This window comes from Fistularia commersonii, chromosome 2, assembly GCF_037954325.1.
Source record: "Fistularia commersonii isolate RoL2024-O1a breed Wild chromosome 2, RoL_Fcom_v1.0, whole genome shotgun sequence".
NCBI classification, from domain to species: domain Eukaryota; kingdom Metazoa; phylum Chordata; class Actinopteri; order Syngnathiformes; family Fistulariidae; genus Fistularia; species Fistularia commersonii.
Window position 1 is genome coordinate 7577309 of NC_141285.1, and position 127655 is coordinate 7704963.

Below are 127655 nucleotides of genomic sequence, written 5' to 3' on the forward strand. Positions count from 1 at the left end.
TGAAACGTGGGGTGGATCTTTAGAGTGACAGAATCCCCTGGCCAACATGGACTCGGGGAACCACACTCACCCAGGCCGGCTCCGTGGGGCGCCAGGAGGCGCCCATTGAGGGGGGGGTACTGTCAGGGTTTACACCTGATCCCCATTGTAATCAGCGCCAGCTGTAGCAGATGCTGCTAATTTAGATCCCTATAAAGGGCAGCGGCACGCTCCCCCTGGCGCCAGGGGATTGTGGCCCTCACAGACCACTGTGAAGCCCTGGCACGGCTGGACCCCATTCCTTGCCACCACCGGACCCCAGGTGTGATCTCTGTTCCCTTCCCTCGTCACGACCGGACCCAGTTGGCCGGTGTGACCTCTGTTCCCCTCCCTCGTCACGACCGGACCCAGTCGGCCGGTGTGACCTCTGTCCCCTCCCGCAACCCGTCCAGTCTGCCACCCTGCCTGGGGCACGCCCTGTCTGCAACCCCAGTCTGCAATCCGTCCTGTCTGCAACCCCTCCTGGTGAGACCCTGCAACCCGTCCTGTCTGCAACCTGTCCCGGTGAGACCCAGTCTCTGCAGTCCCGTCTGCAACCTGTCCTGCCTGCAACCCGTCCCGTCTGCAACCCGCCCTGCCATGTCAATCCAAATAAAAGCGCTGTCAACCACCCATCTCTGTTCTGAAGTGTGGTTCCCTGCTCGAGTCCGCCCCAGCTCTTCGTGACAGGATCCCTTTAAGTTACAGGCGCCTCATTTAGGAGAGAAAGAATGGGAGGTTGGAAGTCACTGCACAGGAGCTCGAGGAGCATATGTAAAGCCAGCAAGGTGAATATGAGAGGATCATTCCTCTTGGTTCCCCAGGGCATGGGCCCTGCTCCACTGAGCCTGAATGTCATTTTGAAACAACACCACCAAGGTGGGCTGAGATCAGGCAGGTGGTAGACAAGGCAAGATCTGGCTTAGCATCAGGCCTGAAGGGCATGCCCTACAGTGTAAGAGGTGCCCAATGGTACTGAGGCTCTTTTGGCAGTGATGAAAGTTGCCTGGAAGTCCTAGCCATCCCATCAGAATGGACCAAAGCAGTCCCTACCTCAAACCCAAAAGAACAGGATTCCCACAATATCAGCTGGTTCAGTGGAATTGCTGTGCTGAATGTTGAAGGGAAGATCTTCTTCTCAGTGGTGGCAAAGAGAATGACCAGTTATCCTCTTGAGTACAACTATATTGATGCTAGCTGTCAGAAGGCAGGCATCCCAGGACTCCTGGGCTGCGGGGAACATTCAACCATGATTTGGAACCAGATTCAGGCAGCCAAGCATGAGAAGTCTGACCTGCATGTTGTCTGGCTGGATCTGGAAAATGCCTATGGTTCTGTCCCCTACCAGCTTATCATCTTTGCCTCAGAGTTTTTCCACATTCCAGCTTGTATCCAGAGACTGGTATCCAACCACTTCAGCATTTTCCAAGTTTGCTACACCTCACAGGAAACAACAATGAGCTGGCATCAGGTTGACACAGGCATCACAACAGGAAGCTTAATCTCTCCCATCATTTTTACAGCAGCCTTCGGGGGGATTCTGATTAGTGATAGGCATATGGGTCCAGGAATAAGGTCACAGGCCAATGATTACAAGCCTTGCGGATGATGTAACAAGCCTTCTGCAAACAGCACTGTGTACTGGCAGAGGTTTGAAGAACCCCTTGGAAGGGCCAGAATGAGAATCAAATCAACAAAGTCTTGCAGTCCCTCAATCTGGAAGGGAGGCAAGAATGATCTCATCTCCTTCACAGTAGCTGGAGAAAGGATTCCATCGTTAGATGAGCAACCTGTCCAAAGCTTGGGAAGGCTGTATACAGCTGATCTGTCTGACACCCATATGCCTACCACCATCACGCAGCAGCTTACTGACAGTCTGGAGATTATTGACAAAGCCACCTGCCAGGGAAGCTTAAGGTCTGGTCCTATCAATTCACCCTCTATCAGTGCTTGATGTGGCCCCTGAAGCTGTGTGAGATCACCTCCTCCACTGTAATAAAGATGGATGCCAAAGCCAACAGTTTCTTCCACAAATGACTGGGTTTACCTTGAAGCCTTTCCAACATAGGCTTATTTGAAAAAAAAATACTCCAGCTGCCACTGAAGTCCATCAACCTGGGCCACAGACAGGAAAAGGCAAGGCTCGTGTTAGGGCTGAGAGACTCAACTGACTCGTTTGTAAAAATCACCAAGGCTCTGGTTCAAACAGGATGCAAATAGAAGGCTGAAGAGGCTGTGACCATTCCATCAGCAGGCTGATGCACAAAGAAGTTGTGGGCAGGACACAGTCAGGGAGAGCTGGCTTGGGGGGGGGAACAGCCCCCAAGCTTTGGTCAAAAGCCACAAGAGAGGAGAGGAAAGAGCTTGTGATTGAAGTGGTTGGCAGGAGTGAGGAAGAGCAATACAAGATCAAAGTGCTCAGCCAACAGCAACAAGGACGTTGGACAACTTGAGGGAGGAGTAGACGACAGGACCATCAAGTGGTCCGACATGTGGAAGATGCCTCAAGCAAGGCTAAGTTAAGGCTAACTCTAACTCTAATCCTTACTCGGGCCACCTATGGCACCCTCCCCAGCCCAAGCAATCTCCCCAGTCCTAGCAATCTGAGTCAGTGGTACAGCTCAGAGGAAAATTGTCATCTTTTTAATGCCCCAAACCCAAGTTTACAGCACATCCTGTGCAGTTGCAAGATAGCTCTGTTTCAGGGTTGGTACAGGTGGCCGCACAACCAGGTCCAGTGGAAGCTGGCACAAGTCCTTGAGGCTCAAGGGATGGAAGAAGCCAAGGACCATCCTCCAAGAACACAGAAACTGATCCACTTTGTTGGACAAGGGGCAGGGGCTCAGAACATCAGCCAGAGGGAGAGATTATAACGGTTAACACCTGGTTGCAACTGGAACTTAAGAGTGGACGTTGATTGGCCACTCAAGTTCCCACCAGAGATAACCACAACCTCCCTGAGACTACATGTCATCCTGTGGTCCCCCACAGCCAAAACAGTGATCCTGGTGGAGCTCACTGTCCCTTGGAGTGGAGGAATGGAGGCAGCCTATGAAAGGAAGAGGGACAAATACTCAGAGTTGGCAGCTGACTGTCGAAAGTCTGGGTGGTCGACCGTTATCTGTCCTGTGGAAGTTGGCTGCAGGGGGATTATCAGAACGTCCATCCAGCTGCTCCTCAGACACATAGGAGTGACTGGGTGAAAGCTGTAGAAGGTATCCAAGGACTTGGCAAAGGAGCCATTTTCTGGCTGTGGCTGAGAAGGAAGGACATGTCGTGGGGGAAAGAAGGGTCCAAGGAGTAGCTGCAGGGGGTGGCAGAGACACGTCCCTGCCATTGCTCAACTACCGTGAGATGTTCCAAGAATAATGGAGCAAAACATCAACGAAGAGTGGCTGTTGACCCTGCAGCTACTCCACTGGCACCATCTGGGTTATGTCCGGTGGTAACGTCATACAGGTAGCCCTTACCTGTGCTTTCACTTGGAGATGTTACCTCACATGCTGAGCAACTGTGGTCTCTCAAGCACCAAGTCCAGGATCCAGAGACATGTGGCAGTACATGAGGAGTTTCCAAATTTGTCTTTGGGGGACGATGGTGTTAAACGCTGAGCTGAAATCATTGTACAGGATTCTGCTGTAGGTTTTCTTGTCATCAAGATGCGTGATGACTGAGCACAGGGTGACAAATGTGGTTGGGGATAGCAAGCAAACTGGAGCGAATCAAAGATGGAGGCTGGCTGTGATGGGTTGTTTGACGAGCTGTTCTAAACAGTTCATCAGAATCAGGGTCAGCATGATGGGTCAGTAATGGTTCAGACAGGAATAAAACTGATTTCTTTGCCACCGGTGCCATGGTGGATGCTTTGAAGAATCTGGGAATGATGGCCTGACTAAGGGAGATGTTGAAGTCAGGACATGTTGGGAGCTGTTAATTGGGCCTGCTGCTTTCTGTAGATTGTCTCCAGCAAGAGTCCTCAAGTACAGATTTAACAGAAACTAATTTCCATTAACTCAACCTATTTCTGTATTCAACAGTGTGTTGGCCAAAAGGGGTTGAATCCGGTGTTCCAAGGATTGACCCCCATGCGTCAATAAACGCATGGGGGATGGGAGGGGAGGCCGCCTTCTACGGGGGGGGGGTTGTCTCGGCGCCCTCACCCATTAGACCACAATGAGGCATTTGATATGACATCATAAACTCGTTATAACCGCGCGTTTCAGACTAAAATGCCGCTCTGACAGCTACTCTGAACCGCACAAGAGGTGGCTGTATAAAGATACAAATATTACATATTTTTCCTGCCGATCCAGACTGTGGTCTCAAGCTCGATGTCCTGACCCAACTACGGGACCTGCAGACTGCACCCGAAGACCCCCTAGAGCCCAACTGCAGCTCCAGATCACCAGCCGTCTCTCGTCCCGAATGGTGCACCCAGAAGACACCTCACTCAAATCCCCACTCACTCACACAAATCCAGGGACGGTTCGATGCGATCATCATCGGAACTGTCCCTTCCATCCCGGAAAATCACATTCCTGATCAGCTCATTACAAGAGGCATCTGGGCAAGAATGAGTTACTGATCAGTTTTGTGGTAGGATTGTAACTGCTGTTTTCCACTGTATTCCCATGTCATTGCTATTGTTACCTTGTTCACTTGCTGCTCATCTAACTCTCTCTACTTTTCTTTCTTTTCTTAACACAAACGCACCTCTGAATAATTTTTGCACAGGACAATATCTTATGGAGTTTCATCCATTCCTTTGTCCCCTCCAACCCTGGTCACACTACCATTTTTGTGGTTCTGCATTCAGACCGCATTCTGAGGCTGCTGCCATTTTTGTACTCCTTCAACACACACACACACACACAAACACACACACACACACACACACACACACACACACACACACACACACACACACACACACATGCACACACATACACCGGCATCTGGGATTGTCAAATAAACTTCATCATATCTCAGAAGGGGAGTTTCTTGTGTGCAAATAATATGACAAGACTGTGACATGGTCAGTGCTTGGACTTACGCCTTATTAATCTAAAATATCATTAGTGTTAAATATTGACATTTTAGATAAATACCTGTTTCTTGAAACTGCTCCAGTCATTAGTTGTCATTTTCCAGATTTGCTGGTACTGACCTGAACGAAGGTTGGTATCATTATTGCGTTAATGATCTTCCAAGAAGTTTGATTGATGACTAATAATCATCACTGATAATTTTTAGTTATCATTAATAACTAATTCTAGCTCAGCTCACTGCACCATAAATGGTGCCCAATGTGAGGCTAGACTAGAACACTGCACAACACCCACTCGTGTCTGCTGTTTTGTTTGTGGCTGCTGAGAGGCTCTCCCCCCGTGTCCACTCTACGGCCCTGGCCCCCTAACAACCCAGAAGGGACTCCTGGAAAAAAATTAGTCTCTCACTGGATGCTTGACCATAATGTCTGTTTCATCCTCCAGCCGAAACAGAATTGGAAACAGTTCGATGGGTGATCTAGTGTGCAGTTGCCCACCCCTTGACACCCTTGCAAAAGCCAGGTCAGACACACTGACCACATTATAACTAACAAACTTCACAGATGCCCAAACTCCAACGTGCAAGAGGGAGTGAACTGAGTCGAAGACTCAAAGGCACTGGAACCTCACGGCAAGGACAGTCAGTTGAGACAACACATAAAACAGCAGTACTACATTCATGCACCACTGCATTCTGTAGCTTGAGGCCAGTGCGCATCAACCTAAGGGCAAGGGAAGGTCACTGGGCTGGTCAGCGATAGGGCCAAGAAATCCACCCCGAAGTGCACCCAAGCACATGCAACAGACATTCAGCAACAGGGTTGGATGAAGTCAGCAGTTCATGGTCCACATAAGCAAAGAGTAACTTTCCAGTAGGAATCAGAAATGATGAGTTGCTAGGTGCATGGCCAGCAACTACCTTTAAAAAATGCTGTACTTGTGCTCACTATCTTGCAACTTGTAACTGAAAAATGCAAATGGTTGCGATAGATTCGCCACCTACTTTTCAACCACCCCCTTATGGCTATGTCAGATGGATTGGTCATCATAGCAATTTCAGATGGATTGGTCAGCAAAGCAATAAAAATCAACCGTACCCAAAAACTCCTGCAATGCCTTGACAAAGGCTGGGTGGGGAACTGCTTGCATCTTAGAGGGCAATGGGACTGTGCCTTGTAGCAAAATGTGGTGGCCAAAGAAGTCTATCACTGGCAGTCCAAACTGACACGTCCAGGTTGACCATCAAGCCATGTTTGTCTAGACAATGGAAAACCTGTGCCAGATGCTCCAGGTGCTCTTCAGCCAAAGAGTTTGTCACCAATATGTCATTGAGATAACGAACACAAAGTCAAGGTCACGGAACACTGAGTCCATCAGCCTCTGAAATGTCTGTGGTACCCCTTTCAAGCCACAAGGCATGCACCTTAATCACTGCGGTCTTGGGCACGTCTGTGAAAATGTCACGCAGATGAAAAAGCACTTCAACATGCTGCTACCAGGGAGCCATGTCACTGACAGAAATCTGTAAGCTTTACAGCCAGCCATTCTTGCCGGGGCCATGGGAACTGACATTGGTGCCCACCACAACATCCCTCCTGGCTGTTTCCATCCCACGTTTCCATGAAAGCCAACACACAGCAGTCTCTTCATTCTCTATGTGTTTCTCTCAGCTGTCGTAGCTTGTCCAGCTTGTTGTCAAGGGAGCAAAAATTGGCGAGAAGGAACGATGTTAATGCTGGTCTTGAGGGGTTAGCCTTTAGCCAAACATGGATCTCTCTTCCTTTGTTTCCGTTCGCACCGCTTCCTCTTCCACCTCTCTCAGGCAGCTGCTGGCATAGTCTCTGATGAGATTCCGTACAGGCATAGTATCTTCAAATCACATCTAGGCCCTGCAACACTGGTAACAAACTTTGCCCTGATGATTTGTGATGTGGACTGGACGTCTCGGGTCAACGAAACTTCTAAAACTATCACACAGGCTTGTTTGTTAAGGGGCCACTCCATATACAGTATATCCACATGGAGTTTGGATATAACTACTTGGGGAGAGAAGGGGAAGAGAGTTCCCCAAGAGTGTTTCCCAGTGCGGCATTATGTGTTGGTGAAATAATGTCATACTGGGATCGATACCAAGACGGATAAACACACATGGACCAGGCCCATCTGCACCCTCCAAACAACCCAGAAAGATCCACTAACCCCCCCTTAAGTACCTTCCACATGAGCCTCGGTTCATGTGATCCAAAATGTTTCACTCCTTTGTTTCATATTCTGAGAAGTTTGGCTTTTCCTTTTCACATTCCAATCCAGGAAATCCACAAAGTCGCTCCTTTGTCCAACCTAAGAACACTTCCATGGGCATAACAACCCTCTTTGACCTGGTTTCTGCTGATCATCTCTTTCATTTGCACAACAAGCCATCATACACTAGATACACCCACAACACTGGCACTTATATTCGCAAACTCCTCACACATCATTTGAACTGAAGAGGCCTCTCCCATGAGGGGTAAAGTGTCTTCAAGTGAAGAAACTCAAGTCCAATTGCCATACCAAGAAGATTTTGACAAGAAATGACCATGACCTGAATGACTGAGAACATCCACAGACATGTTTTACAATACATTATCACAGGTTCATTACTGACATCCATTGAAATTAGCTACCTGGACATTTGTAGTTACACTTTCATTTTTAATAGCATGATAAATAACAATGTCATGGATTTTATTCCTGAATGTGTGTGTTTGAATGACAAAAAGAATGGAACCAAAAATAATGTGTTACCGGGTAATGGAGGAAAAAAGAATTGACAATTTTCCTCTGCATTGTCAGGTCCCACCAGTAGGTGGAGGTCCCACCAGTAGGTGGCAGTAAAGCACAGAGCAAACGTGTGATGTACTGACATTAAGTCAGACGAAGAATAAGTAGAAGTTAAACGTATCGGCTGAGTTGGCTGATGTTAAGATCAAATTTGACTATAGGTAAATATTAGCGTATTAAGAAGAGATTGATATGGAGAATGACATTCTTGTATCTCTTGAAGATTTAGGGTGAGTGAATGAATGCTACCCCAGTTTTTGTGTCTTCATTCAGATTGTAGCGCTGCGTAGCTCGCTAAGCGGCTACTGGGTGCTGTTAGATTTTTCCACTGTGTGTATTCATATATATATAGATATATAGGTCGTATCCGCTATAAATGGAATTTTCTGTAACAAGTCTGGAGTCTTGATCTAACTGGGTTTCAAATTGTGTTGCCCAGTTTAATAGTTGATGGTAACATTTGAAAACAACATTTGCCAGACATTTTCAGCATTGCAGGCGATGCTACGGGGGCTGGCAGAGACTAATGTGCGCGCGTGTGTGTGTGTGTGTGTGTGTGTGTGTGTGTGTGTGTGTGTGTGTGTGTGTGTGTGTGTGTGTGTGTGTGTGTGTGTGTGTCTTTCCGTCTCACTGTAGTTACCAAGGCCCACTGCTGGATGATGGGGCTCTGGATTCTGCTGTCAATGGAGGGGCCAACTCACCTGAATTCACTAAACTGTGTGGATGGATTGTCTCAGAGCTTCGACTGTACTGTCAGCTGGAGGAGAACGTCCACGCCACCAACTGTGAGCAGGGGTCTTTCTGAATCTGTGTTTGTGAATAAATTATTTCTGTCCAAACACAACTTAAGACGATGACCAGGCAGGTAACTAGAAATTAATTAACACTGAATTTTTTTCCCTTTATCTTTCAAGATCCAGAATGTTAGCATCATCTTGCAACAGCAGGTCAACAAAAAAAGTATCTTCTTCTTCTTCTTCTTCTTTCGGCTTTTCAGGGGTCGCCACAGCGAGTCAACTTTCTCCATCTAACCCTATTCTCTGTATCTTCCTCTCTCACACCAACTACCTTCATATCCTCTCTCACTATGTCCATAAATCTTCTATTCGGTCTTCCTCGAGACCTCTTGTCTGGCAGCTCCAACTCCAGCATCCGTCTACCAATATATTCACTATCCCTCCTCTGTACATGACCGAACCATCTCAGTCTGGCTTCTGTGAAACTTCTCTCCAAAACATTGGACATGTGCCGTCCCTCTGATAGACTCATTCCTGATCCTATCCATCCTGGTCACTCCCAAAGAGAACCTCAACATCTTCATCTCTGCAACCTCTAGTTCTGCCTGCTGTCTTTTGGTCATTGTAACGGTTTCTAGGCCATACATCATCACTGGTCTCACCGCTGTCTTGTACACCTTTCCTTTTATTCTGGCTGAAATAAAACCCATTTCAACCTGTTTGGGCCCGTCTCTTCACCTCTTTTCCACACTCTCCGTTGCTCTGGAATGTTGACCCTAAGTACCTGAAATCCTCCAGCTTCTTGATCTCCACTCCCTGCAGCCTCACCGTTCCACCTGAGTTCATCTCATTCACACACATATATTCTGTCTTGCTGCGACTAACTTTCATTCCTCTCCTATCCAGAGCATATCTCCACCTCTCTAGATTTTCCTCTACCTGTTGTCTGCTCTCACTACAGATCACGATGTCATCCGCAAACATCATGGTCCATGGGGATTCCTGTCTAACCTCATCGGTCAGCCTATCCCTCACCATTGCGAACAAGAAGGGGCTCAGAGCTGATCCCTGATGGAGTCCCATCTCCACCTTGAAGTTCTCTGTTACCCCTACAGCACACCTTACCAGTGTCTCATAGCTGGCATACATGTCCTGCACCAGTCTAACATACTTCTCTGCCACTCCAGACTTCCTCATACAATACCAGAGCTCCTCTCTTGGCACCCTGTCATACGCCTTTTCTAGGTCTACAAAAACACAATGCAGCTCCCTCTGGCCTTCTCTGTACTTTTCTATTAGCATTCTCAACGCAAATACTGCATCTGTAGTACTCTTCCTAGGCATGAAGCCATACTGCTGTTCACAAATGCTAACTTCTGCTCTCAGTCTAGTTTCCACTACTCTTTCCCATAACTTCATTGTATGGCTCATCAACTTTATCCCTCTATAGTTGCTGCAATTCTGCACATCCCCTTATTCTTAAAGATGGACAGCATCACACTTTGTCTCCATTCTTCAGGCATCTTCTCACTCTCTAAGATTCTGTTGAATAATCTAGTCAGAAAATCTACCGCTGCCTCTCCTAGACACTTCCACATCTTCACAGGTATATCATCAGGACCAACTGCTTTTCCACTCTTCATCCTCTTCAATGCCTTCCTCACTTCACTTTTACTAATTTGTGCTACTTTGTGGTCTACAGTAGTCCCCTCTTCTACCCTTGCCTGTCTTTCATTTTCCACATTCATCAGCTCTTCAAAGTACTCTTTCCATCTTCCCATCACTCTTCTAGCATCTGTCAATACATTTCCCTCTCTGTCCTTAATCACCCGGACCTGTTGTACATCCTTTCCATCTTTATCTCTCTGTTTCGCCAACCTGTATAGATCATTCTCACCCTCCTTACTATCCAACCGAGCATACAAGTCATCATAAGCCCTTTGTTTTGCCTTTGCTACCTCTATCTTTACCTTTCGCCGCATCTCCCTGAACACCTGTCTGTTCTCTTCAGTCCTCTCAGTGTCCCACTTCTTCTTTGCTAACCGCTTTCTCTGTATATACTCCTGCACTTCCTCATTCCACCACCAAGTCTCCTTATCTACTTTCCTTCTAGATGACACACCAAGTACTCTTCTACCTTTCTCCCTGATAACACTAGCTGTTGTTGTCCAATCATCTGGAAGCTCACCCTGACCACCCAGACCCTTTCTCAACTCCTCCCTGAAAACCATACAACACTCCTCCCTTTTCAGCTTCCACCATTTTGTCCTCTGCTCAGCCTTTGTCCGCTTCATCTTCCTGTCACCAGAGTCATCCTACAAACCATCATCCTATGCTGTCTGGCTACACTCTCACCTACAACTACTTTGCAGTCACTGATCTCTTTCAGGTTACCTCGTCGATACAAGATGTAGTCTACCTGCGTGCTCCTACCTCTGCTCTTATAAGTTACCCTATGTTCCTGTTTTTTCTGGAAAAGGGTATTCACTACAGCCATTTCCATGCTTTTTGTAAAATCTACCACCATCTGTCCCTCTGCATTCCTATCCTGGATACCAAATCTGCCCATCACTTCTTCATCCCCTCTATTGCCTTCACCAACATGTCCATTAAGTCTGCACCAATTACCACTCTCTCATTTCTGGGAATATTCTGCATCACTTCATCAAACTCATTCCAGAACTTCTCCTTCTCTTCAGATTCACATCCCACCTGCGGGGCATAGCCACTAACAACATTGAGCATCACACCTTCAATTTCCAATTTCAGACTCATAAGTCTATCTGACATACCTTTCACCTCTAAGACGTTCCTTACGAACTCCTCCTTCAAGATAACTCCTACTCCATTTCTCTTCTTGTCAGTACCATAATAGTACAACTTAAAGCCTGCTCCTAAGCTTCTAGCCTTACTACCTTTCCACTTGGTCTCCTGGACACACAGTATATCCCACTTCCTTATCTGCATCATGTCGACCAACTCTACCTTTTCCTGTCATAGTCCCAATATTCAAAGTCCCTACTCTCAGTCCCAGACGCTTTCCTTTCCTCCTCTCTCTCTGCTTCCGAACACGCACTCCTCCTCTTCTTGTTCTTGTTCTTCAACCCACAGTAGCCCAATGTCCATTAATACCCTGTAGGTCATCAGTACCAATGGTGGTTGTTGTTAACCCGGTCCGCGACCGATCCGGTATGGTATAGTTTTGGTTGACTCGCATGTTTGGTTTTGGCAAAAGTTTTACGCCGGATGCCCTTCCTGACGCAACCCTCTGCATTTATCCGGGCTTGGGACCGGCACAGAGAGACACTGCTCCGTGCCCCCCCGAGGCAGGCTTGGAGAGACACGGGTCAGAGCCGCCCTGTGGCTGCATTACATATTTCTCTTACAACCTTAAAATAACCTTTAAATAACATCATTATCCTCCCTTTAAAGTTTTTAGTGTGTACTTTTCGTAACTTTTCGAAAACCCAGTTATGACCAGATAATACTTCCTTTTATATTATTTAACTCAGGGGTGTCAAACTCATTTCTCATTGCGGGCCACATACGGCCAAGGTAGATGTCAAGTGGGCCAGACCATTAAAATAATAGCATACTCAGCAATAAATAAGCAAAATTTCATGTGTTTCCTCTGTTTTGGTGTAAAGAAGTAAAAGTACATTAGGAAAATCTTGGACTTTAATGAACAATCCTTTTACAAAACATTTCATGAAACACCACACATTTCCTTAGAAAAACATGTAATTTACTTTTATCATTCACATGTATGCATTGCAACTGATCCCAGTGATCGTACAAAGGCACAAAACTTTAACAAATAATTGAAAAATATAGTAATGCACTTTAAGATTAAATGAGACTTATAAAGAAAGGGATTTTTAAACCATTTACACATGTGCGTATAAAATCTAAATTGAATCCCTGCCTACACCCTACAAACTAAAAAGAGTGCTATTAAATGTGTGAGGAAGAAAGTGTTCACCTGTCCTGTAAATGTGCAAACTTCATACATGAAACATGCATACACATACATACATACTGAAAATGTATGGCGTTGCATTAACAGTAGAATTCCACCATACTCGTTTGTAGTGAAGCTGGTGACTTACATTAAATTGCACATTCTCGCTTGCAAATAGGTAGCAGACTTTTACCTCTGCTTCACTGATTCTTGGCTATCGGTGAATGTGGACTGCTGTTTTCTTAGACCCGCCAGGAATTCGTTGATCTTATCTCTTCTCATTTGTCCTTGCAAGCTGTCATATTTTTTGCTGTGATGAGTCTTGTAGTGGCGCCGAATATTATAATCCTTAAATACCGAAACTTGTTGCAAACACACCAAGCACAAATGTTTCCCATGCGTCTCTGTAAATAAATAGGATGTAGTCCATTTTTCTTTAAAAATTCTACACTCTTAATCTACTTTTCTCTGTTTTGATAACAACATTTTGGCTATTGAGAGAGTAGCGGGGAGGTAGAGAGCAGGGTAGAAACAACGATGTAGCAAGCAGCAGATGGCGCATTGATAACATCTGCTGATTGGTCTGTCTCAGTGATGCGGATTGTCTTCTACTCTGACCAAAATAGTGCGCACTCTAGTGGAAAATTCTTGTATTGCATTTAATTAAAAAAATTAAATCCTTGTCTTTTATGCATTTTTTCACTTTTAAATTATACTGCGGGCCTGATTGAACCTCCTTACGGGCCGGCTCCAGCCCGCGGGCCATATGTTTGATACCCCTGATTTAACTTGAGTATAAATAATCACTGCTACACCCAACTATTAGTGTCATTATCACCCAACCTTGATTACTGTTTTCATTTAAATCGCTCGTTCTATAAATAACTGTTCAAACCGTTTATTGTCATATGTACAGACTGGAAAAATGGTTTCCTTTACAATGAAATTCTTATTTTGCCAGACAGGGAGCAATGAATGAATAATAAATGTACTGTTGCAGCCAGATGTAACAGTGCAGCAAAATGTAAACAGTGCACAGAAATGTAAACCGTATTAGCAGGATGTGCAGGTTCAAAGAGAGAGTGCAAATTGAAATGTAAACAGTTGTGTTCACACAATGCAAGTTAATGTATGCAAGTTGAGAAAGTGCAGATTGACATCTTGAAAGTTGAGTGCAGCTTTGAGTGTCCAAACTCACAAGGTATAGTATGTATACAGTTAAGTTATATGAACAGTTACATATAGCACCAGCTGTGCTGAATGTAAAGTGCAGAAAAGTGAACGATCAGGTTCATCTAATTCAGTGCTTCTCAGTTAATCCTGTTACAGCCCACTTAGGAAGAAGACAACCCCCCCCCACACACACACACACACACTTTCTGCCGCAACTATAAATAATGCTATTTGTCTGTAAAATTGTTATTTTGAATGACCAAACCATTTAAAACTGAAAAATAAAATTATATAAAATCAATAAATAATGATAATAAATTTAAATTGATCAGGAACATTAGCTCAGGAGCACAATATATAAAACGTTTTAACCTACAAAATAAAAATTAATAAAACAATTTGCACTGATTTTTTTTTTTTTTTTTTTTTTTTAAATCAAAATGAGGAAGTCTTGAGTAATTGCTACAATGAGCACGTTTTGCAGTGTGCAGCTTTTCAAAGCGGGCTTTGAAGCATGAAACCTCAACTCTCAGCTCACAGTGAACACCGGTCTTTCCTCATCTCCCACTGTAGTCACAGTGAAGCCAAGCACTACATACACCCTGTCATATGTCCTTTGTCTTAGCTTTCGGGTGACTCTCGTTTGTCTCATTATCTCTGTCTCTCACCGCCTTTCTTATCCCTGATATATATTTTTCAAAGGTGTCTCTTGAGGGTTTGTTCACTGCATTTCATTTATCCTGCTCTGTGCTATGTGTGAGCATGCTTGGTGCAAAACAACTACCGTAATTTTGGGACTTTTGAGCGCACCTCAATATAAGCCGCACCAGCTAGCTGATCGCTATCTTGTGCTGCGCATTAAAACAATCAAAGTCGTCTTCTTTGGTGTAGGAGTTGAACGGCCTCAGATTTTCCCAGTCATTTCATCGGTCAGATGTGACGAGGATAAATGTTTTAGTGGCGTGAAACTCGTTAGTCCCCCCCCTCCCTGACTCCTGTCAGGAACTCAGTAGTCTAATGGCATTTTGGTATTGCGAGTTCTTTAACCAGTTGTTGTTTTTCATTTCACACTCCTGCACTTCTGGCCAGAGGGTAGGTGTGTGAACAGTCTGTGTTAGGGGTGTTGTTCTTGTGGGAGGTGACACACTCCTGGGTGAATAAGTTGTAGAGGATGGGACTGAGGACACATCCCTGAGGAGTGCCTGTTTTTGATGATGTTGGTTGAAGCCCTGTAACCTGTCCTGACAGACTGGGGTCTGCCAGTCAGGAAGTCTAGGAGCCAGTCACAGAGAGTTGGGTGCAGGCTAAGGGTGGAAATTTGTCGGTGACTTTGTGGGGAATGGCCGTGTTGAAGTCTATAAATAGAAAATTATGATGAAACAAAAGTGGCAACTTGAAATGTTAAACATATTCAGTCTCCTAATTTTGAGGACAGAAAATACTGACATGACTGATTGAAGGGTGCTGAAAGGGTGCATTCAGTGTGTTGTGTGCATTTGTGTGTTATGTCTTTGACATCACCTGTGTGTAAAAGCTAACCCAGCATTGTTCTATGTGTCCTAGGTCCAAGTGAGGCAGAGAGCTTCCAGTTGGAGGTGAGCGGCCTACTGTCAGAGCTGGCTTGTCCTTACTCCGTCCTCACCAGTGGGGATGTCACCCAGAGGCTTCTCAACAGGAACGACTGTCTTCTCCTTCTTTGTATGATAACTCTTGCTCATGTAAATTGAAATAATTGCCAGCTGAATAATTTAAGTCTGTTGCTGTATCAAGACTAGTGTGGAAGGTTTGAGCTGGATGGAACCTGATATCCATTTCAGTTACTCTTGTCCTTCTGTGGCAAAATGCCACTTTGAGTATCAGTGAGTTGGGTGATGCGAAGCAGCCTCAAGGAAGTTTTCTTCAACTCTTTTTTTAGTCTTTTTATTACTTATTGTTTCTGCAATACCAAAAGTTTAAAAACCCATGATTTACCCTAAGATAATTTTATGCTGTCCCTCAATCCATTTACTACCTCTTATCTGGGATCGGATCACGGAGACTGCAGCCTAAGCATATAGACCCAGGCTTCCCTCTCAGTGGCTACTTTGACAGCTCTTCTGGGGGAGTCCTGGGGTTTTCCCAGGCTAGCTGAGGGAAATAGTCCCTCCAGCATCCCCAGGGCCTACTTCTCCTGAACACTTCTCCACTGAGGTGCCAGGAGGCAATCTGAGCCATGTGATCTGGCCCCTCTTTATAGGGAGAGGAAATGGATCTACTCTGAGCCCCTCCCTGATGCTTCTCAACCATTCCTTAAAAGAAAGCACGGACAGCCATTTTGACTGCACTTTCGACTGGTTCCCATGGTCTCATTCTTTCGGTCCCTACCCACAGCACGTAAACAGAGGTTAGGGTAGGAATGTAGATGAACCAGTAAATTAAGAGTTTTGCCTTTTGGTGCTGTTCCTTCTTTACCACAACAGACCGTTGCTGAGTTTACATTACTGCTGAGGCTGTACCGATCCACCTGCCGATCTCCTGCTCCATTTTCCCTTATCCCGGACCAGAACAAGACACTTTAGCTAATCCACTCTGGGCAGGATCTCTAATTTCATGGGTGTCAGACTAAAACTTTTATATAATCCAGTCTCACCATTTAATGGTTCATTCTTTCAAACTGTGTACAACATGTTCTGTGATAATCCTATTGTGAAAGCACAGCTGCATTACTTTTAAACAAAAATTTTAAAGGTTATCAGTCCCCGGTATCTTCAAAACCCTAAGATCAAAAAATGATACGTGCACTTGAACATCTCTAATAATCTAGTTTAATGACCCTTATGCTTTCTGCATTTTACAATTTTACCCCTCCTCCACTCGGAAAAATCATATGACTAACTCTGAAGACCCCAACAATTTGTTAACCAAGACTGTCTCACAGGGCTCGTGTGCTGAATATTTTCCTTTTTTTGGGATATGGGCATGAAAGCCAGAGTTGTTTTGCATACCTTGCACTATTGTTTTAATAGTGTTCTGTAAGAGCCTGTAAGTATTAGACCTTAAACCTCTTTCTGTTCTCTTTGTTATATTCTTTTGGGGACAGAGTGAGCTGTGTGTTTTTTGGTTCAGGTCAGTTTTAGATTGGGTCATCCTGATAGATGAACATAAGTTTTTGGCTGTCTTCTTGAATGGATAGAGCTCCAGTTTTCGAGGAGGTGTCTTGGAAACCATTTGTTGACAGCAACAATTTTCTAACAAAAAATGCAGTAGTTGTAGTAGTTAATGAAGGACTTTCTCAAACGTCATCATGCTGTAGCTGTAATGCAGTACATTTTATGTTTTCAGCTTTTCTGGTGTCAGAGTTAGAGGCTTCCAAGATGATCCTTATTAGCAAACCCCTGAAGAAAGCCCAAGAATCAGGGAGCCCTGTGTTCCAGGAACTGAAGGGAATTTGCATGGCATTGGGCATGTCCAAGCCACCAGCACACATCACCATGTTCCAGTTTTTCAGTGGCATTGAGAAAAAGGTCAGTTTATTGGTAAACCAAATGGCATTAATTTTGTTTTTAATGTTGTATTAAATGGTAGATAGAAAGTGTTTTCCCAATATCAACTCTCCCACTGCTCTTTGTAGAATGATGTACAAAATTTGCTGTCCTCAAAAATCTTCTCCATATATGCAGCCAAAGATAAAGGTTCACTCAAAGCAGATCCTGTAACCCATCATGTGTGGACTGTGTCAAAACAAAAGGACAATAATTTTCCCTGAATCTAATCCAAACCATCAGATCACAAAACAAAGAACATGCATCCATCCGTTCATCATCTACCGCTTATCTGGGTTTGGGAGCAGCCTAAGCAGAGAGACCCAGACTTTCCTCTCTCTGGCCGCTTCATCCAACTCTACTTGGTGAATCGTGAGGTGTTCCAAGACCAGCCAAGGGTCATAAACCGTTTTCACACAGTAGGAACTTTTTACAGTTTCTAGAAGCTTTTGAGGAATGGGGTGGTTTTCCTGTGCATTTGGACAGGATAGAAACTAGGACCTCAGCTCATAGAACCATTTTAGCTCCTACTTTCAGGCAGGGTCTTTTAACATTTCCATCAGAACTGTTCACCCTGATTTGGGTGCTTAGCGGAACTTAAAAGCCATTGCCATGACCAGATACTTCTTGTGGATTGCCATTTTTAAAAACTATTGTCACTGATAAGTTGTTTCTTGTGACTTTGAAAAAATAGCACACAATCGGTGAGAACTAGACTGACAAAGAGGTTCAAGCTCTTGTGGCCTGCTACGCCACAGAGGGATTTTCACAGCTTCTAGCGGAACATTAACGTTCTCGTAAAAATAATTAGAGTTAGCTAATGGAAGGGGTTTTCACACCATGAAGGAGTGCAGGGAGAAAATAAAATTTCTTTAACCCATTTGGTAGTGAATGGTTATTGTTCCTATGATACGGAAGATGAAGGCTGTGTTGTCTATGTGTCCTTCATGGTGGTATATTTTTTAGTGTTATACGTAAGGTATGCATCGGAGACGCTTGCATTCCTACCAGGGTCCCTTACTGCTTGTGTGAATTTAAAGCTAAAAGGTTCCCCTGTAGGAGGGTTGTTCCTGGAACAAAAGTTGAGGCTAGATAGTTCTTAGTCATTCAAAGCCAGGCTGGGATGGTTTGATTGTTTGAAAAAGAGGACTGGTATTCACTCAGTTGCTAAAATAAGTTGAACCATAACATATAACATGGTCCATCCATCCATCTTCCTCCGCTTATCTGGTGTCAGGTCACAGGGGCAGCAGCCAGAGCAGTGAGGCCCAGACCACCCTCTACCCCTTCACATGGTCCAGCTCCTCTGGGGGGACTCCAAGGTGTTCCCAGGCCAGCCTTCAAACATAGTTTCGACAGTGTGTCCTGGGTCTTCCCCTCAGTCTCTTCCCAGATGGACATCCCTTGAAGACCTTCCCCGGGAGGTGTCCAGGAGGCATCCTGACCATATACCCGACCCCCCTCATCTGATTCCTCTCTGTGGAGGATTTGGTCTCTACTCTGAGCTCTAAGGGGGAGCCCGGCCACCCTGCGGAGGAAACTAATTTCGGCTGCTTGCATCCTCAATATGATTCTTTCAGTCACTACCCCAGCTCCTGATCATTGCAGCTCACGCAGGGGGTGTAGTATAGTGTGCAAGTTAAATTTAACGATACACTGTAGCATTAGTTGTGTAGTTAGTAAGTTAAGCGATAGAGCATGAAATGAAAAAGTCCCCCAACCTCTTCCGCCACCACCGTCCCAAATGGACCTTGATGCATCTGTCCATTGTTGAGGTTGCAGACTGAAGCTGCTGTCGTAAGGTGGCTGGTGCCTGTCTAAGCAGAAACCCCAAAACCTGTTGGTGGATACCAGCAGTGAGGGATGCCATCATGCTGAAATACATTTCCTATTGGGGCTTTTTGATCTGGGGGGCTCTGGAGGCAACTGACTGGTACCAGCAGGCCAAGTGGCATGCGGGTGTGGTGGTGGCAAAGATAAAAACTTGGCCATGGCTTCTTGGAAAGATCTATTTCAGGGGCGCTCAGAAGTAGGGTCAGAAGGAGTATGGTGGACCGGATCCCATTATATAGGGCATTCAGTTCATGTTTGACTTAGGCAAGAGCCTGGTCTGTAAGTTGACAGTGGTGAGTTGCATTTATTTTCGGTGCGGGTTAGACTCCGTATGCTGGCTTTTCTCAATGATTCTGCTCATTAACAGACTTTCTGTTTCGGCAAGGGTGTTGAGGAGATCTGCTTTGGTGACCTCAGGATTTGGTCTCTGCTATTTGCAGATTGCAGATTGCTTCATCTGACCATCACCTCCAGCTCTCAGCAGAGCAGTTTGCAGCCAAATGTGAAGCGGCTGGGATGAAAATCTGCAACTCCAAATCAGAATCCATGGTCTGAAGTTCAACAAAGGTTGAGTGCCCCCCTCCAGATCAGGTATGAGAGCCTACTCCCTACTGTAGGAGTTCAAGTATCTCGGGGAGTCTTCTGAGGGAAGAATGAAGCGGGAGATTTGCAAGCAGATCTCTGCAGCAGATCTCAGTGATAATGCAAACTCTGCATCAGTCTGTCATGGCGAAGAAGATTCGAGCCAAAAGGGCGATTTACCAATGGCTCTATGTACTCTACCTCACCTATGGTCACGTGCTGCCGGTAGTGATCGAAAGAACCAGATCATAAATACAAGCGTCTGCAATGCATTTCCACTGCAGGGTGTCTGGACTTTACCTTCGCGATAGGGTGATCGGTCATCTTGAAAATCCAAGGAGCCAGATTATGTGATGTTGATGAGGTGGCTCAGGTATCTGGTCAGGATCCCGTCTGGACCCTTCTATGGGAAGGTGTTTTGCTCATGTACCACTCGGAGGAGGCCCTGGGGTCGAGGCTGGAGGGTCTGGTTCCTCAGCTGGCCTGGGAATTCCTGGGGATTCATTGGAAGAGCTAGACAAAGTAGCCAAGGAGAGGGAAGTTGGGCCCTCTCCTCTTCAGCTGCTACCCCTGTGATCTGGCCCCCAGATAAGTGGAAAAGAATGGACTGATGGACTGATTGATGGATGTATTCCTAAGTGTATTGTGCACGGACACTACTCATACCCACATGCTCTTATTTATAAGCTGAAGGAAGCAATGAGTCGGGTTCCGGCACACCATGTAGGAGAACCTTTGATGAAGAAAAACTTTGGACCGGTGCACATGGTAAATCCTAAAGTAAAGAATTACAGTTATGATAATTAAAGTTATGAATGCTGCAGATTAATAACTATTTTTTTTTTCTCTTTGGCAGGAAAAAGTAGAGGCGATCAATCAAACCCTTATGAATGAATATGAAGTGAGGAGGAAGATGCTTCTGAAGCGTCTTGATGTGACAGTGCAGTCTTTTGGATGGTCAGCCAGGGCAAAAGTAAGTGGGAAATACACAGACAGGCTTATTGTTTCAGACTCCTTGAAACATTAGGCAATGTGCAAAAAATACATATTAAGTCCAAGGTTGATAGTTTTCACTTCTCCTTTTATAATCATAATAAAGGTTGAGTTTGATAAAATTAGATGACAACAGCTCTGCGGAGTGGGTGTATGATTACACATACAAGTAATGACTGTATTGAGTGTGACTGTGCTATCTACACTGTGGGTGTATTCCAGGGGTCACCAACCTTTCTGAAAACAAGAGACAGTTTTTTAGAACTGATTAATGAAAGGGGCTTCCAGTTTGATAAACACTGCTAAAATCTCTAATTTGCTCAATTTACCTTTAGTTACTGTATATGTTACTATTAATAATCAATGCGGTCATCTATGTCATGATACTGATAATATTAATTTCTCACTATAATTATCAATAATGATTTAGATAGGTAGGAAACCAATAAATGTCAATATCCAACACTACAACATTTTTTTACATTTTCAAATGATCACTTCAACAACATTCTTAGGAAATCACAATATCCCATTTTCAGTACCAACTAACAAATCATTTACTACCTTGCACCATGTTTGTAAAAACTATCAATTATATAACATAAAAACATCATCTTATCACATTTAGTGATGAAAGTATCACCAAATCTACCACCAACAATTTGAATTAGATAGTGTGTTCAGAATCCACCATTTTGGACTGTTTGGTGAGAATCATAACTTTTCAGAGGTAAAGGTAACTGGTTGTTGAATATGCCCTTCTATAGAGGCTTGATATAATACTAGATATGATGTATTTAATATCTAAATAATACAGTGTTGTCCAACACAGACTGGTTTATTTTTCTGTTTTATTTTATTTATCTTATTTTTATATTTATTTTTTCTGTATTTATTTAGTTAACAACATTTTCCTATTGGGAACCATTTGATCGTCTATAAAAATTTATATAGTCTATGACCTTCGTCACATGACAGCTTAGATCAGAGAGAAACGACAGTGAATTATGCTTCAAGCAAGTTGATCAAAGAAAAATAGAGCTTCTGCAAAAACTTTAACTAGATCCGAAAAATTGCGTTTTCCGACTAATTTTTATGTAAGCATGTGGCTATCAGCAATCTGCTCATCAATAACAGAGAATGAGCCAATCTTACACACCCAGACATATGCTGAGCTGGTCAGTGCACAGATAAAGATTAATCCCTCTAGTTTGTAACTTCTTGTCATTTTGCTTTTTTTTAAGAACATACAGCTAAAGAGAGAGATAGACCTGAGCGCTCCTGTGTGAGTCATAGGCGAACTGGCCTGACAGCAGTGCTGTCTTTCTTGTTTTAGCGGAGCATCCGTCAGGTGAAGTCTAGGAGACACAAATAATGTCCCCTATATGAATGATAATTTATAAAACACACCCAAATGCTTGTATTAAAGTGGTGTGCTTTGGTTTAGTGCCAGTTGATAAGTGCATAGGAAAAGAACTGCAACATAGAGATTGTGCTCGCTTTGCTTTGGCAGATTTTCTACACATTCTGATCCTTTCCAATCTAATACTGTGTTTTCTTTGCAATAATTCTTCTTCTTCCTCTTTCGGCTGTTTCCTTCAGGGGTCACCACAGCGAATCAACCATCTCCATCTAACCCTATTCTCTGTATCCTCCTCTCTCACACCAACTAATGTTATGTCCTCTCTCACTACGTCCATATATCTTCTCTTTGGTCTTCCTGAGACCTCCTGCCTGGCAGCTCCAATTCTAGCATCCGTCTGCAATATATTCACTATCCCTCCTCTGTACATGACCGAATCATCTCGGTCTGGCTTCTCTGACCTTCTCTCCAAAACATCTAACACGTGCTGTTCCTCTGATAAACTAATTTATGATCCTATCCATCCTGGTCACTCCCAAAGAGGACCATAGCATCTTCATCTCTGCAACCTCTAGCTCTGCCTCCTGTCTTTTCGTCATTGTAACTGTCTCTAGTCCATACAGCATCGCTGGTCTCACCACTGTCTTGTACACCTTTCCTTTCATTCTGGCTGATAGTCTTCTATTGCATAGTGCCCCTGACACTTTTCTCCACTCATTCCAACCTGCTTGAACCAGTCTCCTTACCTCTTTTCCGCACTCTCCTTTGCTCTGAAGTGTTGACCCTAAGTACCTGAAATCCTCCAGCTTCTTGCTCTCCACTCCCTATAACCTCGCTGTTCCACTGGAGTTCGACTAACTTTCATTCCTCTCCTTTCCAGAGCATACCTCCACCTCTCTAGATTTTCCTCAACCTGTTCTCTGTTCTCAGTACAGATCACAATGTCATCTGCAAACATCATGGTACATAGCAATTCCTATCTAACCTAATTTGTCAGCCAGTCCATCACCACTGTAAACAAGAAGGGGCTCAGAGCTATCCCTGATGGTCCCACCTCCACCTTGGACTTCTCTGTTACCCAACAGCACACAGCACCACTGTCTCACAGCTAGCATAGATGTCCCACACCAGTCTAACATACTTCTCTGCCACTCCAGATTTCCTCATATGATACCAGAGCTCATCTCTTGGCACCCTGTTATATGCTTTTTCTAGGTCTACAAAAACACAATACAGCTCCTGCTTGCCTTCTCTGTACTTCTCTATCAGCATTCTCAAAGCAAATACTGCATCTGTAGTACTCTTTCTATGCATGAGCCCATACTGCTGTTCACAAATGCTGACTTCTCCTCTCAGTCTAGTTTCCACTACTCTGTCCCATAACTTCATTTTATGGCTGATCAACTTTATCACTCTATAGTTGCTGCAATTCTGCATATTCCCCTTATTTTTAAAGATAGGCACCATCATATTTCATCTCCATTCTTCAGGCATCTTCACACTCTCTAATATCCTGTTGAATAAACTAGTCAGAAACTCTATCACTGCCTCTCCTAGACATTTCCACACCCCCACAGGTATATCATCAGGACCAACAGCCTTTCCACTCTTCATGCTCTTTTTGCCTTCCTCAATTCTCTTTTACCAATCTCTGGTACTTTGTTGTCTACAATAGTCACCTCATCACCTCTTGCCTCTATTTCATTTTCCACATTCATCAGCTCTCTAACGTACTCTTTCCATTGTCCCATCACTCTTCTAGCATCTTTCAATACACTTACCTCTCTATCCTTAATCACTTGGACCTGTTGTACATCCTTTCCATCTTTGTCTCTCTGTTTTGCCAACCTGTATAGATCGCTCTCTCTCTTCACTTTCCAGCCGAGCATACAGGTCATTGTACACCTTTTGTTTTGCCTTTGCTACCTCTATCTTTACCTTACATTGTATCTCCCTGTACTCCTGTCTGTTCTCTTCAGTCCTCTCAGTATCCCACTTCTTCTTTGCTAACCCCTATTTCTGCAATATACTCCTGCACTCCCTCATTCCACCACCAAGTCTCCTTATCTACTTTCCTTCCAGATGACACACCAAGTGCTCTCCTACCTGTCTCCCTGATAACCCCCAGCTGTTGTTGTCCAATCACCTTGAAGCTCACCCTGACCACCCAGAGCCAAAGTCAACTCCTCCCTGAAAACCATAAAACACCTCAGCTTCCACCACTTTGTCCTCTGCTCTGCCTTTGTTGTCCTGATCTTCCTTGTCACCAGAGTCATTCTACAAACCAGCATGCTATGCTGTCTGGCTACACTCTCTCCTACAACTACTTTCCAGTCATTGATGTCTTTGAGGTTATCTCGTCTATACAAGATGTAGTTTACCTGCGTGCTCCTACCTCTGCTCTTATAAGTTACCCTATGTTCCTTTCTTTTCTGGAAAAAAAGTGTTCACTACAGCCATTTTCATCCTTTTGCAAAATCTACTACAATCTGTCCCTCCATGTTCCTTTCCTGTATACCAAGTCTGTCCATCACTTCTTCATCCCCTCGATTGTCTTCACCAACATGCCAATTGAAGTGTGCTCCAATTACCACCCTCTCATCTCTGGGGATATTCAACATCACTCCATCTAGCTCACTCCAGAACTTCTCCTTCTCTTCAAACTCACATCCAATCTGCGTGGCATAGCCACTTATAACATTGAGCACCACACCTCAATTTTCCAGTTTCAGGTTCATAAGTCTATCTGACATTCTTTCCACCTCCAGAACATTCCTATCAAACTCCTCCTTCAAGATAACTCCAACTCAATTTCTCTTCTTGTCAGTACCATGATAGTACAACTCGAAGCCTGCTCCTAAGCTTCTAGCCTTACTACCTTTCCACCTGGTCTCCTGGACACACAGTACATCCACCTTCCTTCTCTGCATCATGTCAACCAATTTTCTACCTTTTCTTGTCATAGTCCCAATATTCAAAGTCTCTTCTCTCAGTCCCAGACTCTTGCCTTTCCTCTTTTCTCTCAGCTTCCGTACAAGCCTTCCTCCGCTCCTTCCTTGACCTACAGTAGCCCAGTTTCCATTGGTTCCCTGTAGATCATCGGTACCAATGGTGGTCGTTGTTAACCCGAGCCTTGACCGATCCGGTATGATCTGGTTATTGTGATTGATTCGCATTTTGGTTTTGGCAAACGTTTCATGCCAGATGCCCTTCCTGATGCAACCCTCTGGCCCGTACCCCCCCCCTTTTTTTTCTTCATAGTCATTTTTAAATTCACTCTAATACATTAATGATTTAAAAGAATAGCAGCAACTGGAAAGTGGCTATATGATGTAACCTGTCAGAAGGTTACAGGCCCCTTTGTCAGGCCCCATCACATATTGATGGATTCCCGTTCGGTCTCAATGTTCGGAAATGGAAGCTCCAATCATCTTGACAAGATGCTGCCATCCTGCACAGAAGTGCGGGAGGATAATGTAGGGCTCAGAGGATGGGAAGAACTTTTGGATTCCTTGGATATAGTGTGCATCCCCATTAAATGATCATTGATAATAAGGGAAAGCATGGTCCATATAACAATTGTTTTACTGTTTCTTTTTTTCCCCTGATTTGTGTGTTCCTTTTTTTTTTAAACCAACTCTAGGCACAGGCTGAAAATCTGGTCAAAGTTTATCAACCATTGCGTTCTGTCCTGGGCACTAAAAGCAAAATCTCTGTTGCCCACCTTCTTGCCACTCGACAAGATTTCTCCAAGATCGTTCGCACAAGCAGTGGCAAAATCCGGGAGAAGACTGCTTGTGCCATCAATAAGGTGAGCTCATTACATTTCCCCTGATCTCCAAGTGCCCTGCAAAACCAGAGAATTCTGTTTTTCCCCAGGAAGTTGTGTTTGTTTGATTAATGATGATAATAATGAGTTTCAGAGGAGATCAGATTCAGTTTTTGGTGCAAATGCATGAATATAGTTAGTACATTTGTGGTGTTTTTGGTTTTATTGAGACGTTTTTCTTTTCTCAGGTTTTAATGGGCCGAGTGCCTGACAGGGGGGGGCGGCCCTGTGAGATTGAGCCACCTCCCCCAGAGATGCCCTCTTGGCAGAAACGCCAGGACGCTCCCCAGGGTGGAGGACACTTTGGCGGTGGCAGGGGAGGTTATGAGCACTACTCCCAAGGTGGCCGTGGGACATACGAGAGGGGAGGAGGACAAGGGGATAGGGGTGGGCGGGGAAGCAGGGGGGGGAAGGTGCAAGGTGGCTGGGGGGATGGAGGCGGAGGAGGAAGGGGTGGTTACCCTCAAGGTCATTATCAAGATGTTGTAGGTCACCAAGGAGGAGGAGGAGGGAGAGGGGGTTATCGAGGAGGTGGCAACCAATGCGGCCTTCAGGATGGCAGCTACCCAGGTGGGGGAGGGAGTCACCAGGATGGAGGTTGGCATCAGGAAAGAGGTGGGGGTCGAGGAGGCCGGTGGAGGGGAGGCAGAGGAGGACCTGGAGGAGGCTGGGGGGGGAGGGGAGGCCAGAGCCTTAACCAAGGGGGACAGTTTGAACAGTTCTTCCAACATGGTGGGCAGAACTACAACCAGGCTGGCTTCAACCATGGCCGCCACTACACCAGCTGAGCAGAGGAGGGGAGATGAGTCAAATCCAAGGCCTTGTCAGATGAGCCTTCAAATGGTTATAGCTCATGTCTAAACAGAATTAGAAGTCCCTGCCAATCTCATCTAGTGCCCTTGATACACATGTCCATACTGAGAATTTATCGAAAAAATACTGTCAGGCCGATTGAAGGTAATCAAAGAATTACAAGTGTGTAATAGTTAAACTCTGTCAGATTCAAGTCATTCAAGTGGGATATTCTCAATAATAAATTAAAAATAATGTATTAGGTCAACATGATTGATCCAAGATGTGTTTATTTTGCCAGACTTTTGTCTAGGAAGCACATGGCTACGCTTGTATTTTATGCACTGAGCTTAGCAGTTTCGAAAGTTAACATCAGCATTAGGACTTGGAATTCTCTGTCATACATTCAGTTTTTGAAACTACAATGGCCCTGATAGTTTCATTTTTAAGCCAACCTTACTACAGTAAAAAGCAAAAAAAAAAAGATGAAGATGGCAACAGCTTCACTCCACTCTGCATTCTGTTTTCAGTCAATTTCACTGGGGTCTCCCTTGTTACTTATTTAAAGACATTATGTAAATACAGACATGGCTATTGGTTTGCATAGATGTTTGACTGAGAAATAAAGTAAGGAATATGAATATGTTCTTGTGCTTCATTTTTTTGTTGTCAATTTGCCCATTAGAGGAAATTCACAGAATCTGTGAGGAAGACGACTGGCTCCCAAAGCTTCATCTAGCATTAGCAGTGACACCTGCAAACAACCTGCAGGACAGCCAAGAATGTTTATTTGCCAGTTCAAGTTGGCTATGGAACCCTATGTGGGTCCTATAGGACCTTATGGACAGAATGAGGAGGCAGCATGAACTAGACTGCCGTCAGAATTACCTCCCAAGGTTTCCCTGTTTTTTTGGATGGTCTTAACAAGCAGTGTGTTGAATTAGCCTCCTTGCCATCTCTGTAAGTCTACTCAGGGGTGCTGGAGAAGAGGATCCAAGGCTGTCCTTTGTTACTGATTCTGTTCATCACTTTCAACAACAACATTTCTATGTGCAGCAAGGGTGAGGAAGGTATCTTGTTTGGTGACCTCAGGATTGGGTGTGTGCATTTTGTGGATGATATGGTTCTGTTACCTTCATCTGATCTTTGTCTCCGGTTCACTGTTGAATGTGAAGCGGCCAGTATGAGTATCGGCACCTCCAAATGCAAGACCTCCCGGGTCAGCTAGGAGGTCCTGCCCTAAGTGGATGAGTTCAAGTATCTCGGAGTCTTGTTCATGAGTTAGGGGCGGACGGAACAGGAGATCAACAGGGGGATCAGTGTGGCGTCAGCATTGATTTTGACTGCACCGGCCTATCCTGGTGAAGCTTTCAATTTACCAATCGCTCTAAATTCCTACCCTCACCTATGGTCATGAGCTGTGGGTTGTGACCGAAAAGAACAGGGTTGCAGATCCAAGCGGCTGAAATTAGCTTTCCTTTCAAAAGCTCTCCCTTAGCGATAGGGTGAGGAGCTCAGCCATCTGGGAGGGGTTCAGAGTAGAGTCGCTGCCCCTCCATGTGGAAAGGACTCAAATGAGCTGACTCAGGCATCTGGTTAGGATGCCTCCTGGACACTTCCCTGGTGAGGTGGTCTGTGCATGTACAACCGGGAGGAGACCCAGGGAAGATCCAGGACACACTGAAGGGATAATGTCTTTAGGTTGGCGTGGGAAGGCCTCCGGATCTTCCCAAATAGCACAACACACTGAATAGCTCTGATTACCCCAACATTCTCACAAAAACAATCACTCAGTAGCTCAGAGTTCTCCTCACTCACAAAAAGAACAAATCACTTACAAATGGCTGACCCTGTCACTCGCTCCGAGCCCAGTTGCACACCAGCAGTTTCGATGCTGCTGTGCGCTGCACTCACAATTAACTTCTCCACACATATTGTTGGACATTAAAAAAAACGATTAATGCTATATTCGGGGTGAAAAAAAACATTTACAGATTGAACATAATGACATCATTATTAAACAATGCTATGACTTCCAAGATAAAGGACTGAGTTGTTTGAAAAGGTGAGATATTCTAAAGAAATTCCAGATTCCTAGGAAGAGTGGGGGAATTGCCACAGAGGTCTGTAAAGTTCCGGAACCAGTAAAAAAATTTGTGAAGTTTAGAGTTCAGAAAAGTATTTAAGAACACATGCACATGTATGTATGTTTGTAAATGTTTTTGAACATCCTGTTTTTTGACCAAATGAGTAATTGAAGCAAGTAGAAAAGAGTTTTACCTTGCTAACGTGTATGTGTTTACATATTGGGCTAATTTTCTAAAACAATATGGTATTTTTTATTTGAAATTGACGACTGATTCTTTGTGATAAGTTTTCGATTCACACGGTGGAGGTTCAATAAAGTGAAGTTGAACTGAAGGTCTGTCATTTTCAATCATGTCTTAGGGGCTTGCTGAGGATGTGGATTCCACAGTGATCTATAAATATTTTCAAACTCCTAGCCCTCTGTAAATGCATTACCCAAAATTAAACATGCTTCTGAGAGGAGAACAAAGTTCATGCTGTAATGTGTCGGGCTTTCCAGCAAGGAGAAACTATTTCATTGGTCACAAGGTATTCCATTCAAGATGAATAAACTCATCAGCATGATCACTTCAACGGATGGAAGTTTTTGAAATAGTCTTTGTTGAATCTTTTGCTGTAACAATGAAGTTTTACATGGGGTTAGGAATTTTGCATCCTTATATAATTGAATAAATTCTGACTTTAAAGAAGAAAGATTTTAACACCTGATTGTTAGACCTGCATTAACCTTGATCACAATCCTTTAAGGTTATTTATATAACCCCACCAAATCAAATCTTCCAAACTTATTCGTGATGAAGAGACAGCCTCATCACCTCTGCATGTAATATATACATAGATCAGGGGTCGGCAACCTTTAACACCCAAAGAGCCATTTGGACCTGGTTTCCACGGAGAAGAAAACTCTGGGAGCCACAATTACTTTGTGACATCTAAATAAAAGGTACCACTGTTTAGATTGCATTTTATTACATTTACACTTTGTAAAAACAAGTGTGTAGTGCATTGCTTATGAAATCCACAAAGTGCTACAAAGAAAATAAGATTTTATTTATGTAATGAACATATTTGAACATTTTGAGCGCTGGGCTTTCAGAGCAATTTTAAAAAGAATTTGGAAAAAAAAATCACTGTGTCAGTAAACAATAAAAAATAAACATTTGCAAAACATCTTGGTAAATATTTATTTTTCCTGGTTAATGGTTAATTGAGCGTCAAAAACATAATAGTATATAATTTTATTTTAATATTTCAAGATCACAATAATCTTCCAATTTAGAACTAAAATTAAAAAAGGAACGAACACAAAGAAAATACACTTCATTTAAATACTTACAATTTATTTTCCCGGGCCACTCAGAGCCACGGGTTGCCGACCCTTGATATAGATGATTAAGTTCTGATATGCCATCACAATAAGTCTGAATAATATGGTCGTGGCACAACCTGTCCATGAGAGGTACCGAAGCGAAAAGAATCATAAAACACCTGGACAGAAGAAAACTTTTCGTAGGCCTCAGTTCCACAACCACAGATGGGAGATTTATAGGCTAACTATGTATTAAGTATGATATTTTCAACCCCATCATCATTGACCAAAACAGAACCCAACAAATATGTATTTATAGGGGGGTCATTTTATGAATGCAGCCTCAGGGCGGCACTGGCCCGTGTCTCTGCAAGCCTGCCTTGGGGGGGTACGGAGCAGTGTCTCCGTGTGCCGGTCCCAAGCCCGGATAAATGCAGAGGGTTGCATCAGGAAGGGCGTCCGGCGTAAAACTTTTGCCAAAACCAAACATGCGAGTCAACCATAACTATATTATACCAGATCGGTCGTGGACAGGGTTAACAATGACCGCCATTGGTCCTGATGACCTACAGGGTACTTATGGAAATTGGGCAAGTGTGGGTCAAAGAACAAGAACAAGAGGAGGAGGAGGAGTGTGCGTTCAGAAGCAGAGAGAGAGGAGGAAAGAGCCTGGGACTGAGAGTAGGGACTCTGAATATTGGGACTATGACAGGAAAAGGTAGAGAGTTGGTCGACATGATGCAGAGAAGGAAGTGGGATATCCTGTGTTTCCAGGAGACCAGCTGGAAAGGTAGTAAGGCTAGAAGCTTAGGAGCAGGCTTTAAGTTGTACTATTATGGTACTGACAAGAAGAGAAATGAAGTTATCTGGAAGGAGGAGTTTGATAGGAACGTCCTCGAGGTGAAAAGAATGTCAGATAGACTTATGAGTCTGAAATTGGAAATTGAAGGAGGTGTGATGCTCAATGTTGTTAGTGGCTATGCCCCGCAGGTGTGATGTGAATCTGAAGAGAAGGAGAAGTTCTGGAATGAGTTAGATGAAGTGATGCAGAATATCCCCAGAAATTAGACAGTGGTAATTGGTGCAGACTTCAATGGACATGTTGGTGAAGACAATCAAAGGGATGAAGAAGTGATGGACAGTCTTGGTATACAGGAAAGGAACATGGAGGGACAGATTGTAGTAGATTTTGCAAAAAGGATGGAAATGGCTGTAGTGAACACCTTTTTCCAGAAAAAACAGGAACATAGGGTAACTTATAAGAGCGGAGGTAAGACCACACAGGTAGACTACATCTTGTATAGACGAGGTAACCTGAAAGAGATCAGTGACTGCAAAGTAGTTGTAGGTGAGAGTGTAGCCAGACAGCATAGGATGGTGGTTTGTAGGATGACTCTGGTGACAAGGAAGATCAAGAGGACAAAGGCAGAGCAGAGGACAAAGTGGTGGAAGCTGAAAAGGGAGGAGTGTTGCATGGTTTTCAGGGAGGGGTTGAGAAAGGGTCTAGGTGGTCAGGGTGAGCTTCCAGATGATTGGACAACAACAGCTAGTGTTATCAGGGAGACAGGTAGTAAAGTACTTGGTGTGTCATCTGGAAGGAAAGTAGATAAGGAGACTTAGTGGTAGAATGCGGAAGTGCAGGAATATATTCAGAGAAAGCGGTTAGCAAAGAAGAAGTGGGATACAGTGAGATAAAGATGGAAAGGATGTACAAAAGGTCCGGGTAATTAAGGACAGAGAGGGAAATGTATTGAAAGATGCTAGAAGAGTGATGGGAAGATGGAAAGAGTACTTTGAAGAACTGATGAATGTGGAAAATTAAAGAGAGGCAAGGGTAGAAGAGGGGACTATTGTAGACCACAAAGTAGCACACTGAAGAGGATGAAGAGTGGAAAAGCAGATGATATACCTGTGGAGGTGTGGAAGTGTCTAGGAGAGGCAGCGGTAGATTTTCTGACTAGATTATTCAACAGAATCTTAGAGAGTGAGAAGATGCCTGAAGAATGGAGACAAAGTGTGATGGTGCCTATATTTAAGAATAAAGGGGATGTGCAGAATTGTGGCAACTGTAGAGGGATAAAGTTGATGAGTCATACAATGAAGTTATGGGAAAGAGTAGTGGAAACTAGACTGAGAGCAGAAGTTAGCATTTGTGAACAGCAGTATGGCTTCATGCCTAGGAAGAGTACTACAGATGCAGTATTTGCGTTGAGAATGCTAATAGAAAAGTACAGAGAAGGCCAGAAGGAGCTGCATTGTGTTTTTGTAGACCTAGAAAAAGCATACAACAGATTGCCAAGAGAGGAGCTCTGGTATTGTATGAGGAAGTCTGGAGTAGCAGAGAAGTATGTAAGCCTTGTGCAGGACATGTATGCTAGCTGTGAGATACTGGTACGGTGTGCTGTAGGGGTAACCGAGAAGTTCAAGGTGGAGGTGGGACTCCATCAGGGATCAGCTCTGAGCCCCTTCTTGTTCGCAATGGTGATGGACTGGCTGACCGATGAGGTTAGACAGGAATCCCCATGGACCATGATGTTTGCGGGTGACATTGTGATCTGTAGTGAGAGCAGAGAACAGGTAGAGGAAAATCTAGAGAGGTGGAGGTATGCTCTGGAAAGGAGAGGAATGAAAGTTAGAAAGTTATGTGTGTGAATGAGAGGAACTCGGGTGGAACGGTGAGGCTACAGGGAGTGGAGATCAAGAAGCTGGAGGATTTCAGGTACTTAGGGTCAACATTCCAGAGCAACGGAGAGTGTGGAAAAGAGGTGAAGAGACGGGTCCAAGCAGGTTGGAATGGGTGGAGAAAAGTGTCAGGGGTACTATGTGATAGAAGACTATCAGCCAGAATAAAAGGAAAGGTGTACAAGACAGTGGTGAGACCAGCGATGATGTATGGCCTAGAAACTGTTACAATGACCAAAAGACAGCAGGCAGAACTAGGGGTTGCAGAGATAAAGATGTTGAGGTTCTCTTTGGGAGTGACCAGGATAGATAGGATCAGGAATGAGTCTATCAGAGGAACAGCACATGTTAGATGTTTTGGAGAGAATGTCAGAGAAGCCAGACCGAGATGGTTCGGTCATGTACAGAGGAGGGATAGAGAATATATTGGTAGACGGATGATGGAATTGGAGTCTCCAGGCAAGAGGTCTCGAGGAAGACCAAAGAGAAGATTTATGGATGTAGTGAGAGAGGATATGAAGGCAGTTGGTGTGAGAGAGGAGGATATGGAGAATAGGGTTAGATGGAGAAAGTTGACTCGCTGTGGCGACCCCTGAAGGGAAAAGCTGAAAGAAGAAGAAGAAGAAGGGAGGTCATTTTATGAAGTATTTTTGTAATTATAACAGTAATTGTCTGATTTCTGTTTGGCACTGAGTGTGAGGAAAAAATGTTGTTGTTCAATGAAGCACTGTTGAAGAAAGAGTTTGATGCAGTCAAGTTTCTTCTTATATGTAAAAACGTCTTCCGGACCAAACTGACTATGTTTAGCCCACCTAACATCTCATATTTCTTGGGTTTCCCTACCTGATTTTAAACAGAACAACTCACCTACAATGAAAACATTACTGTCACCCATTTTTGAATTTAAGCCCCTTTTCACACCTCTACTTGCCCCCATAATTGCCTGATGAGGCACACAGGGAACAGAAGTGAATCAAATGATCCAGCCACCAGTGTGGCTTAAGCTTATGTTTTTAAGCCCTCACTGATTTCCAGTGATTCAGGCCAGCTGTGCACCAGGCAATCGGCTATGAGTCTAACCCTGTCGGTTTTAAAATATGAGGGTCTTTAGCATAGTATCGGCCAGTATGTCTGTGGAGTTTCTCAGTAATCCAGGTCATATTAAATCTTGTCAAAATCTTTTTGTAGTGGCAATTGGACTTGATTTTCTTCTATCAAAGACCCAAACTAAAGTTGGTGTCCTATCTAAAGACCAACATTTTGCAGTCACACCAGATCCCATCACTAGACCTCATCACGACAACAGAAACAGATTCACGCAACAACCACATCTTCAATATGGAAGTTATGCGACTCAGACTCAATGCCTCAGCAGCACTCTCCAGTACCAAACCACCCTTGTCCAATTTGACAACAGACAAGGAGATGGTACTTTCCTCACTTCGGGAGGACGAGAACATCACTATCCTCCCAGCCAACAAAGGTAGTTGTACAGAGGTTCTGGATAGGAAAGATTACCAAGCAAGGATGGACTATATCCTCTGGGATACAAAAAAAACAACAGGACCCAACCAAAACATACAAGAGGAAAGTGGACAGCATCTTGTAAAGGATGCCGCCATAGAAAAGTACTTTATTATTGACTGTACCCAGGACAAGCCATGCCCTGAATTTATGGGCTCATGAAAATTCATAAGGAAGGAGCCCCTCTCTGACCCATCGTCAGCAGCATCAACTCTGTCACCTACACCTTTGCCAAACACATGGCGAAGACTTTGGCACCTTTGAAGGCAACAAAGCACACCATATCCAGAATTCACAGAACATTGTCAGGATGATCAAACCGATTCAGCCGGACACAGATTAAAGCATGGTGTTGTTTGATGTAACCTCACAGTTCACATGTATCCCCACATGGGTTGCAGTGTCATCAGTGAAGGAACGCCTCATAGTGAGTAACTCCCAGGTAAATAGAACAAAACTCTGCACGGAGTACATCTGCGCCCTACCGGACCTCTGCCAAATGACCACTTATTTCCGATATAACAGTGGTTTTAACCCCCAAAAACATGGATGCGTCATGGGCTTGTCTGTTTCTCCCATAGTGGTGAACTCATACATGGAAGAGGTTGAGAGCAAGGCCCTTGCCTCCTTCCACACCGCTAAACCATTGGTTCAGGTATGTAGATGACACGTAGGTCGTTATCAAGAAGAATGAGGTGGAAGCATTCACCACACAACATGATCAACACCTATATTAAATTCTCAAAAGAGGATGTCACTGATCACAAACTCCCCTTCCTGGACTGTTGTGTTCACATCTAACAGGACAGAAGCCTGGACATCAAGATTGACAGGAAATCAACACACACCAACCAGTATACACTCTTCAACTCATACCACCTTGAGCACAAAGTAGGGGCCAAGCGCATCCCATTAGCCACCGAAGGTAGCAAGAGCGGTCTCTGGTCTATGGTCTCCAGTCTGTGGTCTCTGGTCCATTTTTGAATGAATGGCAGCCGTTAGGCGAAGCCTAACAGTGACAGTATACCCATCAGTTGGTCCCTTTCCTCCTTCACCATCGCCACTTCTACTCCAAATTGTTTTATCTTCAACAGATTTGATGAAGAAGCCTCTGCCCACCCTCCCCCCAGCTCAACTCAGGACTTTCCTCCCCCTGTGCCCTCACCCCTCGCCTCTAAGACTTTTACCCCTCCCCCATGCACCTCTTCTGCTTCCCTGTACGATGTCTCGTTAACACCTCAGCCCTCCTGCCCCCCGATGGGGCTCTCCTCCCCCCCCCCCCCCCCCCCCCCCCGTCACCTTCACCGCTTCGGAGGTGAGGAGAGAGTTCAGTCGCCTTCATCCCAGGAAAGCTGCTGGCCCTGACGTACTTAGCCCCAGAGTGCTGAAAGGATGTGCCTCTCAGCTGTGTGGGATCTTCACATACCTCTTTAACCTGAGCCTAATCCAGATGGTTGTCTCTGACCAGTGGAAAACCTCATGTCTGGTCCCAGTGCCCAAGAAGAAGAATCCCAGCACACACAGCGACTACAGACCAGTGGCCCTGACATCACACGTCATGAAGTCGCTGGAGAGGCTCATCCTGAGGCAACTTCGTAATGTTGTTGGACCTTCGCTGGACCCCCTGCAGTTCGCTTACCAGCCCCGGATTGGAGTGGAAGATGCCATCATCTTCCTGCTGCACAGAGTATACACCCACCTTGAGGAGGCAGGAAGCATTGTGAGAGTCATGTTCTTTGACTTCTCCAGTGCTCTCAACACCATTCGACCTGCCCTGCTGAACAGGAAGCTCCTGGACATGCAGGTGGATGCTCCACTCGCGACCTGGATCAACAACTACCTCACAGGTCGGCCGCAGTACGTGAGGCTGGGGAACATCACGTCGGACACCATTGTGAGCGGCACGGGGGCGCCACAGGGGACAGTCCTGTCTCCCTTCCTGTTCACGCTCTACACCTCAGACTTCACATATGGACCTCCCCTAATTTGCATATCAGCCCCACCCAGGGATGGATAATGCTGTCATCATATCTCGGCTGAATAGAATCTATGCCTATCCGTGCATTTGGCTTTCCTGATGCACACGGCATCAGGAAAGCCTACCCATACAGTTACAATGACTATTGTCCTGTAGCACTGACCCCCACTACCATGAAGTGCTTTGAATGACTTGTCATAGCACATATCAAATCCATCCTCCCTACTACCTCACACCCCTACCAGTTTGTATACTACTTGCATACCAAACGCTCCACAGAGGACACAATCTGCTCAGCTCCCCACCCAACCCTCATCCACCTGGACACCAATGACTCATGTAAGAATGCTGTTCCTGGACTACAGCTCAGCGTTCAACATCATAATCTCACAACAGCTGATGACCAAACTGCAAAACCTTGGGCTCATCACCTCCCTCTGGAACTAGCTGATGGACCTCCTCTGTGAGAGGCCAAAAGCACTACGAGTTGGCAACAACATCTCGAACAGAATCACACTCAGCACAGGGGCCCCCAAGTGTTGCATGCTCTTCACTCTGCTGACCCACAACCACAAACCTACTGTACTTGCAGCACCAATCACATGTGAAGTTTGCGGACAACACAACTCTGGTGGGTTTCATCACCAAGGATGATGAGACCCATAACAGGAAGTAGGAACAACCTCCTGCTGAACGTTAGCAAGACTAAGGAAATTCCTGTCAACTTCCGGAGAGGCCACACCAAGCAACCCCACTGACCATCAATGGCGCTGCTGTGGAGAGAGTGAACAGCAGCAAATTCTGGGAGGTCCACATCAGTGAGGACTTCTCCTGGACCACCAACACCCGCATCACTTCCTCTACAAACTCACCGTGCTACCGTGCTGCATGATGGACAGAGGATCATATACTCAAGAGAGTTTCTGCTCCAGCTACATCTCCACAGTGCTGTAGTCGCAGACCCACTCCGACTCAAACGGGAGAAAGCTAAACACCATGTACCCCTGTCTATCATATTACCCAATGTGCATTCATGCTGTGGGAAGACAGATTCCAGGGTAATTTCAGCTATATGCATAGATATAGGACTGCTTCAATTCTCGCCTTTACAGAAACATATGACAACAAAATGAAAACAAAAAGGACAACAATGACAATTCACTCTACATAGACATATGGTTTGAGAGTGACAACAGCACCCAGCTAGAGGTATTAGCCTCAACTCTCAAACCAGACACCCCTGCCCTTCAACACTAAGGAGGTGGTGGGAGCCCTTGGAGGAACTAAGGTCAACACAGGCAACATCTGCAGACAGATCCTTAAGCACTGAGCTGAGGAGATGGGAGGAGTATTGCATCCTCTTTTCCATAACTCCATATCCTACACCGCATTGCCTCAGATGTTGAAGCATCCCGGTCCAAAAAAAGGGACACCCCAAAGATCCTTAAATGATCTCTGGCCTGTGGCTTTCCCCTCTCCGGTGATGAAAGCCTTGGAGAGAATCAGAAAGACTTTGAAAACTTTACTGAGGTAATACGAGGACAGGCAGGATTATCAGAGATAGACTTAGTTGGTAACAGGAAGAGGATTACTGGAATGTCTCAAAAAACAAAGAACAATCTGGAAAATAACCTGTCTTGATAAAGAAAATGTTGTCTAGATACCTCCTCCAGTGATTGATAGAGGGTAGATCCATGGATAGAAACTCACTTCTCCATGGTGAATCCTACCATCCAACATACCTAAAAAAGAATCTCTCCATCTCCCAGTTCCATAGAATAAGATGCAGCTCAGACAAGGACTACGCAAAACAAACCGCATAGGGGCTATAAACAAAATTGGATTGACAATGTGGCCTCATGTCTTATTTCCACTAGAGGTTTGGAATCCAAGAGGGGAACAGTTTGTGCCATTCAGTACTCCCCAGTATCAAAAGCTAATGAAAGGATTATTAAAAACACTGGCATGACACCAACTCTGATCCTGCACTGAAGGACTGCTTTTCAGATCCACCCAGGGTAGTCTTAAAAAGACCCCCCAATCTATATATTGGTGAGGGCTGATCTCCCTCCAATATCACCCCCTCATTTCCTCAGTGCTGTCCCTTATGGAAACTATCCCTGCAGACATTGCCAACAATGCCGTTTTCTGATCTTCTATCATCCCCACACAGGGAAGAAACATAAGATTAGAATTGTGATTTCATGTTCCACTATGCATGTCATCTATATACTCAAATGACCTATGGGCTAGCATTTGTAGGTAAAACAAATAGACAACTAAGAACCTGCAATGCCGAACATCGTAGCACCATAAGAAATCAGGTGACCTTCAGCCCTATAGCTGCACATTTTAAGGAACCAAACCATAATGTCTCCACCTTGAAATACCTAGGGCAGGGGTCGGCAACCCGCGGCTCAGGAACCGCATGCGGCTCTTACATCTTTACACTGCGGCTCTGAGTGGCTAGGGAAAATAAATAATAAATATTTAACTGAAGTGTATTTCATATGTGTTAGTTCCTTTTTTCAACTTTTAGTTCTAAGTTGGAAGATTATTGTAATCTTGAAATATTAAATAAAACTATATTTATTATTTTTCGCCGCACAAAATAACGTCACACTCGCGGAAGCCGGTATACCCACCAGCTGGTAAAGTCCCGATTTGCAGATGCTGTGCGCAGAAGTTCAGGAGCATAAGTCCCATAAACTAGGTAACATAAATATTTATAAAGATATTTTGCAAATACTTATTTTTTATTGTTTACTGACACAGTGATTTTTTCCCTATTTATTTTTAAAATTCAGGTCAAGGCTCCACTACACGCTCTGAAAGCCCAAAGCTCAAAATGAGTTCATTACATAAATAAAATTGTATTTTCTCCGCAATACTTTGTGAATTTCAGAAGCAACACACTACACACTACACACTTGTTTATACAAAGAAAAGAGCAATGAAATAAAGCAATATATACAGTGGTACCTTTATTTTAGACGTCGAAAAGTAATTGCGGCTCCAAGAGTTTTCTTTTCCGAGGAAACCGGGTCCAAATGGCTCTTTGGGTGTTACGGGTTGCCGACCCCTGACCTAGGGATAGAGGCCATAAAATGTCCTCACAAAAGGATAGATCTAAACTCCATCCTGTTAAAATGGGAACTGTTCTGGATACACAACCTGGGCACGTTAACCCCCAAGGGTTAAATGAAGAATTTGATATCAAACCATGTCTATAGGCATGTCCGTTTGTTGTCCATCTTGGGTTGTCCATACCATGTTTCCTACCTGTATGGTATTATTTTGTTCTGTTTGTCTAATTCTTCTTCCCCTTTATATGCCATATATTTCATATTGTATGCTGAAACCCCTCAATAAGAATGTTTTAGTTTCCATATCTGTACATATGTGAAAAAGTATCTGTGTCTACGTTCTGGTCTGGTCTTGGAAAATGGTGAGGATAATGTTATTATTTTGAAATGTGAATATGGCATGATATATCTAACAAGACCCCCCCCCAAAAATGAGGGAATCAATCACATGATCATTCCCTTTAAAAATGGTGCCAGAATAACATGTTTGTTAACACATTTCTGATAAGCATCTGAGAGAGAACCTATGTTTGCTTGAAACATCACGCAAGAATAGGTTTTTTGAACTATATGTAGAATAAATTATCTTTTTAATAGTAAATTATCTTTTACAAGCACTTTTTGGTGTGCTTTTTTTTTTTTTCAAACCTCTTTTCGGCTCAGAAAGGTCAACCTGCCTATCTTCTGGTACTGAGGTGAAAGGATGACAGAGATTCAACAGCATGAAAACCTGAAATGTATCAATATATGTAATTTGAGATTGAATATAGTGAGTGGGGGGGCAGAGAGAAGAGAGTGGGAGAGTGGGGGGAGGGAGTTCAGCATCCTGACAGCCTGGTGTATGAAGCTGTTGGTAAGTCTGGTGGAATGGGCATGGAGGCTCCGACTCCTTCTCCCTGAGGCCAGGAAGCTGAATAGACTGTGTGGGGTAGCTGGCACCGCACACAATCGAGAGCACTTTGCGGGTGAGGGGATAGGTATGAATATCTTTCAAGGAGGGGAATTGGGTACTAATGATCCGTCTAGCTGTGTTCACAATGCACTGCAGAGCTTTTATGTCGTAGTCTGTACAGCTTCCACCCACACAGTGTTACAGCTGGTCAGGATGCTCTCCGGTGCCCCAATATCCTAATATTCAATGTATAGCTTAGATGTCTGTCTCTTTTTCATTATTCATTATTTTCATTCATTTAAATTTCATTAATTTTGTGTTTTTGGGCCGTGTTTTTGGACTCTTTATCTGGATATCAGACAAGTTAAGCTTGGCTGTTTCATCATACTCAATGGACACACTTTGCATGTGCCTTGGACCTAACTTCCTATTTTCCTGTTTGTAGGCAAAACATCTAGATCCAAATTTTTGCAGTTTGGGAACATTTGTTTTTATGCCTTTAAATAACACCTGTTATTACCTGACATACCTGTTCCTTACATAAGCACCCGTATAAACAGCATAGTACCTTTGTTTGACACTTTCATTGGCTTCAATGTGCAACTTGATCAATACCGTGTAAAGACTTTTATATTCCTGGCTTGATCTTCCCTGTGTTATGTTCTCTCAAAATTCTCAGGGCTTTTCTGCCATCATCAGCAATGTCATGCCAGATCAACAATTAGTTCTCACCTACCTGTATCTACAGATAACAGCTCTTGACTAGCTCCACTTGGTTCAGACAAGGATGTCTGGTTAACTTGTAAACTGTATAAGTGACCAAGAAATCTTTTTTCCCCAGAGGTCATGTTTATCTTCACATCCATCCAAAAAAAGGGTTGAGATGACATCAATCCTCCTCAGCTTGACATTCTATTCATAGTTGATAGTCTTTTTGTATGCTCATCACCTTGCGCTGAGGTTCCATGTAATATTTCATGAAACATCCATTTATGACTTTGTGTTTACTTAGTTCCAAGATGGTTTATATCCTCAATGACAGTTCCATGTAGTCAGGGGTGAAAGTAGTTTTAAATTCTTGCTTGTAGCATTACCAAAACCTTGATCTCTCTAATTTCATACAGTTTAAAATAGCAAAGTCAAAAACCCAAACAAATAAAAGCATTTCAATATTTTACTGCTGGCAACCTGTAGGCCTATAGAATAGGCAAGAATTAAACCACTTAACAATATCATAGCAATTAGTCAGGAAAACACGCTGTTGTTGGCCACACGAGCCTGCAATACAACTAACTTTTACAGCTCCCCCCAGGTAAAAAAAACACGGAATTCATTGCTCCCCAAACCACACCCATATAATTCCCAGCAACCCCAAATCTCACAGAAAACAAGTGTAACCCTGACTTCTTACGGGGTAGCATGCAAGGACCGTGGGTGTTTTTCGGTTTTCGGGTTTCAAAGATAAAGAACTAAATAAACCTCCAATGAAATGGACACCGTTACAGGACAGGAGAGACTTAATCCCTTTCTCACGTAAAGGTCAGTCAGGTTCAACGGTCGCACGTGACCAACAGGAACTGAGCAAAATCTACATGATTACACAAGCATCAGCTTGTGTAATCATTGTGTAACTCAAACATTCGTGACTGGTTACAATATGATTAAATATTTCAAGAATCACAAGAACGTGTGGAATTTTGTGGAATTTATTTTTCGTCCTGGAGCAGTTCTTGACGTCTATGGACCATTTGTGGAAAACGTCCCAGTGCATAAAATCTAACGCAACAATCCCCATAGCTAACAGCTGTGTTTCGGAGGTAGATGCGCATGCGCACTCACGTACTATGGAGCAAAATCTCCGGTCCTTAACCCATAAACAGTTTCTGTTCCGAGCTGTTTTGTATCGTTAGAATTGAACAAAATAACATGAAACACAGCTGCTAGCTCTCCTACAGATTTTAAGTCGGATATTTTGCAATGAAAGTAAGACATTAAATGTTCGGCATGCGTTTCTAAGGCTGGGTGCAGGGCGGACCACCAGGCACTCTGAGGGGGAGAGAAGCATGTTAGTGGAACCAATGGAGATGCCCGGCGAAGGCAGAAGGCGGAAGTTTCAAACAGACAAAGTACCTTGGTAGCAAAGTGTTGTGATGACGGAGGGAACAGATACACGGTAATCGCTCTGTCCAGCGGAACCCTGAAACTAGCAGCCAAATTAGACCAAACCCATGAAGAAATAACTCTCGCCGAGTTAATTGAAACAGTCTAGACCAGGGGTGCCCACACTTTTTCAACCTGAGAGCTACTTATGACATGACCGAGTCAAAATGATCTACCGCCCACTAAAAAGGCAAAACACATTATTTATAAATATATTGAGAATCATTTTAATATGTACAGTATATGCTGGTGTACCTTGCCTTACTGCATCAACCTATATTGCAAAATTACAAGTCTGTACATTTTTTTTGTCATTACCTTACTCTGATGACTTGCACTGAATGGAATTAGCCAGGAATGCATAGTCCGGACAGTAACTGCCAGCCTCAAGCAGACTTCCAGATGCTCATCAGTCATGGTGGAATGGTACTTTGACTTAATGATCTTCATGTGGGAAAAAGCTGACTCACATAAATAAGTGGAGCCAAATAATGCAGTCAAGAAGGTAGCACATTTTCTGATGTTGGGGTACTTGTCCTCTGTGAGTAAGTTCCAGAATTGTCCATGAGCTCTGGCCTTCAGCTGAATGTTGACTTGAAGTGTCAGAATCTCATCCTCCACTCCAGAAGAGTTCAGGTGAAACAGTGTTGCAACTTTTGATGCCAGTGAAACAACCTCAGCATCTTCCTGGAAAGGGTAGCACATGAATGTAGCGACTGGCTCGAGTACAGCAAAGTCTTGAAAGCATATGTTGAACTCTGACAGACAACTGTTTTATGTAGCGTGCACTCACTGTCCAGCTGCACATATGACTACTCTTGTGTCTCCAGCTCTGCCGCGAGATTCTGGAAGTTTGCCAAATCATGGCGGTGACGCTTTGAGGAGAGATGTTGCATTTTGCGTTTGAAAGCATTAACTGAGCTGATCATATTGATCATAGTTTTGTCCTTTCCTTGCAGCTCTAGATTAAGGTCATTCAGCATGTTGGTCAGATCGGTTAAAAATGCCAAGTCCAGCAGCCACTGATGGTCATTTAGTTGGCTATAATCTGCATGTTTACCTTCACGGAAAAACTCCTTGATCTCCGGCAACAGCTCTCGAAATCTTTGCAGGAATTTCCCCCGACTTAGCCATCTCACGTCGGTGTGCAACAACAACTCTGAGTGGTCGCACTCAGCCTTCTCCTGATGTGCACAGAACAGCCATCTTTGAAGAGATCTGACCCGAATAGAACAGGTGATCTTTGTTGCCACATCCATTATCTCTTTCATGTTGAGCAATTTTGCACATAATGCTTGTTGATGTATAATACGGTGGTAATTGAGGAAGTCCGGAAAATCATCATCCTCCTTGCACTTGGCGATAAATCCATTCGAGCAGCCAACTGTGGCGGGTGCGCCATCCGTGGTGATGGACACCAATTTGCAGACTGGGAGCAATGCCATGCGATCGACCCACAATGCCTTTGCGATCGACCAGTCGATCACGATCGACGTAATGGGCACCCCAGGTCTAGACACTGCGGGACTTCGCCACGTGAGATTCTTTTCCTCAAACGACTTGAAACAAAGAAAATGGACAAAGCTACTAGCAAAGCTAACGCCCACACTAAAGTTAACCCGCTCTCTTGTCATGATTATTGTACTTCAGTAAACGTGAATACTAACGCTGGAGGCATTAAAAAATATGTTGACATGACCGGTAAAACCTTCTCCACCTTCCAAAAAGACAAAATCAGACGAGGGAGATGATGCTATGGATATAGTGGAAGTGTCTAATGCGGCAACCTTTAAAGCAATCACTACTCTGCAGAAGTTAATGATCGAACTCAAAGACGAAGTAACACAAAACCCACTCGCCATTGCTAACCTGGCTAAAGCGGTGGAGATCAACGCTGCAGACATAAAGGAATGCAAAAGTAACTTCTAGAGGATGGAAGTCGATATAAGGCGCATTACAGAAACAAATACAGAGTTGAAGAACAGTACAACAGATTTGGAAAACAAAAGTAGCGGACTCAGAATGCTACATAAGAAGACAGAATTTAAAAATGAATGGTCTTAAGGAGGAAAAGGGCGAAAACATCCGTGAGCTTGTCTCTAACGCCATTCAAGAAATTGTTCCAAAATGGAGAAACAAGATAGACTTTGTCTTGGGCTCTGTACATTGGATCAGACAAAACATTGACAGTCGCCCTCAACAGATTGTCCTGAAGTTCACAAGTAGCGTCTACAGAGATGAACTGTAGCGAGCATCTAAAAATCACGCCGTCTGCAAGAACCTCAACATCCGCTTTGCTGAAGACCTCACTAAGGAAGACAGAGAAGCAAGGAAAGCTGTCTGGCCGAAGGTGGAACAAGCGAGAAAAAAAGGTAATAAAACTATCTTCCGAGGTCCCTACGCTTGATTAATGGGCAGAACGTCACTCCATGAAGCTTCTGATTGTACAAACACTCCTTTAAACTATTTCATGCTCAGGGTTCTGCTAAGACAAGTTCTTGGTACTTTTTTCAATTCACTATATTCTGGTTAGCCCTTATTATTAGGTTTAGTTTTTTTGTTATATGTCTGAGTTTAAAAATTATATATATTTTTTGTCCGTTAATTCAAGGAGACTAGGGGATCGAACAAAAAGAAAATGCCTTATTTTGTTCTGTAAAGGGAAAAAAAAAAACTAATTTTACTCTCATGCAAGAAACCCATTCGAAGAAAGAAGACATTATTTTCTGGACTCAACAATAGGGTGACAGAGCGTACTTTAGTCATGGCACCTCAAGATCAGCAGGGGTTGCAATTTTGCTGAAGTACTTCCAAGGGCAGGTTACCTCACATCCAGCAGATGGACACAGCAATCCCTATCATAAGTATTGACAATTTGAAATTAATTTTAATCAACGTGTATGGCTTCAATAGCTTAAAAGAAAACAATAATCTGCTAGAACAAATAACTGCACATTTGGAAGATCTTCAATGTTCTCACCCATCTGACAATATAATAATAGGTGGGGATTTCAGTCTGGTCCAGGATGAATTCCTGGATAGATATCCTTCTAAATACCCTACAAACTATCCTAATCCGTTATTCTATGACTTCTGTCACTAGAACAAATAACTGCACACTTGGAAGATCGTCAATGTTCTCACCCAACTGACAATATAATAATAGGCGGGGATTTCAGTCTGGTCCAGGATGAATTCCTGGATAGATATCCTTCTAAATACCCTTCAAACTATCCTAATCCATTTTTCTATGACTGCTGTCACAAGCTGAATTTGACTGATGCTTGGAGACATACTAATCTAGCAGCCTTCAATTATAGTCTGAAATCCAGAGTTGATTACTGGTTACTATTAAACCATCTGCTGACCTATAATTGTCAGGATCTCCTCTTAGCAGCCGAGAGGAGACACCTGATCACAATTGATAATCAGCGCCAGCGGCCAGCTGCCGCTCATCAAGATCTCTTTAAAGAGCAGTGGCACGCTCCCTCTGGCGCTGGAGAATTGTTATTTTCCACCTGACCTGGAACCCCGATCCTGCAAAAGCCCCCCACTCTGGACCTTTGGACCCTGACCCTGCAAGACCCCGCCCCCGGACCTTGAACCCCTACCCTACGAGAGCCCCCCCCCCCCCCCCGGACCTTCGGACCCCGACCCTGCAAAGTTCCGACCTATCAATAAAGAGACTATCAAATTCCAGTTCTGGTGGTGTGGTTCCCTGTCTGAGTCCTGCCATGCCCTGACAAATTCTCCGGCCAATATGGACCCGGGGAGCCCACCACCGAGGCCCGATCCCAGCCCCGAGGACAATCTGGTAGCGGCCCTGACCATGCGAGACCAGAGGCTGGGACAACACGAGAGGACATTATATGACTTAGCCTCCTCTCTACAACAAAATCAAAACCAGATCCTGAACATCAACGCTCAGTTGGGCCAGATCTCCTCGATTCTAGCCCAGCTGTCGCAACAACAGAATCCACCCGCTCCACCAGCCCCTGTTTTGGAACCAGCCCCTCGACCTCCTCCCGTGACGGAACCTCGCGAGAGGACCCCCCGCGGTACTCCGGAGACCAAGGTGAGTGTGGTGATTTTTTTTGTTACAGGTCTCACTGGTGTTTGGTCTACAGCCGCTGACCTACCAAACGGACGAACAAAAGATCGTGTACACAGTCAGCCTACTCACCGGAGCTGCACTACGCTGGGGGTCGGCAGTGTGGCAGAAGAACGGACCGCTGTGCCGGTCCTATGCCGCCTTCACCACTGAGATGAGGGAGGTCTTCGACCACCCTCTCAAGGGAGACGACGCGGCGAGACGCTTGGGTGACCTCACCCAAGGGGGACAGAGCGTGGCTGACTACGCTGTTGCGTTCCGGACCCTGGCGGCGGTGTGTGACTGGAACAACTCGGCGCTGCGATACGCCTTCCAGAGGGGACTAAACGAGGAGCTGAAGGACCAGCTAGCAGCGAGGGATGAACCACCGGACCTGCATGCCCTGGTCGACCTGGCCATCCGAATAGACAATCGTCTCCGCAAGCGAAGGCGGGAGAGGAGGACCCAGGGCTCCCCTCCGGACCGTGCCCGTCCTTTGCCCTCGGCCCCGAGTCCTGCCGCATCGGGGGAGGAGCCCATGCAGCTGGGTCGAGCGTGCCTCACCGCTGAGGAGAAGACTGCCCGGTGGCGCCGGAACGCCTGCCTCTACTGCGGTGAGGTGGGCCATTACGCCTCCACCTGCCCGGCAAAGAAGGGAAAAGCCGGGGGCCGCCAGGGACGGGGGGGGGGGGTCCTGGTGAGCTGTACGGTGATGCCCTCCCCGCTGACTCACCTACGGGTGCTGGCCTCTCTGGAGTGGGGCATGTACCAGCGCTCCGTCCTGGCACTGGTAGACTCTGGAGCAGAGGGCAACTTCATAGACGAGGCCCTGGTTAAAGAGCTCCTCATCCCCACTACAGCCAGTCAACCACCCGCCGCGCCGTGTCCCTGAACGACCGCCGGCTGGCTCAGGTTCAGCGCCAGACCGTCCCCGTCCGCATCCGGATTTCGGGTAATCATTCAGAGTCAATCTCCTTCGCCATCCTGTCAGGACTCCACTCCCCCCTGGTGCTCGGGTTCCCCTGGCTGCAGATGCACAATCCCCACCTCGACTGGGCTGCCGGTAAGATCTGAACCTGGAGCGTGTCATGTAACCTTTCTGACCTCCGCCCCAACGCCTGGTAGTTCCACAGCCCCAGGGCAACCATCAACCCCAGACCTATCCTGCGTTCCTCCCGATTATCATGACCTTGCCCCAGTCTTCGACAAAGACCAAGCCCTGACCCTCTCCCCTCACCGTCCTTATGACTGCGCCATAGACCTACATCAGGACGCAGTTCTACCCAGAGGTCGGCTATACAACCTGTCAAAACCAGAGAGGACCGCCATGGAAGAGTATATTAGAGATTCCCTGGTGGCGGGCTTGATGGGTTCTTTGTGGGGAAGAAGGATGGGGGGCCTCAGACCCTGCGTGGACTACCGGGGTCTGAACAGGATCACCATCCGGAACAGGTACCCACTTCCCCTTATCGATTCAGCCTTTACCCCCCTCCATGGGGACCAGATCTTCACCAAATTGGATCTAAGAACGCATATCACTTCGTTAGAATCAGGGAGGGAGATAAATGGAAGACGGCCTTTAATACGCCCCTGGGGCATTTTGAATATCTAGTAATGCCCTTTGGCTTAACCAACGCCCCTGACGTCTTCCAGCATCTTGTCAATGACGTCCTGCGGGACTTCTTGGGCCGATTTGTCTTCGTTTACCTGGACGACATCCTGATCTTCTCCCGTGACGAGGAGGAGCACCGGCAGCACGTGAGACAGGTGTTAGAGCGCCTTCTAGAGAACCGCCTTTTCGTAAAGGCGGAGAAGTGTGCGTTCCACGTCCCGTCTGTGTCCTTCTTGGGTTATATCATCGCTGCGGGGGAGATCGGTATGGACCCCTCCAAGATAGCGGCGGTGGAGGGTTGGCCGGAGCCCGAGGACCGCAAGCAGCTGCAGCGGTTCCTGGGCTTTGCCAATTTCTACCGCCGCTTCATTCAGAACTACAGCCAAATTGCCGCAACCCTCACCACACTCACCTCCAGCAAGATTCGCTTCTCATGGACCCCGGCCACCCGCAACGCATTCCTGACCTTCAAGACCCAGTTTACCACCGCCCCAATCCTCACTCAACCCAACGCCTCACGTCAGTTTATTGTGGAGGTCAGCGCCTCGGATACCGGAGTGGGGGCAGTGTTGTTTCAGCGCTCCGGCGGGGACAACAAGCTCCATCCCTGTGCCTTTTTTTCAAAAAAACTGTCGCCGGCCGAGCGTAACTACGACATGGGAAACAGGGAGCTGCTGGCCGTCAAGCTGGCGCTGGAGGGGGCGGAGATGCCGTTCCTAGTCTGGACCGACCACCGGAACCTGGAGTACATGCAGACTGCCAAAAGATTGAACCCCAGACAGGCCAGGTCGGCACTATTTTTCGATCACTTCAATTTTTCCTTGTCATACCTACCAGGTGATCGAAATATTAAGCCCGATGCCTTGTCCCGTGTCCACTCTGAAGAGGAGGGTTCTGAGTCACCCGAGCCCATCCTGTCTCCGTGCCACCTGGCCGGCCTAGTCTGGGATGTAGAAGCCGCGGTCCGACAGGCCCAAAGGAACCAGGTACTTCCGGGGACAACGTTTATCCCGGAGACAGCCAGGGCCGACGTTCTCCGGTGGGCCCACTCCAGTCAGCTATCGTGCCACCCAGGGAGGTACAGAAGGGTGGCGCAGCGGAGATTCTGGTGGCCCTCCATGTCCCGTGACTGCTGCCAGTACGTTTCAGCCTGCTCCGTCTGTGCCCAGAAAAAGTCCTCCACCCAACCCCCCTCAGGGTGGTTACTGCCCCTCCTGATTCCCCGGCAACCTTGGTCCCACATTGCTTTAGATTTTGTTACTGGTTTACTCCCCCTCTAAGGGACACACTGTTATCTTGTCTATTATTAATCGTTTTTCTAAATTCGCGCACCTCATTCCACTTCCCAAACTTCCCTCCGCACTAGACACGGCTAAGTTATTAGTCTCTCATATTTTCCGCGCTCATGGTATCCCCGTAGACATCGTTTCCGATAGAGGTCCTCAGTTCACGTCCCGTGTTTGGAAGGCTTTTTGTTTAGCAATTGGGGCCAAGGTCAGCCTGTCATCCGGATTCCACCCCCAAAGTAACGGCCAGACGGAGCGGCTGAACCAGGAGGTGGACCTCCACTGCGTTACCTCGAGAAACCCCAGCTCCTGGAGTGATCACCTTCCCTGGGTGGAGTACGCACGCAACACCCTCCCCAGCGCCGCTACCCAGTTCTTGCCGTTTCATTGTGCGTATGGCTACCAGCCTCCCTTGTTTCCTGAGCACAAACGAGAGATCACGGTCCCCTCGATCGGCGTCCATCTCAGCAGGTGCGCTCGGACCTGGCGTCAGGCGCGCGCTGCCCTCCTCTGTGCTTCCCGGCAAACTCAGACCCAGGCTAACCGCCGCCGATCCGAGGCGCTGATCTACGCCCCCGGTCACAAGGTTTGGCTATCTACCCGGGACCTTCCTCTGAAGGCATCCCCCAAGAAACTTTCCCCACGATTCATGGCCCATTTGAAATCGCTGCAATTATCAATCCGTCCGCTATCCGTCTCAGACTCCGGCCTTCACTAAAGATCCACCCCACGTTTCATGTTTCCCAGGTCAAACCGGTCCGAAGATCCGCTGGCCCATACCCATTTTCTGGATGGTGATCCCGTGTACACAGTCTCAAGCCTCCTGGACGTTCGCCGACGAGGTAGGGGGCTGCAATATCTGGTGGGCTGGGAGGGCTATGGCCCGGAGGAGAGGTCCTGGGTTCCGGCTCGGCGGATTCTGGACCCCTCACTAATCTGGCAGTTCCACCCAGGCCGGCTCCACGGGGCTCCACGAGGCGCCTGTTGAGGGAGGGGTACTGTCAGGATCTCCTCTTAGCAGCCGAGAGGAGACACCTGATCACAATAGATAATCCGCGCCAGCTGCCGCTCATCAAGATCTCTTTAAAGAGCAGTGGCATGCTCCGTCTCGCGCCGGAGAATTGTTATTCTCCACCCGACCTTGTCAGACTACCCTGGACCTTGAACCCCGATCCTGCGAGAGCCCCCACTCTGGACCTTTGGACCCCGACCCTGCGAGACCCCCCCCCCCCCCCCCGGACCTTGAACCCCTACCCTACGAAAGCGCCCCCCCCCCCCCCCCCCCCCCTTCGGACCCCGACCCTGCAAAGTTCCGACCTATCAATAAAGAGACTATCAAATTCCAGTTCTGGTGGTGTGGTTCCCTGTCAGAGTCCTTCCGTGCCGTGACAATAATATAAGCTCTAGCATATCAGCAGCTCCACTTACAGACCATTGCGTTATATATCTAGGTAATACATCCAAATCAAGAAGGAATTCATCAAACAAATACTGGAAATTCAATTTGAACTTGCTGAAGAACAATGAATATTGTCAAAAAATTAGATCCTTAATTAAAGCAATTAAGTCTGAGGAACTTGCATCTCAGGTCAAACAATGGGAGTTTCTGTAATTTCTTTCTTCCTATTTTCTTTAGCACAAAACCTAAAAAAGATCTTGACGAAAGAGAATATGACGTTATGATACCTATTGTAACAAACCTAGCTTAGAAATTATTATTCCAAAAAACAAAAAATATACCGTTTGTCAGATTCCTTGTGAACCACCAAGCTAAATACATATTATATTTTTCCTTGTAATTTGTTATTTTATTTTTAAATTTATTTACCTATTTTTGTATTCATATGTTTTCCTTTATCTTTTTCTCGAGCATTAAACATTTCTCACAAACCTTTCATACCGTTAACTTGTACAGTTAAGTGATTACATACAGAACGAATGTCCTTGTGTCCTCTGCTTCCTCATCCCCGGTTGATTCATTGACATTTGACTTTGCCATGTTTGTTTGTACATATGTATATCTGTTTATACTATTTATGTTCAATGAAAAAAAAAAAGCCTTGGCAAAGTAGCTTTTTAAAGTAGACTGTATTTTGCGAGTGAATCTGTTGTCTGACCCAGATTATGGCGGTGACTGGGTTTGAATGGGGGTTGTATGGCAGGAAGCCGCACTCCTATCTTCCTGGTACTGGCTATTACCACGGAGTCTTCATGGTACACAGTACCAGATGGTACTGGCTTCTTTTCACCCCTGCATGTAGTACATCCTGCCAAACTTCTAACAACTGTTAGCGACAAGCTTTATATGTCCAACTCTACCTGGTCCCAAACTGCTTGGCAGTGTACGTAATCTTACTCTCACAAGTCAGAAATAAACATATCAGTCTCATGATTAGGTAATGGAAGATCTAGGTTATCTCATCTTCTGTTTGACGATACGGTCATCATGGCACTGCTCTCAGGACATGTGCATCCTCACTTTACATTTGCAGCACATAAATGGTAAGATTCTAAAACAAAATCAAAATATGGAGTAATAACACAATGAACAAACATGTTCACATATCACAATACTATGCAGCCCCTGTACCCCATTACTTCTTGGAAGTAATGGGGAAGTATTAGAGGCCTGTACAAAAGTCCTCTTGGCGAACAAACACTGGTAGATGCCACAGTGATGATCAATTGTTTGCTTATCTCGCTCTAGACCACCTATTTTTATCAGTATGTTCTCTCCAAAAAATAGTTTTGGTATGCTGGTATGCCTTGTTTCTCTTTGTTCTTAGTGTGGTTGTAATGTTTGGTAGCAAGATCCCGCCTTACCACCACTTCCTTGATCCATAAAATATATGTTTACACAGGTAATAATACATGCATATGCGCTTTACATAACACTAAGTTGACAGTGGTTCATTTTTTGTTTACTCCAGTTTTTCCTTTTATCAACCTTTAAAATATTGTCTCAATCAGTCTCCAAATCATACTTGATAGTAATATATGTGCCAGTCTGGTCAATATACATAGGAATAAAGTAAGCTTCTGATCATTGGAACATTGCAAATCCTCTATTTGGGTTAGGTTACATGCACTTTATTTACATTTGGCCAAACAATTTAGAGCAACCCCTTCGCTAATAAAATGCATCATTGTTGACTCAGTCCTATACTTCCTGACATTGTCCTAGAAAATTCAAGGATATGAAAATTAGTGTGTTTCTGTTTACTGGCAGGGCAAGAAGATGTATATCCACCTATTATCAGCAGAACAATATCAAATTTTTTCCATTTAGTTTATATGCAGTGGCAAGCTTTTAATCAGAACTATCCCCTGAGATAACTATCCCCTGAGTGTCTGGCAACAGAGAACAACCATTTTAAGTGCTTCTGTGTTGCAGTCTTCATGACAAAACTGGTGACCTTCTACTGTATACATGTGACTCAAGATGCAAAGTTATTTTGAAAGCGTCTTTTGACATTTGATTACACATTTAAAAAAACAAACTAGTAGCATTGCATTATATATTATGCATTATATATTACTCTAAAAAGTTGGCAAGCGCTGATAAAAATTATTATGTTTAATCCACAAAAGTTGCTGTGTTTTGTATTTTGTCATCACGTAAAAAAAAAAGTTATAATGATCATTTTAAATAAATTATAACTTGAGTTTACTGATCAGTGTTATAAATGTATTTTACATATGATTCCAATAATTTTTGTATTTTTTCTAAAGTACCAAAGTACCTGGTGTACCAAGCTTGGACTTTCTCGAGTTAACACCCGCAGAAGGGAAAAAGTACTGTTCAGTAATGGTAGACATGGCCAAAATACATGGTAGTATCCCCATGTTAACGAGCAGATGCACATGCAGTAGCTAAAGCACTGATAACTGAAATTATTTCCAGATGGGGAATCCCAGACAGACTATCAGGTGATAATAGATCCAATTTGTCAATAAAGCTACAGGACATCAACGTGGCATGCAGGGGGTGATGGATGTTGTCCATGATGCTGTGGAGCTTCCTCATCATCCTCCTCTCTGAAACCTGCACAACAGACTCCAGCTCTACTCCCAGGACAGACCCAGCTCTCCTGATGAGCTAGCTTACCAATATCTCTTTTACATGCTAATGTGTCGCAAACGCAGAAACAATCAAAGAATAGTACTGATTTCGATTTAACCCATAATAGTCCCACATACATAGATGCCATCAGAGTACCTCGAGGAGTGCCAGACTAGTGTAAATTGGTGGATCAAATAGCAGGAGGGTTTGAGTCAATGGTCCTCTGGGTGACCCGAAACAAAAATATAGATAGGATAAATGACATCCATGACTATGTACAACGATGAGCAAACTTAACATGAGATGCTGTAGCAGGGCTATCAGAGCGGCAAGCAGCCACCTCTTTGATGACAGTGCAGAACAGGATGGCTTTAGACATGCTACTCGCCAAAAAAGGAGGTGTTTGTTCAATGTTCGGAGAACAATGTTGCACAAGACAACATGACTCTAATGGCTTGGAAACAAGAGCCCTTGAGGGGCTAAAAATGCTGTTTGATCAAATGAAGAAACATTCTGGCATAGATTACCCCACTGAGTAGTATGTTAGAACATGTGTTTGGGAAATGTAAGGGACTGGTTCTATCCGCATTAACTTCCCTGGTCATAGGAGTAACAATTATGGTTCTATGTGGATGTTGTGGCATACCATGTGCTCGGTCCCTAATAGAAAGACTGATCACTCGAACCATGGAAGGGAAAATGCCACCACCATATTCTATGACAATGGCCAAGGGATGGTCACTCTTAGAACATTATGGAGAGGAACAGACAAAATCAGTATGTCAATCCGATTGTGATTTAGTTAGGAGACGAATTTACGTCAGTGTATCATATTATACTATTGCAATTTCCAGCTGTACAGTGCTTGGTAAGGAGGGAACCTATGTCCCAGAAAAACAGCATATTTCTAACACCCAGATCCTACGATGATGTGCATGGCTGAAGCCAAGAGGTGGCCATGTGCCGAGGGTTCACGGAACTCTGGGTGATCTCTCCTGTCTATGCTTATGAAGTGATATTATGAAAATTGGTATTCAATGAATGAACAAAAGGGAGGAGTGTTATGGAAAATTACGATGGTGTATACCATGAGTGTGATCAGTCCTGAAAAACAAGGGGTTTCTGAGAGGCCAGCAGGAAAAAAGAAAACAGCGTCCTGAAAATAAAGGGTCATGGGGGGGCTTCAACTAGAAGAGGAATGATGTCTACCCCTTGTCTTCTCTTTTCGTGTTGTACCCAGGTAAGGGTACCCCCTTTATCTGCTGATACAGGACCAACCGTGTCTGGCGATAGAAAATAACACCATTGAGACATCTGACTGGTTGGAAAAGAACTTCCTCATGTATCATCCGACTCAGAGACTATAAAAGAGAGAAGTCCCCCGTCCCTCCGACAGGACAAGGGTACAGACGCCTTGAGACACTGCTTCTCCCCCTCTTGCGCAAAGATTAAATTCGTCTTTTGTGATGCTAGGTGTCTTAACTCTTGTGTTTCTAAGAATTTCTAGACCAGGGGTCGGCAACCCGCAGCTCCGGAGCCGCATGCGGCTCTTTCATCTTTATACTGCGGCTCCGAGTGGCTTGGGAAAATAAATGATAAATATTTAACTGAAGTGTATTTCTGTTACGGGTGATTCAAAGACTCAGGTGCGGAACAACAGGACAGAATTTAGAAATAAATATTTAATGATAGCCGATATACAAACAGAAATGGAGCCAAACAAAAACTGACTAGGGGACAAGGGGCAACTAGCAACACTAGTGAACAGGTCAACTAAAGGTGACTAGAAAATCTAGTGAACAGACCAAAGCGGCAATACAAACTAACGTTATCAATTATCGAACACGCTATGAACAAATAAGCGAACTAATGAACTGGCAATTCAGTAAGGCAAGGATTCCTAAGCTAAACGATCCTACGGTTCACAACTGGTGGGAAGGCAGTGAGTCAAGCAGGGGGTTCCAGGCAGGCAGAGCACAGCGTGTGGCAGTGGAGTTGGATGACGAGGTAGCAGACCGGTGGAAGGATCCAGGGGGTTCTGACGGACAGAAGCTGCGCTGGCAAGGGGGAACTAACAAAACTAGGTAGTCACATGTGTGACCCAGTGGCCATTGTTGTGGAATCTAACGTTCCAGCGATTAGACATCCGGTGTGTGCGGCTTTTAAGCTGCACAGGATGGGTGTGGCCAATCAGCTGCGCCTGGTTTGCTGATTGTCAATTGCTTCCACCTGTCTGCCTCACCGCCACACAACATCACATGCCCACCTAGAATCAGAGAAGGGAGGAACAGGGAGAACACAACAGACATTGCTTCTAACAAACATTCCTAGTGGACGTAACATATTTCATTTGTGTTAGTTCCTTTTTTCAACTTTTAGTTCTAAGTTGGAAGATTATCGTAATCTTGAAATATTAAATAAAACTATATTTATTATTTTTTCGCCGCACAAAATAACGTCACACTCGCGGAAGCCGATATACCCGCCAGCCGGTAAAGTCCCGATTTGCAGATGCTGTGCGCAGAAGTTCAGGAGCAGAAGTCCCATAAACTAGGTAACATAAATATTTATGAAGATATTTTGCAAATACTTATTTTTTATTGTTTACTGACACAGTGATTTTTTTCCCTATTTATTTTCAAAATTCAGGTCAAGGCTCCGCTACACGCTCTGAAAGCCCAAAGCTCAAAATGAGTTCATTACATAAATAAAATTTTATTTTCTCCGCAATACTTTGTGAATTTCAGAAGCAACACACTACACACTTGATTATACAAAGTGTAAAGGTAATAAAAAGCAATATATACAGTGGTACCTTTATTTTAGACGTCAAAAAGTAATTGCGGCTCCCAGAGTTTTCTCTGGGTCCAAATGGATCTTTGGGTGTTACGGGTTGCCGACCTCTGTTTTAGACAATAGGAAATTTCCTCGACAGTGGAGGGAATAGGTGTCGAAAAGTGAGGAGGAGGAGGGAGAGAGGAGCTGTACAGGATGTGGTCGTGTGAGGGTCTGGAAGTGTTGGGGTGATTACAGACGGAGCATTGAATCCATTAAAGAACTGATTGAGCTGATCAGCTGTTACCAGGCCCCCCACTGGCTGGCTGTCTCCCCCCTTAAACCTAGTAATGCACCTCATTCCCGTCCACATATCCTTCACATTGTTCTGTTGGAGCTTGGCCTCCAGCTTCCTCCTAGAAATGTTCCTGCATGTCCTCAGCATGTTTCTGACTTCATGCTGTCCTCTCCTCAGAACCTTTCTGTCCCAAGACCTGAAGGCCCTCTTCTTCTTGTTCAGCAGCTCCTTCAGGTCTTTGGTGATCCACGGTTTGCTGTTGGGGTACAGCGTACAGTTTTGACTTGCAGGAGGGTATGTTCACAGAATCTGTTGTATTCTGAGATGCAGTTCATCATATTGTTTATGTCCTCACCATGTGGGTCACAGAGGACATCCCAGTCCAGTCAGTTGTCCCAAAGCAGTCCTGTAATGCATTTGTAATGCTCTGTCCTTCTCCTCACTGTCCTTGTGTGAACGATTGGGGGGGGATGCAGTGGTGCTGTATGCATTGTTGGTATTGGCAATGCACATACTGATGGAGGATTGGTAGTATAGTGTCCAAGGAAGCATGATTAAAGTCCCTAATAATGATCACAAATACGTCTAGATGCTTCGCCATTGGAATAGCAGTGGTGGAGCTGTTGACATGAAGCAAAATCGTGGCATACGCTGATGGAGGGATGTAAACGGTGACCACAATGGTTGATAATACGGCAGATAATAATGTTGATAATGGCAGATAATACGGCAGCATTCCCACAACCAGACACAATGTCCTGGGCACAGAGACGTCCCTTGACGTGCACATGTCCAGGATTACACCACCTCTCATTCACATACAGTGTAAACCCCCCCCCCCCCCCCCCCTTTCTGCTTGCGAACGCTCTTGAAGTCAGGTACCCCGATTTTTTCTTCTGTAATGTGCGAGTGCAACCAAAATTCTGTGAAACACAGAATATACACTCACATGACGCCCTCTGGGTCCTGACTAGCGCTATGAATTCATCCGTCTTATTTCCCAAGGACCCCACATTCCCAGTGATGATCGCCAGGACCACGTCGATATTGAAGATTGTGCTCCGAAAATAACTCAAAACTGCTTGATACTGTTGTGGAAATATTTTAAGTAACTCTATAATTTAACTGATCTGTGAGAAGCTATGCTTATTTATACTCATGTTTCCATCAGGAGGGGAGGGAGACCCAACAAGTTAAAACAATCCCATGTGCTTGGCCTAAAAAAAAGGGTCAATGCTTGAGTGACTGTTTATCCTCCAGGCTAGGTGTACTTCTCTAGCTCGTATGAAAGACCAAACAGACAGATCTGCTGACTGATGGAATGTGTCCTCCAAGATGGCACCTCCCCTCCTACTTTGAACCAGTAACGTCTCCTGACTGCGTCCTTCAAGATGGTGCCTCCTCTCTATGCATCAAAACCCAGCCCTGTTGTATGTTCTTCTTACTCTCCCACAGAATACTATGTGCTTTGCATGACTTGTACCTTTTGAGACCTCAAAATAAACCTCCAAAGACATTCTGACCATGCTTTGTTATTCACCAATTTTCTTAAAGAAGCCTCCAAAAATTTCAACATCAATATCAGTTCTGAATATTCAAGTGAGCTAGTAGTATAAAAAGCCTGTGCAAAGACTTTCTCTTGAAATGTATCTCTACATGAGTTGCATTAGTCAATTCTGAGATTGTGGGAGAAAGAATCTTCATATGATGATACTTGTCACTCATCTACTTTCAAAGGAACCCTGCCTGGGAGGACAAATAAATTTAATACTTGTCTCATAGTAGAATGTTTTAAAAAAGCATGAATTATGTCTGTAAAAAAACTCAATTTATAACATTTTATCTTACAGACACAGCGATTTTTGTTTTAGTGCAATGCCTGCCGAGTTGATGGCATATACAGGTTGCATTGTGTTAAGTTTGGCTTTCCGGTGGCGTTACCTTTCACTACATATGATACAGTATATATGATAATACCACCACATTGTGCAACGTTTGGGTTTCCTGTACAAAGGACACAAAGGGAGTTACGTCAGACTGCACAGCTTTCCAAGCGGCAGGAAAAAAAGAAAGGGGTCAAATTGCTTGTGGACGTACACAACTTCCAAAGGATCTGCGTTTGTGTTCTTTCCACTTCTCTCCGATGAGTATGATGCATTTGGCCGACCTAAGCACCTGAAAGGGCTAAGCGGTGCTGATATTTTGCTGTAGCCAAATGCTGTGCCTACAATTTTCTTTCATAACTGTACAGGTCCACAGGAAACAAGTGAAGCATACTCAAAGAAACATCAAACAGGAGACAATGGATGTTCTGCAATTGTCAACAACCCACTATCTCCTTCTCAGAGAGAAGGATCAAAGTATTTATAAAAATAAATAACATTACAGTCATTTGGCAGACGCTTTAATCCAAAGCTTCTTACAAAGTGGATATTGAAATAAAATAGTGAGTTAAAAGTATAAAGTTAAGGGTATGTAAAAATATACACACACACACATCTAGTATTTGTCTATAAATCAGCATCATTTGCCAGAAGACAATGGAATTATTACACATGATGACTCTCCTGACAGTTAACTGAGTCCGAATGACTGTCACTCGGAGTGAGGAATTTTATAGTCTGATGGTTGCCAGGAGGAACAATTGCCTATGGCGCTCAGTGGTGCGATCAGTCTAGCGCTGAAAGAACTCCTGCACCTGACCAGCACGTTGTTGAATGGGTTTCTCACATATTCCAAGATGACCTTCACCTTGTGAAGCATTCTCCTATCTGATAACACTGTCAGAGGGTCTAGCTCCACTCCCACAACATCACTGGCCTTGCAGATCAGCCTATTCAGTCCATTGGCATCCTCTATCCTCAGCCTGCTGCCCCAGCACATGACGGAAGATAGTACTGGCTAACAAAGACTCAGAACATTTTAAACATGGTCCTGCAGACATTAAAGGACATCAGTTGCCTCAGCAGATAGAGGCAGCTCTGGCCCTTCTTGTACAGGGCATCAGTGTTCTTTCCCCTGTCCAGTTTCTTATCAATGATTACCCCCAGATATTTCTGTAGTCAACCACAATGTCCACACTACTAACCCCCTTGATGAAAACGGGCCATCGGCACCTTGGTCCACCACAAGTTCCTTCATCTTTACCACACTGAGATGTAGATAAGAATAAGAATAAGAACAACTTTATTAATCCCGAGGGAAATTGCTGAAATTGGTTCAGCTCTCACCATGTGACCTGTGCACTCAAACTTATCACCTTGGCTGAGATATCCGAGCACTGCAGAGTCATCACAAAACTTCTGGAGATGACAGGACTCTGTAGAGTAGCTGAAGTCCGTGGTTTAGAGGGTCAAGTAGGGAGAAAGAACAGTCCCCAGTAGGGCCCCATTGTTGCTGACCAATCTGACTCAGTGCAGCAGGCGTCCATACTGTGGTCTGCCTGTCAGGTAGTCAATAATCCAGGACACGACAGGGGAGTCCACCTTCATCCCTGTCATCTCACCACCCAGTGGAGCTGGACAGATTGTGTTAAAAAGCACTGGAAAAGTCAAAAAACATGATCCTCACAGTGTTCTTGTCCAATTACCTGTGGACACGGTCTGGCGGGAAGGAGATGGCATTCTCAACTCCATGTCAGGGCTGGTAGGTGAACTGTATGGGGTCCAAGGGTTGTTTGACCAAGTGCTGGAGGTGCTCCAAGACAAGTCTGTCTGTAGGAGGAGAGGACTAGGCTGAAGAGTAGCTGAGTCAGCTGATCCAAACACTGGCTAGTGTGCTCCTGTAATAAGCTGAGGGAACAAAGAGCAGCGTCGTGATAGTGGACAAGAGAACTCTGTTCAGCAACAGCTCTCCGGAGAGTGCCCACTGGTTCAGAATGGCCAGATTGTTCTGTCACAGCTGAGGAAGGTGTGCCTCACCCAAATGCAAGGACACTCACGAGGGAGGGCATCTTCAGGGGTTTATTTGGCAAGGAAGGTGAATAGGGAGCTGTGCTGGGACCAGGTCGTCTCCTAGGACCAGGTCACAGGAACAAGGCAAGACATCAGGTTAATGCACTAGCAAGGAAGAACCAACAATCTGGCACTGAAGGGCTGGTGGCAGGCTTCTCTTATCCTCTGCTTGACAAGGCTTGATCATTCATCTGGTCAATCAGGGTCACTGGTGACGGGGGCTGCACCCGGAGCCCTAGCCCCAGATCCCACCACTAATGGGGAAGAGGGGTGGGGCTTTAAATTAATACTTCAGATTAAGAGTTCAATTACACAAATTCTACTCTGATCACAAGATTCTAAATATAACAGAACTCTTTGAATAATCAATTGCACTAATTCTACTCTGATCACAAGATTTTGAATATAACAGAAGTCTTTGGATAATCAACCTATAAAACTAAAACCATTTGAGTTGTACCCGTTTGGAACCACCAAGGATTCAGGAGGTCCACTTATCTCTGCAGCCTATCAAGGTCCCCTGCTGAAAATGTTTAGGCGCATGATCGATCCTGAATTTGATTCTTATCAAAATTCCTTTGCCTTTGTGGCATAGTAAAGGTAAGTTGTTCTGCTTATTAGTGGACAAAGTAATCCACAAAAATTATTTTGTCAGCATCAAGCTGGCTAAAAACCCATGCTTTTGCTAGCTTTTCGAGTATCTTCCCTAATCTTGGAAGAATATATTCATCTCAGCAGATTGTGGAGGGGTGAGGCAGAAGCGGATCAAGTCCACAAATATAGAAAACCACCCACTTTTGGTTAGAAGGTAGAAGCCAACGCGCTACTCAGCTTTAATGTGTGACACTTTGAATCTCTGTGGGTACCTATCTCATTTGACATAAGAATTGTATAGGGTTTGTAGGGGCAAAGCAGTGGCACATTGCTGCAGACCAGGACTGTAACACAGCTTTTGGCTTAACACCCACATGATAAGGGCAATACTATGTCTGTTCTGAAACTGGTTCATCTGTTTATGAAAGCCTCTAACCATAAAGAAATGCCTGTTATTCTATGGTCTGCCTGATAAAAAAGACAAACAACTAACAACACAGAATGAAACTTTCACAAAACTGAGCCTTTTTGTCAGTTGCTGTTGTATAAATGGTGCTTCTGAGGAATTTTTGTCTTGCCTGTAGAACATTGACCTAAGACCAGTTTGATCTGCAGGACAGTTACATCTGGTGAATCTGCAACACATCCCCGGGAAAACAGTCATGAGTGTCTCAAAGGCTGCTGTCTCCTGCAGACACAAATTAATATTTACTGCAGTCAGTTTGAAAGACTCAGTCACTATAAAGATTTAATGGGAACTAAGAGTCAATCAGAGGCTTTTAACGGGAAGTAAAGAGTCACCACATGATGGATGAGCATTTGTGCTGCTGTCAGCTAAAGACACATGCATCAGTAAAATAGTGGTTACTGCGAAACATTGAGCTAACACCTCTTCACGGTATATTATTGTTACTCCATCCATCCATTATCTACTGCTTTTCCTGCACTTATGGTAACAGGAATGCTGGCACCTATTTGGCCCTCTTGAGCAAGAAGTGGGGCACACCCCTGGAGTGGTCACAGGACCAGGACAACCATACACTCTCTCATTCGCACATCAGGGCAATTAATCCAATTTATTCAAATCAACCTCCTGTGGGAGGAAACCAGACACATAGATGCGTGGATAACATGCAAACTCCGTAGGCAATGAACACATCGAACCAGGGTCTTTGTGGTGTGAGGTGGAGGCGCTAACTACTGTGCCACCCATAATCATCTCTGATCTCATCTCACCTAATTTTCAAAAATGTAAAAGATATTTACCTCAATAAGAAATTATTTAACATCCAATGTCTTAACAATTTAAAAACTTAAATTGCTAATTGCCAAGCGTAAATTATTTGGTGAATGCATAACCTGAGTGAAAAGTTTAATGTTCCAAAATAATCTACAAATTTCATAAAGCCAGTTTCAACACTTGTGGTGGGGAGGGGTAAATTATATACATATATTTATGGTAAGGGTTTTATCTTATGTTTTAATTGTGCAAGTAAAGATAAGTTTTGTGGGTGGGGCTGGAATAAATCCCAGCTATCATTGTAGTACATGTTTTTTGGACTTAGGGAGGAAGCTGAAGAACTTAGAGCGAACACATGTATGCATATGCATATGCATAATCATGTGTGCAATATCAAGACCATAGAAATCGAACCAGGAACCATCTTGCTCTAAAATAGCTATCACGTCTATAAGTTTAATTAATTTGTGAATATAGACACATGAAACTTGAATGTCATGAGAAAATGAAAAACTGTATGTCAAGTGGGGAAAAGGAAACATTTGTGATCCTTGAGGTCACTGAGAGCAAACATCTCACTTTTCATGACCAGACAGTCAAAGGCAGAGATTTAAGTGTGTTGCCTTGATATTTACAGTTTACACTCAAAGTGTCCCATCCACATTGTTTGCTGGCTTCTCTTGTTAATCATGTTGATTTGGAGTTTTTGAGTTTGTTCTATATTCCTGTATGACAGTGGAAGGACAGTGGTACTCATCTGTGTATGAGTGCCAGACATGAAGAGAGTATTTCACAGTGTGAAAAATCTGGCGAGATTAAATGTTGTCTCACACACAGAAACACACAGTCAAGGTCAGTGGCTGTTAGTTCTACTTGGATAAAGATGGTGTTTTTCTTTACCCTGTATTTCAATTGCTATAGTTGTGTATATGATGTGCAGCCTGATGGCAAATGGTTTTTTCTCACAGTTTAGGTTCTGGTATTCAGAGGGAAATTGTTTCATATATGGTGACATATTATGAGCAACGAAGCAAGTGAAACGTCCCTCTCAGAAAACAGACAGGAACTCCCTATATTATGTTTCATGTATGTCGCCAATGGATGAGCATTTAAACACAAAAGCAATTATAATTATATTTTAATTATTAGCAATTAGAAATTATGTGAAGAATTACTGTGAATGTGTTGAGAGACTTGATTCACAGTTTTTTGGATGAATAACAATCAAATTCAAAGCCAAATGGAAATGAGATGAGATGAGATGAGAACAACTTTATTTATCCCAAAGGAAATTGTTGTGCCAGAGTTTCAAGTAAAAAACATAACAGTAATAGATAATAGTAGAAAGGAGGAAGAATAAGAATACAATGAAATATGAACATGAATAATTTTCCCTAAATTTAAAGTGAATGGGCATATAGTCCGAGCAGTGTTTATCTGTGTTTATTGTGTGTGTGTGTGTGTGTGTGTGTGTGTGTGTGTGTGAGTGTTTGCCTGTGTGTGTGTGTGTGTGTGTGTGTGTGTGTGTGTGTGTGTGTGTGTGTGTGTGTGTGTGTGCAAGTATGAGTGTGCGGGTTTGTTGCTTGGCTATGGAGCCACAGGGAGTTGTTCCACTTTCTGTTTGGAAGTATATGGCCCTCAGCCATGAAAACAGGACTCCTGGAATGTGAATCTTCACCCCATGACAGGGGAGGGTTTCTTGCCTGTCCCCTGATAAAGCATTTTGTTTATTCTAGCTCAAGGAGAAAGAGTGATTGTGCTGGGACTTACTGAATTTATCTGCAATTATTTTACATCCCCAACTGGAAGTTAATTAAATTCATATCAATATTTCTACAAGGCCAAGACAACTAGTTGTTATTTCCAAGAACCACCATTCACATTCATATTCATGAACACTGTTAATTAATTGCCTTGATTTATACCTGAAAAAGTCAGCTGCATCCTTCAGGCATCACCACAGTGAATCAACCTCCTCCATCTATTCTCTATATCCTCTTCTCTCACACCAACTAGCTTATGTCCTCTGTCAGTCCATCCATAAATCTTCTCTTTGGTCTTTCTCAAGGCCTCCTACCTGGCCTTTCCAACCTCAGCATCCTTCAATCAATATCTTCACTATCCCTCGCATGTGAATATTCAAACCATCTCAGTCTGGCCTCTGACCTTATCTCCCAAACATCAATCATGTGCTGCCCCTCCGACAGACTCATTCATGAATGCATTGTACTTGAAAACAATATAGCAAAATAAATAGAAGGATTAGTTTTCCTCTGTGAAAATTTGTAGTCACACATTACATAGATCTCCAAGTGGTAGATGAGGATTACATTACAATTAATCAACAATTTAGAGATTTTCATTATATGTACATTTGGAGACATGTCTGCTCCAGTGATTTGTAAACAAAATTATTAATTACAATTTGGTAATGAATAAGGGAACGCTTGGATTTATTATAATCCTGACACTGTCTAAGAAAAGGGCTTGATGCAACAACTAATTTCAACATTTTTATTGTGAAAAAATATATAATAAATGTTATTGACAGCTTTGTTTTTTATGATAATATCCTCTTTAGATATTGCAATGCAGTTTTTTTTAACTACACAGAACATTGTGCATGTGTTTGACTCAAACAGGTTTATATTCTTTCTGATGGGAACCTCTGTGCTCTTCACTCAATTTGCAAAACTAATCCTTTTTTATTTCTGGTCTGCCATATGCCATATTATGGGAGATCCTAAAAACAATGTTATTTGCTATTTAAACATGTTAATTGTGCTGATATTAAGCATCTTGGGTGTTTTGTTACTAATAACAAGGTATGAGCCTGAATTGCAGTTTGAAGAAATGTAATTTGGATCAATTTGCAAACACATTGAGGCACAGAGATCCGATTGCAATTTGTCACAACAGTCTAATGCCAGGTGGTAACAGAGTCGTACATAGAGCTGTTTACAGTTTACAGCTAGAGTTAGTTTACTTTAACATTTCACAAACTGCTGGTTGGGCTGCCCCAGTTTCACGGCATTTAAAAAAAAATGAAAACCTAAATGTCACAAAGGAGTTGTCTCTGTTTACAGGCCAGACATCCTTCTGCTTTCGCAACAGATAAGGAACGGATGTTTTTTATCAGTGCTTTTGATGTGGTCAGGGTCAACAAGGTCATCACGGGGGGGTCAGAAGTGGCATTATTCTACTATATCAGTCATCCATCATCTGCCACTTATCCTGGACTCAGGGTTGCTGGGGATGCTAGACCCAGTCCCAGCTGTCATTGGGCGAGAGGCAGGGTACATTCTGGACTGGTTCCCAGTCCATCACACATAGAGTCAGACAACCATTCACTCATTCATTTGGGGAAATTTCCAATTTGTTTCCAATTAACCTGCTGTATGTTTTTGGACTGTGGGAGGAAACTGGAGAAACCCACGCAGACATAGGGAGAACATGCCAACTCAACACAGATTTTTTTGCCGTTATCGAACCAGGTTCCTTTGTGCTGTGAGGCCACTAACCACTAACAACTGCGTCACTGTGCCACCCACATCAATCAGCATTTTGGTTAATATCAATGTAACATATGTGACAAAATGACACATAGGAAACTGAAAATACTATGTTGCTTGCGTTCTGTAAAAAAAGGGCGAGCTGTCTGGCTGTCTAAAGACAAGAAGGATACACAAGGACATACAATGATGATGTCACTTCTAGAGTGGGTTTAATCTATACTGATTTGTCACTACCACAGTGAATAAGGCCTGATCATCTTTAGATTGTAAACAATCCACCCAAGCCTACTATTTTGGTCTGATTGGAATTATTGTGTTGATACCTGTCAAAGTGAAACAGGAGAGAAAACATAAGAGCTAGATGTTGATGGTGTCTCTTCCTCAACAATGGTTAAGTTCCATTCGTCCTAATGAAGACGTGCTTGTGATATGACTCTTTTGTTGGCCTCAGTGATGATGAGCTGTATGATCTTGACACAGTCATCAACTTCATCAAGCTAAAAGACAAACTGCTGTGATGCCTTTGCTCCATAGCCATCCATCGTGCAGCAAATATAATCTGACACTACTTCATTCCTCAACTTTTATCCTTCCCTCCCACACTGACCCTTATGCCAGCGAGTAATGACCACTGTAAATGGACTGGTCTCTTTGTTGGAACGATGGATTTCTGCTGGAGGGAACGAGCAGAAGAAGATAACATCACTTAATTGCTGTTAACCTCCCCCCACCCTCTTTCATGGAGCTGAAGTTAAAAGAAATGAACGATCAGTGTGAGGGTGCTCATTGAAGCCGCTTTAGTTCTATCAACCATGGATATGCACATTCTTCCTGACATCCCACCCCAATGTTTCCAAGTTTGTCATGTCCACCATCTTGTCACTTATTGGTAAGTCCTTCACAAGGGTTTCTATCACCACTGCATTATTTATTCATATATTTTTTTCTCTGTATGTTTGATTGTTATGTCACAGGGTCTCAGTTCAGGACACATGAAGTCAGATTGCTGTTAACAAAACACCAAAAACCTTGCACCTCTGCAACAAATAAGGTTTTTCTGATTCTGATTCCGATTTTTGTTGAAAGCAAGGATTCAGGAATATAATCCAACAAGAATCATCCCTCAAAACAGCTTCAAATGTTACTCATATGTTATCCTTAAAGAGGATAGAGATAAATGGATGTTACACTCGTCTCCATTAAAATTCTGATTTGCCGGAAACAGTTTGGTCAGGCAATTTGAAAATATATCATCCATTCATTCATCCATTATCTACTGGTAGATTTGTCCTGCACTTAGGGTCGCGGGGATCCTATCCTCGCTGTCATTAGGTGGAAGGCAGGGTACACCTTGGTTCACAATCGATCGAAAGGCCATGTATGAGACACACAATCGTTCACTCTCTCATTCACACGTCTGGGAAATTCCATTCATCTATCATCCATTGTCTACTGCTTATCCTCAGGGTCATGGGGGATGCTGGAACCTATCCCAGATGCCTTTCGACGAGGGGTGGGGTCACCCTGGACTGGTCGCGAGTCAATCGCAGGGCCATACACGCATACAAACATTCACTCTGTCATTCGCACACCTGGTCTTTTTTTATTTATTTATTTATTTCATTTTTCCAATTAACCCGCCCCATGTTTGGACTGGGGGGAGGAGACCGGAGAACACGGAGGAAACCCATAAAGATACGGGGAGAACTCCACACAGAAAGGTCCCCGCTACTGTGCCGCCAATGCGCTGCCAATAAATGTGTTAGTTATTTAAAAACAAACAAACAAGCAAACGAACAAATTCACATTAACAGTGTAATTATTAAGAATGACTTCAACTGTGTTGGGCTCACTGGTAGGTCAAAGGTAAGATTTTGTGTATTTAGTGGTGTACAGATGTCATCTTTACTTTCTGAAGGAATAAATAATTCATATTTTGTTATGAATAGGACAGCACAGTGATAATGAAATTAAGATGCCCTGTTTCATGTCTCATAGCCCATCCACTTGCTAAATAAAACCCTAAGCAACTGAGTCCCCTTTCACTTGCTCGGCACTCATTTTCACACTTCACCTGTATATTTTCAGTTATTATCTATATTCAATCCTTTTTGTTGACTCTGGGAGGCACTTCAATTATCTTTACGTAAATTCAGTATTCTATCAGCTGTTTTAACATAGTGTGACTCCAAATCTGATCACTGTGGTGAGTAACCTTTCAGTCATCTGAAGTACTGAGTCAGATTGGTTGGAGGAGGGAAGTGCTCTTCTCTTAATGAACTATTGATCAATGCTGAGATACACCATTTGTACTTGTACCACAAGACAATAATATATGCTACATAGTACATGGGAGTGTGCATTACAGCCGGCATTTCCTGTCTTTCTGCAAAACACATTGTATCTTGTATAACTACAACTTGTATTTCACATCCATTCTGAAACATGGCTTTTGCTAGGATGGCAAACATGGTGGGTCTCGTGTGTAAACATGACTTTTTGCATCTTTGTTGTGAGAGGATTTGATCTGATCTGAGTCAAACACACACAAACCAGTAACATTTATTCAAAAATGGCATACATCACTCTAACTTTCATCACACAAATCCCTTATTTTGAATATTTAAAATTCCATTGTGTTTTTAATTTTATACGACTTTTGTAATAAGTACTTATAGCACTATTGGTACTATTTACGAATGCACATTTTAATTGTCTTCCTGCCATCCTTGTTTTAGCACACTGTGAAGTTTGTGGTTTGTGAGCGCGTTTGCGCACTCGTTTGAGCTTTTGGTAATAAGGGGAAGTGAGACAGAGAGTAACAATTTTTAGAAGCAGCTCAATAGAGAAGCTCTGAATCTGTCAGTGTCTGTTAAAAACTCGATTCGGACAGCGGAGACAGAAACTCGGTCTCAGTCTCCGCAGGTGTCAAGATCCCCGTGGCCGGTACAGGAAGACGGAAGTCACGCACCTGCGAGCTGACGTCACACTGAAAGTACCTGCAGTAACTCGCCCAGCTGAAGTTAGTTACCGAAACTGCACGCGAGTGATCGCACAAAGACCCCGGATTGAAGCAAAACCGAGAAAATATTGCTACATTAAACGCAACTGGCTAATTCCTGGGCTTTAATTGAGGATTAAAGGACGTCTGTACCGATGGGTGCCGCCCGGATCGTGGTTTTGAGGACTTTTATCGTCGTTTTTCAGGTGAGTCAAGCCAATGGCGTTCGAGGAAGTGTTTCTTTTACTTCTTTTGGTGACATTACGAACGCGGTTTCTGTCGTCGTTTCCGACTGTAACACCGCCATTTTTATGGTCCGCAACTCGCTGAGCAAAAGAGGAGTTTAGATTCAATGGTCTTTTAATATTAGAGTGCTTTTTCTCGATATTTAATTCACGAAGCCAAAATAAAGCTGCCATCTTTGAAGATGATACAACCGTTCGGGTATCGGCGTCCTTATAACACCAATAAAGATTTTTGTCTTTGCTTCACCTGGAGTTAACTAGCCACCAGCACGAATTGTTGGGCGACGGCGCCACGCCCTGCTGACGTTGATGACGTTGACATTTTTTCTGTCTAGGTTTCGGTCCACGAAACTGTTCGCTGTTCCTATGAGATATTGAATTGATACAGTTTTGATTAACAATTGATTCTCTTGTAATATCAAACATGAGACGAAAAAGATTTCAAAATCACATTGTAATCTACAATTCTGCTGAACTGGCAGCTGATTTCTATGCGATTATAAGTCAGGCTCCTTTGCTCCCTCTTGTGTACCATTGTCCCATCATGCGAAGGGTAATGATATTTTATTTGTGCTGCCATTTGAAAAATGTCTTCACCCGATAACGTTCTATGAAACCTGTTATTAAAAAAAAAAAGTTCTGCCTTCCACCCAAGCAGGACAACCAGAATGTGCAATCATGCTCTGTTAAAGAGATGTTATTATGAAGAAAGATCTTGTCATGAATCGGGTAATGAGACATGATCAGATTCAGATCAAGACATTGTTTGATTTCCTTCTAAACATTTTGGGATTAGTCAGAAAGGAGTTGTCCATGTGAATCTATCCTTTTCTCTATGTGTTGTAACATTGTGCTACAATCCAGTTCTGCAAATAAAGCCTGAGACATGTTTATTGATCTAAGTGTAAATGCTTTGTCACTTCCTATCTGGCATTCAGTAACTGCTCGTCAATATAAAATGCTTTAGGGATTGGCTTAAGATAAGAAACTTTATTAATCTCCATGGGGAAATTCTTTTGTCACAGCAGCATACCAGTTATTTATAAATATTAGTAGATACAATTAGAAAAACCAAATGACATCCACAAATAGACAGCAGAGACAACATCAAGGTGTTGCCCATATCTCCTGTTTTGCTTGACTAAACCAGCTTCGACACATTTTCTATGTACTGTGCATTGGATTAATGGGTCGATTATCCAGAGAATGATTTCCCACAAGGGACTGTGTGCCCCCACCCCCCCAAAAAGAGGTTTTATCAATATTCCTTTACTGTAGTAACCAGATGACTCATACTATATACTATGAATAAATAAGAACACTTCAGACATGCACACAATTACATTATATGCTTTGTAGTGTCATCTGGAAAATATTTCAGCCACAATTAAATTATGTTTAGATGTGATACTAGTCAGGGTTGACAGTGCTGGTGAGCAATATCATTTGAAGGACGTTTTAAAGACCCTACAAAGAAGTTTTAGTATCTGGAATTATGTCTATTTTGATTCAATGACATGATTTCAGTTCATTCACTTGCGTTAAGAGAATTGAATCATTCAGTTTTGTGTGTTTTTTTTTTTTTTTTCCAAAAATAAAGTTCTTCCTTTTTTTTTTTTTTTTGTCTTTTCAGAATGTGATTTAAGGTCTGATTGCTTGATGTTTCTTCTGCTAGGTGTTAGTTGTGTTTTCGGTGGAGCAAACATGTGTCCCTGGATTCAAGTCCAATCCGTTGGTCTTCCAAGTGGCCAGACGGAGGCTGCCAAGAGGAATGGTGCTTGGCAGCGGTAAGAACATGTAGTTGTCTTCAATCTGTATATAAATTCCTTGTCTAATTTATTACTATCATTGTGGAGGCATCTTCCATGGTTTATCTGCTTGGTAGAATGTCATTGCTGTAAAATGGCTCCTGTCCAGACCGCTGTAGACAGCTGTCCAGAGATTAGATGGGGAGGGAGAGGGGAAGAGAGAGAGCATCTCCAAGTCAAAACAAGCTTAGTTGAGAAAAAGGCCCAACAGTCTGGTTGCCTTCTTAGTCACTGGATTTAAAATCAACTGAAACTCTTACATTTAAAGAGGACAGCTGAAGCAGGGATGCAATCAAACAACACTGAGCTAGAGGCATCTGCACATGAAAGAGCAAAGATTCCAATTGAGAGGTGTAATAAGTCAATTAAAGTGCCGTATTAGGTGTCTAATAAATAAGTCTTAATGCAAATGACCAGTATTCAAGGGGTACCGTATTTTTCGGATTATACATTGCTCTGGATTATAAGTTTCACCAGTCAAAAATTCATAATAAAGAACGAAAAAAAACATATACAAGTCTCACTGGGGTATATAGGTGCATTTTGGGGGGAAATTTATTTGAGAAAATCCAACACCAAGAATAGACGTTTCATCTTGAAAGGCAATTTGAAATAGAATAGAGTACAACAGGCTGTAAAAGTATAACGTAGTACAGTATACCCTTGTTTTTCGCTGGGGTTATGTTCCAAAAAGAACCCATGATAGGCAAAATCCGTGAAGTAGAAACTTTTTTTTTTTTTTTTACAATTATTATACAATTGAATACTCTATTAAACATTAAAAGAAAGAACAAACCATTTTACAAGCTCAATAATTTGTTTCACAAATAAAAGTACTGTACTTTAGAAACGTTTTTTTCGACAAATAACTTCTGTACTGTACTGTCAAATAATTTTAATCATCAATGTGAACAGAAGGCTTCAAATTGCGGAGATTAGCACCGCCCACCGCGACTCGAGTAATTGGATTAAACGGGAGAAAATTAAAAATGATTATGAAAAAACACATACCGTGGTCTTGTTGCGGACAGTTGCAACCCTTTTTGCATCTCTATTAAAACTTATTGCTGCTGTCGTTCTTATGTTTTTTTCTTCCTTCTTTATGGAACGAACGGAAGATTCATTAATTCCGTAATGCCGACCCACAGCCGCATAGTTTTTACCTTCCCTTAGCATCTCCAGAAGTTTAAGAAACCTTGCGATAGATAGCATCTTCCACTGCCTTTTGGGCCCTGCCGCTGGCACTTTTGTCGGTCCAGAGCGTTTTGTCAACATTATGAATTTAAGAGAAACTCGAAATTGCAAGAGAATTTGCACGTACGTAATGTAAATTTGGCAAGCTGTTTTACGTACGTGTACATATTAAACTGCAACGTTATTGACGCACAGGTAGAGAAGAAGCGGAGGGATTTTTTAGCCAATCAGAATGCAGAACACAATGCACGATGCAAATCTGTGAAGTAGCGAAACCGTGAACAGTAAACCGCGTTATAGCGAGGGATCACTGTATGGCCTGTATGTAGCGTAAACAAAGAACTGAGAACGTGCCTTGTCGGCCATGTTAACGTAACATATTACGGTAAGAGTCATTCAAATAACTACGGTATAGCATATAGCACATGCTACAACCAATCAGTGTCAGTCTTAATCACTAAATCCAATGAAATCTTCATCGATTTCACTTCTGAACAACTCCGCCAACTGCGAAGGTAGACAATGCGCCACTTCCTCCTCTACCGGTGCGCCGCTTACGTCAGAGTCATTGTCAGTTGCAGTTCCAATCATCCCAGCCTTTCTGAATCGCGACAGGACGGTGTCCTTGGATTGCGTTGCATGAACACCAGGAAGGGCCTCCCGCAAAGTCATTTATATTCAACTCCTTGGCAACTACCTGGGTGTGAAGACGCAACTGCACTGTTGACAAGCCTTTCCCGGCAGCACGTTGTTCAAGCACCCACGTGTGAACTCGTTCCTCTAGCTGGGCCCACCCTGCTTTTTAGCCCGCGATTAGCTTTTTTAGTTTTCTTCATTTCAGTAAGTGTAACCTCTGCTTTTCGCCAGTCCCTTACAAGTTTCTCACTAACTTCAAACTTTCTTTCTGCTGCTCGGTTGCCGTTTTCGGCTGTATTTTACATGACTTCCAGCTTGGAATATGCAGAATATTATTTTCTTTTCCGTGCCATTTTAGTTCAGTCCTTCTCAGTTGTTTTTATAGTTTACCGCTAATGTTGAAGTGATCAATTTTCATAGGTACAGAGGTAGCAGGTAGTATCTTTTTTTTCCCAATGCACTTCTGGCATGCCCCGCCGGATTTTGATTGGTTGGCGTGCGTGCGTGTGTGTGTGTGTGTGTGTGTGTGACGATCGCTGATATATTAGAGACACACACACATCAGAGCAAGAGAGCTCAATAATTTAATAAATGACAGAAGTTGTTCCACAGTATAAATCTCACCCAATCTGCAAAACTGAAAAAAAAAATCTGCGATTTATAATCCGAAAAATATGGTAATTTCTTCTTCGTGTAAAACCACTGTATTCTAGTTTCAGTAGAATAGAAAGAAATCAAAAGAAAGAATTCCCTTCATGTTAATGTGAATAACTGTGTTTTTGTTTTAAATGGCAGTGGACTTCAGTGAGTGCTCCAACCGAACAAGGTTTCGGTTTGGCAGTGACAACAGTCATTTTACCTTACAGACAGATGGTGTTTTAAGGGTGAGTACAAAATAATTCAGAGCCTCAAGTTTCTTTTCCATAGTCTTTGATGTAACCTGTCCTCTTAGCCCTTGTATTCTTTTTTTGTATCTTTTATCCCATTGGGGTTTATCTTGCTTTTCCTGTTGAGCATCCTGTTCATCACAGTGCAACAATTTTTTTTAACTGAGAAAGTAATAGTGCTGTATTGAAGGTTGCTTGACAGAAGAAGAACTAGATTGAGGTTTTCAGTCGAAATCAAAATCTTATCTTCATTGACAAACATAAGATAAGCAAGGAAAATAATAATACATATTGGGGCTGCATGGCGCAGGAAGTAGCGCAATCGTCTTTGGTACCGAACATTCCTGATTTGGTTCCTGGCTCCTCCCAGTGTGTCGAAGTGTTGTTGTGCCCTAACATGAGCTACTGCTCATGGTTCATCCATGACGGGTTAGTTGCAGAGAGCCCCCAAGGGGGATTAATATGGTCGTTGTCATGTTAATACTCTTACAAAAAATATATCTTTTCCCCACATTTAAATATTTTGACAGATGTCTATTTTGGCTTTGAACTTTGAAGATGCTTTTCTTTTCTTCAAGGTTGACTAATGGAATAAGTATGGTCTACATCTCAGTTAACAATTATTGCAATTTTTTAATCATCCATAGGAGCACTTCATTTTGTCAGTGTTATATTTTTTTTTATTCATGCTAAGATTATTGAACTTGATCTTTTGTCGCCATAATGTTTTTTCCTTGTACTGCAGGTTCAGAGAGAAGTTCTTCTTCATGAAGGACACCTCAGATTCTTCATCCACACCTGGACTTCGCAAGGTATCAAGATGACCATTCCAGTCAGGATAGTTTATCCTCATCAAAGTCATCCAGGCAACAACCAGCATAATCATGGCAATCATGAACATCAGAACCATCAGCCCTACCTGGCATGCCCCGCCCCAAAGGACAACTCACAGGTAGAATTAGTTTTAATTAATGCCAAAACAATTAATAAACAATAAACAATTCTCAAATTTTGCTTGTCCCCTTGGACTGATTTTAGTAGTCCTAAATGTCATTAAAATGTTTCACAGTTTGCTTTGCCATTTAATCCTGTTTCAACTTAATTTTATTTGGGAAAGCTTTTGTTTTGTTCCAACTCCTAATTTTTGAATCTTATAGTGAGTGTTTCACCTTTGTGGGTATGAAGAGTATAAGAACAAAAAAAATCACCTTTCAGTTTAGCTATACATGATAAAGTCTTCTCTTCGAGTGTGTCAGGTTTAACCTAATTAGTTTGTCAAGAGTTTTTCATAGATAATATCAGGCAATTGCCATGGCGGGCTGTTTTACACCTAGGCCTTCAGTGGTACTCCGAATCAATCCACCCCCCCATAATTAGTTTATGGCTATAAAAAAAAAAACATTTAATTATGCAGAAATGCAGTATAAAGGAGGGTACATCGTAGATAACTCGTGTAGGGTTAAAATTCACCTGTGGGAGTGTATCATGTGAAGACAAAGGGATGCTCAACTCTGTACTCTTCCACTGACATCCCCCCCGCGCGTAATCGATTGCGCACCCTCCAGCTTTATCCGGGACGCAGCCCGGCACCCCAAGTGCCCAAATTCCAAGAGTGTGTAAAACAAGTCCTTATTAGGAAATAAACCTGACCCTGAGGCGATGGTATAAAATGACCGCGCCTCCTCGGCTCGGGGCCAGAACCTCCTCACCTGCACATCCACTGGACGTGTCTCAGCGGGTGTGCAGAGAGGGTGAACGATCCTCTCGGGGTGACATTCATTCTACCCCGGTATATCTCGTAAGTGTATTTCCTGACTTTGAATAAACCATTCTTGCTTGATCAGTTCCTGACCATTATGATGTTTTTCCCTGAATGAAATCTGAACACACCGAGACAAAGTCCAGTCCCCTGGCGGGAACCACAAAAACAGACAGAAGCCAGAATAAATGCCTTTATAGCTGCGACACATAAAAAACACCAATAATATCTTTATAAACTTTCAGTATTATTAAGGAAAATAGCAGCATTTTACTCACCAAAATTCTGATCATTTGTAGACACAATCCATCCTCCTTCCTTTCTTCAAATAGAGTTCTATTATTCTGTCGTATAGGGTATCCGTGCGCTTCGTCTCCAAGCACTCCCACTAATACAATTTGCAGTGTACCTCGGTGCCTGTGAGCCAGGGGTACCGGTTGTAGTTCGTGGCTTGAAAATGTCAGACTAATCCTTTTTCTGGTTGTGACAGGTTCCCTAGCTTAGGAGTTACCCAACCTTTCTTAACTATGTCTAACTTTTCTTCAAAACTCCACCTAGAAAACGGCTGTAACAATATATTAGCAACTAAATCCGTTTCTTCTCCTCGTGCAGCCATTGTCGCTTGACAATACTGATATCAAACAAACACAACTATTTCTATTAGCAGCTCGCTAGTATGCTTCTCCTCGCTAATACACTTGTCCACTCTCTGACTATGCAATCAGAGGGTGTGAATACACTGACGTTGCTGTAGCCTACAAGGCTTTGATGTTGCCAGCTCAAAATCTGATTGGTTGAAGGAACAGCGTCATCAATACTTATTTGCTTAAAGGGCTTGCAGAACTGATTTTGTCTCCCCCCCCCCCCCCCCCCCCCCCCCCCACAGGCAGATTCCTTTGACTTTGACCCTGCCTGGCAAAAGATTATGGCTGAAATGTGATTGGTTAAAATGAAAATATATGTCTGGAAACAGCACAACCAGGAGAAAAGCTATTAAAGGAAGTGAACAGACCGTCATGATTATTTTATAAGTATTCATGGACAAAATGTAATTTACATATGTGATTCAGATATTTTTTAGGCCAGCAGAGAAGGCCTTGCAGGCCCTGACGACCGACCACTGGGCAATTGTATAGTGAATTGTTCTGAATACAACAGATACTACCTCCTTATTGTTAAATTAAGATGAAAGCTATATTTATGAATGTTTTTCACACTCCAGGTAGCATAGAAGTGTGCATTGCAGATTACCATTTGGCAACAATCGCATTCCTGTATTGAAAAAGTTTTTTGAGGAGGTCATATGTCGTACAAACAGGATGACTATACATGTACATACTTTTCAGAGTGCCGGTGCCCCAGAAACACTTGTTCTGCATTTCCCCAAGTCCAGTGATGGGCTGAGGAGAAGGAAGAGGGACTGGGTAATTCCTAATATAAATGTTGCTGAGAATGGCAGAGGACCTTTCCCTGAAAAAGTTTCTCAGGTAAGCGACCCAGCAGTTCCAAATGACTGCATTTTCACACTGATTCTATTGAATGATTCTTGAGGTTTTGTTTTAACCATTCCCCAGGATTATGCATATTTTCAATTTCTAAAACGCAAATGGTGAAATAATTCTATAAACTGTTTTTTTTTTTTTTTTAGATTCGATCCAATGAAGATACAGTAAAGAAGATCTATTACAGCATAACTGGTCCAGGAGCTGACGAGCCACCTTTTGGCCTCTTTACCATGGACCGAGACAGTGGTAATCTGTATCTTACGCAGCCGCTGGACAGAGAGAAGCAGATGAAGTACAGAGTGAGCTACCTCATTCGTGTTACCATCCACTGACTTGGGCTTCATATTTATAGCCTGAATTGAAATGATTTTGATCAATATTTAGACTGCAAATTTTCTTCCATTACTTGGCTCAAAGGAAACTGTTTTATCACATCTTCATATTCTGCTAAAAGTAAGAATTTACTTGAAATATGGTTTTCACTGAGTTAGACTAGACTACAGTCTAATGCAGGGGTCAGGAACCTTTTTGACTGGGAGAGCCATAAAACCCAAATATTTATAAATGTATTTCATTGAGAGCCATATAGTATTTCATTGTATAATAAATTAACTAGGTCTTATTTTTAATGCGACCTCTGGTGCTGCATGGATTTGTTCGAAGTGCCGTTCAATATTTGACCGTTTCATCTATGCAAATTTATCATTGCATATTAGACATACCGCAGATCCAAATGCAAATTCCTCTTTCCACGCAGCCTGGAATGCACAGTAATCATTGTCTTTTTTTTTTTTTTTTTTTTGATCTTTTGATCTTAAACTAGTTAGCCATCTGATAAAGTTAATTTCTTCACCTTTACAATGACATGCTCTGAAGCTAATGGTTCCCGACCCCACCAACGGGTGACCCGTGAAATCTATCTTCAAAACTAATTTTTTTTCAACTCAAAATTTTCTGGGAGCCATAGGTTGTCACCGGAACAGCCATATATGGCTCGCAAACCGTAGGTTCTTGACCTCTGGTCTAATATATTTTAAAAAGTGAATGTGATCTTACTCCTGCCCTCCACCAGTTCCTTCCTGATCCAGGTGGATCATGTTATCCGTAGTGGGATTACTCTTTACAGACTTGCTCATTTAGTTTTTTTATTTCTATTCATTTTGCAAAGTGGCTTGCCATTTTCAGCTTTTTGTTCTGTGCTATGCAGACATTCACTTTCCAATTTTTAAAATGAATTCATCATCCATGTTGAAGTTATGACTGCAATTTCTAAAATGGTCTGGTTTATAATCCGCAGATGTAGTCATGTATAAGTTATTTGTCAAATGATCTTGTTTTGTTTTGAAACTTGACCAGATAGTCCACTTTCTGTTTTTGAATTGTTGTAAGAATGCAGCAGCCATATATTCAGGATGACCAGGGAGAGACTATGCATATTTCCAAGAAGAAAATCTTCTCTGACAAAGCTCTGTCAACAATAATACTGCTCAGGCTGCTGGGGTGTTTGCATTGCCCAGTGGTGATATTTCTCTTTTTCTAATCAAAAAGGCATTAAGTGCAAGGTATATGTTGTGTAGTTCCAGATGAGTCTGACATATCACAGCAGTTGTTGTGTCAGGTTCAATGGAATGCATTCCTCCCATACAGCTTCTGCAACATGGCTTTTGTGAGTTTTAGCCTCACTATGAAAATGTCTATGGTCAGAAGAGTTACTGCAGATGCCTTGAATAGTAGACTGGTATACTCTGCATTAGGTCAAGTGAGCAAGTTTAAGATTCAAACTGTTCCTCTATACATTTTTTATATTTTAATGTATGTATTAAGAATTAAAGTTGCTGCTTTTATTCTTGCTATTGTGACTGGAATAACAGTAACAATAACGCAAATGTGTTTCAGTTTCTCGCCCATGCCGTGGCAGATGGCTCAGGGAATGCTGAAGCACCAATGGAGATTGTAGTTAATGTCATTGACCAGAACGACAACAATCCTGTGTTCATTCAAGATACTTTCTTGGGTGAAGTGGCAGAGGCATCACCAATAGGTATGTTGGACTAGATGACAAACAGGAGCCAGGCATATGCACTGACAGGTATAAGCATAATAGTGTGTTGTGGTGATTACAAAGGAATTGACAGTTAAGATACAATTGTATTTTTGCTACACAAGCCATAGTTCCCTAATTCCTTGTTTACACGATGGATTACATTTGCCTTGAATGTTGTCCTGTGCTGTCTGCTAGTGCAATTTAGCCTAGTTCATAACCTGCTGTTCAGCAGAGATTTTAAACAAACGTTAAGTCTTTTGGTCATTGAAATTTGTTTTATAATGGTGAGGAATCAAAGACTGCAAAAGGAAAACACAGAATCTACAAAATGAACTGTGATTGTTGTTTCTGCCCAGTGCTTCACAGAATGTAAAAGAGGGAGGCACCCTTTCTGGTGTAGAGTGCGGCTAAGCAAATAGTATTGTGTGAATTTTTAATGTCTCTCTCTAGGTTTTGAGGTAATCCAAGTAAATGCCACTGATGCTGATCAACCAGAAACTGACAACTCAGATATTGGTTACTTTATTGACCGACAAGACCCCGTGTTTCCGTCTGAAAACATGTTCGAGATCAACAAGATTACTGGCGCCATCAGGGTCAATGCAGGGGGCCTTGACAGAGAGGTGAGCTTGCCGCTCTCATAATTACTGTCAGACACCGAACGACTCTGGCTATACAGGGAATGCTAAATCAAAGTTTAAGACAAAGATGACTTTTATGAAATTGTAATTTTTGTTTTTTTTACACTTAGCTGTACGGTGTCATTACTGTTTATTCTTTGACTCATGATTTTAGAATGTTCTATTGATAGGTGTCTTGACTATTAAGTGCATGATTTCATGTTTTAAAGGCTTAGATTACCTTGTGAGAATAAATGAGAATCAATCAGAAAAGTACATTTTAAATGGGAATTGGCTCACTAGTTATCTGCATAGCCAATGTTTTAAAGTTTGCCTGAATTGGGGGTCATTTTTCTACACCAGAAAGCACTCATGCTAGTTCAGAGAGAACCTGAATATGTCTCTGAAGTAAGGCATCAATGTAATAGCCTTTTTTATTTCCTCATTTGCATTATACTTTACCCACTGTTGTTTCCAAGTAAGATTTTTAGTAAACCACAACAATTCACACATTGTTTTGGCATGCTTATTAGCTCATCAGTACAAAGTAAAAGGAAGTGTTTTGATCATTTTTGTGTGATCTGAATTATATGAAATTGTTAAAATGTGTGTCCCACAGTGCACTGTCAATACTGTGTATAGAGGGGATGGGGTGCTACTGACCTTAACTGGAGACGTTGGAGGATCTCAAGGTTCTGGATGTTGTCGGGCCTGTCATGGCTGACATGCCTCTGCAACATTGCGTGGATGTCGAGTACAGTGCCTCTGGATTGGTACACTCTTTGTACAGGGGTGTGTTCCAACTACTGGGGATCAGGCACCTTATTCCCCTCCCGGGTAGGACTATTCAAGGGTCCTAGAGTGGAGGGTCTATTGGCAGTTGAACCTCAAATTCAAGAGGAGCACTTCAGTTTTGGTTCTCGTCTCATAACCAACTTTACACTCAGCAGGGTCCTGAGTCTGGATGGGAGCCCAACTAGTCTGTTTTTTTCTATGTGCAATGGGGGAGTCCTGTTAGGGTGACACCAGGAGTATGGGCTAAGGCCCATTCAGTCCCTGTATTACTGTTGTAAAGAGCTTGGTCGGCATTGCTAGCAGTAAATCTGATTCATTTATAGTGAAGGTTGGACTTTGTCAAGGCTGTTCATAACCTTTATAGACGGAATTTGTAGATGCAAACAGGGTATTCAGGGGCTCCTGTTTAGGGGCCTCAGCATTGGGTCTCAGCCTCTTGCAGATGATGTCGTTCTGTTGGCTTCATCTGATTTCCAGCTCTTGACTGGAGCAGTTAGCAGCTGAATATGAGGCGGCTTGGATGAAAATCAGCATCTTTAAATTAGAGGCCATGGTCCTCAGCCTAGAAAAAGGTGGTGTACCTTCTCCAGGCTAGGATGAGAGCATACCCCAAGTTGAGGAGCTCAAGTATCCTGGGGTCTTGTTCACGAGTGAGGGAAGGGTGGAGTGGGAGTTTGACAGGCGGATTGGTCCTGCACCTGCTACAATGCAGATGGTGCATTGGCCTGTAGTGGTAAAGGAGGAGCTGGGCTCTGATTGAGCCTATAGGTCGATCTCTGTCTCAACCCTCACACATGGTCATGAACTGTGGGTAGTGACAGAAAGAAAAAGATCGTTCATACAAGTGGCCAGAATGAATTTCCTCCGCAGGGTGTCAGGGTTCTCCCTTAAAGAGAAGGCGAGAAGCTTGGCCATCCAGGAGGATATCAGAGTAGAGCTGCTCCTTGGCATCGAGAGGAGCCAAATGAGGTGTCTTGTACATCTGCCCAGGATGCTTCACGGATGTCTCCATGGTGAGGCACTTGGGCATATCCCACCAGCAAAGACCCAGGAGATGCTGAAGGGAATATAGCTCAGATTGACTGGAAAAGGGGCAGCTTGGTGTACAGGGTTAGTGGTTGTCCTTGGAACGGAACATCCCTGGTTTGATTGACAGCTTCTCCTAGCCTGTCAAAGTGTTGAGCAAGACACTGGACCCCTAACTGCTCCCTTGGCGTTGTTCACTAGCTGCCTTCTGCCCACAGTCCATCCATAATGGCTTAAATTCATTGGTTAAATTCTGCTGATGTTGTGGTCTATGTATAACTGAATATGACAATAAAGGTCTTCACTTCTTTAAAAAAAATTCACATCAAAATGGTTAATGGATCAAACCTTTTTGTTTCGGCAGAAATACCCAAAATACACTCTTGTGGTAGTAGCTGCTGACATGAAAGGAAAGGGCTTGAGAGGAGAAGCCAAAGTCATTCTCACTGTCACAGATAGTAATGATAATGCTCCAGTCTTCACCCAACCCTCGGTAAGTACACAAAAATAATGGACCCTGACCCTCTAAAGAGCCAAATCATTCACATTGCTTTGAACATCCATTGAGAAGTCAGTTTTGCATTATTGTTTTCAAAGTGATCACATTTTCACTTAAGTCAAAACAAGCTTCATTTAGTCAGTGTTTATCATAGCTATAAAGTCAGTTTCATGTTTAAACTATTCAAATCCGATATAAACAATTGTCATTAACCTGTCAGTGTATTAATTGAAAGCATTCTGTAGAAACCCTGTATTTCTCAAACTTCTGCTTTTCTCAGTATACAGCAACTGTGGCAGAAAACAAAATTGACACATTGGTGGCCAAAATGATGGTGACTGATAATGATGAAGCACATTCCCCTGCTTGGAATGCCAAATTTAAAATTGTTGATGGAGATCCTGGAACTCTTTTCAAAGTGAAAACAGGAACAAACAAAAACGAAGGCATTCTTTACACTGCCAAGGTAGGAATATGTACTGATTATCTTAATATGTGACAGATTAGGTACTACTGTGAGCCACTGTTGGATTTTGTGGGTGTGAAATAAAACACCCCTATCTGGAATCTGATGATTTGACAGGAAACATGGGATTCATTATTATGTGTTTTTTTTCAAACCCCTTCAATTAGAGATGCTGCTAGTATGAATTATTTCCCTTTTCCTGGGACAGCTCAGATGGTAAGAGCTGTAGTCTTGTAGCTTAATTTTGCAGGTTTGATTTTCAAGCTCCTCCTAGTCTGTAAGTGTTGAACAAGTTAGCTGCTCCTCACTGCTCATGGTTATCCATGATAGGCTAAAGGAAAATTTTGTTGAAGTAAGGATTTCTTCCCCTTCTAATGTATGTGTTGTATTCCCTGTATTAGTCATTTATTGTCGAAATCTTCTTGTTGCGGCAAGTGGACTTGAATTTCTTCGCTTGAAGACATTGTCCCCTCATCCAAAAGGCTTCTTGAGTTCTAATGACCTGTGGGGAGTTTCTAAATATAACCGTTATATTCAGAAACTCCCCACAGGTTATTAGAACTGAAGAAAGCCAGTTACTACAACAAGAAGATTTTGACAGTTCACCATGACCTTGATGACTAAGGAACTCCACAGACATTTAGTCATGTAGAATGTAAATTAATAACTACCACTGTATTTGTGATACTAATGATATTTTATATATGGTCTAAATATGGGGACATATCTTATAAAGAACGTGCCTTTATTTTTTTTAGACCTGAGGTGGCAACAGAAAAATGTGTTTATTACATACAGTGCCTATCACAAGTGCTTTCATAAATCATTCTTGGTCAATAAAATTTGGCTTTTTTAACACAAAAAATTATTGGAAAAAACTCTAATATCAAAGTGAAAACATATTTTTCAAAGTAATGTCAATGAAATAAAAATACATAAAGAAATATAAGTGTTTGCATAATTAATCACCCCCTTTTTAAGTTAATGGTCTAATTCAATAGAGGTCCATCAAATTCTTGCCAATAGTCTCACATTTAGTGAAATGAAGATCACCTGAGTGGTGTCGGTGTGCTTCAAGTAATTGAGGTATAAAACACCTGTGTCCGAATGGTCCAGACTGGTGGATCAGTATTCTTGGCGACAATTACACCATGAAGACAGAATAACATTCCAAGCAACTCAGGGAAAAGGTGATTGAGAAGTACAATTCAGGGGATGGATACAAAAAAAATTTCCAAGGCATTGAACATCCCCCAGAGGTCAGTGAAATCCATTATCAAGAAATGGAAGGAATATGGCACTTGTGTGATCTGCGTAGATCAGGCCGCCCTCGTAAACTAAGTGAACATGCAAGTAGGAGATTAGTGAGAGAAGTAACCAAGACCCCTACGACTACTCTGAAGGAGTTACAAGCTTCAGCTGCTGAGATGGGAGAGACTGTGCATATAGCAACTGCTGCCCGGCTTCTTCACAGGTCAAAGCTTAATAGGAGAGTGGCAATGAGAAAGCCACTGTTGGAGAAAAGTCATATTAGATCTCGATTAGAGTTTGCCAAAAAGCACATGGAAGACTCCATGGTCAAGTGGAAGAAGATTCTTTGGTCTGATGAGACCAAATCGAGCTTTTTGGGCATCAGATAAGACTTCATGTTTGGCAGAAACCAAACACTGCACATCACCAAAAACACTACATCCCCACTGTTAAGCATGGTGATGGTAGCATCATGCTGTGGGGATGTTTCTCAGCAGCTGGACCTGGAAGGCTTGTAAAGATAGAGGGCAGAATAAATGCTGCAAGATACACTGGAATCCTGGGGGACAATCTTATTCAGTCTCTGAGAACTACCGCTTGGGAGAAGATTTATTTTCCAGCAAGACAATGATCCGAACCATACTGCAAAAGCTACACAGGAATGGTTAAAAAAAACAGGTAAATGTTCTGGAGTGGCCAAGTCAAAGGCCAAACCTCAATCCTATAGAGAATTTGTGGCTGGACTTAAAAAGGGCTGTTCATGCCCGATACCCACAAAACCTGACAGAGCTTGAGCAGTTTTGCAAGGAAAAATGGAGCAAAATTGCTTTGGGCAGATGTACAAGACTTATCGAGACTTATTCACACAGACTCACTGCTGTGATTGCATCCAAAGGTGCATCAACAAAATACTGACTGGAAGGGGGTAATTAATTATGCAAACAATTATACTTCTTTATATATTTTCTTTCATTGATATTACTTTGTAGAAATCAGGTTTCATTTTGACATTAAAGAGTTTTTCCAATAAATTTTTGTGTTTAAAAATAAAAAAAAAACACAAAATCTATTGACCATTATTGATTTATGAAAGCTCTAAAAGGGTAATACATCCAAGGGGGTGAATACTTATGATAGACACTGTGAGAAAAGAAGTGTCATGCAGAGGCCATCCGAATGTTGCCATTGAAACTCTCAATTCTTAACTTCAGCTGCAACAAAGTGCAAAAACTAATCATGTCTTGGTGTCTCAATGAGCAAAATTCTTAATTCGTGGTATTTCTCACCTGATTTTTTTTTTTTTTTCTCAATTGTGTTCAATGTGTTTGTATAAAACCGCTCTTGTGAGGGCAAAAAAATCATGATATGATTTCAGTGAGGTAATTGATGTGCCTAAATGCTGCCTAACCTCAACCATTGTGGTTTAAAGTTAAAACTACCTTTTTACCAGAATGGGTTGTAACAGATTTTGTCTTCCTTTTTAAAATCAGGGCCTGGACTTTGAAAAGAACAGCAGACACACCCTGCTGGTCACTGTTGAGAATGAGGTTCCTTTTGCTGTTAAGCTGCCTACAGCCACCACCACTGTAGTGATTACTGTGACTGATGTTAATGAAGCGCCAATCTTTGAACCGATGGAAAAGATTGTGTCAAAACGTGAGGACCTCCCAGCAAACAGCGAAGTGGTTCAGTACATTGCCTCGGACCCAGACACTGCACGCAATCAGAAAGTCATGTAAGATCTTTGCTTTGTAACCTTACCACTGGATGCAAATGTTATTTTCATGAAAACTGAGAAAAGTAATCATTTATAGGATTGTGTTCCACTTAAATGACCAACGGGGACTTAAGAGGGTCTAGACTAACTGCTAAGCATTTTTCTGGCAAAGGTCAGTCAGAGAAAGGAGTCATTAAAGTTTGCTGTCAGTCAACTGATGCTCTCATTTTCAGGTATAAGATAGTCAGTGACCCAGCAGGCTGGCTGAATGTTGCCAGAGATACAGGCCTGATAACTGTGAAGAATGCCATGGACAGAGAGTCGCTCTTTGTCAAGGACAACAAGTATACTGCCCTCATTGGTGCTTATGACAATGGTAAGTGCAGCAGAATTTAAACTCCTACATTTATTTTGAACCAATTGAAGACTTTACAGTTAATGCTTACCATAACATCTTAAAAAGAGCTGGAAAAAGTAGCTTGTCTATGGTAATGTTTGATGACTGCTCAAGAAAATTTGTAACAGGATTAGTTTATTGTGTGTGTCATACCAGATGAAGTTCCAGCCACAGGTACAGGTACCCTTGTGATACAGCTTGAAGATGTTAATGACAATGCCCCCAGTATAGAAGAACGTGGTGTCAAGGTAAACTTCCAACTAAATCAATTGACTCGCATGTAATACCAGGAATCAAAGTAATGGAAGTGATGTTACCACAACTTTAAAATTTCTTTGAGGCATATCAATGTAAAGTCCTCAAGTTCAAGATTCTCTTTGTGTCAGTCAAACTGTTTATCATTCAAATGTGTAATCCTAAAAGGGAACATTGAACACCCCCCCACACACACACACATACACACTTGCAAAGCAACTTGGTGAAAAGACCAAGTGGATAAAATCTGATATTTCCTCAGGTATGCAAAAAGGAGTCGGCTCCTCTGATGCTGTCAGTGACAGACAAAGATGGGCCAGGATTTGCCGCTCCCTACAGGGTGTCTTTGCAGGGCATGTCTAAGAACAACTGGACTGCCAGGATGAACGAGTCCAGTGCGTACACTGCAACACCACACACCAGGAACATCAAAAAGAAAAAACAGAAACCCAATTTAATATGATCCCAGACACAATTTTACTTTCGGCTGAGACTGCCCCCACCCCACCTAAATTTGTCTTTTTATCACTTGGAAATGACTGACGTTCAGATTATAAAACAACTTTTTAGGTTCTGGTGCTTCAATTACTTGATAAGTGAAGGCAGCAGGCCATTTGTAAATATTGAATACAAAATCAGTTTTTGCTTTGTTTAATTTGAGAGGGAGGCAGGCATTTATTTCAAATAAATAATGATCATGCAATCTTCAATGAGCAAAATGTAGATCTTGCTTCATCCCAGACAGTATATTATGATCTTCTATTACCCAAAAGAATTTTGCAAAATTGCCTAAAAAAATGAAACATTTGTGCTGACTAAGAAACCAGTAAGACAATAAAAGACAGAAGATGGACTTCAAGGCTAAATGGCACATTTGTAAAATAGGCTTGTGTTGTTGGGGGAATGTTATTTTCTCTTAAATGTTGTGGATAGAAAACGTTTTTTTTTTTGGTTTTTTTTTTGCAGAAACCGGCATTATACTGAATTTAGCCACTGACCTGGCCATTGGAGAGTACAATGTTGTCCTGCGTGTCGCTGACAATTATGGCTTGGAGCAGGATAACACCGTACAGGCTGAGGTGTGCGACTGTACTGGAAAGGACGTGCGATGCAGAGAGACGAGGATAACTGGTGTTGGCCTCCCTGGAATCCTTGGGATCCTTGGAGGAATCTTGCTGCTGCTCAGTGAGTCTGAGGGTTCAAGGCTTATGTGTGGAAAGATTTTGGTTTTTGATATGTTTTCGTAATCCTGGCCATTAGTGCCAGCTATTTATTTTATACAGAACCAAAATAACCATAAGTACTGTGTATAGCCTACACTAAGGCTTTAGGAACTCTTGCTTTATCTATTATTCTAATGTATTTTTTTTACTTTATGCTTTGTTGTTGACAGTATTGATGCTGTTGCTGCTTCTGTTTGTAAGACTTCGTAAAAGTGAGAAAAAGGAGCCTTTGCTGCAAGATGATGATATCAGAGACAACATCTTTTACTACGATGAAGAGGGAGGCGGAGAGGATGATCAGGTATATAAAGATACTGTCCAGGATTGATTCTCATTGAGATATGAAACATTACCAGTAGTCACTGTGCATGCTGCCTTTTGAAAAGGAATAAAATAGAGTTCTTACAATCAATGTGATTTACATATTGTATGTTCTTCAATCAGGACTATGATCTCAGTGTTCTACATCAAGGTCTGGACAATCGCCCTGAGGTCTTCAGAAATGACGTGGTGCCAAACTTCATGCCTGCACCGCAATACAGGCCTCGCCCTGCCAACCCAGAGGAGATTGGTAACTTCATCGACGATGTGAGTCAAACGCTCATGTGTCAAGTTGAAATGAATGACTTGTCCTATACCTATAGTCAATGTTAATTCGATATTCTTCTTTAAAGATACATTAGTAAATATTTTCTTGTGCTTCCTCCAAATGTTGCAATCTTTGTCAAAATAGACTCTTTAAAAAGTCCTCTGCTCCCCTTTCAGAACTTAAAGGCAGCTGATAATGACCCAACAGCTCCACCCTACGACTCCCTCCTGGTGTTTGATTATGAAGGAGGTGGCTCAGATGCAGGAAGCCTGTCATCGCTGAATTCCTCTAGTAGTGGCGACCAGGACTATGACTGCCTTAATGACTGGGGACCTCGATTCAAGAAACTGGCTGATATGTACGGAGGAGGAGAAGATGACAACATGATTTAAAAAACAGAGAGCTCAGTGCCTGGCTGTATGGTTGATTTATGAAACTACATAGCCACATATCAGAATGGGTGTTCTATGTACACATTCTCCTGAGCAAGCAAAAAGGAAAATTTGTCAGAGTAGCATCAACTGGCTTTATTTGATTTCTCCCAAAAAACATTTTTTAAGATAAGTTTTTCTTCTTACAGTGTTCTGAAGCCACAATTAATATTTGAGTTTTTCCTCTTTTTTTTTTTTTTTTTTACTGAGACTGCAAACTAATTAGTATGACATGGTTAGAAACCTTTACTGCTAACAGTTTTTCTATTCTGGTAATGAATTTGCTATCTATTCTTCAGGTAAATTTAAATGCTTTGTTTGGTAAACGAAATTACAACTGACCAAGGTTAACTCTTTGTTTTACTTTACAGTGATAGAAGATCTTTTTTGCTGTTGTGTTCAGGGGTACTTTATTGTGAAACTTGTTAACTTTGGATTTTTATAAACTTTTATTACTTATTTGGATTTATGAATGATCTCTTTGGTTTTTTATTTCTTTGCAACCATGTCTTCACTTAACCCATTTAGCTCTGAATCTGTGGGCCTGCAGATGGGAGGAGATAGAAAACTTTAAGCCAATTTGATTCCAATATGGCTCATACATTTGGAAACCACTGTTTAAAGGTTTTATCCTCCAAATTCTAATATTTGTTTTGCTAGGCAACCTGTTTGATGACATTCTCAAATAGAAAAAAACTTGTGCTGTGCTTATTGTGTATTTTAAGCTTCAGCTCACAAAGCAGTAAGTCATAGTATTGCATGGTTTAGATAACTGATACTACACTACTACCAGTTAGAGTAAAAAAAGGATGAAATTAGAAGTTTTTACTAAAGTTTGATAGTTTGTTGAACAATGTTTTTGTAAATGGTTTTCAATTTCTCCCTGTGAGAAACTAGTTAGACTCTTTAACCCTGCAATCTTATATCTGCTTCACCTGCTGGGAAATGCCTTAGTCTCGAACCCACCTGACAGTTTTCATGTCCAACTGTTAAGATGAATCACTGTCCAAGGCTGAAAGAAAATGCTCATTCATTCAGTGTAAATCCTCTTGAGGTTTCAAGAAAAGAATACCCTTATTTGAAGCTAATCAATCTGTTATACATCATGCCAAAGCATCAGGTGTGACACAGCATAAACAAAATCTGTCTGATTTGTGTCTGTGGTACATAAGGGCTAGTGTATCAATCAAGTGCCTGCTTTAACATTGTTTGAGAAAGGCATGGAGTGCCTGCATATTTAGACATTCTAAATCAGTGGCCCCCAATCTTTTTATCACCACGGACCGGTCAACGCTTGACAATTTTACCGTGGATGGGGGGGAGGTAAATTGTTTATCTTGCAGCTATAATAATAAATGTGAATCCACACCTTTTCCCCTTCAAAAAGAAACTCTCCATCTGACCTCTTTTTTTTGCTCCTTTTGATAGCTTGTGGGTCAAGGCTCTCAAGTGACCAAAATGTAACCGGGAGACTCCGGTCATTTTTCAAAATAAAAGATTTTTCAGAATAAGGATTGTTTAGTCAAATAATAAACCCAATGGAAATAATTGATTATATCTTGTGCAGTCCAGTACCAATTGATCCACAGACCAGTACCGGTCCACGGCCCAGGGGTTGGGGACCACTTACGTATGGTATATTAGGAAAAAAACACAGCCCTTGTGTGCTAAAAAATACCATTCTGATCAAACGTTTCATATTTAAAACACAGTAAATCCTAAATACCAGATTTGAATGACCCTTTTTACCAAATTGTAGCTATGATATGGAGGACCTGTGGAGAAAAATCCTTAATCTAGGAATTGAGGTCTTCAAACTATCTTTATCGAAGGAAGGCAGGTAAGTGTAATACTATAGGTATATTCACCAACCAGCCATCATTGGCACAACATAGACCACTTTCATACCAGCTTTAGTGACTCCAAAAAACCATGTATATTTTGGTTTGACATTTAGGAAGCCTACAATAGTCAAATTCTTATTCCCGAAACCCTCATGAAAATTGATCAGTTGGCATGTTTTTCCAGAGCACAAAATGAAATACTGAACATTAGCATCAGTATTTGTTTTAACATGATTGTTGTCAAATTACCAGTGACAAAAGGTGGTTGTGTTAGCACATGAAATGAAAATATGTGTATCTGATTCTCTTGAATAGGTGTTTGATCCTCTTCTCCACACAATTCAATGAGGATGCATCATGTGATGCCTGAATCCACTTTCCAACCTTCTTCTCATTGGATATATTTCAAGTTGGAGAATATGTATCACAAGGGTCTAAATATTGTTTAAAATGTAGAGCAGCAACATGCTCATTTTCTGCAAAGGTCGTTATTAAGTCAGTCTTTTAATGTGGTTACTGGAATCTGGATTAGGCAGCTGCACTCTGCATCACCTGTGATTGTTTGGAGATGACGTGATCTGTAGTGAGAGCGGAGAACAGGTTAAGGAAAATCGAGAGCTGTGGAGGCATGCTCTGGAAAGGGGAGGAATGAAGATTAGTCGCAGCATGACATACACAGTGTGTATGAAAGGAGCCCGGGTGGAACAGCGAGGCTACAGGGAGTGGAAATCAAGGTGGAGTGGAGATCAAAAAAAACATTTTTAGGCTTGCATGTTAATTTCCATCGAGTTGAATAAATGATTCGGGGGGAAACTGTTACCATGGGGGTAACTCAAATGTACTGAGGAAATTATCAGAATAATGTATTCAATAAAGCTAACTTCTTTGACTTCATCAAAACCCACCAAAATATTTTTTTCTCCTCATCGAATTGACCTCCCTTGAACAGAAGTTGAGTGGTTTCTGAGACTACACATCCACCTTATTAGCCATTAGCCAATCTGTGAGTCATATCCTTTCTGCAGTAGCCACATGCCACTCTGTTCCTCCCAAAGTCCATATTGGACTTGAATTGCGAGGGAGGGTTAAACCACACAACTCCTCCCAAAACAGAAGAGCCTTCTGGTCCCAGCTGAAAGGGAGTTTCTGGATCCCTGGGACTGGGCGACACTTCTGTGACCAAGTCAGCTGTCCTGGAACTGAAGAGAAGACATTTTCTCGTAAACTTTCTGAGTTTTGACACTGTCGTACAATGTGCCTGTTTGTCTGTTGAGGTTCTCAGTAATCCATATCGTGGTGAATTCTTGTCAAAATCTTCTTGTCATGGCAACTGGACATGAATTTCTTCACTTGAAGATGGTTCACTCCTCATTTAAGAGGCTTTGTCTGTTCAAACGGAAGAAGCCTCTCGAATAAAGAAATTTAACTCCAGTATTTATCATTTTAAACCAGGCATATATATTAGATGCTTGATAAAGACCAGCATCATGTAATTTGCTACGGTATGGAGGCGTCATCAAGACTGTTTTATAGAACAAACCCCACATTGGACCACCTCTGTGTTCTGCTTGACCTCTGCAACTGTTACTTCAGATAACACTGGTTAATGGTTTAAAATCATGCATCGCATGGAAGGTTTCCTTGCTTTGTCGAGGCCCATCTGAAGTTTGCTAGGGGCCATCTTGATGGTCCAGAGGACTCATGGGAGAAAGTTTTGTGGTCAGATGAGACCAAAATAGAACTTTTTGGTCTTAATTCCATTCACCGTGTTTGGAGAAAGAAGAAGCATGAGTATCATCCCAATAATACCATACCTACAGTGAAGCATGGGGGTGGAAGCATCATGCTCTGGAGGTGTTTCGCAGCACAGGGGCCAGGGCGACTGCACTGTATTGAGGAGAGGATGAACGGGGCCATGTATTGTGAGATATTGGGCAAAAACCTCCTTCCCTCAGTCAGAGCATTGAAGATGGGTCGCAGCTGGGTCTTCCAACATGACAATGACCCGAAGCACATGGCCAGGAAAACCAAGGAGTGGCTCCGTAAGAAGCATATCAAGGTTCGGGAGAGGCCTATCCTGTCTCCAGACCTAATTCCAATAGAAAATCTTTGGAGGGAGCTGAAATTCCTTGTTACTCAGCAACAACCCCAAAACCTGAGAGGTTAGGAGAAGATCTATAAGGAGGAGTGGGCTAAAATCCCTGCAGCGGTGCGTGCAAACCTGGTGAAGACCTACAGGAACCGTTTGACCTCTGTAATTGTTAAAGGCTTCTTTACCAAATATTGAAATTGTTTGAATTAAGGGTCAAATTCTTGGACCCTGTAATCTACAAATAAATTGTTTAAAAATCATACAATGTGATTTCCGAATTATTCTTATTTCATTCTGTCTCTCACAGAGGAAATGCACCAATGATAAAAATTTTAGACACCGCTATGAGAACTTGCAAGGAGAACTTGCAAAATCATAGGACATCAAATACTTATTGATCTGACTGAACATGATTGATACATTAGCATCAGAAAGCCAGACGTAGAAGCGTACACGGCACACCAACACAGTTGACACACTGAATTCACAACCAAGGTGACAGTAATGTCAAATTGTCCTTACTCTACCTTACTCTATCAGAAATCAACACATTAATACTTAAACATATTAACACATAATACTTGACTCTGTCATTAGAAGTCTCCATTATCAAGAAGAGAACATCTCTACAGCCCCTGGAGGATAGGAAACAGGTCCAGAAAACAGTAAAGCCTTTCCTAATAGCGACCCTAATTGAGGCTTTGCCACTGTGTAAATACATCTACTAATGCACATCCTCAGTGATGTTCCTGGGATCATCGGATGTTTCGGGTCTTTCAACATCATACACCCTCATCCAGGTGACCCAGTCAGGGCTGATCAGGCCCCGGCTTGTGTCCAGTTGGCACGCTAGCTACCATGATTCCATGGCTCTCCTCTCTTGAGCCACAGCCATCTTGAGGCCCTCTCTGCCGCTTCGGTGGTATTGCGGATGGCTCTTCTCCTATGCTGCCCGACAATACCCAAACAATCCAGAGCGCTGGCATAGGACCGGGCTGCAAATCCCCTGCAGCCCACTTCCACTGGAAGGCATTTTGCCCTCCATCCTGCTTGCTGGCACCCCCTGACTAGTCCCGTGTACTTGGAGAGCTTCCTCTCAAAAGCCTCTTCCAGGCAGTCTTCCAACGGGACGGTCAACTCCAGCATTATCACTTGCTTGGTGGCCTCTGATACAAGGACAATGTCAGGACGGAGGGTGGTGGTTGCAATATGGCTAGGGAACTTAAGCTGTTTTCCAAGGTCCACTATCAGCTGCCAGTCTCTTGCAGATGTCAGGATGCCTGCTGGTGTTCTTTTAGCTGTGGCCGCCTGCTCCCCAGCCCTGACAAAGCCAATGAAGTTCTTGGCAGGGCAGAACTGCTTTGCCCAAACCAACCCTGTGCTGAGAGCCTCAGCGATGGTCTTCAGGACTTGGTCATGCCTCCATCGGTAGCGCCCTTCTCCTAATGCTGTGGTGCAGCAGCTTAGGATGTGTTCTAAAGTGCCTCTCTTAGAACGCAATGGGCAGGCTGGCGACTCCGCTAAGCCCCAAGTATGCAGGTTCGATGGACTGGGCAGCACATCATACACTGCCTGGACAAGAAATTTGATGCGATGGGGCTCAGCTTTCCAAATCTCCGTCCAGGTAACTTTCCTCTCAAGTGCATTTTCCCATCTTGTCCAGGCTCCCTGCTGTCTCATGCCCACTGCCTTGCAAGATCTTGATTCCTCCACAGCTGTTCTCACCTCCTCTTGGACCAGGCACCTCCTCTCCTTCCCCCTGGTGTTCATTTGGGGGGTTGGGAAGGATCCTAGGCCAGCTCGGCCCTGGTCGATGACTCCCACCAGAGTCCTATGGCGCAGCCTAGCTTCAGCTGTTTGTACAGCCTCTTCTGCCTTCCATTTCCTGCCTGTCCTTACCTGGATTCCAGCATTAGCCACCTTCGGATCGCTGGAATCCCTGTACAGCATCACCTCTCTGGCTCTGGCTACCTTGAACTCCTCCTCCAAGGACTTGAAGGGCAGCTGCAGTTTGTTGTTGCGCCCATAGAGAGCAATGCTGCTCAGGCTCTTTGGTAACCCCAGCCATCTCCGGAGGTGGCTACTGACTTTCCTCTCCAGGGTTTCTACTGTGGAGAGTGGGATGGCATAGATGAGGAGCGGCCACAGGATCCTGGGGAGGATGCTGTGCTGGTAGACCCAAGCCTTGAATTTTCCAGGTAGACCGGACTTGTCCACAGACTTCAACCAGACATCCAACTCAACGCAAGCTGTCTTTATGGATGCTGCATCTTTGAGAGAGCTGTCAAACACCTTGCCCAGACTCTTGACTGGCCTCTCTGAGATTGTAGGGACAGCTGCACCTGCGATGTTGAAGCGGAACTTGTCTTCTACCTTCCCTTTCCTGAGTACCATCGACCTAGATTTGGCAGGTTTGAAGCTCATCTGGGCCCACACCATCATCTTCTCCAGCCCCTTCAGAATCCACCGACATCCCGGAACTGATTCTGTGGTAACTGTTAAGTCATCTATAAATGCCCTAATGGGTGGCTGTCGTTGTCCAGAGCTCATCAGGGGCCCTCTGCACTCTGGCTCAGCAGACTTGGTGAGCATATTCATGCCCAAGGAGAATAGCGTCACAGAGATAGTAGACCCTGTGATGATGCCAATCTCCGCCTCGTGCCAGCTGGATGAAATTGCTCCTGAAGAAACCCTCATGCTAAAGTTGTTGTAGTAGTCAGCGATGTCAGCCAAAACAGAAGTCAGCAGAAGAAAGGAAACTGACCAGGATAAATAGAACAATAATCACCAGGACATTGTAATATCATACATTGCTAGTTATTTAGAAAAAACTCAGAGGGTTTTCAACATCACCAAATCTCTGTGCATCTCAAACCACACAACAATTTGGGGCAAAGACGAGTCCACCCCAAGAACACAGCACCCACACACAGTGTCAAGATTTTGGTGTGCAATTAGGGATGTGATTACGTCTACATTGGTGAGCCAAAATAACCTCCACAAAAATGAATAGCCCAGTACAAAAGGACCACCTCTTCAGGACTCCGCAGTCTACTTAAACATTAAGGAGAAGAGCCACTCCTTTGAAGATAGCAATGTCTGCATTTATCTAGAGAAGAAAGATGGTTTTGGAGTCAAAAGAGCCATCTTTATCGAATTGGAGAGACCTTCAATGAAAACAGAGGGGGCCTCCAACACAACCTTTCACTCACATACAACTCTGTGGTGTGATCCATCCCCCAACAGATTACAGACGTACCTGCAGATTCATCTACACCCTACAATTTACCCGGAGAGACACACCAGGCTCCAGCAACTCCAGCCCAAGCTGCAGTCCACGTGAACTAACGGACTTAGCCTTGCTGTGACCTATTGAAATTCCAATTAAGGTGAGTTCCATGAATTCTAACCTTTGTTTCCCAAAAGACATGAACATAACAACCCACACATTAAAGAACCCTGCTGAACCTTGACTAATGCCATGGAATTGATTTTCAATATCAAACAAGCATTAACTTTACTGGATTCTGAAACCATGTATGACACTTTGGCATATTGTTCTTTTGTCATTCCACTTCTCCCTATGTTTTACATTATGTAGGAGGAAAAAAAGTCAGAGATTTATATTTGGGTAGAGATACTCATGTGAGGAAAAAAACATTGTGTGTCATAATGTTTTGCATACAGAATAAAAGAGGTGTAGGAATCCATTCATTATACAATGTGTTTTATATCTCAAAGCAATGATTTCATAATCTCAGTCTCAAGAACAGTAATTTATTTTGGAAAAAGGAGAATACCAAATGTTTAAATGTATGGTTGAATGGCCACTTAATGGTTTCATACGTAGTAGTGGAAAACGATTGACATCACAGTGGAGGTCCTATAACATAATGAATGACTTGCTGAAGAACCTCTACCCTTGCCTCTCTTTCATTTTCCACATTCATCAGCTCTTCAAAGTACTCTTTCCATCTTCCCATCACTCTTCTAGCATCTGTCAATACATTTCCCTCTCTGTCCTTAATCACCCGGACTTGTTGTACATCCTTTCCATCTTTATCTCTGTTTCGCCAACCTGTATAGATCATTCTCACCCTCCTTACTATCCAACCGAGCATACAAGTCATTGTACGCCCTTTGTTTTGCCTTTGCTACCTATATCTTTACCTTTTGCCGCATCTCCCTGAACTCCTGTCTGTTCTCCTCCATCCTCTCAGTACAGAAGTATCCCACTTCTTCTTCGCTAACCGCTTTCTCTGTATACACTCCTGCACTTCCTCATTCCACCACCAAGTCTCCTTTTCTACTTTCCTTCCAGATGACAGACCAAGTACTCTACTACCTGTCTCCCTGATAACACTAGCTGTTGTTGTCCAATCATCTGGAAGCTCACCCTGACCACCCAGAACCTTTCTCAACTCCTCCCTGAAAACCATACAACACTCCTCCCTTTTCAGCTTCCACCACTTTGTCCTCTGCTCTGCCTTTGTCCTCTTCATCTTCCTTGTCACCAGAGTCATCCTACAAACCACCACCCTATGCTGTCTGGCTACACTCTCACCTACAACTACTTTGCAGTCACTGATCTCTTTCAGGTTACCTCGTCTATACAAGATGTAGTCTACCTGCGTACTCCTACCTCCGCTCTTATTAGTTACCCTATGTTCCTGTTTTTCCTAGAAAAGGTATTCACTACAGCCATTTCCATCCTTTTTGCAAAATCTACCACCATCTGTCCCTCTGCATTCCTATCCTGGATACCAAATCTGCCCATCACTTCTTCATCCCCTCTATTGCCTTCACCAACATGTCCATTGAAGTCTGCACCAATTACCACTCTCTCATTTCTGGGTATATTCTGCATCACTTCATCTAACTCATTCCAGAACTTCTCCTTCTCTTCAGATTCACATCCCACCTGCGGGGCATAGCCACTAACAACATTGAGCATCACACCTTCAATTTCCAATTTCAGACTCATAAGTCTATCTGACGTTCTTTTCACCTCTAGGACGTTCCTAACAAACTCCTCCTTCAAGACAACTCCTACTCCATTTCTCTTCTTGTCAGTACCATGATAGTACAACTCAAAGCCTGCTCCTAAGCTTCTGGCCTTACTACCTTTCCACCTGGTCTCCTGGACACACAGTATATCCTTCCTTCTCTGCATCATGTCGACCAACTCTCTACCTTTTCCTGTCATAGTCCCAATATTCAAAGTCCCGACTCTCAGTCCCAGGCTCTTTCCTTTTCTCCTCTCCCTCTGCTTCCGAACACGCACTCCTCCTCTTCTTCTTGTTCTTGTTCTTCGACCCACAGTAGCCCAATTTCCATTAATACCCTGTAGGTCATCAGTACCAATGGCGGTCGTTGTTAACCTGGTCCGCGACCGATCCGGTATCGTATTGTTTTGGTTGACTCGCATACATATTATATTATAATATTATAATATATATATAATATAATATAATGTAATATATATACAATATATTATAATATATTATATATTATATTGTGTGTATATATATATATATATATATATATATTATAAGTTTAGAATTTAAAGTACACATATTATGGTGAGTGAACATACTAATTTCTTTACATTCCTGTTCACATTTTTTGGAAATGTGAACAAAATATGTCATTTTTTAACATTTTACTGACATATTATTCTATTCAACGCATTCACAGACATCTAATAAAAAACCTCAAATTCGCAAAAATCAAATCATGAGATTAAATAGAAAACTGGATAGCTTGTCAAACAACAAGCAACCCCTGAAAATTCTCAGCTCATTACTTTTAAGAATGCAAAGAGATACACAGACCAATAAATAAATAAATAGATAAATAAATAAATAAAATGAGCAGGCAGTTTGTAATTTTTGTATTTCTCATTTCCAGTTTAACGTGACTTGCCTCAATCTGGTGACTCAACCTAATATAATACCTATAGGAGCTGAAAAAGAGAATCACAGGGCATCATGAGACATCGACTGAAACATAGTTGTGCTTGACCTTTTGCCACATGAATTAGCTTACATTTTATAGGGCAGATGTAATACCACAGAGTTTGAGCCCATTTGTAAGTGTGTTTGCGGGTGACCCTCTCTCTGACATATTACAAATTTAGCAGCTCATCCTCACTAATCTTTGTCCAAAACGCAGAGAGAATCCAGGAAGGGGAAATTAGCCGCAATGCTCTCGATGTCCTCCTGGGAAATATAGCCATCATGGTCATGGTCGTAATTCTTAAAGACAGACTTTCCAGAGACAGAGAAGAAAAATCTTACACAACTAGCAACACCATGTGTCTCACTATTTATCCAAAGATGCAATAGTGAACTCACCTCAACCATCTTTCTGATGTGTTTGTTGACAACAGAGGGATCTGGTTTGGTGGTGACCCCTGAGATCAAGTCCAGGGGGGACAAGTTTTTGTTTGAAGAAGTTGATGATGTTGTCTGTGACACACACATATGCACATGAACATACACATACAAATAAAATTAATTCATTTCTAATTATAAGAATATATGGACAAATGTTATCTTCAGAACATTCTACATTCTACTTATTTCAGACAGAATTTCTTTGTTCAGTGTAACAAATAAATCATAGGAAAGAACAGGCAGAGTGCAGAACAAGACCAAAAATGTTTTAATCCAAACATATACTGCTCAAAAACCATGTGTGGATATGTTAACAATGAGCGTTCATGCATAGGTGTATAAACACACTGAACACGTGTGTATGTTTCAGTAAGCTCTTGTGTGACCAGTAGTGTCCAAACTAGCAAATGGGTTTGGTTGAAATTTGAGATGGAGGGTATACATATTTGTTACTCTTAATGTTTGATCTAAAATAAAATAAAGCAAAAGTTATGAAAAACCCCTGGGAAAGATGGATGGGTGGATGGATGGATGGATGTGTGGATGAATAGATAGATAGATGGTTGAGGATGGCAAAACGAACCCATAAACAACAAATCAGTTTCATCAACATTTACCAATGATTTTGGGATCCTTGGTTCTCGTAGCAATGACAGGTCATGAATCTCATCCTCTGTATAATAAATCTCTAAGGAAAGCTAAAAACATGCAAAAACATATTTTCACAGAATGATTGAGGAAAACGATAACACGGTGAGAAATTATAGTCTTCTATGGAAAAATAGCAGACCAGACACCACATTTTGGATTACAAACATCTAATTTTGTATTTGAATACATTGTATTACCTACAAAACATATTATGGTCAAATCATTTTATACTTCTCATTTATTGTACAATAATATCATTTCATGTATTGAAGATTTATACAAAAATTCAGAGTATTACCTGCTGTTATTTTGATGAATAATCAGAATGAACAGGAAAAAAATAACTAGTTTTTAACTTAAAATGTCTTTTTTCAGACATTTAATTTCAAGCTGATAAACTGATTTGAAGCCATGCCTTCTTTTATACCGCCTAATCCTAATTTAAAGTTCAAACAAAATTTAAATGGAATAAATCTACATACATACTGGTAATGAAGAGGACTTGTATTCCAGGTACATATATTAATGGTGACAGAATGTCCAAGAAAAAGTATTTTTATATAAGACCATAATCCCTGTAAAGCAGATGCAAAGTTGACATGCCTGTGTTTTCATTTGCTTAGCTCCTTTTAGCAGCTGATCAGGCAAAGATTTCTAATTGAAAAATTGAACTGTCATGACTCATGGAGAAAAAATGTAACTTGTTATTTTTTATGTCAGCTCAGGTCTGTTTTGAAGAACTTTTAACAAAAGTTGGGCAAAATAAGAGAACGTTTGTACAAGGGGATGTTAAGGATCCTCTTGAAAACTAATCCCAAAGGAGCTCCATCCGTACAGTATGTACCTATTTGATTTGTGAAAACCATTTGCAGCTTTGAATCTTTACCTATTAATCTTTATGTTGATGGTGTTTTTGATAGATTTTGGTGTGGAAATTTAAAATTAAATGCTTCTTCTCTCAACTACAAAATAAATAATTGTTCAATTGTGTAAATGTCACTGAATCTTTGAGATTGGTTCTAAACTTGACACCACTGTGCCCACTGAATAACCATGACTGTCAGAGCAAGATGGCAGGAGCCCAATCAAGGAAGTGCAAGGTGTCATCTGTTTGTCAATACAACCTTAAATTTGATAAGGCTGAGAAATGCAGGCATGCACAGACTAATATAAAGAGACAGAGAAGCATTTGAAGAAACTGTCATGTAGGCAGATAGAACCAACAGACACAAAACACTTCAGGAAAAACAATAAGACTGTCACGATGTGCTGGGGCGGACTCGAGCAGGGAACCACACTTCGGGACAGAGATGGGTGGAAAGCGCTTTTATTTGGTTGAAGTTGCAGACTGGACTGGACGGGTTGCAGACTGGACGAGATGCAGACTGGACGGGACGGGTTGCAGACTGGACGGGACGAGTTGCAGACTGGACGGGACGGCAGAGGCTGGGCCTTAACAGTTCGGGTTGCAGACTGGACGGGACGGGTTGCAGACTGGACGGGACGAGTTGCAGACTGGACGGGACGAGTTGCAGACTGGACGGGACGGCAGAGGCTGGGCCTCAACAGTACGGATTGCAGACGGGGCGGGCCCCAGGCAGGGTGGCAGACTGAACAGTACGGGATGCAGACAGGACGAGTTGCAGACAGAACGGCAGAGGCTGGGCCTCAACAGTACGGGTTGCGGGAGGGAACAGAGGTCACGCCGGCCCACTGGGCCCGGCCGTGACTCGGGAAGGGAACAGAGGTCACGCCGGCCGTCTGGGCCCGGCCGTGACTCGGGAAGGGAACAGAGGTCACGCCGGCCGTCTGGGCCCGGCCGTGACTCGGGAAGGGAACAGAGGTCACGCCGGCCGTCTGGGCCCGGCCGTGACTCGGGAAGGGAACAGAGGTCACGCCGGCCGTCTGGGCCCGGCCGTGACTCGGGAAGGGAACAGAGGTCACGCCGGCCGTCTGGGCCCGGCCGTGACTCGGGAAGGGAACAGAGGTCACGCCGGCCGTCTGGGCCCGGCCGTGACTCGGGAAGGGAACAGAGGTCACGCCGGCCGACTGGGTTTCGGCCGTGACTCAGGAAGGGAAAGGAGGTCACACCTGGGGTCCGGTCATAGCAGGGGTGAGGTCCGGGTTGGCAGGGGTGCTGTCCGGGTCGTGGCAGGGTCCCACAGTAATCCATGAAGACCACAATCCCCCGGCGCCAGGCAGAGAGTGCCGCTGCCCTTTATAGGGATCTCGATTAGCGGCATCTACTGCAGCTGGCGCAGATTACAACGGGGATCAGCTGTGAACCCTGACAAAGACATAAAATTAGATTTGCAGACAGACATGCCAGAGACAACCAGATATGCTTGAAGACATTCTACTCACCATCAGCAGATGTATCAGATCCATGTCTGGGTCCACCTGGGAGGCCACACTGTGTAGGCACACCAACTCATTGAAAGTCATGTAGAGCTGCTACATCTTCACCAGGTTCACCTTGTTGCTGTTGTCCACCCAGTCGGGAAACACCACATTGACAGCAATCAGGTCTTTCAGGTGAACACCAAGGATTGGAATCTTGAAGCCTTGGCACTCGCTGAACGCCTTGCGGTAGCAGGAGTAGTTGTTGTTGGATGAGACCAGTTCTGTCATTTCACTATTCTCTGTATCCTCCTCTCTCACACCCACTACCTTCATATCCTCTCTCACTATGTCCATAAACCTTCTCTTTGGTCTTCCTCGAGACCTCTTGCCTGGCAGCTCCAATTCCAGCATCCGTCTACCAATATATTCACTATCCCTCCTCTGTACATGGCCGAACCATCTCAGTCTGGCGTCTCTGACCTTCTCTCCAAAACATCTAACATGTGCTGTTCCTCTGATAGAGTCATTCCTGATCCTATCCATCCTGGTCACTCCCAAAGAGAACCTCAACATCTTCATCTCTGCAACCTCTAGTTCTGCCTGCTGTCGCTAATTCATCAATTTAGAAAAGAGAAGATGTACTTGTATTTTCTAGAAGTACTTCTGTATTTTCTACATTGAAGAATTAAGAAGGCTGGATACCAACAGAGCAAGGCAGTAACAAAAATGGTAGTATGGTAGTAGCTAAACTGTAAAATTAGAAGCCTTGGGTCATTGGGCCTAAAGACTGTTGCGATTATATATACACTGAGAACAAAGTGGTTGTGATAAATGTTTTTCGAATGTCTCATCTCATACAGTGACCCATATAGCAAGAGCAGTTTAATTTGTTTTGTCAGACAATGTTTTGAAAGAACAGAAAAACTACAACTATTGGATTATTTACAGCCATTTAAACTTCCCCTCCTTGAGCTGCCACCTTATCGGGTTGGAGGGGTTTGCGCGTCCCAGTAATCCTAGGAGCTATGTTGTTGGAGGCTTTTTGCCCCTGAAGGGGCCACCGAAGGCCAACAGATCCCAGGTGAGGGACCAGATAACGCGCAGCTCAAAAAACTCCTCATGAAGAACAACTTAATTGGACCCATTTTTCCCCTGCCCCGATGCGGGTCACTGGGCGTACACCCTGAAGCCAGTTTCAGGTGCAGGGCTTGAAGACGAGCGCCGGATGATCGGGCCTGCACCCATGGGGCTTGACCAGGCATAGCCTGAAGAGACGACATGGGTCCCTCTTCCCCTGGGCTTACCACTTATGGGAGGTTTTTACTCTGGAGTTGCCCCCAGTGAGAGGTGCTGGGCAGGTGTGGACATATTGATTACCTCCTGACTCTGCACCTGCACGTTGGGGTTCAAGCCAGTGGACGAGAGGGTAGTCTCCCTCCGCCTTCAGATGGGGAGATGGGCTCTGACTGTTGTTCAGTTTACCCACCCTTCTTGGGGTCCCTATAGGGGCAGCTAGAGAGCGCTTCCACTGGGGACTTCCTCATACAACTGGGAGACTTCAACACACAGGTGGACAGTGATAGTGTGACTTGTAAGGGTGTGATTGGCAGGAACAGCCCCCCAGATCTAAACACAAGCAGGGTTTTGTTATTGTATAGTCTATAATGCTCGTTATGCATTGTCTGTAACAAACAACATGTTCAAGCATAAAGGTGCCCATATGGGGACTTAGCACCAACACACCTCAGGCTGCAGTTCTTTGATCAACCTTGTGGTCATGTCATTGGACTTAGGGCCACATGTCCTGGACACTTGGGTGAAGAGAGGGGCAGAGCTGTCAACTGATCACTATCCAGTGGTGTGTTGGCTCCAATGGTGGGGGAGGATGCCGGTCACACTTGTCAGACCTAAACATCTGCTGGGAATGTTCTGGTAGATTCGCCTGTTAGAAGGAGTTTCAACTCCCGACTCCAGCAGAGCAACAACTTTGTCCTGAGGGAGACCAGAAACACTGAGTCTGAATGGGCCATGTTCTGTGCTTCCATTGTTGAAGCTGCAGACCGCGGGCGGCAACTCTGAAACCCACTAGTGGATCCCAGTGGTGAGGGATGTTGTCAAACTGAAGAAAGAGTCCGATTTGGGCCTTTCTGGCCTGTGGGGCTCTGGAGGCAGATGATGTGTACCAGCATGCCAAGCAGCATGTGGCTTCGGTGGAGGCAAAAACTCGGTAGTAGGAGGAGTTCGGGGAAGACCGTGGAGAACGACTTCCGATGGCCTTTGAGGAGATTCTGGTCCACCTTCCACTGCCTCGAGATGGGGAAGCAGTGCTCGGTCAACACTATACAGTGGGAGCGAGGCGCTGCTGACCTCAACTCGAGACATTGTAAATTTATGGAAGGAATACCTGTGAGACCTCCTCAATCACGTCAAAACGCCTTCCAGTGAGGAAGCGGAGCCAGGAGACTATGGAGCAGACACCTATTTCTGGGGCTGAAGTTGCTGTGGCAGTCAAAATGCTCTTCAGTAGCTGGGCCCCAGGGGTGGATGAGGTCTTGGTTCCTCAAGGCTCTGAATGTTATCAGACTGTACCGGCTGACACCGCTCTCCAGCATTGCATGGATGTCTGGGCCAGCTCTGCTGGACTGGCAGGCCAGGGTGGTGATCCCCCTTTTAAAAAAGGGGGATTAGAGGGTGTGCTCTACAGGGGGGAATCATAGTCTTCAGCCTCTTGGTAAGGTCTGTTCAGCACTATTGGAGAGGATGGTCCGCCGGGTCGTTGAACCTCAGATCCAGGAGGAGTAGTGTGGTTTTTGTCCTTGTTGTGAAACAGTGGACCAGCTCTATACCCTCAGCAGTGTTCTCAAGGGGGCATGGGAGTTTACCCAACCAGTCTCCGTGTGTTTTGTGGGTCTGGAGAAGGCATTCAACGATGTCCTGTGGGCAATCCTGTGGGGGGTGCTCCTGGAATATGGGGTACCAAACCCCGTTATATTGGCCATGGTCATGTATGACCATGTCGGAGCTTGGTACCCATTGCCCGTTGTAAGTTGGATTAATTTCTGCCTTTTGTCACAGATTCTGTTGATAATTATGATTTTATGGCAGCCAGGGCGTCAAGAGGATCTAGTTTGGTGGCCACAGATCGAGTCTCTGCTTTTTGCAGATGATGGAGGAGTTCAAGCATCTCGGGGTCTTATTCACAAGAGATGGAGCGGGAGATTGATTGACGGGTGGATTGGTGCAGCGTCAGCAATGGTGCAGACTTCGTAACAGCTGAAGAAGGAGCTGAGCCAGAAGGTGAAGCTCTCAATTAACCAGTCAATCTACGCTCCTCCCTCACCAATGGTAACAAGCTGTGGGTAGTGACTGACAGAAAGAGATCACGCATTCAAGCGGACGAAATGAGTTTCCTTCGCATGGTGGCCAGACTCTCCCATAGAGATAGGGTGAGAGGTTCAGCCATCAGGGAAGAGCTCAGAGTAGATTCACTGCTCCTTTGCATAGAGAGGAATCAGATAAGGTGTCTCGGGCATCTGGTCAGGATGCCTCCCGGGGGAGGTACTCTGGGCATGTCCATCTGGGAGGAGGCCACAAGGAAGACCCAGGACATGCTTGAGAGACTGTGTCTCTAGGCTTGCCTGGGAATGCCTCTCTCCCCTGCCACATGGCAGGGGAGAGAGAAGTCTGGGCCTCCCAGAAGTCTGGGCCTCCTTCCTCTTGACTTCAGATAAGCGGCAGAAGATGGATGATGGATCGAACTTTGAATCGGATATCAGTACGAAAAATTTCAAGTCATCTGCTGAGTCAAGTTTTCTTGCTTTATGTACCCACAACTCTGATATCCAACAATACCATTGTGTTACTCTGCATTCTGACTCGAATCTATCATGGACATGATCTCTAAGACCTTCAAGAGAAAGCATCTATTCCTTTCACTACTAATGGAGTAGCAACTTCTAACGGAGATTCCTGTCTAACCTCACCTGTCAGCCTGTTCATCATCACTGCAAACAAGAAGGGGCTCAGAGTTGATCCCAGATGGAGTTGCGCTTCCACCATGAACTTCTCTGTTATCCCTTCAGCACACCACACCACTGTCTCACAGCTAGCATATATCTCCTGCACCAGTCTATTCTCTGCCACTTCAGATTTGCCACTCCAGTGGTACCACCTATTAAAGCCAGATGAATTAGTGAATGTGATTAAACTAGAGATATGATTTCAAGACATACAAATCTGGATGACTACCAACCTTTGTGACGTAACTCAAACAAAAAGGAATTCATCATTCTGGGCACTAAATATCATTGGAGTCAGGGATTCAAGGATTCAAATGATTCAAGTGTTAATAGTCATGTGCACAGTTAGAAAACGTGTTTCTTTTGCCATCCACAGATAGTTTAAGGGGAGTTAGTAAATTGAAGTGACATAGGTCAATTCGTAAGTACAAAATAATAACAATTTGAACAATGAAGATAGTATTGGATCTTGAAATTGAATAAGTTCACATTGAAATGTCAAGGGATTCAGCACTGGATGAGCAAGTAGAAAAAGTGCAGATGATTGAAATGAGTCAAGTATAGCTTTGTGTGGGAAAATTCACAAACTGCAAATCAAATATAAACAGTTATGTGAAAAATTGAGTATGGCATTCAGTGTGCCATGTTAAAAGTACAAGAGAATTAACATTCTATTGTATCTCATTGCCCTGGGGTTGCCCTGTCAGCCATCAGAAGTCTGGTGGCTGTTTGGTAGAATTAGTTCTTCAGTTGTGATGTTCTACACTTCAAACGTCTGTACCTCCGGCTGGAGGGTAGAAGAGTAAAAAGTCTGTGCTTGGGTGGGCGTGGTCCTTGGATGGAGGCAGCTCTCCTCTGGATACTGTGGTGATAGATGGTCTGTGGAGAAGGCAGTGAGGCGGGCATCTGTGGTCCAAGATAGTGGTGCTGCCATACCATACAGTAATGCAGCTGGTAAAAATCTCTCAATAATGCAGCTGTAGAAGTTGCTGAGGATCTTAGGCAGTATGCCAAATTTCCTCAGGCTCCTCAGAAAGTACAGCCACTGTTAAGCCTTCTTGATCATCCGTGATGTGTTGAATGATGAGGTGATATGGATACACAGATATTAAAAGCTGCTCAACCTATGTACTTCAAGCTGTGAGATGAACAGTTGCTGATGAGGTCTCCTTCCCCGGGTCCACTATCATCTTCTTTGTCTTCTCCTCATTGAAGGTAAGGTTGTTGTCCACACACAAGGCCACTGGACCCATCCATCCTGTGGGGTGTTAAGTGCCACCAGTGATAGGGTGTTGTTCATGAACTTGAGGAAGATTTTGTCCTTGTGGAGGGTGACACGGTTGTGGGTGAACAGGGTTTAGAGCAGGGGTGGGCGATTAATTTTCCCAAGGAGCCGCAGAAACAGAAAATATTATAGAGGGCAGGACCAACACACAGTTTTTCATAATGTAAATGTTTTATATCTTTATTCTTTCAAGCTGCTACTGTAAAGGTAAGTAAATAGTATGATCAAGCAATTGAAAGGGGAAGTGGATTTACCTCATCTTTAATTGCAGCAAGATCAAGAAGGTCATAATGGAGGATTACAGGAGGTCCAGGAGAATGGAACATGCTCCTCTGTGCTCAAGTTTGGACCTCCGAGGCAAACACCATGCTTAACTCCCTGAAACAGGACTTTACCATCGCCCCAGTGCTAAGTTTACTAGACCCATCTCAACTGTTTGTTGTAAAAGTGGATGCCTTTTCCACAGGGGTTGGGGCGGTTTTATCTCAGGGCCCCTACAACAGACCTACCTTCCATCAGCCCTGTGCATACTACTTGCAGAAACTGAACAAAATGGAGCAAAATTAGTGTGGGGAACCACAATCTGTTAACTGGCCCTGGAAGAATGGCACTGCTGGTTGGAAGGACCTACTCACCCTTTCATGGTTCTGACAGATTACAAGAATCTGGAATACATTAGATCCACCAAACATCTCTGTGTTTGTTCTCTGCCCACTTTGACTTGACCATCTTCTCCCTCCCTGGGTCCAAGAGCAGCAATACAGATGCCCTATCACAGATGTAGGGTTATGATAATAATTAATCCTTCATTAAGCCCTTGTGGGGAAATTCGTTCTCTGCAATTAACCCATCATAGATGAACCATGAGCAGTATGCTGCCATCCCTCAGTGCCAGAGGAGCAGTTAGGAGTTCAGTGGGGCTTCTTGGGGCTTCCCAAAGCAGCGGAGTCTGCCCCAGCCCTCCTCCACCAGGTCTTTCTGAACCATGGCCTACCTGAGGACATGGTGTCAGACAGAGAACAACAGTTTGTCTCCTGGTCTCCCGGAAGGGTTTCCTTAAGTACCTAAAAGCAACTGCCAGCCTGTTGTCCGGATATCATCCATGGTCACACAGTCAAGACGGACTGCAAGGTCCAGGAAGTCAGCCAGTTCCTTCACCTGTGTTAAGCAACATGAATGGGCCCAAATACTCCCGTCGGCTAAAAAGTCCCACTTCCAAACCACCTCTGTCCTGATTCAGTTCCAGTGTATATTGGGCTACTAACCTCCACTATTCCCCTGGTCAGGTGAAGAATCGGGGGTTCCGTTAGTATAAATCAGTGGTTCAGGAGTGTCAAATCTGTTTCGAACCAAGTCCACAACAGCCTACAAGAAGCCCACAGCCAGCACCAGAACACTGCCAACGGGTGGAGTGAAATCCCTACCTATACTGTGGGGCAGTGAGTGTGGCTGCCTACCATGACATCCACCTGTGCCTTCCCTGCAGGAAGCAGTCTTCCAACTTCATCGCCCCCTTCGAGGTAATCAAACAGATTAACCTTTATCTTGTGTTAAGTTTGCCACCGACCCATTTTGTAATGTCTAACACAGGACACTCTAAAACTAACCCAGGAGGAGGGTTAACCCATTTAGATCTTCCTAGCCTAGTCATGGGTCCAGAGGCGAGGTATCCTGAGCCCAGACCCATTTGTGTATTCCACCACTCAGTCAGCCTGGCTCTCGGTCCTATGGGCAACAAAGGTGTCAGGGCCCATAACCCTTAGTCATAACCCTCAGGCTGACAGCGCCCACTTGGCAGCCCCAGCCCAGTTCCAGCTGATTAGGACTAGTTGTTCAACTGCCCAGACTTGTCCTGGGTTTTGGCCAATCATTCCTCCTGCCTTCCTCCCTTTACAAGAACCAGATCTCTATTTCCTGTACCTAGTTGCTGTCTAAGGCCCAAGAAGCCATTTTTGTAGACCATTCAATAAATATGAAGAAAGGGACAACTGGGTGTCTGGAAGTCTGTAACACTCTCTGTTAATTTATTAGCGATAGACTTTTTGTAATCGTCTCTTACCTGAGCCACATGAATGTATTTGGTAATGACATTTGCTCTGGTCGGAGGTGTTAGCTTGCTAAGGACCATGAGCTGCACCCACCGCGATATGCCGTTAAACAAGGAAATGGAGCGTTCCAGGGTTGGGTTGTCCAAGATGCATCCGTGGATCACGTAGCTTTGGTAATCGGTAAACTGGAGATAATGATGGAGGTTCAGATCAGATACTAGGCCACAGTTTTTGATCCCAGTTTTAACTATTACTGCACTCAACCAAAGGAAGCAATAACATTAGTTTGAGTTGCCTGCCCGAACCAGCCACCTCTAACATTGAGGAAGCTTCACAGTTTTGGCGACATACAGCCAAATACAAAATGAATCCTACACAACAAGTAGGCTTAACCTCAACTCAAAAGGGGCCATTATCAGTAATATTTCAGGCTGACTATGAAACATTCCAATAGCCTGGTGCAGAGAAGAAATCCACCCATGAAAATGCTGCAACCAGCAAACCAGCTACAGAGAGCGAATATTCTAAGCAGTCTTTCTTCGTACCAATTTAAGGTATGTTTAAAACAAACAACATTTCTGTTAGTATAAATTACAACTTATAAATTACATAGATGGTCTTAGTAACCTTTATGAAATTAACAAATTGATACAGCATCCACAGGTCTAAATGTTTGTGCTTCATTCTAGAATTCTGGCATTGAGTATTCATAACATCTTTCTCCATGCATTAAAGGGAACTGTCCGACCAACCATACAGGTCACCATACAAGTCATTGTACGCCCTTTGTTTTGCCTTTGCTACCTCTATCTTTACCTTTCGCCGCATCTCCCTGAACTCCTGTCTGTTCTCTTCAGCCCTCTCAGTATCCCACTTCTTCTTTGCTAACCTCTTTCTCTGTATATACTCCTGCACTTCCTCATTCCACCACCAAGTCTCCTTATCTACTTTCCTTCCAGATGACAGACCAAGTACTCTTCTACCTGTCTCCCTGATAACACTAGCTGTTGTTGTCCAATCATCTGGAAGCTCACCCTGACCACCCAGACCCTTTCTCAACTCCTCCCTGAAAACCATGCAACACTCCTCCCTTTTCAGCTTCCACCACTTTGTCCTCTGCTCTGCCTTTGTCCTCTTCATCTTCCTTGTCACCAGAGTCATCCTACAAACCACCATCCTATGCTGACTGGCTACACTCTCAGCTACAACTACTTTGCAGTCACTGATCTCTTTCAGGTTACCTCATCCATGCAAGATGTAGTCTACCTGCGTGCCCCTACCTCCGCTCTTATAAGTTACCCTCTGTTCCTGTTTTTTTCTGGAAAAAGGTGTTCACTACAGCCATTTCCATCCTTTTTGCAAAATCTACCACCATCTGTCCCTCTGCATTCCTATCCTGGATACCAAATCTGCCCATCACTTCATCATCCCCTCTATTGCCTTCACCAACATGTCCATTGAAGTCTGCACCAATTACCACTCTCTCATTTCTGGGTATATTCTGCATCACTTCATCTAACTCATTCCAGAACTTCTCCTTCTCTTCAGATTCACATCCCACCTGCGGGGCATAGCCACTTACAACATCGAACATCACACCTTCAATTTCCAATTTCAGACTCATAAGTCTATCTGACGTTCTTTTCACCTCTAGGACGTTCCTAACAAACTCCTCCTTCAAGATAACTCTTACTCCATTTCTCCTCTTGTCAGTACCATAATAGTACAACTTAAAGCCTGCTCCTAAGCTTCTAGCCTTACTACCTTTCCACTTGGTCTCCTGGACACACAGTATATCCACCTTCCTTCTCTGCATCATGTCGACCAACTCTCTACCTTTTCCTGTCATTGTCCCGATATTCAAAGTCCCTACTCTCATTCCCAGGCTCTTTCCTTTCCTCCTCTCTCTCTGCTTCCGAACACGCACTCTTCCTCTTGTTCTTGTTCTTGTTCTTGGACCCACAGTAGCCCAATTTCCATTAGTACCCTGTAGGTTATCAGTACCAATGGCGGTCGTTGTTAACCCGGTCCGCGACCGATCCGGTATGGTATAGTTTTGGTTGACTCGCATGTTTGGTTTTGGCAAAAGTTTTACGTCAGATGCCCTTCCTGACGCAACCCTCTGCATTGATCCGGGCTTGGGACCGGCACAGGGAGACACTGCTCCGTGCCCCCCCCAAGGCAGGCTTGGAGAGACACGGGCCAGTGCTGCCCTGAGGCTGCATCATGTATTATTTCTATAGTGATCAACTAAAATGATCGATTTGGCATCCCAGTGCAGTACAAATATAGTCAGATAAACCGATTATGAAATTGTGCATGGGGCAAATGTAAAAAAAAATCCAAACATAAATCCACAAATTTCACTCTTCTTACCCTTTCAACACATGTAGAACATAAATTTAAAAGGTTAAATAATTTGAAGTACTAGAGAAAGTAAGATTGGGCATACCGATATCCTTCAAATCGACTTGAACTCCAAGAAGGTGAGGTGCTCGGCCAGTTCAATAGGCTCAAGGTGGTCAAACAGAAGTGAAGCCTTGCCTTTCTTGGCCTGCTTCTTGCGTTTGTGTCAACTTACGCATTCAGTCATATGACGGGCTATGACAAAAAACGTTGGATTCACATAAACTGATAAAATACAAAAATACACAAGTTTTCCCTGCTGACATTTGTAATAACTTAGATAACTGTTGTTAAGTAGGGCAAAATTTAAAGTAAAACTAATACTAGGATGACATTAAATTAATTTCAAATAACAACTGGACCTAAAGTGTTGCCATTGAACCACAAATAACCACAAACCACAAATAACAATCACTTGTTACATGGCAGCCAAAAGATATCCAAGGAAAACTTCTTTGTTGTATACTTTTGATTCATTTCCCTTTCATAATGAAATTCTAGCCTATTCTGGCCTGGAGCTGCAGGCATTAGGAAGAAATTACAGGCATGAAGTCCTGCTGACCACATTTCTTTCTAGCAGAAACCAGCTTGATGAAATTCATTACTTATTTACAATACGAATCAAAAACGCTTCAACTCGTTGAGATAAGCACTTTTTGAATGAATGGCTATATCTTTTGAACCTGTAACTGGATTACACTGAATTTGACATATATTGTGCAGAATCATGTCCTTAACAACATATTTCAACAGCAGAAACCAGCTTGATGAAATTCATTAGTTATTTCTGCTCCGAATCAAAAACGCTTCAACTCGGTGAGATAAGCACTTTTTGAACGCATGGCTATACCTTTTGAACTTGTGACTGTTTTACACTAAATTTGACATATATTGTGCAGAATCATATCCTTAACAACATATTTCAACAGCCAAACCAGCTTGATGAAATTCATTAGTTATTTCTGCTCCAAATCAAAAACGCTTCAACTCGGTGAGATGAGCACTTTTTGAACGAATGGCTATATCTTTTGAACTTGTGGCTGGATAACACTGAATTTGACATATATTGTGCAGAATCATGTCCTAAACAACATATTTCAACAGCAGAAACCAACTTGATGAAATTCATTAGTTATTTCTACTCGGAATCAAAAAAGCTTCAACTCGTTGAGATAAGCACTTTTTGAACGAATGGCTATATCTTTTGAACCTGTAACTGGATTACACTAAATTTGACATATATTGTGCAGAATCATGTCCTTAACAACATATTTCAACAGCAGAAACCAGCTTGATGAAATTCATTACTTATTTCCACTCCGAATCAAAAACACTTCAACTCGGTGAGATAAGCACTTTTTGAACGAATGCCTATATATTTTGAACTTGTGGCTGGATAACACTGAATTTGACATATATTAAGCAAAATCATGTCCTAAACAACATATTTCAACAGCAGAAACCAGCTTGATGAAATTCATTAGTTATTTCAACTCTGAATCAAAAACGCTTCAACAAGGTGAGATAAGCACTTTTTGAACGAATGGCTATATATTTTGAACTTGTGGCTGGATAACACTGAATTTGACCTATATTATGCAAAATCATGTCCTAAACAACATATTTCAACAGCAGAAACCAGCTTGATGAAATTCATTAGTTATTTCCACTCGAATCAAAAACGCTTCAACTCGGTGAGATAAGCACTTTTTGAACAAATGGCTATATATTTTGAACTTGTGACTGGACTACACTAAATTTGACATATATTGTGCAAAATCATATTCTAAAAAACATATTTCAACAGCAGAAAACAACTTGATGAAATTCATTAGTTATTTCCACTCGAATCAAAAACGCTTCAACTCGGTGAGATAAGCACTTTTTGAACGAATAGCTATATCTTTTGAACTTGTTGCTGGATAACACTGAATTTGACATATATTATGCAAAATCATGTCCTTAACAACATATTTCAACAGCAGAAACCAGCTTGATGAAATTCATTAGTTATTTCCACTCCAAATCAAAAAAGCTTCAACTTGGTGAGATAAGCACTTTTTGAACGCATGGCTATACCTTCTGAACTTGTGGCTGGATTACATTGAATTTAACATATATTGTGCAGAATCATGTCCTAAACAACATATTTCAACAGCAGAAACCAGCTTGATGAAATTCATTACTTATTTCCACTCCGAATCAAAAACACTTCAACTCGGTGAGATAAGCACTTTTTGAACGAATGCCTATATATTTTGAACTTGTGGCTGGATAACACTGAATTTGACATATATTAAGCAAAATCATGTCCTAAACAACATATTTCAACAGCAGAAACCAGCTTGATGAAATTCATTAGTTATTTCAACTCTGAATCAAAAACGCTTCAACAAGGTGAGATAAGCACTTTTTGAACGAATGGCTATATATTTTGAACTTGTGGCTGGATAACACTGAATTTGACCTATATTATGCAAAATCATGTCCTAAACAACATATTTCAACAGCAGAAACCAGCTTGATGAAATTCATTAGTTATTTCCACTCGAATCAAAAACGCTTCAACTCGGTGAGATAAGCACTTTTTGAACAAATGGCTATATATTTTGAACTTGTGACTGGATTACACTAAATTTGACATATATTGTGCAAAATCATATTCTAAAAAACATATTTCAACAGCAGAAAACAACTTGATGAAATTCATTAGTTATTTCCACTTGAATCAAAAACGCTTCAACTCGGTGAGATAAGCACTTTTTGAACGAATAGCTATATCTTTTGAACTTGTTGCTGGATAACACTGAATTTGACATATATTATGCAAAATCATGTCCTTAACAACATATTTCAACAGCAGAAACCAGCTTGATGAAATTCATTAGTTATTTCCACTCCAAATCAAAAAAGCTTCAACTTGGTGAGATAAGCACTTTTTGAACGCATGGCTATACCTTCTGAACTTGTGGCTGGATTACATTGAATTTAACATATATTGTGCAGAATCATGTCCTAAACAACATATTTCAACAGCAGAAACCAGCTTGATGAAATTCATTTGTTATTTCCACTCCGAATCAAAAACGCTTCAACTTGGTGAGATGAGCACTTTTTGAACGAATGGCTATATCTTTTGAACTTGTGGCTGGATAATACTGAATTTGACATATATTGTGCAGGATCATGTCCTAAACAACATATTTCAACAGCAGAAACCAGCTTGATGAAATCCATTACTTATTTCCACTCCGAATCAAAAACACTTCAACTTGGTAGTCTCAAATTAATTATTGTCTGTCTTTGCCCGATGACAATTATACTTTCCTGTCACATAATACACATTTTGAGTAGCACATAGAAAGGATGCTTTACACATTAGTTTTCATCGACTGAAATTTAAGGCCTGACAGCACAACTGGTCACCACCAAGCACATCGCGCAGGAGAACACTGAGCTGGGTCATTTGACATTTACATTGCCAAAGGCATAAAGGAAGGAAAGGTGAGTCAATAAAATAATGATACATTAAGTGTATCGAAAAGTCGAACTGCCATTGAGTAACACTGAATCCCTAACTGCTGCTCATGGTTCATCCATCATGGGTTAATTGCAGCGAATGAATTTCCCCATGAGGGATTCTTCTTCTTCTCCTTTCGGCTTTTCCCGTCAGGGGTCGCCACAGCGAGTCAACTTTCTCCATCTAACCCTATTCTCTGTATCTTCCTCTCTCACACCAACTACCTTCATATCCTCTCTCACTACGTCCATAAATCTTCTCTTTGGTCTTCCTTGAGACCTCTTGCCTGGCAGCTCCAATTCCAGCATCCGTCTACCAATATATTCACTATCCCTCCTCTGTACATGACCGAACCATCTCAGTCTTGCTTCTCTGACCTTCTCTCCAAAACATCGAACATGTGCCGTCCCTCTGATAGACTCATTCCTGATCCTATCCATCCTGGTCAATCCCAAAGAGAACCTCAACATCTTCATCTCTGCAACCTCTAGTTCTGCTTGCTGTCTTTTGGTCATTGTAACAGTTTCTAGTCCATACATCATCGCTGGTCTCACCACTGTCTTGTACACCTTTCCTTTTATTCAGGCTCAAAGTCTTCTATCACATAGTACCCCTGACACTTTTCTCCACCCATTCCAACCTGCTTGAACCTGTCTCTTCAAATCTTTTCTGCACTCTATGCTGCTCTAGACTGCTGACTCCCTCCTTATTGTCCAACCTAGCATACAAGTCATCGTATGCCCTTTGTTTTGCCTTTGCTACCCCTATCTTTACCTTACATTGTATCTTCCTGCACACCTGTCTGTTCTCTTCAGTCCTCTCAGTGTCCCACTTCTTCTTTGCTGACCGCTTTCTCTGTATATACTCCTGTACTTCCTGATTGAACCACCAAGCCTCTTTATCTACTTTCCTTCCAGATAACACACCAAGTACTCTCCTAGCTGTCTCCCTGATAACACTAGCTGTGGTTGTTCAATCATCTGGAAGCTCACCCTGACCACCCAGACCCTTTCTCAACTCCTCTCTTCATCTAGCTCATCCTAGAACTTTTCCTTCTCCTCAAACTCACATACCACCTGCAGGGCATAGCCACTAGCAACATTGAGCATCACACCCCCAATTTCCAGTTTCAGACTCATAAGTCTATCTGACATTCTTTTCACCTCCAGAACATTCATAAAAAAGTCCTGCTTCAAGATAAGTCCTACTCCATTTGTCTTCCTGTCAATACCATGATAGTACAACTTAAAGCCTGCTCCTAAGCTTCTAGCCTTACTACCTATCCCTCCTGGTCTCCTGGACACACGGTATGTCCACTTCCCATCTCTGCATCGTGTCAACCAACTCTCTACCTTTTCCTGTCGTATTCCCTACATTCAAAGTCCCTACTCTCAGTCCCAGACTCTTGTCTATTCTCTTCTCTCTCTGCTTCCAAACACGCCTTCCTTCTCTCCGTCTTTTATCTCCAGTAGCCCAGTTTCCATTGGTTTTCTGTAGGTCATTGGTACCAATGGCGGTCATTGTTAACCCGGGCCTCGACCGATCTGATATGATCTGGTTATTAGGTCTGATACGCTATGATTTTACTGGTCTGGCCCCTGAACCAAATTGAGTTTGACATCCCTGACATAGATTCAGACATGTACAGAGGAGGGATAGTCAATATATTGGTAGAAGGATGCATGCTGGGGCTGGAACCGCCAGGCAGGAGGCCTAAAGGGACACCAAAGAAAAGATTTACAGATGTAGTGGAAGGAGACAAGAAGTAAGTAACAGAGAGGGTTACATGGAGAAGGCCGATTAGCTGTGTGACCCCTAAAAGAAGCAGCCGAAAGGTAGAAAAGAAAAAGTAATATATACTGAGTTGTTTTGGCCTCTAAATAGCAGATAAATGAATTTAAACAAATTAATCATACATCTAGAGTAGTATTTAAGTAGAAATGTGGTTTAAACATCTGAATATAACAAATTAGGAGAGAAAGTCTCATATCTGTTGATTCTGGGGCCTTGCTAGAACCCACTGAAGTGACACCAACTACAGGATAACTGTAGTGACATATTTTACAACTACTTTATAGTTTATATCAACACATATCAAATTATGTGTTGTAGCATATTATTGCTAATTGAAATAATCCCCTGCATCAAAAGGACAATATAAATGTAACCCCTGGGAAGTTTAGTGTTTCTTTTGCTACTTGTGATTGGGCGTTGAATCAACTTCTCAGTTTTTCTGTTTCCAGTTGGCTGGGGAGCGGGAGTAAGGTAGGGTGAGGTGCAACCAGGTTTGGGATGTGAGGGAGAGACGAGGAGGAGCAGGAGAGCTGCAGGTGCGGCTTTGCGGCAGATGCACCTGGAGGACTTGCTGGATTGGAAAAGTTCGGGTTCTTCTGGATGTAAAGTGCCGAGGGTCAAACACTGAACCTGCTATCGTGACTGGACTGCGGCACAACGCAGAAAAAAGAACTGTGAAGACTTTGCCGTCGTGTTGGCTAGCTAGCTAAGCTAACTAAGCTACCTTTCCACCTGGTCTCCTGGACTCTCAATCCCCCTCAACCTAAACCTTGCCCCCAGCCCTTGATCCTGTGGGGTGAGAGGCCACACCCCTTTGTGTCTGCCACACAGCCCCCTCAATCACCCAGAAGGGACTCCCCAAGCAAACTAGTCCCTCATGGGGGCCTTGAGCCTGCCATAACAACTGCGCTCAACTCTGTCTTACAGTCGAAGTAGCAGGGGGCACTGGACGTTGGGCCTGCGGGGTCACTACTCTGCAGGCACCTTAACGTGACTGTGAATCTTGCAGCCGCCCACTCCTTGACATCTCTTCGCATGCCGGACAAAACTTAGAACTCACCAACTTCATGGAGGCCCAGACTCCCAGGTGTGAGAGGGAGTGCACTGAGTTGACAACACAACAGAACCACTGGGTGGGGCCGGCCAGCAAAAGTTATCACAGAGGAGGGCAGGGCTACCTTCCTGTACAACCACATCCTCCAGCTTAAAACCAGTGTGCATCAAATTCAGGGTAGGAACGTCCAGGTCGCTGGGCTGGTCCGTGTCCATAGCCAAGAAGTCCATACCGACATGCACGGGGGATACGAGCACATGTGACAGGCAATCTGGAACAGGGTTGGACTTCCCAGCCACATGCCGAATGTGTTGTGAACTCTGAAATGGCCGCAAGGTGTCGCTGCAGATGAACGGACCAAGGCTCAGTCACTTTGGACATGGCCAAGGTCAATGGTGATTCACATGATGGATCTGTGAATGAGTGTCCTTCTAGAAGAAAACGTAATTAATGCGTCACCAGATGCAGGGCCAACAAATCCCTGTCAAAAATGCTATACTAGAGCTCGCTATTATCCATCCTATAGTTTGCGCCAAAGAGCACAAGGAGCAGCCACGGATATAGCACCCGTTGTTCAACCACAGTGTCAGATTGGTCTGGGGAAGCCACAAGTGTGGGATGTGGGCTGCGCTTAGTCCTGTCAAAATCCTGAAGGTGGGCAGTGTGAGGAAAGAAACAGTTGTAGAAATTTACCATGCCCAAGAACTCCTGCAATGCTTGAGTCAAAGCTGGGCAAAGAAAATCAGCTAACGTTTGCACCTTTGAAGGCAATGGGACCACACTTTGCAGCAAAATGCAATGCCTCAAGAAGTCAACCACCGGCAGTCCAAATTGACACGTAGCGGGGTTGCCTATGAGGCCGTGTTCGTCCAAATGACAGACCTGTGGAAGGTGCTTCAGGTGCTCATCAGTTAATGGCCTAGCCACCACTATGTCGTCGAGATAGACAAACACAAAAGCAAGATCATGCAGCATTTTGTCCCTACACCTCTGAAAGGTCTCAGCAGCCCCTTTCAAGCCGACAGGCACAAGCAGAAATTCAAAAAACCCAAATGAGATGATCACCGTGGTCTTGGGCACATCCTCCGTGCGCACAGGCACCTGGTTGTAACCGCGCACAAGGTCCACCTTGGAAAAGAGGGTGGCGCCCGACAGCCACACACAGAGATGTGAATGTGGAAGCGGACATTTATGATGCTCCAGACTGTGTAAACGGGATCATCCAGAAAACGGGGAAAACGGGGGACGGATAGCGGACGGATTGATAATTGCGTTTATTTCGAATGGGCCAATGAATCGCGGGGAAAGTTTTTGGGGGGATGCCTTCAGCGGAAGGTCCTGGGTTAAGAGCCAAACCTTGTGACCGGCAGCGTAGATCGGCGCCGGTTAGCCTGTGTCCGAGTTCACCGGGAAGCACGGAGGAGGGCGGCGCGTGCCTGACGCCAGGTCCAAGCGCACCTGCGGAGATGGACACCGATCGAGGGGACCGCGATCGGTAGTTCGTGCTCGGGAAACAAGGGAGGTTGGTAGCCATACACGTAATGAAAAGGCGAGAGCTGGGTAGCGGCGCTGGAGAGGGTGTTGTGCGCGTACTCCACCCAGGGAAGGTGATCACTCCAGGAGCTGGGGCTTCTCAAGGTAACGCAGCGGAGGGCCGCTTCCACCTCCTGGTTCAGCCGCTCCGTCTGGCCGTTACTTTGGGGGTGGAATCCGGACGATAGGCTGACCTTGGCCCCAATTGCTAAACAAAAGGCCTTCCAAACGCGGGACGTGAACTGAGGACCTCTATCAGAAACCATGTCTACGGGGATACCATGAGCGCGGAAAACGTGAGAGACTAGTAATTTAGCAGTGTCTAGTGCGGAGGGAAGTGGAATGAGGTGCGCGAATTTAGAAAAACGATTAATAATGGACAGGATAACTGTGTGTCCCTTAGAGGGGGGTAAACCAGTAACAAAATCTAATGCAATGTGGGACCAAGGTCGCCGGGGAATCAGGAGGGGCAGTAACCACCCCGAGGTAGGTTGGGTGGAGGACTTGTTCTGTGCACAGACGGAGCAGGCTGAAACGTACCGGTAGCAGTCACGGGACATGGAGGGCCACCAGAATCTCCGCTGTGCCACCCTCAGAGTTCTATACCTCCCTGGGTGGCACGATAGCTGGCTGGAGTGGGCCCACCGGAGGACGTCGGCCCGGGCTGTCTCCAAGACGAACGTCGTCCCCGGGGGTCCGGCCTCCGGAAATACCTGGTTCCTTTGAGCCTGTCGGACCACGGCTTTTACATCCCAGACTAGGCCGGCCAGGTGGCACGGAGACAGGATGGGCTCGGGTGACTCAGAACCCTCCTCTTTAGAGTGGACACGGGACAATGCATCAGGCCTAATATTTTGATCACCTGGTCAGTATGACAAGGAAAAATTGAAGCGATCGAAAAAGAGTGCCCACCTGGCCTGTCTGGGGTTCAATCTTTTGGCGGTCCGCAGGTACTCCAGGTTCCGGTGGTCGGTCCAGACCAGGAACGGCATCTCCGCCCCCTCCAGCCAGTGTCTCCACTCCTCCAGCGCCAGCTTGACAGCCAGCAGCTCCCCATTTCCCACGTCGTAGTTCCGTTCGGCCGGCGACAGCTTCTTTGAAAAAAAGGCACAGGGATGGAGCTTGTTGTCCCCGCCGGAGCGCTGAGACAACACCGCCCCCACTCCAGTATCTGAGGCGTCGACCTCCACGATAAACTGACGTGAGGTGTCGGGTTGAGTGAGGATTGGGGCGGTGGTGAACTGAGTCTTGAGGGTCAGGAATGCGTCGCGGGCGGCCGGGGTCCATGAGAAGCGAATCTTGCTGGAGGTGAGTGCGGTGAGGGTTGCGGCAATTTGGCTGTAGTTCTGAATGAAGCAGTGGTAGAAATTGGTGAAGCCCAGGAACCACTGCAGCTGCTTGCGGTCCTCGGGCTCCGGCCAACCCTCCACCGCCGCTATTTTGGAGGGGTCCATACCGATCTCCCCCGCAGCAATGCTATAACCCGAGAAGGACACCGACGGCACGTGGAACGCACACTTCTCCGCCTTTACGAAAAGGCGGTTCTCTGGAAGGCGCTCCAACACCTGTCTCACGTGTCGCCGGTGCTCCTCCTCGCGGGAGAAGATCAGGATGTCGTCTGTAGGTAAACAAAAACAAATCGGCCCAAGAAGTCCCTCAGGACGTCATTGACAAGATGCTGGAAGATGGTGGGGGCGTTGGTTAAGCCAAAGGGCATTACTAGATATTCGAAATGCCCCAGGGGCGTATTAAAAGCCATCTTCCATTCATCTCCCTCCCGGATCCTAACTAAATAAGTGTTTTAGATCCAATTTAGTGAAGATCTGGGCCCCATGGAGGGGGGGGTAAAGGCCGAATCAATAAGGGGAAGTGGGTACCTGTTCCGGATGGTGATCCTGTTCAGACCCCGGTAGCCCACGCAGGGTCTGAGGCCCCCATCCTTCTTCTCCACAAAGAAGAACCCCGCCCCTGCCGGGGAGGAGGATGGTCAGATCAAGCCCGCCGCCAGGGAATCTTTAATATACTCTTCCATGGCGGTCCTCTCGGGTTTTGACAGGTTGTATAGTCGACCTCTGGGTAGAACTGCGTCCTGATGTAGGTCTATGGCGCAGTCATAAGGCCGGTGAGGGGGGAGGGTCAGGGCTTGGTCCTTGTTGAAGACCGGGGCAAGGTCATGATAATCGGGAGGGACGCAGGATAGGTCTGGGGTTGATGGTTGCTCTGGGGTTGCGGGACTACCGGGGGTTGGGGCGGAGGTCAGACAGGTTACATGACGTGCTCCAGGTTCGGATCTTACCGGCAGCCCAGTCGAGGTGGGGATTGTGTATCTCCAGCCAGGGGACCCCACCAGGACCCCCCCGTCCCTGGCGGCCCCCGGCTTTTCCCTTCTTGGCCAGGCAGGTGGTGGCATAGTGGCCCACCTCACTGCAGTCGAGGCAGGCATTCCGACGCCACCGGGCAGTCTTCTCCTCAGCGGTGAGGTGCGCTCAGCCCAGCTGCATGGGCTCCTCTCCCGACGCGGCGGGACTGGGGGCAAAGGACGGGCACGGTCCGGAGGGGAACCCTGGGTCCTCCTCTCCCGCGGAGACTATTGTCTATTCGGATGGCAAGGTTGACCAGGGCATGCAGGTCCGGTGGTTCATCCCTCGCTGCCAGCTGATCCTTCAGCTCCTCATTTAGTCCCCTCGGGAAGGCGTATCGCAGTGCCAAGTCGTTCCATTTACACGCTGCTCAAGGTCCGGTGGTCCACCAGGGGGGTCCCGGTCCACACGCAGGGTCTGGTGGTACGGCTGGGTCAAGGCAGGATCTCGGGCTGGGATCAGGCCCCGGTGGTGGGCTCCCCGGGTCCATATTGGCCGGAGAATTCTGTCACGGCTCGGACAGGGAACCACATCACCAGAACTGGAGTTTGATAGAGTCTCTTTATTTTTGATCAGTAATCAGAGTTTCGCAGGGTTGGGGTCCAAAGGTCCAGAGGGGGGGGGGCTCTCACAGGGTCGTGGTCCAAAGGTCCGGGGGGGGGGGGGGGTTCTCGCAGGGTCGGGGTCCAAAGGATCGGGGGGGGGGGGTCTTGCAGGGTCAGGGTCCAATGGATCGGGGGGGGGGGGGGGGGGGGGGGGGGGGGCTCTCGCAGGGTCGGGGTTCAAAGGTCCAGGGGGGCTCTCGCAGGGTCGGGGTCCAATGGCCAACACGGTGGTCTCACAAGGTCGGGTGGAGACTCGCAATTCTCTGGCGCCAGGCGGAGCGTGCCACTGCTCTTTAAAGAGATCTTGATGAGTGGCAGCTGGCCGCTGCCGCAGCTGGCCACTGATTTTTAATTGGGATCAGGTGTCTCGTCTCGGCTGCCGAGAGGAGATCCTGACACATACAGAGAAAGACGTTTCTCACTATCCCACAGTCTTTCTTCTTCTTCTCTCGGCTTTTCCCTTCAGGGGTCACCACAGCGAATCAACTTTCTCCATCTAACCCCATTCTCCGTATCCTCCTCGTTCACACCGACTCCCTTCATATCATCTCTCACTACGTCCATAAATCTTCTCTTTGGTCTTCCTCGAGACCTCTTGCCTGGCAGCTCCAATTCCAGCATCCATCTACCAATATATTCTCTATCCCTCCTTTGTACATGACGAAGCATCTCAGTCTGGCTTCTCTTACCCTCTCTCCAAAACATCTAACATATGCTGTTCCTCTGATGGACTCATTCCTGATCCTATCCGTCCTGGTCACTACCAAAGAGAATCTCAACATCTTCATCTCTGCAACCTCTAGTTCTGCCTCCTGTCTTTTGGTCATTGTAACAGTGTCTAGTCCATACAGCATCATCGCTGGTCTCACCACTGTCTTGTACACCTTTCCTTTTATTCAGGCCGATAGTCTTCGATCACATAGTACCCCTGACACTTTTCTCCACCCATTCCAACCTGCCTGGAGCCGTCTCTTCACCTATTTCCCGCACTCTCCGTTGCTCTGGACCAGGAGTGCCCACACTTTTTCAACCTGAAAGCTACTTATGACATGACCGAGTCAAAATGATCTACCGCCCACTAAAAAGGCAAAACACATTATTTATAAATATATTGAGAATCATTTTTATATGTGCAGTATATGCTGGTGTACCTTGCATTACTGCATCAACCTATATTGCACAATACAACTCTGTACATTTTTTTTGTCATTACCTTACTCTGATGACTTGCACTGAATGGAATTAGCCAAGGATGCATAGTCCGGACAGTAACTGCTGAGAGCCAGCCTCAAGCAGACTTCCAGATGCTCATCAGTCATGGTGGAACGGTACTTTGACTTAATGATCTTCATGTGGGAAAAAGCTGACTCATATAAATAAGTGGAGCCAAATAATGCAGTCAAGAAGGTAGCACATTTTCTGATGTTGGGGTACTTGTCCTCTGTGAGTAAGTTCCAGAATTGTCCATGAGCTCTGGCCTTCAGCTGAACGTTGACTTGAAGTGTCAGAATCTCATCCTCCACTCCAGAAGAGTTCAGGTGAAACAGTGTTGCAACTTTTGATGCCAGTGAAACAACCTCAGCATCTTCCTGGAAAGGGTAGCACATGAATGTAGCGACTGGCTCAAGTACTGCAAAGTCTTGAAAGCATCTGTCGAACTCTGACAGACAACTGTCAATTTGCTTTATGTAACGTGCACTGTCCAGGTGCACATATGACTGCTCTTGTGTCTCCAGCTCTGCCGCGAGATTCTGGAAGTTTGCCAAATCAACTGAGCTGATCATATTGATCACAGTTTTGTCCTTTCCTTGCAGCTCTAGATTAAGGTCATTCAGCATGTTGGTCAGATTGGTTAAAAATGCCAAGTCCAGCAGCCACTGATGGTCATTTAGTTGGCTATAATCTGCATGTTTACCTTCACAGAAAAACTCCTTGATCTCCGGCAACAGCTCTCGAAATCTTTGCAGGAATTTCCCCCGACTTAGCCATCTCACGTCGGTGTGCAACAACAACTCTGAGTGGTCGCACTAAGCCTTCTCCAGATGTGCACGGAACAGCCGTCTTTGAAGAGATCTGGCCCGAATGGAACAGGCGATCTTTGTTTCTACATCCATTATCTCTTTCATGTTGAGCATTTTTGCACATAATGCTTGTTTGTGTATAATACAGTGGTAATTGAGGAAGTCCGGAAAATCATCATTCTCCCTCAACTTGGTGATAAATCCATTCGAGCAGCCAACCATGGCAGGTGCACCATCCATGGTGATGGACACCAATTTGCAGACTGGGAGTTGGGTTTTCTCGATAAAGTTTTTGAAATACTGAAATATGTCCTCTCCTCGCGTGTGTTCTTTCATGGGCAGTATTGTTAACAGCTCCTCTTTTGCAGTCATGTCAGTAAACATCATTCAAATAAAAATGCACAATTGTGCTGTGTCACTCATGTCTGTAGACTCCACCATCTGCAGTGAGAAACACTCACAATCTGCGATGTCCTTCCAAAGTTGCTGAGTCAAATCCTCAGCCATGGCTTCACTGCGCTGGGTTATTGTACTTCTTGATAGCTGGAGAGCTTTGATCGAAGCTAGTATTTCTGGTTTGTTTTTAAAATCTGAACAACGAGTCGGCTGCTTCAACAAATGCTTCTTTTACCATCTCTCCATCCTGGAAGGATTTCTTGTTTTTAGCGATGAAGTGACTCACCCGGAACGATGCTTCAGTGGCTGCCCTGGCCTTTGAAGTTAGCTGTGTGAAAATGACTGCTGTCCGGACAGCTGTGATTTTAGGTCCTTCACCTTTCTCCTTCTCAGCTCGCTTTTCGGAGGGAACTCGGTGTCATAGTTTTTATGAACAATCCGAAAGTGGCGTTCCACATTTCCCTTCTTTGGTACAGCAATTGTAGACTGACAGATGAGGCAAACGCACTTTGAAAATGACATTGTGCAAAAGAAGTCCTCCTCCCACTCCGTATGGTAGTGGTAGGTCTTTTTACTTGGTCTAGCTTTTCCACTCATTTTATCCCCTTTCTTACTCGCTAACTTGTTAGAGTTTTGCTGCACTTAGCGCAATTGTATGCGCATGCGCAGTGACGCGTGTGTCAGAGAAAGGTCAGGTCAGATGTCATTGTGAGAACTGATGATAGGCTGAGGCCAACTTTTTTTTCAATGCCATGTGATCGACCCACAATGCCTTTGCAATCGACCGGTCGATCGCAATCGACGTAATGGGCACCCCTGCTCTGGAATGTTGACCCCAAGTACCTGAAATCCTCCAGCCTTTTGATCTCCACTTCCTGTAGCCTCACCGTTCCACCCGAGTTCCTCTCATTCACACACATGTATTCTGTCTTGCTGCAACTAACTTTTATTTCTCTCCTCTCCAGAGCATACCTCCACCTCTCTAGATTTTCCTCTACCTGTTTTCTGCTCTCACTACAGATCACAATGTCATCCGCAAACATCATGGTCCATGGGGATTCCTGTCTAACCTCATCTGTCAGCCTGTCCATCACCATTGCAAACAAGAAGGGGCTCAGAGCTGATCCCTGATAGAGTCCCACCTCCACCTTGAACTTCTCTGTTACCCCTACAGCACACCGTACCAGTGTCTCACAGTTAGCATACATGTCCTGCACCAGTTTAACATACTTCTCTGCCACTCCAGACTTCCTCATACAATACCAGAGCTCCTCTCTTGGCACCCTGTCATGTGCTTTTTCTTGGTCTACAAAACACAATGCAGCTCCCTCTGGCCTTCTCTGTACTTCTCTACCAGCATTCTCAACGCAAATACTGCATCTGTAGTACTCTTCCTAGGCATGAAGCCATACTGCTGTTCACAAATGCTGACTTCTCCTCTCAGTCTAGTTTCCACTACTCTTTCCCATTACTTCATTGTATGGCTCATCAATTTTATAGCTCTTTAGTTGCCACAATTCTGCACATCCCCCTTATTCTTAGCAATGGGCACTGTAGAATATTGACTGCGGACTCATTAATATTGAACAATTAACCATTTATGTTTACTTGCAATCTGCACATGCGCAGACACTCTGTTGGCAGGCTCATGTCTATTGTTACGAATTGCTATCATCACCTGTGCCCTGCTCTTCAGTAAAATTACCAAGTGCTACTCTGATATCTCTGGTCGTCTTTTACGCAAAACACAGCATGGTGTCAGAAGTCTCAGACATACATTTTTCACAGGAAACCTGTGTGTTGAAAGTGGTTTGTTTCTTATCGAGTGGGACCATCGTGCTACCACGCTACATTTTTTTCCACCAACATGGCGGAGGGTTTCAGGCGACCCGACCCACTAATGTTTGAAGGCAACTTAGCAGAAAACGGGCGCATATTCGAGCAGGAATATGACATTTTTATCGCTGCACCACACTCAGACAAGCCAGCGCAGGCTCGAGCCTACATTCTCTTGAATGTAGCCGGACCTGAAGCCATCGAGCGAGAAAGGTCTTTCGTGTACGCGGCGGAGGTGCGTGAAGGTGGTGCTGACGATGGACGTGTCCTTGTTCCCGCAGTCGAAGGAGGATCCTGAATGCCTCAAAAGAAAGTTCAGAGAAATGTGCAATCCACAGACAAACGTGGCAATGGAACGGCACAAGTTTAACACGTGCAACCAAAAGGCTGGTGAGACTATTGAATCTTACGTAAGTGATTTGAAAATTAAAGCTAGGAGCTGCAACTTTGGGTTGCTGAGCGAGGAACTTATCAGGGACAGACTTGTGTGTGGTATTAATAACGACCATCTCAGGAAAAGTCTTTTGCATGACAATGGCTTAACTTTAGCCAAGGCAATTTCTGTGTCAAATACTCGAAGTGACAGAGGAGCACAACATAACACTAATGACCCCAAGTATCTCAGTTACACACGTGGATGCTGTGCAAAACAAATACACAAAGAGAGCAATAAGAGAGTGAATGACAAGGCAAAGTTTAATGCTAAACCAGTTGCTTCCCAGCACATCTCCAACTGTAACAACTGGGGTAGTAATCATATTGCAAAAAGAAGTAAATGCCCAGCTTTTGGCCAACAGTGCAATGCATGTAAAAAGATGAACCATTTCAGAAAGTGCTCTAAATCCAAACCTCAGTTTGAGAGGCATAGACAAAAGAAGGCAGTCCACCAGGTGGACATGGACCACGAAGAGGACAGTGATGGTGATACTTACTATGTAAATGGAATTATATTGGACAGTGTAGATTCAGATTATGCACTGACGCTGGAGAGGGAAGAAGCTCACACCACTTTACAGATTAATGGCAATCCGGTTGAGATGAAAGTGGACACTGGTGCTAAATGCAATTTTCTCTCAGTGAAGACTTTTGAGAAGATAAAAAGGAAGGAACAAATAATGCCATGCAGTAAACCCACCAACCTCGTTGCATACCGTGGTAGTAAGATACAGACTCTAGGACTTGTTGATATACGTTGCCATCTCGGGGTCAAACCTTATACTTTACCTTTCTTCATTATAAATGAGAACATGCTACCATTGCTAGGACTCAGTGCTTCACTCCAAA

The 127655-nt window shown here is 43.9% G+C and overlaps 2 protein-coding genes and 1 pseudogene across 2 annotated transcripts; 2 read left to right on the forward strand and 1 right to left on the reverse strand.

The window, feature by feature from the left end:
- The first annotated feature begins 7979 nt into the window (after positions 1-7979).
- tslig3a (tRNA splicing ligase complex subunit 3A) lies at positions 7980-27317 on the forward strand. The gene is made up of 8 exons (XM_086165180.1): positions 7980-8119; positions 8526-8674; positions 15324-15458; positions 17082-17263; positions 20384-20464; positions 20553-20669; positions 25696-25863; positions 26070-27317. The coding sequence occupies exons 1-8, from the start codon at positions 8082-8084 to the stop codon at positions 26667-26669; spliced, it is 1470 nt and encodes a 489-aa protein (XP_086021306.1). The 5' UTR covers positions 7980-8081; the 3' UTR covers positions 26670-27317.
- A 41428-nt stretch (positions 27318-68745) lies between these two features.
- LOC147236225 (cadherin-1-like) lies at positions 68746-90153 on the forward strand. Its single transcript, XM_086165191.1, has 18 exons — positions 68746-69025; positions 70740-70851; positions 73498-73586; positions 74335-74541; positions 76695-76835; positions 76997-77152; positions 78750-78894; positions 79348-79520; positions 81703-81831; positions 82118-82303; positions 85045-85289; positions 85505-85647; positions 85825-85916; positions 86186-86318; positions 86890-87108; positions 87317-87447; positions 87591-87734; positions 87912-90153. Exons 1-18 carry the CDS (start codon positions 68975-68977, stop codon positions 88125-88127), a joined length of 2712 nt encoding a protein of 903 aa, XP_086021317.1. The 5' UTR covers positions 68746-68974; the 3' UTR covers positions 88128-90153.
- Positions 90154-98254: 8101 nt separating this feature from the next.
- LOC147236226 (ras guanyl-releasing protein 3-like) lies at positions 98255-117850 on the reverse strand (annotated as a pseudogene).
- Positions 117851-127655: the final 9805 nt, after the last annotated feature.

Coding starts and splice junctions, on each gene's coding strand:
- tslig3a (XM_086165180.1), top strand. CDS start 8,082: ATGGAGAATGACATTCTTGTATCTCTTGAAGATTTAGG. Junction 8,120..8,525: donor GTATCTCTTGAAGATTTAGG/GTGAGTGAATGA, acceptor GTCTCACTGTAG/TTACCAAGGCCCACTGCTGG. Junction 20,670..25,695: donor GATGGTCAGCCAGGGCAAAA/GTAAGTGGGAAA, acceptor AACCAACTCTAG/GCACAGGCTGAAAATCTGGT.
- LOC147236225 (XM_086165191.1), top strand. CDS start 68,975: ATGGGTGCCGCCCGGATCGTGGTTTTGAGGACTTTTATCGTCGTTTTT. Junction 69,026..70,739: donor CTTTTATCGTCGTTTTTCAG/GTGAGTCAAGCC, acceptor TTCTTCTGCTAG/GTGTTAGTTGTGTTTTCGGT. Junction 87,109..87,316: donor AGGAATCTTGCTGCTGCTCA/GTGAGTCTGAGG, acceptor TGTTGTTGACAG/TATTGATGCTGTTGCTGCTT.